Source organism: Heterocephalus glaber, unplaced genomic scaffold (genome assembly GCF_053883595.1).
Source record: "Heterocephalus glaber isolate CG9 unplaced genomic scaffold, H.glaber_assembly_v1.0 deba00001543, whole genome shotgun sequence".
In the NCBI taxonomy this organism is placed as follows: Eukaryota; Metazoa; Chordata; class Mammalia; order Rodentia; family Bathyergidae; genus Heterocephalus; species Heterocephalus glaber.
Window position 1 is genome coordinate 8,878,209 of NW_028258336.1, and position 144,179 is coordinate 9,022,387.

At 37.8% G+C, this 144,179-nt stretch overlaps 1 protein-coding gene across 3 annotated transcripts; it reads left to right on the top strand.

Annotated features, from left to right (window-relative positions):
* Window positions 1-10,544: 10,544 nt before the first annotated feature.
* Window positions 10,545-107,119, top strand: Depdc1b (DEP domain containing 1B). Of its 3 annotated transcripts, none has more exons than XM_087189587.1 (11): window positions 10,545-10,680; window positions 36,831-37,096; window positions 64,388-64,523; window positions 68,262-68,389; window positions 69,048-69,178; window positions 71,222-71,269; window positions 74,798-74,938; window positions 98,122-98,288; window positions 101,034-101,210; window positions 104,565-104,750; window positions 106,094-107,119. In XM_087189587.1, the coding sequence occupies exons 2-11, from the start codon at window positions 36,864-36,866 to the stop codon at window positions 106,253-106,255; spliced, it is 1,509 nt and encodes a 502-aa protein (XP_087045713.1). In that variant the 5' UTR covers window positions 10,545-10,680; window positions 36,831-36,863; the 3' UTR covers window positions 106,256-107,119. The 3 variants fall into 3 exon arrangements, with proteins under 3 accessions (XP_087045713.1, XP_021098628.1, XP_021098629.1); XM_021242969.2 differs by lacking the exon at window positions 10,545-10,680 and adding an exon at window positions 23,120-23,250; XM_021242970.2 differs by lacking the exons at window positions 10,545-10,680; window positions 106,094-107,119 and adding exons at window positions 23,120-23,250; window positions 103,534-103,625 and having other exon boundaries at window positions 104,565-104,726.
* Window positions 107,120-144,179: the final 37,060 nt, after the last annotated feature.

Below are 144,179 nucleotides of genomic sequence, written 5' to 3' on the forward strand. Positions count from 1 at the left end.
TATATTTTCTTACAAATGACTCAAGTTTATCCTTCTTTGTGGCAGAGTAGTATTCCATTGTGTATAAATACCACATAGTGTTTATCCATTCATCTGTTGAAAGATATATATTTTGGTTCCAAAATTAGCTATTATGTATTGTGCTGCTATAAACATGGGTATTCATGTATCACTGTAATATGATGTCTTTAACTCTTTTGGGTGATATCAAGAAGGAGAATAGGTAGGTCAAATGAAATTTCTATATTTAGTTTTTCTAGGAATCTCTATACTGATTTCCATAGTGATTGTACCAATTACTTTCCCACCAACAATGCAGAAGTATTTATTTTTCCCCACAGCCTCACCAGCATTTATTAGTTTGATTTCTTGATAACAGCCATTCTTTCTGAAGTAAGATAGAATCCCAGTGTTTTAATTTGCGTTTCTCTAGTGGCCTGTTTTAGTTACTTTTTCACTATTGGGAAGAATACCCAACATCCACAAATTAAAGGAGGAAAGGTTTATTTCAGCTCACAGTTTGTAGAGATTACAGTCCATGGTCAGCTGGCTTCAAGACAAGGTTCCATGGCAGAGGGGCATGGCAGAAAAGAGTCTATTGCACGGCAGGCAGGAAGCAACAGTCTTCATTCTGTTTTTCCTTTTAATTCTATCCAAGCTATAAGCCTATTGGTTGGTGTCACACAGAGGGTGGCTCTTCTATCTTCAGTACACCCATTAAGTCACACCTAGAACTATGGTAAACCAATCAGTGGACTAATTCAGTGTCATACATGCATGATTCAGTGTCACATGCTCCAGTCATTTCCAGAAGTCCCACCTATGAGTGCATGAGGCTTTGGGAGGATACCTAAATATAATCCACAACATAGCCAGAGGCATTGAACATTTTTTAATGTATTTATTGGCCATTTGTACTTCTTTTGTGAAGTGTGTTTATTTCAGTTGCCCATTTTTTTATTGGGACTTTTATTTTGGGAAATCTAATTTTTTTGAGTTCTTTATATATTCTAGATATTAGTCTTCTCTCCATGGAGAAGCTGGCAAATTTTTTTCACTCTTCTGTAGGTTGTCTCTGCACCCTATTGGTTGTTTTCTTTGTTATGCAGAAGCTTTTTAATTTGATATGATCTCATTTGTGGATTCTTGATGTTATTTCTTGTGCTATTAGGGTTCTGTTCAGAAAGTCCTTGCCCATGTCTATGCCTTCAAGAGTTTTCCCTATTTTATCTTCCTGTAGATTAAGTGTTTCTGTTTTAACATTTAGCCCTTTGATCCATTTTGATTTTAGTTTACTAGTACATGATGAGAGATATGGGTCTAGATTCAATATTCTGCATGTGAATAGCCAGTTTTCTCAGCAACATTTATTAAAGAGGCTATCTTTCCTCCAGTGTATGTTTTTGGCCTCTTTGTCAAAAATCCGATAGCTGAATATGTCTGGTATTGAAATAAAATTGGTTTTAAGTTAATAATTGCTGAAACCATGGGTTTATTATACTTTTCCTTACAGTCCACTTATGATTTGGGTTCAGATGTTGACACTTAATGGCCAATGTGATATATAAAGACTCCCCCCCGCAGCAGTAAGGCACAATGTTGGAAGCAGAGAACATCTCTCATTAAACAGTGAAAGTGCCAGCTGCCAGCACTTTGATTTAGAACTTCCTGACTTCCTGAACTGTAAGAAATGAATTTATGTTCTTTAGAAATTACTCAATGTGTGATATTTTGTTATAGTAGCAACCCCTTTAAATGTTTAAAATTATTCAAACTAATGAGTTGAATTTTTATCTAGTGTACTACATTTACTATTAAAAATTCTTTAATACTAACCCTTTAATATTTGCATATATTATTCTTTTTCTTTTTTTTGGTACCAGGGATCGAACTTGGGACTTTGCACTTGTAAGGCAGGCGACAGAACCACTGAGCTAAATCCCCGGCCCCTATTATTCTTATTTTAAAAATATTTTGAATACCCAAAGAATTCTATGGTTTGATTTCTCACAGGCCATCTACCACTATGTAATTACTGCTGAGGCTCATCAATGCTATAAATAGACACTCCATTTTTCTGTTAAATCCCACAAGAACTGCTCCCTTTAAGGCCTGAAATGGAGGAAGGGCCCTCAATAAGAACAACATTCTTAGAAAGCTTGACTGCTAGTTGAGTATTCTAAGTTCTTTTATATTTTTCTTTTTCTTTTTTTTTTTGAGACAGGGTCTCGCTCTGTAGCCCAGGCTGGCCTCAAACTCATGACAGTCCTCCAGCCTCAGTCTCCCGAGAGCTGTATTCACAGATGTGTACCACCCTCCTGCTCAGTTCTTTGATTTTAAAACACCATTAATTTTACCAGACACAAATGAATCAGTATTCTTTTTTTTTTTCCAGTGTCCAGGATTGAACACAGGACCTTGCACTTGTGAGGCAGGCATGGTGCCCCTGAGCTAAATCCCCGGCCCATGAATCAATATTCCTTTTTTTGTTGTTGTTACCTGGGATCAAACTCAGGACCTTGTGCTTGCAAGGCAGGCGTAGTGCCATTGAGCTAAATCTCCAGCCCCTTGAATCAATATTCTTAACTAGTAGTTAAAGTTAGTTTCTTTATAATGTTAGAAATTTGGACATTTTTCCCAGTTATCGATTGTGTATTTGTACAACAAATCACCTAAGTGGCATTGAAATAAGTTCCATTAGGTGAAGTGACACATGCCTGTAGTCCCAGCTATTGGGGATGCTGAGTCCAAAGGATCCCTTGAGCCTAGGAGTTTGTGGCAACATAGGGAGGTTCTGGGGTTTTTTTGGTACTGGGGATCAAACTCAGGACCTTGTGCTTTCGAGGCAGGTGCTGGAACCACTGAGCTAAATCCCCGGCCCAAGATTCTGTCTTAAACAAAAAGCTTGCTATGTTCTCAGGTTCTGAAAATCAGGAATTTACACAGGATACAGAATGTACAGTGCATCTCTATTCTGTGATGTCTGGGGCCTTAGCTGAGGATTCAAAAGGCTGTGTCTTGCAAGGTTGTACACTGGAATCATCTGGAGGTTTTTTATTTTCATGTCTGGCACCAGGGATGAGATATCTTGAAGTCTGGGCTCAGAAGGGACTGTTAACAGAGCACTGAGTTGGCCTTTCCTTGGTGTGGTGGCTGAGTTCCCAGGGAGAGCATACAGTGAAGGAACTTCGGTAGTGAGTGATATGAGAAAATTGGGGGAAGCTGCATGGCCTTGTAAAACCTGCCTCTGGAAAGCACATAGCTTTGTTGTGCCCAGATCGTGAAGTCCCCAAAGACCACCAAGGAGCTGATTCCGATGCAAACGCACGAGGGTCGTTTATTCAAGCTCGAGCAGGGGCTCTCAACTGTCACCGACGCAGCGGGTCAAGATTGAGAGCCCCGAATTTTGAATTAGCAGGGCTTTTATAGAAGCTACAGCAAGGTTTCATCTAGCAATTATAATGATTGGTCAACACTTAGCATGCATGAAGTGTAGATTTCTGATTGGCTAGGCTCATGGGGGGGTTGAGGGGGATTATGTATAGGTTTTACAAGGGAAAAAGGGGACAAAGGTTAGTGGCCCACTGTCACATACTGATGGTCAGCAGACATCCTGACTAATAGTCACGACCACCCTGTGTGAATAGCCAGCACATTAACAGATTGTCCTATAGATAGCGGGCCCAGAACATTTACTTCTAGGGTAAACAAATGGCTGAGTAATAAACTTAGGAATCTTGTCCTGTTACAGATTGTGTCTCCTGTCCCAGAGCAAACACATTTTAACCATTAATTTGAGAGGCTAGGGGAATGGTGGATTTTAGCAAAATGGAGTCGCTTTGGTCTCACAGCTTCACTTCTGCTGTGTTCTCTTGGCTACATCCTAAGCCTTCCTGATTCACATAAAGAGAGAGATTAATTAATCCCTACACACACGCGTGCGCACACACACACACACTCTTATTTTGGTACTGAGAACTGAACTTAGGCCCTTCCCGCCGAGCTACATTCCCAGCCCTTCTTGTTTTTTATTTTTGAGACAAGGTCTCACTAAGTCACTAAATTGCCTGGTCTGGGCTTGAATTTGTGATTCTCCTGCCTCAGCTTCCCAGAGTGCTGCAATTATAGGCATGTATGATGCAGGGCTCTTATGTTTGTTTGTTTTGTTTTTTAAGTGAAGTTCTGAGTTGGTCTGTGAGGACTCCTGGACTCCCTGGCCATTGTTTTGGACCAAGCTTTTACACTAGGCACCAAAAGACTAGGCTAACAGTCAGAGTGGAATCACTTATCACCTCAGTAAGCTAAAACTAATCTGAAAGGTCAGGACTAGAGAGACAGTCAAATTTCCAATAAAGTGAATTTCAACTGACATGGTAAATGAAGTTCCTTCTACCCTAAGCCTTACATTACAAAGGTAACAAGGTAAGCTGGTGTTAACCAATCAGTTATTTTCTATTCTTCTGTCTCCTTGTACCCACTCTATAAAGAAAGAAACTTTAAAATGATCAATTTGCTTTTTGTTGTTTTTTTTCTACTTTCTTCATCCCTTTTCTGAAACTCGAATAAACTTCCTCTGTTTGGCTCACTGTAACACTTATTCTGATTTATGGAATGAAGTGTGCCTCACTCTAGATGAAAAAAAAAAGCCAACTAAGACCTTCAAACTATAGCATGCATGAACTCTGGGTTCAATTCCCAGCACCAACCGACCTACCACCCCCCAAAAATACCCCTTAAACTAAGTTGTAATTTTGTCATTTGACAATGAGTAACAACGAGATGAAAAAAAATGGAAAGAGTTTTGGAGAAGTGTTTGCAAGATGAGACAAGTTCTAGAGACTGAACATTGTTCAACTCAAGAGAGTTCACATTGTTGAACTGACACCTTTCCTCCCCTCCCCTCCGCTCCCCTCCCTTCTCCTCCCTCTCCTCTCCTTTCCTTCTGTTGGGACACTTTCACATAGCTTCATCATTATATGTACTTATTTTTTTTCTTGAGATAGGATCTTGCTATGTTGCCCAGGCAGGCCTTAAATTCGTCGGCTCAAGTAAACTTCCCATCTGTCTCAGTCCCCTGAGCAATTGGGACTACAGATGCACCATGCCTATCTTTGTATATACTTTTAAAGAAATATTCAAATCACTCTCTGGACTCCTAGCTCTCATTGGTAAATGTCCCCATCCCTCACACATTACCTGTACCACTTGTAGCGCCTACAGTCCTACCTGCTGCCCCCTTACCATCACCACTGCTCCCCATCAAATCCTTTCCATGATGGGACAGAGCATCTTATGCCACATCTTATGGTGGCAAAGGAGTAGTTCTTTTGGCTAAAGAGAGAGTGACAGTAAACTCTGTGCTCAGACACCTCTCTCTCCTCATCCTCTGCTCCTGCCTCCAAAGATCCAAATAAATTTCTAGCTCTTCCCTTTTCCCAGAGATCTCCACCCTACTTGTGAAGGCTTTTGAAGTCTGTTTGCTTACTGGCTTTGTGTTCCCTTCCTTGTGTTCCTACTCTCACTATCAACTCCAATCTCACCATTGTGTTTCTCTATTAGATATAAAAGAAGAAATGTAGGGGGGCTGGGATGGAGCATTTAGGAAAGAGTTTACCAATTATATCTCTTATTGTCTCTAGAACTCTTTAGATAACTATGAAATGGGTGTGTCCTTGCTCAGCGACAGGAAGTGACAGTGCCATTTTAAAGCCACCACCCTAGAACATGCTACTTGCCAGCACTCTGCTGCAAAGAGTCTTTTATCTGGAATGCTAGCAAGCACTCTTGCCCCGGCCAGTCTTCTCTCTATTATCCAATATTCATTTTAAAGATATGGATCTAATTATGCTTCTCTCTTCTTTATGCCCCTTGATGGCTTCTCATTGTATTGAGGGAAAAAAAAGACTGAAACCATTGCCCTGACCTCAGGGCCCTGTGGAGTCAACATCTGTCCAACCTTCCAGCCACAGTTGCTGTTCCTTTGGCCTTTTGGTTTCTAGAATGTTCCAAGTTTCTCTTGTGCCTGTGTATGGAACCTACTCGACAGACTTGCTGCCTCCACATCACTCCCTCAAGATGCCCCCATACACATAACTCTCTTCCTGTGTCCTGAGGATCTCCTACCCATTTTTTAGGTATTAGATATCAGCTCATATTTTCTGAGATGTTTCCTTCCAGCAACTGAGAAAGATTCCCTGTTAGATACCTAGAACTTAGTATGCCTAGTTTTAGAGCACCTGACACTATTTTTAGTTAATTATTTGTATGATCACCAGATTTACATTTGTCTTCCCTACTAAGACACTAAGTATCTGGGTGTGGTGACACATACCTATAATCCCAGCATTCTGAGAGGCTGAGACAGCCTGGGCAACATAGTGACTTAGAGAGACTCTCAGAAAATGAAAGACAAAGTAAAAGGACTGTGGATATAGCTCAGTGAAAAGGCCCTAGGTCCAATTCCCAGTACAGAGAGAGAGAGAGAGAGACAGACAGACAGACAGACAGACAGACAGGCAGACACAAAGAGACTGTAAACATTACAAAGCCCAAGACTGTGTACATGTCTTTCTTAAAATTCTATGCCCTGTTAGCATAACCCTCCATGGAGTAAGGATTCAAAATATATTTTCTAGGTATAAATTCCCAATGATGAATATAACTGTACTGTATACCTAAAATGTACCAATAAACTTAATAAAAAATATATTTCTGAGTCAATATAGAAACACAAAGGGAAGATGTGAGTCTTTTTTTTTTTTTTTTTTTTTTTAATATCACCCTGGATTTAGTGTTGAGGAGGATCATAACACGCTTCCTTATTTTTCCCTGGTGCCATTTGTAACTTCTAATCCAATACTGGAGCCAGGAATATAGAGATAACTTTATTGTTATTACTAAAGAGGAATGACATGAAAAGTAGCTACCATTTGGTACTAAATACCTGGGGCATCTTCTCTAAGAGCTTTGATTCCAGGTCTTGAGCACACAATATACAAAATGAGCTTGAAACCTTGTTACTGCAGGACTGAGGACTACTCAAAGACCAATTGAGACAGCAAAAAGACACAAGAGCTGATTTCAGAGAGAAGAATGATAGTAATGGATCATAATTCATTAAATACGCAGCTAAAGCAGGAATAATAATGATATTCAGAAAACATGCATGGGGGCCAGGGAAGGAAAGCTCTTCCTATAAGAGAATGCCTACCTAAAAATTCAGAAGCAATAATTGGAAAATCAGTATTTGCAGCCACCATTGAACTAATTGATTCATGTGAAGATTAGAAAAAAATCATTGGGTGAAAATTCATTGGGGAACAAGATACTCATTTGCTCTCACAGGATCACTCTTGGTTACTCAGTACTGTATAGAGAAAAAGAGGTATCTTTACATGGAGAGACCTGATGGGCACCACTCTAACCAAGGGATTAAACTTAGCAACAGAGATAATGACCAAACTGACCTTCTACTCTTCCTGATGTAATGCAGATGGAAGTACAGCATTGGCATAGTATTCTTGCTGAATGTTTAACATTAATCATAAGGAACCATCATTATGAGATGTTCTATGATAAAGATAGTCTGAATTTTTCAATTTGGTAAAGTCTAGTGTGACGGTTAATCATGCTATGTCAATTTGAATGGATTCAGAAATGTCTAGCAGACTAGTAAAGCACAATTCAGGGTGTGTCTGTAGCTGACTGACGTGTCGGCCAGCAAACGGAAGGGAAGACCCACACCAGTTATGGCTTGCACCAACAAATAAGCTTGTGACTAGATAGAATAAAAAGGGAAAGAAGAAGGAAGTGTGGCTGTTTTGAAGCATTCCCATTTTCTTGAGGGGGTGTGGCCTTTGCTGCTGTCCCTTTTGGACAATGGTCTCCAGTTTCTTCAGCCTTGCAACAGAGGCTGGAATCGACAACTCTCCAGTGAGCTTCCAGGCCCCCAGTCTCGAACTGGACTTACATGTTTGATCCCTCTTGCTCTGTAGCTTCTGGCTTCTTGGATTGAGCAACTACTGGATCTTGCAGCTCTCCGGCATCCAGATGGCCACTGTGGACTCTCCCATTTCCAATCCTGCAAGCCACCTGATAAATCCACTTGCACAATTATACCTACATTTTCTTTTGATTTTGTTCCTCTAGAGAACCCTAACTACATCTAGTGAAAAGGAGGAAGATTATTCAAGATTATGGAGAATAAAGAAACAAGTTAACCAAATGAAGTGGGTAATCCTTACAATAAATATAAGGGGAAATTTGAGGTTAATTGGAGAAATATATGGATCATATATCAGGTATTATTATTGATGTCATTTTGTTTGTTTGCAGTTCTGGGGATTAAACCCAGGACCTAGAGCCTGTTACTCAAGTGCTCTACAACTGAGCCACACCTTTAGCCCTAAGTAATATTATTGTTTATCAATGTTAAACTATAAATGTAAAGATGGTATTGTGATTAAGTAGAAAAGTGCCTTTGTTCTTGAAAGATATCTGTTGAGACATGGTTTCAGCCAGATAAAAAACCAAAGCAAAAAAACAGAGGAAGTAATATATGCATGTGAAGGAGAGAGGGAGAGAGAGAAAATAATATAAATCTTATTGGGTTATGCTTTGAATGTTTTTTACAGGTTTGGGATTTTTCCAAATTAAAAAGTTGGGCAAGTAGATGTTAGGAGAAGATGGACAGGGCTGTGATTAAGTCTTCCCATCTGCTGACACTTCCTCTTACCTAAGTTAAACAAATTTGCTGTTATAGTCACACCTGGACAACAAAAGACTTCTCCCACTTCTCACTTCCTGCTTCTCTCACAGCCCTCCGCACACAAAATTTATGGCTCAGAATCCAGGAACAAGAACTGGTAGATTGTTCAGGCAGGAAGATATCACCAGGAGCCCAGAAGGCTCTGAGCCACGCTTGCCTAGTTTTACCTCCTAAAGTCCCTACTTAGAGAAGTTGCAGGGCCGGAAATATCTCTTTAGGACACTAGTTCTCAAACTAGATTGTATATCAGAATTGCTTGGGGATCCAATGCCCAGGTCACACCCCAGAATAATAAGGTCACAATCTGTGGAGGTGGAAGGCGGACATCAGTAGGTCTGAAACTCCCCAGGTAATTCCAATGTGCAAATTTGAGAACCCCTCTCTAAAGAAGCTTCTCCATGTGGAAATATGAGTAAGAGAGGAATAGGTATTCTCAACATTAGGGGAAAGAAGAAAAGTAACACACCTGGGGCCCTCACATTCAGAAAGAAAAATGTCATTTAAGGCTCATACGATAGAGAGCCCTCACTGCTCCATTCATGCAGTCCCTACCCTGCTGAAGTCTCTATTCTTGGCCACAGGGATGACCTGTGGTTGCACATAGTGCGGAGAATTCCTCCTCTCATTTCCTAGCTGGTGGGGTTGGGGAAGAAGATACAGAGCTCCCTTGCTAGCCCCAGGCAAGGGAGAAAACGTAACAGTTCTCTGTGGTAGTGGTAGTCAATCATAATACCAGCAAAACAGTAAAATAGGGGTATAGAAAGCTCAATAGACTTTTTGTTGGGGGTGTTGGGAATCTTTCTGTCATGGCTAATATTTCCAGATTATATAGAAAGCATGTGTTCTGAGTTCAAAAAATTACTAACATATGAATGTTGAGAATATAATACATTGGTATCTGGAACTTTTCTGTTCCACTAGCTTATTTGTCTATCTTTACATCAGTACCACACTCTCTTGATTACCTAGTGTTGTAATAAACCTTGAAATCTGATACTGTTAGTCCCCCAACTTTATCACTTTCAAAGTTGTTTTGGCTATTCTAGATCTTTTTGGATTTCCTTATAAATTTTAATGTTAGTTTATCATTTTCTACAAAAAGCCTGGTGAGATTTTGATTGGCATTACATAGAATCAATAAATCAAATTTTGGAGAAATGACATCTTTGTTACATGAATCTCCTAGTACATGGACATTATGTATCTTCTTATTTATTTTTGTCTGAAAGTTTTTATCAGTGTATTATAATTTCAGTGTATAAATCTTATACATCTTCCATAATTTTTATTAATAGATATTTTGGTGTTTTGATACTATTGAAAATGACATTTCATAAATTTAGTTTCTGATGATTAATTGATAATATTTGAAAGAACAGTTGATTTATGTTTATTGATCTTATATCCTGCTGTCTTGTAAAACTTATTAGTTCTGGTAGCTATTTTATAGATGTCATAGGATTCTTACACAGGCAATCATGTTGTCTGCAAATAAAGACAGCTTTATTTCCAATCTAGAAAACAGATTTTTCTTTTTATACCCTGGCTGGAACCTTTACTACAATGTTGAGTAACACCGGGGCACACACAGGGCGTAGCTCTGTGGTAGAGCATGTGCTTAGCATATGCAGGCCCTGGGTTCAATCACATCATTAAAAAAAGGAAAAAATATGAAAAGAGACATCTTTGCCTTGTTGCTGGTCTTAGAAAACATTCAGTCTTTTGGCATTAATTATAATGTTAACTGTAGAATTTTCATAAATTCTAATTACAGTGATCTCAGTTGCCGAACAGCTCCAACCTAGAACTTTCCACTACTCGAACAGCAAAGTTTGGAAAAAACTGCCCCATGTTCATAACTTTGCTCAATAGTTGAACAGAAAATCCGGCTTGAAGAAATCTCTACAGACAGAGTGAGTCACACATTATGTGTTGCTGCAGATATGCAGGGTCACGCTTCAGGCTAAGTGCCTCTCTCACCCAGACAACATATAGTGGTTGCATTACTGTGTTAAAACATTTGTCACTGTGCTTTTTTGTGTGTGTGTGTGCTTTATTTGAGTAAAAATATAAACACAGCTCCAAAGAAAGTTAGTGACACCAGCAGTAATGCTAAGAGGAAAACTGTGAGGATCACGATAGAGTAAAAGAAAGAAATCATTGGGAAATTTGTTAAAGTCCTAGAAAAATGAATTTTATAAGTCTAATTTTTTGGTCTCAGAACTGATTATTTGCTTTTTCTTTATTTCTTATGGGAAAAATCTGTTCAGTTCTCAAACTTTTTGGTGTTTGAACATGAATTTGGAATGAACTGAGTTCAGCAACCACATTATCACTGTACTGCATATTAGGTTGAGGAAGTTCCTGTCTAATCCCAAGTTTCTTGAGGCTTTTTTTGTTTTTTGCTTATTGTTTTCAGCTCTATTTTGTAAGTCAAAAATGGATCTTGTTACATGCTCTATCTCTACCTTTATCTTTAAAAAACTTTTAAAATAGAATTTTCAAATGTAGTAAGTGTAGACAGCATAGTAATAATGATTCCTCATGTGTCTATCATCCAACTTCAACAATTATCACTTCATCAACAATCTTGTTTTATTTCTGTCCCCACCCGTATCCATTCTCCCATATTACTTTTAAGCATATCTTAGCTATTATGCCATTTAAACCATATTCTCAAAATATATATCTACAACTATGGTTCCTAGCATGTGGTCCCTAAAACTTCTGCTTCACAATCATCTGGAAACTTGTTAGAAATGGAAATTCTCAGGACCCAACAAAGTACTTCTGAATCAGAAACTCTGGGAATAGGGTCCAATAAATTGTGTCTTAAGTCCTCCAGGTGATTCTGATGCAAGACCTAGAGCCACTGCCCTAAAAGATTAAGAAGTCCTTTTAAAGACAGCTATTATGCAATTATCACACCTAAAATTTTTAACTATAACTTCTGATTATTTTGAAACAGCTATTCAGTCTTCCAACTTTTAATTGTATCATAATTATTTTGAACATTTTTTAGTTTTTAAAAATTATTTTTACAGTTCATTGACTCCTGATCTAAATAATGTCCAGACACTGATTAGCTTCATTCTTTTAAGGATTCCCCCAGCACCATCCACCCTCCCTCTTCTTCACAATTGCAAACCCCTGATCCTTTAAAGTTTCTCACATTCCAAAATTTGCTGGGTACAAGAGCCCTTAATCTTAGCCTTCTTTCCTCACATTTCCTATAAATGGATAGTTGGAGCATAACAATGAAGCATGGCCAAGTTGAAGCTCTTTTTTTTTTTATTTTTTGGCACCTGAGATCAAACTCAGGTCCTTGCGCTTGTGAGGCAGGCAGCAGAACCACTGAGTTACATCCCCGGCCCTTGAAGCTTTTTTTTTTTTTTTTTTTGCAAGAAACGTTAGTAGATAGAGTTGTAGTCCTTGTCTCTTTAAAAGATCCTTGTTCTGGATCTTCCCTGTGGCTCCATAGTCACTCTAGTACTATATATTTTCTTCTAACTGAGTTGGAAGACCTGGGTCTTGTGGTCTTTATTAACATTGGTTTACCATTTCTGGTAACTTCAGGTTCAACCACAGAGGAACAAACAGGCAAGAGCTGCTGTCTCCAAGGGTGCTACCTGGTCTCTAGGATGCTTCCTGGCAGGGTCTATAGAACTGCACCTCTAGCCCTCAGTATGTCTTAATCTTGGCATTTCTCTGGCTCCCAAAATGAACTACTTTCAGGAGATCTGGAGTCAGTCACTGACAAGTTTGAGATAGGTTTGAGAGCAATTTGTCAACTCTGCCAAGCTGCACGCCCTTCTAATGCTTCGCTGGAACTGCAGTCAAACATCTGCTCTGCTGCTTAATTCCAGGAGCAAGCCGATCTGAGAGTTTTCAGAGAAAGCTAGAAAAGAAAATGCAGTCAAACAGGTTTCCATGTCTAGAAAGTCTTCTTTACTTTTAAATAAAAGGAGGAAACCCACAAATGGCATATCTAGTCAAGGCTAACGCTGATGTCTCGTTCCTAAGTAAAACCCCTTTGTCTTCTCTCCCTACACTTTTCAAAGTTGGTTTTAGGGTTACAATTCAGCTGGACTAAATTCCTGGTGATTTGTGACTTGAGACCTATTTCTTCTTTGGTCTAGGGTAACCTCTTTTTTGCTTCTCTTTTTTCTTACATAGTAAAAGACTTGTTCCCATCCCCAGGAGAGGTTTTCTTAGGTGCTGGTCATGCTCTGCTCCCTGTACTTGTATGGCTGGATTTAGGGCCCAGGGTGCTCCAATTATACCATGGAACTGGTGGAGCTGGTCTGGTCTTGTCTTGTATGTATATATGCATGTATGTATTTGCAGTACTAGGGACTGAGCCAAGAGGTGATCTACCACTGGGCTGCATCCTTGGACGTAAAAAAAAACTTTAAAAAGAAATTTGAAACATCATCTTGTTAAATTGCCCAGGCTGTCCTCAACCTTTTGATCTTCCTGGCTCAGCCTTCCAAGTAGCTGGGATTACGGGGGTGCATCACCATGCCCAGCAGAGTTTTGTTTCCTGATCTGGATGTTGGTTACAAGGATGTATTTAGGTTGTGAAAATTCACTGAGTCACATAGAGATGATCTGTGCACTTTCCTCTGTATAGTTGTGCACTGCATGATGTTTCAGGCAGTCACAGACTGTATTCTGTACCATGGTAATTATAATCCCGTAAGACTATAAAGGAGCTGAACCATTCTTCTTTCCTAGTGACACGTTTGCCATTGTGATTGTGTTAACAGTTGGCTCCAGCATTCAGTGTATTATTGTGCAGATTTTAGCCTAGGAGTGACAGATAGGCTATGTCATGTAGCCTGGCTGTGTAGCAGGCTGTCATATCTCAGTTTCTGGAAATACTCTATCAGGTTCACACAGTGACAAAATTGCTTAATAAGACATTTTTCAGAATATTTCCCTGTTGTTAAGCAATGTATACTGAAATGTCTTATAATCTAATAAGAAATGAGAAATGAACCTAATAACAAATGTACTTTGTTATAGGGATATTAATAAAGGGGGAGGTTTTACCTGGGTGGCAACAGGGGCTACATGGAAAATTGCTCTATCTTCCCCTCAATTTTTCTGCAATCTTAAAACTGCTCTGAAAAGGTCTTTTTAAAATGTATTTTATTTTTACCACAGAGGGTTTATCAGATTCAGTGTTTTATACAGTTAAATAATAAGCAAGTATTTGAACTGTCAGTGAAATGTTTGAATATTATCAAAAAGAAGAAAAAGAGAGGAGGGAGGGAAGAAGGAAAGGAAGGAAGAAAGGAAGGAAGGAAAAGAAATCGTGTTAGGAACAAACAAAATTAAAATATCTCATATAAAGTCATCATTCTTGCTAAAGACAGAAGCTTAAAATGACTTTGCTTTTTATATGTGAGCAAATGTCAGTTACTTGGGTCTGAAAGGAAATAAGAGGAGCAGTGTTGGAAGGAACATAATGGCCACTGTTGCCTTTGTTAGGCCTTCAAGATAGCCCAACACACACAGACACCCTACCTAACCCCAGCTGACAGACCTTTCTTGTTCCCCAGCTGCTTTTGTCTCACAATCTCAATTCCACCCTGTTTCTGTCTTAGGGATGCTGACCACTCTTCCCTTTCTGATTCTGAGCTCCTATGTTTGTGGTCCATGGGCCCAGGCTCCCCAGGATCTTCTTGCAGGATCATGTTATTGCCAGGAATAGAAAATTCTCTATTAAACATCTTTCCCAACAGGAAGCAAGCCCTGCCCTGGGTTCTATACTACTTACACGCGATGCCTGTAGTAGTGTGTTACAAAAGTTCTGTACAAGTCAGTCAGGATGGTAAATATTTTGGTTTAAGAAAAGAGATGGAGAGGTCCACTGGTTTGTTTTTTTTTCTATTTTCTTCTTTTGAAGTCCTCATTTATCTGTCGGGCTTCAATTTCCCTAGCCATACTCTTACCTGTTAATCTATTATTTTCAACCATGGGTCATGTCTATTTGGATGTGTCACTGTCAATAAAATGCTCATGTCCAAATGTAACCAGCACTGCAAAACAGGAGTTTAAAACTTAGTGTTTGTTTTGTTTTGTTTTAGAGACAAGAGGCTTCTTGAAGCCTAAGGGATAGACAACTTTCTCCACCTCTCTTTACCTTGGTTGAATAAACAGAATATGCCGATGATGATACCCGAAAATCTGGAACCCAGTTTCCTTTTTATAAGAAAGGGGACCATTGGCTGGGGATTTAGCTCAGTGGTTTCACCGCCTGCTGCACAAGCATAAGGACCCGAGTTCGATCCCCGGCACCAAAAAAAAAAAGAAAGGGGACCATGAACTGAAGATGGCTAAAAGTGATAAAGCCAGTGTAGAGATTGGCATTATCTCTGTGTTTGCCCCCTCCCTTCAGTTCTTACTATAAAAGACTTTCTGTGCCTGTGGTGAGATGGTGATTTAAGGCAAATAGGACCCTCCATCTCCTCACAGGTAGCTTTGAATAAAAGTCCTTTTTCCTTTTTACTCAAGCACATGGCCTTCTTTGATTTGCTCAGTGATGAGCAGATGGTCCTGAGAGTGTGAGCATAACCAGCCAGTAACACAAATTCCAACTTCTTCTCCCTTTGGCATTTAGGAAGTATAGGTCCAATGACTCCAGTGAATTTTCAAATACCAGTATAGCATAATATTTTCCCTATGACATGTGCAGGCATGAAAAGTAGAGAATAGCAAAGTCATTTTACACTGGGGATTCCAGGTGTTTAGCTAAAATCACAAACTGGATTATATTCTCTTACACCCTGGTTGCAAGGTTGGAATTTCAAGTTTCTATTTCATTAACATTAGGAATCTGCACATGTCACAGATCTCCGAAAGTGCTATCAAATAATCAAAGCCATAAATCAGCTATGCAATCTAGGTACCTTTGGATGGAAAAATTAAAAAAACTGAACATAATCTAGCACTAAGCTACATTCCCAGCCTAGGTCACATTTTCTTCATCTATTCATCCACTGATGGACACTTAGGTTGATTCTATGTCTTGGCTGTTGTGCATAGTGCTGCAATATATATGGGAGTACACACATCTCATTTACATTCTGATTTCAATTCCTTTGGATATGTATTCTGTAATGAGCTTGCTAGATCATACAGCTATTTCTAATTTTCTTTTCTTTTCCTTCTTTTCCTCTTCTTCCTCCTTTATCCACCTTCTTCCTCTTCCCTTCCTCCTCCTCTTGCTCTTCTTCCTCCTCTCCTCCCCACCCTCAAAACAGGGTCTTTTTATGTTGCCCAGGCTGGTCTGGAACTTGTGTTCAAGTGATCTTCTTGCCTCAGCCTCCCAAATAGCTGGGACTGCAGGCGTGTACTCTCATGCCTGGCCTGCCTGCCTTTCTTTCTTTCTTTCTTTCTTTCTTTCTTTCTCTTTCTTTCTTTCTTTCCTTCTTTCTTTCTTTCTTTCTTTCCTTCCTTCTTTCTTTGTTTTTCCTTCCTTCCTTCCTTCTTTCCTTCCTTTCTTTTGGTACGGGGATTGAACTCAGGTACCAAAGCATAATGGGACCTTTTGGTTTCAAGGCAGATGACAGAACCACTGAGCTAAATCCTGGGCCCCAGAATCCCATGCTGTTTTTTTTTTGTTTTGTTTTGTTTTTGGCACCAGGGATCAAACTCGGGACCTTGTTCTTGCAAGGCAGGCAGCAGAACCGCTGAGCTAAATCCCTAGCCCCCTATTTCTATTTTTTTGAGGAACTTCTATACTACTTTCCATAATGGCTGAACTAATTTCCATTCCTACCAATAGCATATAAGAGTTCCCCTTTTTCTGCAGACTTGCCAGCATTATTTCTTGTCTTTTTGATAATAGCAATTCTAACTGGGTGAAGTGATATCTCACTGTGCTTTTTTACTTATATTTCCCTGATGATTAGTGATGGTGAACATTTTTCATTATATTTCTTGGCTACTTGTGTATTTTTTTAAAGAAATGTCTAATTAGATCATTTGTTAACCTTTCAATTAGATTGTCTTTCATTTTGTTTTGTTGGTTGTTTTTTGGTTTTTTTGCTGTCAAGTCTTCATGTATTCTTGCTATTAACTCCTTGTCAGATGAATAGTTTATAAATATTTTCTCCTGTTCTATAGCTTGTCTCTTAACTCTGTTGATTTTTTTCTGCAAGGGTATTTTTGATGAGTTTAACATTTAAATGGATAGACTTTTGAGTAAAGCAGATTGTTCTTGCCAATATAGTTGGGCCTCACTCAAGGCCTGGCTGAAACATCAGGCTGACTCTCCCTGAAGAAGAGCCTGGGACACTGTTTTGTTTTGTTTTGTTTTTCCTGTCTTTGGATTTAAACCAACACCCTTCCTAGTCTTGAACTTGTTGCCCTTCAGACTGGACCAATACCACCAGCTCTGGTTCTCAGGCCTTTGGGCCATGACCGCAGCTACACCATGAGGTTCCCTGGGCTTTCAGTGTTCCAGATACAGATCATGGATTGGACTTTTAGCCTCCATAATCATAGGAGCCAGTTCCTTATAATCTCTCTCTTCTCATCAAATCAGCATCTCCCCTCCATCAGCCTTTCCCTTCACTGTTCCCCTTTTCTTTCCAGCACTGATATGTTACATACATTTTTATGTACTATGATTGGCTTATCATCTCTTCTTCTACTTAGGATGTCAGCTCCCAGAAAGAGGGACCTTGTGTCATCTACTGTATTATCCCACTGAGTGGAACAGTACTTGGGACATAGGAAGCACTCATACCATACCTGCTGAATCACTGACAAATCCCCTATTGCTTCATGGTATTTATTTTTTAAATGCTGAATTAAAAATATTATTTAGTAGTTTCAACTACAGTAATGAAATAGTACAGTTTTATATTTTCCATGCATCTTCATCCCTCCTTCGTCTTTACTTATAGCCCCCTCCTCATATAATGTGCCTATTGGTGAATAAAGTAACATGAGTTCTACAGGAACATTTCCAAATGGAGTGATAGCAAGTACAGACCAATGGCAGCAGAAGACAGCTCACAGTTTTACAATCTTTTAACAACCGCAGCAGATGGACCTTTTTGATAGCTTAAATGCCAAAAACCACAACTGAATGACATTGCAATAGCTTGAAGAGCTCAAGTCTAATGTAAGCAGTGAGTGAGGTCGGTTTCAGTAGAGTTGTTCTTTCAAAATAACCCATCTAACCAGCCAGGAGACCTGAGGTAGCAGCAGGGTAGAGTGTGATGCTCAGTCACACTCTGGGAGTAAAAGCAGTTCTCAGACACTCCCTGCTCAGTGTGGTTAGGCAACACAACTTCTAACTCAACAGTGTACTTGAGGCCAACTGCTTTCTGCTCCACAGCATGAAATTTCCTAATGTCACTGACAAGCTGTGATGGTGAAACAACCAGTTCTAAATGTACTAATATTCACCCTGTGACAATATTTAGAGAGTGAGTCAAAGTTTCTGTAGCATCTTGCTGCCCCCAGACTTAAGTATGACAGAGAAGGATGTGCCCAGCAATTTATTAAAGTTGCTATACTCAGAGTGTGGAGATGAATTTAATGATCTCATTGAGATATAGCTGGGAATTAAACTTTTTGGGGGTGACAATAATCTGATTACATATATACTTAATGTACAAGCAATCCCAATTAATACAAAAATAACAATAATATCAATCCAAAGCATTACCAGATGGCTGAAAAAGAGATCAAATGTGTGAAGTTTAATACATCTCATTCCTTACCTGGACAGATTTAAGACATGTTTCCATCTTCTCTTTTACCCTGTTCTGAAATGTCTTTGTATAAATATATGTGAAATTCTGTTTTATATTTGAAAACTGCCCATTTTTATTCTTTAAGTTACTACTAAAACTAACCAAACCAAGCAACCAAAGGAAACCAAACTCTGCACACAGAATTTGATAGCAGAAGGTCTAGATTCAGGTCCAAGTTTTATTAATTATTAGCTGTGGAGCCCTAAACAAGTTGCTTAATATCCCTAAAGCTTATGTTCCTCAACAGGAGAGTTACTCTTATGTACATATCCAATCAATTGTGAACATAATATAATGTGAAAAAAATGGAAAGCTTCTTTACAAATGTGGACATTTTAGCAGCTGAACCTCAGACAAAGGACTACTATCTAGAATATATAAAGAACTGAAAAAAATCAGACCCCCCCAAATTCAAAGACCCAGTTCAAAAATGGGCATCTGAAATGAACAGACATTTCTCAGAACAAGAAGTAAAAGCAGCAAATAAATAAATGAAAAATGTTCAACATCACTGGTCATTCGAGAGACACAGATGAAAACAACACTGAGATTCCACCTCACCCAAGCAAGCACAGCTGCTATCAAGAAATCAACCAATAACAAATGCTGGCGGGGTGTGGGGAGAAAGGAACCCTTCTCCATTGCTGGTGGGAGTGCAGACTGGTGCAACCACTGTGGAAATCAGTATGGGGATACCTCAAAGAACTAGGACTACAGGTCCCATTTGACCCAGCTATTCCTCTGCTGGGTATCTTCCCAAAAGAATTAAAAGAATTATACCACAGCGATATATGTGCACCCATGTTTATAGCGGCACAGTTTGTAATAGTCAAAGCTTGGAAACAGCCCAAGTGCCCATCAACTGGAAACTGGATAAAGAAGATGTGGGTTTTTAAAAAATAAAATGGAGTACTATTCAGCCATAAAGAATGAGAAACTAGAGTCATTTATAGCTAAATGGATGCATGTTGAGGCGATACTCTTAAGTAAAATAAATAGGACACATATGTGTCCTATACTAGAGAAACTGAAAGTGTAAATAAGGGTTAAAATGATTAAAATGAATAATTGATAATTTGAAATAGGAAGAAGAGTCCAAATGGGTAGGAGTGACGGGAGGGAAAGGGGAAAAGAAAGAAGGGAAAGGAAGAATTATGAGAAAAGAAAAAAAATGGAAACGAAGTCTACGTAAATAGGGAAGGGTGGAGAGGGTGAAGGGCGCACAGGTAACGGGGAAAAAATAGGAACCAAGATACATCATGTACAGGTACAAGCACCCAATGATAAATGTAAACATATTGTATACCTAAAATGTACCAATAAAAGAAGTTAAGAATAAAAAAAAGACATTAATACTCTCTTAAAAGAAATGTGTGCCTCTTTCCAAAAGAGAATTTAATGCAGAATAAAGTAGAAAATAAAGGTAGAAAAACAATATAACTCACCATTATATTTTTTATTCTTGTTAGGAACTGACCACAAATTTGGTTAATTTTAAGTTCCTAATAGATAAATCATAGACACAGATAATCAGTTAAACTATGAATCTGTTAGACAAAAACAAACAAAACAAAAAACAAACTACCTTCTTTTTGTGCTTATTCAGCTGGGGTACCTATGGAGAGGGAAAGAGAGAGATTATGGTATGCTAAAAAGCCACAGAGCAAACTGTAGACTCTCCCTTGAACTTAAATTTTGTTCAAAGGCAAGTGAAAACATTTTAACATTGAAACAAATATATATCATTTATTGAGTATCTTCTATGTATGTAGTGAGGTACAGTTGGAAACAAAAGGTCTTCACTCTCATGGAGCTTATATTTTAGGCCAGAGCAATGGTTCTCAACTGAAGCAGGGTTGAAATGAAAGTTGCAGATAATCAACCTACACATAATTAAAAGAATATACTGTACTTTTATATAAGGAGAAATCAAAAGAAAATAATTTATAATAAAGTGATATTAATTTAAAAATAAAAATATATGCCTAAGCATGATTATGCCAGGAAGATATGAAATAGGCAAGTACTTGTGTCTACCTATAAAACAACCTGATTATTGTCATCTCTTTATCTGATATTTTGAAATAAGAGCTAAATAAGTATATTGTATCTATATGTACAAGTTCCTATGAATTGAATAACTACAGATGCAAACTGAAACAATAAGTCTCAAATAACACAGAGAGCAGCTGCTATTGCTGCCATGATTTCTGACATGGTAACTTTTGGTATAGTCCTACATAAAACAGGATTAATATTTGTGGACACTTTAGTGTAGAATAAAACTGTACATAATATTTTAAAATTTTTTTAGGTTCTAGGCTCAGCTAATTATAAGTGTGGCTTTCATCTACCTGCATACTCAGTGGGACACTAAACAGTCTTGTCAAATAAGGAGCGATTGTTGGATGGATGGTCTGAGTTAGGTATCAAAGGGCATCTAGCTTCTCTGGCCTCTGCCCACAAAATACCAGTAGAGGCTCTCCCATATTTTTGAAAGCCAGAAAACATTCTCACAAAGTTCAAAATGCTCCAAGGAGCATTCCTTTATTGGATGATCATTATTGTACCATTAGAAGATTAAAAATAAATAATGCTAGGTACAGGAAAGTGCTATGAAAAAAATAAAACAGTGCAAATATGGGTCAGCATGTGATGTTTCTCTGCACTAGGTCAGGGCAGCTTGTAGGGGTGTGTGTGTAGTTCTGGGGATGAAAACCAAGGACTTATGTTGCTAAGTTAGTACTCCATCACTGAGCTATAGCCCCTGGCCAAGACCGTAGGTTAGAATTCAGACTTATAAGCAGGTTTTAGGTTAAAGTTGAGATGTGAATCATGAGATTGAAAAGGCCACGAAAATTATTGGGAGCAAGCACCTTCCTTCCTGGCAGAGAATCAGTGGACAGGTTGTGAGGGAGGAACAAATAGCAAGCTTAGGAACAGAAAGAAGGCCACCAAGTCTAGAGCATAGGTCAGAATGGTAAGAAAGCATTGACTTTTTGGGACATGGAGGGTGAGAATTTCTGAACTGTTTTTATGTGATGTTGAAAGTCTTGTTAGGTGATCAGCAACCCCATATTAAACTGCATTCACTGTTCTCTTGGCCTGTGATGTGTAGATTCTGGTGAGATAAAGCTTTTCCAGTAAGAACAAGAATTATCTATGGCTCACAGAGGACTCCTGGGAAAATGCTCAAGAAGCCAGCATGATTATTTAAAAAGACAGTTCTTTTTATTGCTGCTATCTATATATTTGGCACTTCAATACATCATCTCAAGTTCTAACAAACAACTCTGCAAGATAATCATCAACACTGCCATTTTATCAGGGAGTTACTCAGCTAGTCACACGTGTCATTACTGAAATGCAGAACTATCAAACTTCAATGCCAGTTTTATAGAAATAGAAGGCTGCATAATTTCATGATTGCCATGTTTTGCTGTCAGATCCCAGTTCTGCCACCACAGTCAGCGGTGTTAAGTTTCAGATCGACAAAGCTGTAAAATTCCTTTTCCCTTTCTGTTTTTTTTTTTCGCCCAGAACATAAATATCCCTTGGTAGCCCATGCCAAGAACAAGCAGACCTCTCTGATAAGTGTTTGGAGGTTAAAAACAAATGTGGTAAAGATTTACTGCAAGTAAAAAAATTATCTTTATCGCCTTTTCTGACTACAAAAGTAATAAGCATCGTTCCTAAAAATTTTTAGGCGTTCAAAATGAGGCTAAACACACATGTAAAGCAGCAACTTAGGCAGAGGGGTTATGAGAGTGTGATAAGTTGAGAGTCTGATCCTTGACTCGGTTTTTTCTCATGGTGTCTTACCTTGGGTACTCACGGAGGTGATTAGATTTTTAACTCTGAACTCGAGTCACAGAATGAATATATATATAGTGGTGACCTCATTTGTCTCTTTGAATAGTTGCAAACTGAACCACCAATTCCTGGGGGCCGGGGATAGGAAGGAGGCTAACTCCGAGCAGAGAAATAGGACTCAGAACGCTATAGCTAAGGGCTGAAAACTTCAGCCTGATGCAAAAGGAGGACTCAAAATCAAGGAAAAATACCACTGTACCCTATTAGGAGAACAAAACAGAACCAGAACGGGAGCTCTTTTCCAGCTCTTCATTGCTCTCTGCATTCCTCGTGGTCGTGTCCCTTTATCTGGTTTTTGAATGGCACTCCACTTGTACAGGTTGTCGACTCGCTCCATTTCAGCACCTATTTCTCCCAAACCTAGAAGCACCTCCAGGTTCACAGTGCGCTTGGCGTGGCCGAAGATTTATCTACGGTCACCAGGTTACACACTTTCATTAGCTCTCTAAAGGAGAGCGCGTGTGTGCGGGGTGGGCGGGCCGCGGCGGAGTCTGAGAAGAATGTCAGGCAGCTCCCCCGAGCGAGGGACCAAGTAGGCCCATCGCGTCCAACCCCACCGGCCCAGGTAGCGTGAGCGCCCGTAGGCGACTCCACGTAACTGACTTCTCCCCAGGAGAGAGGTGTGGAGTAGACGCTGCGCCCCGCCCACCCGGAGCATTTCCGGTCACGTGCCGCGACCGCCCAATAAGCGTCGGGCGCCCGCAGGCTCGCGATTCAAACTGGGACGCTGCTTGCCGTGGCTACCAGCGCTGGCTACGCTGCAGTGGCAGGTGCGAGCCGGCCATGGAGCACCGCCTCGTAGGGCCCGGGCCGTACAGGGCCACTAAGCTGGTGAGTGTGAGGGGGCTTGGGCTTAGCCGCCGGCGCCGCGGTCCCCTGGGACAGCCTGCAGACGGTCTGCCCAGGCCAACGTGTGCAGGCGGAGGTGTGTCGGCTGCGGCTCTTGTTTTCTGCACGATGCTCAGAGTAGGGCTAAGGGGACCTGGAACCCGGCGCGACTGGGGTGAGTGTAGCTTCTATCCAGAGACGTGGGCTGGCTTCTCAGAAATAAACGGAGCCTCCCAAATTAAAGCGCGGCGACCAGGCCCATCCCCTGCCCCTTTGTCCTTTGGAACCTAACGGCTCCCTCTGGGAGAGCGAAGACCCAGCCTGTAACCTTAGGGCTTCCCCACCGCCTGTAAGGAAGGGCGGGCCTCTTCCCTTTCTAACGGTGCCAAACACAGAGGTGGATCACCCTGACCACGTTTCCGGCCCGTGGCGTCTCCGTCAGCACTGACCTACCTGCGGGATGGGTGGGATGAACTGAAAGAGCCTTTGCAGACTTGTAGTCCAGGGTGTTTTCCTTTTCCCCTGGAATGAAGGTTTTGATATTCAGAGTTGTACTTGAACAGCTGTACCACCAGGAACAAGTAATTTTAATGATTCCTCAAATGATCAGCACAGTAGAATAAGTGCTAACATCTTAGTATGTTCATGGCAAGTTTTTAGAGGACTTTCTGTGGATGTTTTGCAGTAATTTGAGAGGAAGGCAGGTGACTGCTTGGTTTGTTAAACCCTGCATTTAACTTGGAATCGATTCTCAACATTGCTGTATGCACACCAGGAAAGGATGGGAACTGAGTTCCAAACTTTTAAGTAGCCTCACATGTGGAAGAGATGAAAACACTGGGTAATGGGTAATATGGTTGTTTATTTGTTTTGTTTTTTTTTTTGGTCCAGTACTGGGGGTTGGATTTCTCCAATGCTAGGCAAGTTTACTGAGCTACATTCCAACTGTTCGTCCTTTTCTTTCTATAGCAAGCCACACACTGTGGCCTGTGGGGTCATTGTGGTGAGCTAAGGGGTCAAGCGAGAGCTAAGAAGGCTACCTTCTGGAAGGAGAAATTATGGTTGGGACTGAAGATGCCTTCCTTTTTTTTTTTTTTGCAGCACTAGGGATTGAACCAGGGAGCACTGAGCTACATACCTAGCCCTTTTGATTTTTTTTTTGTTTTTTGGTACCAGGGATCGAACTCAGTTCGGTGCTGTTGAGCTAAATCCCTGGCCAAGCCCTTTTGATTTTTGAGACAGGATCTCACTAAGTTGCCCAGGCTGGGCTCGAACTTGTGATTTACTTGCCTTTGCTTCCTAAGTTGCTAGCATTACAGGTGTATACCACTGCACTTGGCAGGCAGTTCTTTACTTTTTCAATTAGGCTCATAGACCACTTTAAGGATTTGGTAGAGAACACCAATCATTTTCACAGGAAAGTATACATGCCACATACTTGTGAAAATTTACATATAATTTCAGGGGACTTGGGTTGTGTATGTTTGTGTGCTCTGTGACATTCATTTGGGTTAAAATAACCAATTATTTGCTTATGATTCCATGGCCCAGCAATCTGGACCTGACTCATGTTAGTGGTTCTTCTGATGGAGGTCACTCATGTGTCACAGTTATCTGATATCTTAGTTACTTTTCTTGTTGCTGAGATAAAATACTGGACACCCCAAGTTAAAGGAGGAAAGGTTTATTTGGCTTACAATTCATAGAGATTTCAACCCATAGTCATCTGGCTCCAAGGCATGGCAGAGGGGCACTGCAGAGGAAAAACAGTCCATGGCAAAGCAGGGCAGGCAGAAGGCAGCAAGTAGCAAGCAAGTGACTAGCAACAAGGCATGACCACAGCTTTTTCTGTCCCTTATATTTTACCCAGGCTAGCTGCCCTTAGGGTGGGCAGCACTCATACTTATTCCTAGCATCGCACAGCAAATTAATCCTAGCATCATGTCCTTGATCTCAGCAGCACAAACCCTAAATCCAGCCAACTCCAAAAAGCCCCACCTATGATTGCATGGGGTGTTGGGGGGAGGACATCTAGATACAAACCATAACCTTGTTGTGCCCAGATCGCGAAGTCCCCAAAGACCACCAAGGAGCCAATTCCGATGTAAACACGCGAGGGTCGTTTATTCAAGCTCGAGCAGGGGCACTCAACCGTCACCGACACAGCGGATCAGGATTGAGAGCCCCGAATTTCAAATCAGCAGGGTTTTTACTGTGGCTACAGCAAGGTTTGGGGATTTTCCATTTAGCAGTTACATGATTGGTTGATATTTAGCAAGTATGGGGTGTACATGGGGGGGGGTTGAGGGGTGGCTACATGTAGATTTTATGGGAAAAAGGAACAATCAGCACACTGACAGAATGTTCTATAGATAATGGGCCCGGGAGCGTCTGTTTTCTGGGCAGACAGAGGATTGAGTTAGGAGCTGTGTCCTTTTTTTATCTGTTGTCTCACAGCAAGGACATTTTATCATTATTTTATGGGCACAAATGAGACTAGGGGAATAGTTGACTTCAGTGAAGTGGAATTTATGTCAAGGCCACTTTACTGTCTTATTCCAAGATGGAGTCAAATTTTAAAATGGAGTTAGCTAGGTCTCACAACATCTGGTGACTTGACTAGGACTTGGGTGATGTAAGATGGCCCCTCGATTTGGTCCTGGCTTTAGTTGGGTCGAGTACTGTATCTCTAACAGGTTAGCTCAGGTATTTGTACATGGTGGTCTCATGGTTCCAGTGTTGCTGAATGGTTTCAATGTGTGACTTTTTGCTCAAATCTCATTGACCAAAGCAAATAAAGCAGCTAACCCTAGATTCTAGAAATTATTGCTACTTCATAATGGGCAGAGTAGCAAAGTCATTTTACTGAGGTGACTGTGAAGAGGATAGGAAGAATTACTACACTCATCTTTGCAAATAATCTGCTACAGATACTCAGATGATTCATTTTTTTTTCAACAAATATAAATTTAGGTTTTCTTTTGGGCTAGCCTCTAAGAGGTATGGATGGTTTTGACAGATAATGAGTAGAGTTTTCAAAAATGGTGTTTTAAAATTTTTTCTTCCAAGATTGGTAAAAAGGCTTTATTTGCAGGGTGTCAGAAATTTAATCAAACAGGTCAAATCTCATGTTGTCATCTGATTCCTCTGGATTCCTCCTCCTTTCTCTTCTCTGCTGCAGCAGAAGCAGAATGAGCAGCAGGAGCTGCAAAGCTGGGGGCAGCAGAGATGGATGCAACACCACAGCAGGCAATTGGCAAGCTTAGCAATACCATGGGCAGTGGTGTTCTTCAAAGGTTTTCTCATTCAGCTCACTGATGACCTGGTTGAATCAGTTGTCTTCTTCCTCGATGCCCACACTGGCCAGTATCTTCTTGCTGTCCTTGGCATTGGGGGAAGGTTGTCCTTAAAGGGAGCCAGCAAGCGGGAGATGACAGCTTGTGTGGGTTGAGGGAATGTAGACCTTGTTTGTACAACCTTTGCTGGCATAGGAGGGCAAAGGGAAAGGGGGAAAATACATTGTTTTCATAACAGCTTCTACTTCACAATTGGCTGTACCATTCAGACCATTCTGGCATCAGGGCTGTTGGTAGACCTGCCTTTCGGGATGAGATAGAGGTTGTGCCTAATCAGTGATTTTCAACAACTTCATCAGTAGTCCATCCTTATCTGTGGGGGATATGACCCAAAATCTCCCAGTGGGGGCTGAAACTGCACATAGTACTGATCCGTATGTTTTCTGTTTTGTACAATATGTAAGGTGAAGTTTAATTGATTAATTAAGCACACTAAGAGACTAATAGCAATAACTAATAATAAAATAGAACACTTATAACAATATACTATAATAAAGTTCCCAGCCATCATTACTCTTGCACTTTGTGGTCATTATTAAGTAAAATAAAGGTAGCTTGAATGCGAGCATCTTGACACCTCACCAGTTGCTCTGATAATCTAGATGGTTACTAAGTGACTAATGGATGAGTAGCATACACAATGTGGATACGCTGGGCAGAGGGATGGTTTAGATCTCAGGCAGTATGGCACAAGATTTAACTATACTACTCAGAACGGGATACGACTGAAATCTTATGAATTGTTAATTTCTGGAAGTTTTCACTTTTAGACCATGATTTATCATGAAACCTTGGGTAAGGATTGAATTGTTATATTCTTTAGGGAGGGAAAACACCTTCCCCCTTCCAAAATTTGTTCATAGCACTTCTGCAAGGGAAATAGTAAGGCTCTAGATCTTGGCATGACTAGTCCCTGTCTTAGAATATAAAATAAATAGCACCATAACTGGAACTGTCTTTTGAAGTATCATTCACAGAAGTATATGAGCTATGTATCTTATTTTTTTCTTGCCACTTTCCTTTTTAAAAGTTAAAAAAATTTTTTTTTGTATTAAATTCTTTTATTGGTACATTGTAGGTGTACAACACAATTACATTTCTCATTGGGAATTGTACCTTTACATAATGCATCTTGGTTCTTATTGTTTCCCCATTCCTAACCCTCCCTTCACGCCCTCCACCCTTCCCTATTTACAAAGACTTTATTTCCATTTTTTCCATTTCTCATCATTTTTTCCTTTGCCTTCTTTCCTTTCCCCTGCCCCTTCCACTACCCCTACCCCTTTGGACCTTTTCTTCCTATTTTACATTATCGATTATTCATTCTAATCATTGGTACATTTTAGGTATACAATATAATGACATTCATCATTGCAAATTTGCACCTTTACATAGTCTCTCTTGGTTCTTATTTTTCACCCTTGCCCAGCCCTCCCTTCAACCCCTCCAGTCTTCCCTATTTACAAAGATTTTGTTCCTATTTTTCCATTTTCTCATATTAATCCCATTCCCTTCTATCCTTTCCCCTAGCCCTCCCACTTTCTTCCCCTTTGCCCCTTTTCTTCCTATTTCGTATTACCTATTATACATTTTAGCCCTTATTTACACTTTCAGTTTCTCACAGCAGAGAAACTATTCGGTATTTACACATGTGTGTCCTATTTATTTCACTTAAGAGTATTGCCTCAGTGTGCATCCACTTAGCTATAAATGTCTCTAATTTCTCATTTTTTATGGCTGAGTAGTATTCCATTTTATAAAAAAACCACATTGTCTTTATCCAGTCTCCAGTTGATGGGCATTTGGGCTGTTTCCAAGTTTTAACTATCACAAACTGTGCTGCTATGAACATGGGTGCACATATCACTGTGGTATGATTCTTTTAATTCTTTGGGGAAGATCCCCAGCAGTGGAATAGCAGGGTCAAATGGGATTTCCAGTCCTAGTTCTTTGAGGTATCTCCATACTGATTTCCTCAGTGGTTGCACCAGTCTACACTCCCACCAGCAGTGGAGTAGGGTTCCTCTTTCCCCACAGCCCCGCCAGCATTTGTTACTGGTTGATTTCATGATAACAACCATTCTTTCTGGAGTGAAGTGGAATCTCAGCGTTGTTTTCATTTGCATCTCTCGAATGACCAGTGATGTTGAACATTTTTTCATGTATTTATTTGTTATTTCTACTTCTTTGTGTGAGAAATGTCTGTTCATTTCAGATGCCCATCTTTGGATTGGGTCTTTAAATTTGGGAAGTCTGATCTTTTTAAGTTCTTTATAGATTCAAGATAGTAGACCTTTGTCTGAGGAAGAGCAGGTGAAGATTTTTTCCCACATTGTGGGTTGTCTCTTCACACTGCTGGTGGTTTCTCTTGCTGTGCAGAAGCCTTTTAATAAGAAGAGATCCCACTTGTTGATAGTTTGTGCTAGTTCATGGGCTACTGAGGTTTTGTTCATAAAATCTTTTCCTACACCGATGTCTTCAAGGGTTCTACCTAACCTCTGTTCCAACTGGTTCAGAGTTTCTATTTTAATATTTAGATCTTTAATCCATTTTGATTTTAGTTTAGTGCATGGTGAGAGATATAGGTCTAGTTTGAATCTTTGGCAAGTTGAAGCCCAATTTTTCCAGCACCATTTATTAAAGAGGCTATCTTTCCTCCAGTGAGAGTGCTTGGCTCCTTTATCGAAGATGAGATGGCTGAGTGTGTCTGGTGTTGTTTCTGCATCTTCTAGTCTGTTCCACTGGTCCTCAGGTCTGTTTCTTTGCCAGTACCATGCTGTTTTTATCACAGTAGCTTTGTAGTATAGTTGCAGGTTGGGGATTGTGATACCCCCTGCCATGTCTCTGTTACCTAGAATTGCTTTTGCTATTCTGGGTCTCTTCTTGCTCCAAATGAATTTTTGGATTGTTTTCTCGAGGTCCTTGAAGTATGCTGCTGGGATCTCAATTGGAATTGCATTAAATCTATATAGCAGTTTTGGAAGTATGGCCATTTTCACTCTATTAATCCTTCCTACCCAGGAGCAGGGGATGTCTGTCCATTTTCTGATATCATCTTCAATCTCTCTTTTCAGAGTGCTATAGTTTACAGAGAAGAGGTCTTTGATTTCTTTCGTTAGGATGATTCCTAGGTATTTCAGTTTTTTGGATGCTATTGTGAAAGGAATTATTTGCCCTATTTCTCTCTCAGTGAGTCTGTCATTTGTGTAGGGGAAAGCTATTGATTTTTGTGTGTTGACCTTGAAACCAGCTACTTGACTGAATTTGGTTATTAAGTCTAGCAGACTTTTGGTGGAGTTCTTGGGGTCTTCTATATAGAGTATCATGTCATCTGCAAATAATGACAATTTGACTTCTTCATTACCTATCTGTATTCCTTTTATTTCTTTCTGTTATCTAATTGCCATGGCTAATGTTTTCAGAACTATATTGAACAAGAGTGGTGATAGTGGACATCCTTGTCTTGTTCCTGATTTTAGTGTGAAGGATTTCAGGTTTTGACCATTTAGTATGATATTGGCTGTTGGTTTTTCATAGATGGCTTCTATCAGTTTGAGGTAGAGACCATCTATTCCAATTTTTTGTAGGATTTTTAATCATAAATGCATGTTGGATTTTGTCAAATGCTTTTTCTGCATCTATGGAGATAATCATATGGTTTTTGTCCTTGGCTCTATTGATATAGTGTATTACAGTAATTGATTTTCATATATTGAACCATCCCTGCATCCCTGGGATGAATCCCAGTTGATCAGGGTGTATGATCTTCTTGATGATCTTCTGCATTCTGTTTGCCAGTATCTTATTAAGGATTTTTGCATCTATGTTCATTATTGAGATTGGCCTATCGTTCTCTTTTTCAGTTGGGTCTTTCTCTGCTTTGGGGATCAAGGTGATGCTTGCTTCCAGGAATGAATTTGGGAATATTGCTTCCCTTTCAATTTCATTGAAGAGTTTAAACAGTAGTGGCAGCAGTTCCTCTCTAAATGTCTTGTAGAATTCAGCAGTGAAGCCATCAGGGCCCGGGCTTTTCTTAGGTGATAAGGTTTTAATTACATTTTCAATTTCATTGGTTGATATTGGGTTGTTCAGAATTTTTAGGTCTTCTTCGTTCAACTTTGGTAATTCATATGTATCTAGGAATCTATCCATTTCTTCTGTGTTGTCCATCTTATTGACGTATAGGTTCTGGAAGTAGGTATTGATGATCCTCTGGATTTCTGCTGGGTCTGTTGTCATTTCACCCCTTTCATTCCTAATTGCATGGATTTGGGCCTTTTCTTTCCTTTTTCTGACAAGGTTGGCTAAAGGTTTGTCAATTTTGTTGATGCTTTCAAAGAACCAACTCTTGGCTTCATTGATTTTTTGTATCGTTCTCTTAGTCTCCATTGCATTGATTTCTCCTCTGATCTTTATAATTTCCTCCCTTGTATGAGCTTTGTGTTTGTCCTGCTCTTCTTTTTCTAGAAGCTTGAGGTTCAGCATCAGGTTGTTTAATTGGGCTCGCTCTGTTTTCTTAATATGCGTATTCACTGCCATGAATTTCCCTCATAAGACTGCTTTCGTTGTGTCCCAAAGATTCTGATATGTTGTATTGTCATTGTCATTTAATTGAAGGAACTGTCTGATTTCTTCTTTAATTTCCTCTGTGACTCATTGGTTATTCAGAAGTGTGTTGTTCAATTTCCACGTGTTTATGAAATTTTTTGAGTTTCTTTTGCTGTGGATCTCCAATTTCATCGCAGTATGGTCTGATAATATACAGGGGATAACTTCAATTCCTTTGCACTTACTTAAACATGTTCTGTGTGTGAGTATGTGGTCTATTTTGGAGAATGACCCATGTGCAGCTGAGAAGAATGTGTATTCTGATTTTGTGGGGTGGAAGACTCTGTAAACATCTGTTAAATTCATTTGTTCAAGAGTTCGATTGAGTTCTAGTATTTCATTACTTATTTTTAGTCTAGTTGATCTATCTATTTGTGACAGTGGGGTGTTGAGGTCCCCCACTACAATTGTATTAGTGCCTATATGACTTTTCATGTCCGTTAGTATTTGTTTTATATAGTTGGGTGCACTAGTGTTTGGTGCATAGATATTTCTGATTGTCATCTCTTCCTGTTGGATTGTTCCCTTTACAAGGATGTAGTGTCCTTCTTCATCTCTCTTCATCAGTGTTGGTTTGAAATCTACTTGATCTGCCAAGAGGATAGCTACTTCTGCTTTTTTTCGGGTTTGTCTCGCATGGAGTATTGTTTTCCACCCTTTAACTTTCAGTCTATGAGTTTCCTTTTGAATTAAGTGTGTTTCTTGTATGCAGCATATTGTTGGATTTTGCTTCTTGACCCATTCTGCCAGTCTGTTTCTTTTGATTGGTGAACTGAGACCATTAACGTTGATGGTTATAACTGAAACATATTGACTTATCATTGCCATGACTTTTTCTTTTTGTTGGGTTCTCCCCCTTTCCATTTAATTTCTTGTCATGCCAGATGGGTTCATTCTGCTTTGCTTCCTGGGGTTGTGATCCTCAATGTGTGTTCCTAGGATATTGTGTAAAATTCTTTGGAGTGCTGGTTTGGTATTCACGAAGTTCCTAAGGTGCTCTTTGTCATGAAAGTATCTTATTTCTCCATCCATTTTGAAAGCTAGTTTTGCAGGGTACATCAATCTGGGTTGGAGGCTGTTTTCTTTTAGGGCTTGGAATATGTCACTCCAAGCTCTTCTTGCCTTGATGGTTTGTGTTGAGAAGTCAGCTGTGATTCTGATGGGCTTTCCTTTGTATGTGATTTGTTTCTTTTCTCTGACTGCTTGGAGAACTTTGTTCTTCTGTTGAGTTTCTGGAATCTTAACAATTCTATGCCTATGTGCAGATTTGTTTTGATCAAGTCTATTTGGAGTCCTATATGCCTCACTTATCTGTATGTCAAGCTGTTTTCCCCCGCTTGGGAAGTTTTTTGGCATTATTTCTTTGAAGAGATTTTTTATGTCATTTGCACTCTCTCCTGTTTCTTCACTGAGCCCAATCAGTCTTATCTTATTCTTCTTTGCATCATTTAGCAGCTGCTGGATTGATTTCTCATGTTCCTTTATAATTTTGAAGCAATTTTTCTTCTCTGGTCACTAATTGCAATCTTATCTTCTATATCTGAAATTCTGTCCTCACATTGGCTCATTCTGCTGTGTAGACATTCAGTGGAGTTTTTCATGTCCTGGAAATCTATTTGCATCTGTTTTATGGATTCCATTTGTTTCTTATGTTGGGATTCCATCATGTTCCTGAGCTCCTCTCTAGATTTATTTATCATGTCTTTTACTAGGGGCACAATTTCTCCTGTTATCTGAGAAATTATTTCTGATTTCATTTTTTCCAGATCCCCTTTTGTTGCCAGTTCAGTGGGTCGAGGTGTTTGAGTATCAGAGTGTTCCATCTCATTTCCCTTTGGGGTTGCTGTAGGTGATCTGGAAGTCTGGTTTTGAGACTTATTTACGTGTTTTCTCATTTCGACTGGGGCGGGGGGCTGTTAGGGCCTGCACAGATTACCTCCTCTGAGCTGGGTGAGGTGGGACAGGGGCTGGGAGCAGCAGTAGGGATGGTGACCCAAAAGCCCTTTCCTGTGGGCTGGGAGCAGCCGGAGGGATGGTGGCTGGGAAACCCCTTCCTCTGAACCAGGAGCAGTGGGATGGTGGCTCAGAAGCCCCTCCTTCTGGGCCAGAGCAGCTGGACAGAAGGTGGCCCTAAAGCCCTTTCCTCTGGGCTGGGAACAGCGGGAGGGATGGTGGCCAGGAAGCCCCTTCCTCTGGACCAGGAGCAGTGGGAAGACGGCTCAGAAGCCCCTACCTCTGGGCCGGGAACAGTGGGACTCAGTACCTTGGTCTGGTGGTCTGGTGTCCTCTGCGTCTTTGTAGTGTGGAATCAGGTGGCTACCTGTCTGCAGCGGCGTGATTCGGTGTCTTCCGCGCAACTCAGGACCTTGGTAGGGTGTGCACAGACCTGCCTGTCTGCCGGGGGCTGATTCCGCGTGTGTTCCATGCCACTGGGGACCTTGGTAGGGTGTGACCAGACCTGCCTGTCTGCAGCGGGGTGATTCGGCGTCTTCCGTGCCACTCAGGACCTCGGTAGGGCGTGCACAGACCTGCCTGTCTGCAGCGGGCTGATTCCGCGTGTTCTGTGCGACCCAGGACGGTTTGCAGAGGTTTCAGTTCATAGGGGGCTCGCTCCAAGGCAGGATAGCATAGCAGAACAGCATCACAGAGGAGAAACACTTCAAGTAGAAGGCAGCAAGGCAGCAAGGCAGCAAGGCAGCAAAGCAGCAAAGTAGCAAAGGAGCAGCAGCAAGCAACCAAAAATTTTTATTCATACATATTTGCTGTGCATAATGATTACATTCATTGTGGGGATTGGTACATGTACATAACACATCTTAATTCCTTTTACTTTCCCTTCCCTTCCCCTTCCCATTTGCAAACGATTTATCTCCCTGTTTCTTATTGTCTGTTTTCATTTATATAGAAGGCCTATGTATAGACTGTTAGATTCTGAGTTACATTAAAATATCTCTCCTCTATGTAGTTTCCCTTCTCAAGAAATGATATTTAGGCCAGGTTTAGACTGATCAAGTTAAGCAAAAAAATTATGTGGATAATTAATGAAAATAATTTTACCAAAATTTCCCAGGTGATCAATTCAGTCCTCAGCTTTATTCCATTTGAGAAACATAATGTTAAACTAAAATTTGGGAAATACAGAAAACAATAGCTTTTTTTTTTTTTTTTTTTGTGGGAGAGACAGTGAGGATTTCTGCCTGATATTAGAGATTGCAGCTGTCATTAAAGGTAAAATCTGTGTTTCCTAAGTATAATTCAGTTGTGTTTTAAAGCTTTGTACCAAGTAAATCATGGTTTGGGACTAGTCCTCTCTTTAGTTTTCTCCCAAGGGCACTGTCAGGTTACCTTTCTGCAGGAAAAGCTTGAGAAAAATCTGTATCCATTGGCATACAGAGAGCAGGCCTTTGCTTCCTTCTTTAATGAGTCATTAGCTCTTCTTGGAGCATACACTGCTCCATTTACTAAAGCACCAAAGTCTTATTTGAAAATAACATTTTATGGATTAGGTAAACATTTAAGGGAGAAATCAAATGATAGACCCAATTATGATGAATCTGGGAGATAATTAACCACTTTTCTTAGGGAAATAACAGTTTCACTGTTTTTTTGTGTGTGTTTTTTTTTTGACCTGGGATCGTACTTGGGCCCTTGTGCTTGTGAGGCAGGTGGTGGGACCACTGAGCTAAATCCCTGGCCCCAATTTCACTTTTTTAAAGTGAGGAGAAAGAAAATTCTTCTTCTGAAAACTAATCTACTGATCTTGGGTGAGTGGGGTGCCTATAGTCGTAGCTACTCAGGAGGCTGAGGCAGGAGGATTGCTTGAGGCTAGGAGTTGGAAGTCAGCCTGGACAACACAGCAAGATTCTGTCTCAAAAGCAAACAAACACCAAAACTAAACAAAAACTTTGATCTTTACTTCACTTTATTCTGAAGCATTTATATGATCTGATACAACTCATAAACTTTAAAAGACTTATAGCTGCTCTTTGAATCAGCTAACATGGCAAGGTCAAACCTCTAGTGTGTGTGAAGTACAACTGGATCTTGAATGTGGTTTCTCTTTTCTCCTATGCCAATCCTCTTTATAGCACCACTATTATGATATTTTTGGTATTAAGAAGAAAGGGATAAAATAAATGTCCTAGAGAAAAGGACAGAAAATACATTTCAACACTAGTATTGTATGAGTTATGATATGAAGCAAAAAGAGTTGGATTAGGTGAATTCTTTGTTCTTTAAACTAGGAGTCTAAAGTAAATAAGCCAGACAAAAGATGTTTTTTAATTGCAAAACCAATCAGTTATTCCTTTTCCATTTATATTTTCAAATATGTTATGGAAAAAATCACTTCTCAAGCTGCCTTGTTCTTTGTTGAGGTAGGATTAAGGATCATTTTATTTTCACATGTGACTGAGAGTGAGCTGTTGGTACATTACTTAAGGATAACATAATTTTTTTTTTCTGAGCATAGTAGCCAAATAATTGCATAATTATATTTGAAAACAAGCGGGAGCAGAGTCCAAGGTCCTCCCTGGCCTTTGAATATCTAGAATGTCTCATGGATTAAGTGAATACAATACATAATGATAAATGTCATTTAAAATAAAAATAAATGAATTTAAAATTGTGTTTATAAATTCTTGTTGTTATTTATTTATAAATTCTTATTTTAAAAAGAGATATGAGCCTTTGATGAGAATTTCTTGTTGGAAATTTTCTAGTATGAAATGAAAGATTGCATTCAATAGAACAGTTTAACCCCCAAGCACAATCCTAATGGGTTATGTGTTTACGGTATTTGGTACTGAGGATGGAGTTTAATAGCCGCATGTTCTGCCATTGGGCTACAATCTCAGCTTGGACTTTTTTTTTAATGTGCAAGATGCAATGAATTAAAAAGCTCATAAAGAATAGAAAAAATTTAAAAAGATGACTGTGGGGGAACTTGTCCTCCCAGAGCTTTAAACATAGTATTAATTATAATTACAACAGCATAGTATTGCGCTTGCCAGGCAGGCATGGTGTGGCACAACTACATCCCCGGCTCTCGACAGCATAGTATTGCACTAGAATAGACAGTAACTCAATAGGATAGAAAAAGAATATTCAGAAACAGAATTAAGAAAGATAATATGTAGACCAAGTAGCATTTCATTTCAGTTAGAAAAAGACAGCATAATTGGTTTTCTATTGAGTGGAAAACAAAGTCAGAGATCTCTTATTTCCTGCCAGAAAATAATTCTATATTAATAATAAATGAACATAATTCTATATTAATAATAAATGTAACAAAACTATTTCAACTTTTCCTTTTCTCTTTTGTGGCACTAGGGATTAAACTCAGGGCCTTGTGCATGCTAGGCAAGTGCGCTACCATTCAGCTTCTTCCTTAGCCTGCGACTGTTTTTAAATGTATGGCTCAGTGGCATTAAGTACAGTCACGCTGTTTTGGTATTGTCACCATCATCCATTCTCCAGATTTTTTTTTTAAGTGTTCGAAAGCCGGAAGCAGTTTTTAAATATAGAAAATTGCAGTCATTGCTTTAAATATTGAGAGATATAGTAACTTTAAAAACACATCAGTTAATTACAAATGGTTTGTTTCTGTGTTTGCCCTAGTGGAATGAAACAGTGGAACTTTTTCGGGCCAGGATGCCCTTGCGGAAACACCGCTGCCGTTTGAAGAGTTATGAGTGTTGCTTCACAGCGGCCGAGGCTGTGGACTGGCTGCATGAGCTGCTGAGGTGCAGTCAAAACTTTGGCCCTGAAGTGACTCGAAAACAAACAGTCCAGCTGCTAAAAAAATTCCTGAAGAATCACGTCATTGAAGATATCAAGGGAAAATGGGGTCAGGAAGATTTTGAAGACAACCGTCACTTATACAGGTACAGTATAAGTGTTGACAGGGTGAATACAGGGAGAATTAAAGGATTTGGGCAGAGTCTGATGTGACAGAATTTATCTTGTCCATTGGAGCATAGTTCTATTTGTGATGTGTCTAATGAAGAACTGAATACGTTATTAGTATAAAACTGATTGCAATTTTTCTTGGTCCCCAGAGCAAGCACTTTGCTGCAGTGATTTTTCAGTAAAGAAATTTGTTCATACTTTTTGCTCACCCAAGGAGGAACTTTACAATAACTTAGTTCAAGTTCAGATTCTCCTAGAGAGTCTGAAAGGGTAACAATAAAAGCAACCCTGAGCTCAGCTTGTTGAGCATTGAGGGTGGATGTATTCAGGGAGCTGTTTGATCTTTCAGCAGCTCAGGGCCCAGCAGACTTATGCTAGAATTCTCTCATAGCTCAGATGAAGCCTGACAATGCAAGTTGGCTTTTCTCCCAACATTTTTTTTTTTTTTTTTTTGGTACCAGGGATCGAATTCAGGACCTTCTGCTTGTGAGGCAGGGACGGTGCCACTGAGCTAAATCCCCGGCCTCTTCCAACATTTTTGATCACATTTTGGTGCTATTTTATGATGTAGACACTGATTACCTGGTAATCCTAGGGAAATGGAGACCTCTTTCTTCATACTTCTTTCTCACTACACACTCACTATTTTGTCACTGGCAGCGGAGGAGACCTAACTAAGGTTCTGGCTATTGGAAAGACCAAAGAGGAACTGTTGAGTTATCTGCAGAGAGGCTACAAAGTACTGAGATCCTGAGAGGGATTTTTAAAAAAATGGAGATTACAGGCCCTTAATATTTGCCTTCTTTTACTCCAACAGAAAAAAGAGGAATGTTGTCACAGCACATTCAGTCAGTGTGACTCTGGGACATGTGACTTTGAGCAGAGCAAATCTGGCTCTTACACCTGAACCCTTTCTTTGTTTCCCTGTCGGCCTGGCTGCTGAGAAAGGCAGAGCGTGTGAGGGTGGCCAAGGGCAGCAGTGCTGTGCGTTTCATCTCATTCCCTTCTGGGTGCTCATCAGCTGTCTCCAGTGTCCAGACAGCAAGGTTGTCACGTGGGCGGTTTTTGTCTCCATTCAGTGGCTATTTCTGATTTTGCTCATCAGCTTTTAATTAGGCTCCTGGATGGTCTCAACCTAATCTGAGACCTTAGTGCTTCTTATCATCAAGGAGTGGAAATTCTAGCCCTGGTTCCACATGCTACACTGCTCTGGGGATGGATTCTTAAGTGGTTATTCTTTTGGGCAATTAGCTGCTTGTACCCCATGAAGATTTAGCTACAACACTTCTGAAAGATTTTCTGGGTAACTTCCATCTTTCTTATTGTGAGCTTAACTTGGGTACCTCCTATTGAGTCCTGTGATGCTTTGTGGGCCCTCAGGAGAGAGGAAGATAGGAGTTGACCAACCAGCACTGACTGTGGAATGTTTCGTTTTAATATTAAGACTTAATCATATACCCCCTTTTAAAAAATACACTACACAAGATAGATTATATCTTTCTAAAATACATTCATGGGTGATTAATTTCAGGACCCTTTACAGATCCATAAATCTATGGAGGCCCAAGTCTCCCCTTATATAAAATTGTGTAGTATTTAAATATAACCTGTGCACATCTTCGTCTAGTTTTTAAATCATGTCTAGCTTACTTGTAATGCCTAAAACAATGTAAATGCTATGTAAACAGTATATCATATTGTTTAGGGGATAATGTTATGTTGCTTAGGGAATAATGACAAGGAAAAAAGTATGCATCTTCAGTATAGATGCAACTGCCAAAGGCCTTACCACATGTACATGAATGTGATGTGAACAAAAAAGTGCTTGAGCTGCCGGTACCAGAGAGAAGCTGGAGGAAGCTACAGCAGGGTGTGCCTGTATATCAGTTCATTCACATGGACCCAGTGTAGTACAGTGGACCCTTGACTTACAAACTCAATTTGTTCACGAGGGCTTGTTGTAACTCAGGTTGGTCAGTTGAAGGCTCAAGCTCCTCTACACAGCCTTCAAAATCTCTCTCCTGTATTCAGGCAGATCTTAGTGTCCTTAGAGAGAGATTGGTCCAGGACTTTTTAATTAACCCTGCACAGGAAAGGATGTAATGTTCCTTTCAGAACTTTTTAAGGGTTAAATCTGATCTGAGACCCTCTGGAAGCACAAGTGGCTGACATTTGGGTCTTAACTCAAGACTTTGGTTGTAAGTTAAAACTAATATTCTGAGGCCTTGGGATTTAGCTCAGGGCACCGTGCTGCCTGGAAAGCACAAGATCCTGATTTCGATTCCTATTACCAAAAAAAAACAAAAAAAGAAAAAACTAAACTAAAATTCCAGTCATAATCCAAGTTGTTCATATGTCAGGCCATACTTGATACATGGCGAATTCAAGTTTTCTCTTTGGATCTTTCTGGAATTTAAAAAAATTTTTTTCTTTTTGTGATGTGGTATTCTAGATTGTCCAGGCTGGCTACCTCCAACTCTGATGCTTAAGTGATCCTCCTGCTTCAGCCTCCTGAGTAACTGGGAACTAAAGGTGCACATGACTGTACCCAACTGGAATTTTATTTTCAAATGTTTTTGGTCCTTGGTTGATTGAATCTGAGAATGCAGAACCCATGGATACTGAGGGCCAACAGCAATCATTTCTTACACCTTGTTTCTCTAATAGAATGCTTGTGAATCATAAAGGGAGCAGTATGACCCTGTGGCACAATGGTAGCACATCTGACTCCAGATCAGAAGGTTGCATGTTCAAATCACATCAGGGTCAAGCTGTTGTATGTATTTACCCTACTGAAAGTTTCAAAAATGCACAGAAGGGAGCAGTATTTTCTTTTGTCACTTATCACTTGAAAATTCATTCACAGGTGGAGGTTCCATAAGTTAGCCCCTGACTTGCCAGTTTTCTAGATTAATCAGGATGGGGTCTATTTAGACACGTAAATTATTTGTGAAGGTATCTGTGCCTTGCATTGCTTGTCAGCTAATGAGTATGCAGCCAGCTGCCGCACATGCAGGCTTCCGTGACTGGTGCTCAAGATCTTACTGTTCCATACTGGTGCTCTGGGAAGAGCTGCATGTGCTACCCTATGCCCTGCTATGTTGCCAGCTGCTCTCCCTCAGAGAACAGTGCTGGGGAAGTTATGAAGGCAGAGGGGGAGGGTATGAGCTAGAGGCAGGTTAGATTTGAAAAAAGATGGAGAGGCCATAAGATGGCAGAATTTAGGAACATACTTTTAAAGATCCAGCTTCATAGAAGAGCTGGGAAGGACACTGGAAAGTTCTTGCTGGAAAAAAAAAGCCCACTAACATTTCAGAGCATCTATGATGTTCTGGACTCACCAAGTAATTCACCTTCTAATTCAGCGTCTGTAGATGTAGGCAGTAGTGTCCTAATTTTAAAGGTTAGCAAATTAATGACTTATTCAAAGTAGAAGAGTCCAGTCACATCTAGTTAGTAATGGAAAAGTCATGACTTGAATGGAAGTCTGTCTCTGAGGCCTGGGTTCTTCTGTGTGCCAGGCTGCCTCTGTCCACAAGACGAGGTTAACTTAGCTTAACAAATAAATTAGTGATGAGTAAACATAGAATAATAAATGAGACATTTGATGTAGCTCACATGTGTTTATATTCAGAGTTCCTGTACTGCATTAAGTACCATGTAATGAGCATTAAGTAATAAGCTATCTTGTTCTCAAAGGAGACAAGGGCAACATAATTAGCCTAAATACTTTAATAGATATAGCAAGGGAAAAAGTGGTACCTTGGGTCTATAGAGTTAGAGAAAGATAAGTGGAATATAAATGCTCTGCATTTTGTGTGTGTGTGTGTGTGTCGTGCTAGGGGTTGAACCCAGGGCCTTGTGCATGCTAGGCAAGTGGGCAAGTGCTCTATCACTAACACTACCTTCTCAGCCCTTGATTGTATTTCTTTTTAAGAGAGTGATGATTACATATATATGTATTAGATGATTTTGTAGCAAAGATGAATAAATCCTTTATTTTCAAATGGATCAAAATATTTTTAGACTTAAGAAGTATGTATTATGTTTGTTCTGTTAATGCATGTAAATTTGTTAGCTATGATTTTTTTTTTTTTTTTAAGAACCAGAGTTACATACAGAAAATAGAAGGAAAAGTGGATTTAGTGTGCAAGAAAGCTAAGCAGTGCCTGGTAAGGTGGCACACACCTGTAATCCTACCACTCAGGAGGCTGAGGCAGGAGGATTCTAAGGGTCAGGAGGAATGGATGTCGATGAAGACCCCTGCAGTAGGTCCCAGCCTCCTGTGTGCCACCACAGCACTGGCTAAAGGTTAAAGAATAGACAGAATGAGACTTATAATGAAGCTGAGTCTTGGGTCCTGGTCAGTGCTGCTGATGGCAGCAAAGACAAAAGCCCCCAAGCGCGTGTAGCATTTATTGAATACAATCGTGAGAGGGAATAGGGAGCTAGGGAGCTTTGAAGTCATCTGGTGAGTTACTGCCAAACACGTGGCATGATGGCACCAGGCAGGGCTGTTAGGGAGTAGGCACTGCTTATCTTGCTAGGAGAGAAGAAACTAGTATTGGGACCAGGCACAATTAGCAAGCAACCCATAAGGTCAGTGAGAAGCGATAATTCAGGGGAAAGGATTTTAATTGGGGTCACGCTCACCTCAGCTGCAAGTAATTCAGCAGGGCCCTGCCACCTCACAGACTAGGACTTAGGCCTCGGTGACAACCATTAGCAAAGAAGCCATACTAGCCCAGCTTTGCTAGCTGACATGCCTGTTTGAGTCACACAGGGCTTCAGTCTAACTCCTGATATAAAACAATATACCCAAATTAGGGAAGGCAAGAAGCACGTGCCACTCATAGCCTGCTAGTACTGGGCAGGGTGCCTGCTACAGAGGCTCAAGTTTGAGGTCAGTCTGGGCCACAGAGTCCAAGGCCAGCCTGGACTATGTCACAAGACCCTGTCTCAAAGAAACAAACAACCCCCCGCCCCCCAAAAAAACAGAAGAGAAAGCAAAGCAAGATTCTGCTGTTTGAATGATAGTAATAAGCATGAGTTGCAGAAAAGGAGTCAGCATTATTTATTGGACCACTTCTTTCCTGTTACCAACACTGATGACTAGAAAGAGTTCTGGATTTGCTGCTGGTGAAGACAACTTTAGATGCCTCTAATGGGTACTAAACTGTTTTCTGTCCTTAACAAAACTTCAGGACACTACTTCTCATTGCAGATGAGAACCAGTTATATTCTTGTCTTAGTTACTTTCTCATTGCTGGGACAAAATACTGAATAACCACAAGTTAAAGGATGAAAGATTTAGCTGGGCAAGGTGGCACACTCTTGTAATCCTAGCACCCAGGAGGCCGAGGCAGGAGGATCACTGAGAGTTAGAAGCCAGTCTGGGCTACATAGTGAGTTCAAGGCTGGCCTGACTATATAGCAAGACCGTGTTTCAAAGCCAAAAACAAACAAACGAACAAAATAGGTCTGTTTTATCTCACAGTTTGTAGAGGTTTCAGTCCATAGTCAACAGCTGGCTCCAAGGCAGGGTGGCATGGCAGAGGAGAAACAGTCTATGGCAATGAAGGCAGGAAGCAGCCAACTTGCCTTCCTTTTGTTGCTTTTATCCCATCAGGCTGCAAACCTATTGACTGGTGCCACCCACACCCAGAGGGGACCTTCTCATTATGCTAAACCAATCAGTGGACTAATTTGGTTATCACGCACCCTTAATTCATGTTCACACATCCTAGATCCAGACACCTTTGAAAAGCCCCACCTGTGAGTGCATGAGGCTTTGAGGGACATCTAGATACAAGCCATGGCAACTATGTTATATTTTCATAAAAATTTTATGAGGCAGGGGATGTGGCTCAGTGGTAGAGCTCTTATGTCACATGAGCAAGGCCCTGGGTTTGGTCCTCAGTTCAGGAAAAAAAAAATTCCTTCTGTGATCTTTTCATGACAACCCTAGGGGATGGACAGACAGGGTGTCTATTTCATCCTTAGAGGACCACTTTTGCCTTTAAAATGTTTTAAGAAATCACCAGGAATGTCTTGGTTAAAGAAATTTCATACATATTGTCATGTCTGCCCATTGTATCTGAACAGATAATTATGTGGTATTATTTAAACCTAACGTAATAGGTTCTATAAAAATGGAAGTGTACTGTGATAATTCTGTGCTTCCCTGAAAATAAGACCTAACTGAAAAATAATCAGCTTTGAAATTTGATGTGTTGCTCAGAAAGTTTTGTCACTCCTGGTACACACCTGGAGTCTCAGTTACTTATGAGGCCAAGGAATATTACTTGAGCCCATGAGTCCAGCATCATCCTCGGCAACATTATGAGATTCTGTTTTTTTTAAAAAAAAGAATTTCAGAACATTTCAGATTTTGGTTTTCAGATTTCAGTTTTTTGGATTAGGGTTGCTCAACTGCTAAAGTCTATGTAAATATTCTAAAATCTGGACAACTCTGAATGCTGAAACACGTCTGGCCTTAAGTATTTCAGATAAGGAATGCTCATAGACACACAGATCAGTGTACCAGAATTAAAAGTCCAGAAATATAATCTACACAAAAATAAACTTGAAATGGATCATAGATTTAAATGTAAAATGATGACACTTTTAGAAGAATAGGATAAAATTGTTATCTCCTGAAGTTAGGCAGAGTTCTTAATACATGACATCAACAGCACCAGTCATAAAAGAAAAAACATGGTAAATTGGACATCATCAATGAAAAATTTTTGCTATAAGACTCTTAAGGTGAGATCACAAACTATACATGGGTACAGAATATTTGCAAACAATTTATGTGACGATGGGGTGGTATGAAGAATATATAAAGGACTTATAAACAGCAGTAACAAAACAGCCAACCAATTAAAAAACTAATAAAAGACTTGAACAGACATTTCAGAATACACAGATAGCAGATAGCACTTGGAAAGATGTTTTAACATAGCCTGAGGGAAAAGCAAGTTAAAGCTACAATGAAATACCACTACATGCCTATCAGAAGACAGTGTCAAGTGCTAGTGAGGATGAATGCAAAGCAGCTGGAAATGTCACATTGCTGGTGGGAAGCCTAGACCGTAGTCACTTTGGAACATAGCTCCACAGTTTCTCTTACCGTTAATAAGTACATGGACTCTGACTCAGCATTCCTACCCCTGGATATTTACCCTAGAGGAATGGAAACCTAATGTTCACATGGAAACTTATAAATGAATATTTATGGAAGCTCTATTAATAATTGCTAATAACTGGCGATAATCTAAATGTCCTCTGGCCGAATGGATCAGTAGTGTACATAGGGAAGGTTGTGACACTCTAAAGGGAGGTGGTCAGGAAGTGGTGTTTTTGGGAGTGAGGGAACTGTTCTGCTTCCTGATTGTGATGGTGGTTACACAATATGTACATGTGTTAAGATTGATAGGACTATATACACACACCCAAAAAAGTGTATGTGTGAGTCAATTTTACTGTAGTCTAGTGAACTAGAGATTTGAAAAGTGTCTATTTGTACCTGTAGTTAAAAAAATCCAAATCTTAAGTTGAGGTATGTGACCTCTCAGTGATTATTATCTTACTACTGTATGTTATCGGTACACAGTAATTATATTCATCTCTTGGAACTGGTAAATATACATATCACATCTTGATCAGTTTTCCTACTCTTCTCTCTCCTTCCCCCAGAATATGAGTACAGTATTCCTTTCTGGGAGAAATTCATCAGTCTTGTAGGTCTATTTGAAGGGACCTGTTTTAGTTACCTCTCCCTTCAAATTAGTGGACTACGCACTCCCTCTAGTGGACATCTTTTGTTTTTTTATAGGAAAATGCAAAACATGATTTCATTTTTCTTTTGCTCTTACTCATTCCATCAGGCTCTGAGTTCTTACACATATAAAATTAACTGTTTAATCCATACTAAAAAAAACCATAGGCATAATTTATTGAAAAGTGTATTGGCAGTCTATGTCATTTTGCTTCATTTGGTATTACAGTTGACACTAAAGTAATACCAACACTTCAGCCATGATGATCAATTTTTTTTTTTGTACCGGGGATTGAACTCGGGTCCTTGTGCTTTCGAGGCAGGCAGCAGAACCACTGAGCTAAATCCCCAGCCTATGATGATCAATTCTTTAGGCACTAGATTTAAATGTCTGAAATACTGAGACAAAAAGGGATAAGGGGCTAGGGACTCTCTTTTCACTACACCAGGGGTCAGCAAACTTGTTCTGTACTGGGCCAGATAGTAAATACCTGTGAGTTATACAACGTCTGTTGGACTCTCCAATGGTTGTATGATGAAAATAGCCATAGGCAATACATAAATGTATTGCATCATGGTTGTGTTCCTGTACATGTTAATGAAACAAGTGATGGGATTTGGCCTGAAGGTCATAGTTGCTAGACTCTTAAATTTCTGGAGGGTAAACACATTAATTCTTGTAACTCTGTCACCTAGTAATGTAATAGGAGGTACTCATATTTCTTGCATTGACCTAATAGAAGATTCTGATAGTTTAGGTCATCTGAGAATGAGGTGCTAAGATGGACTTGATATGCAAGAGATTTAATGGCAAGGGTGGGAGGTGGAGGACTGGAAAGGCGCATGAGTTGGAACAGGAGTTGATGGAGGGAGCCTTCAGATGGAGGCAAGTGTGAGCTTGGGGAAAGCAGAGACCACAGTTGTCCAGGAGGAGCCTAGGGCCACAGGACACAGTTCTAATATACTCTTGGCAAAGCTGTGGGGAGTCCAAAAGCAAAGGTTTCTGCCAGGCTAGGAGTAACCTGGCTCCCTTACCTGCTGTGCTCTGTGCTGGGCTGAAGGCAACCTTGGGAAAATGGAAATGTGTTGCAGCTGACGCTCCTGAAGGGAGAGATGAGTCTGCACATCTGTGGCCAGCAATCTGTTTCTACTTCCCCACGAGTATGCGTGGTGCTTTTTTCCTGAGGGCAGACCTCGAAGATGAAATTACTAGGAAGACCCCACCCCCTGTCACTGCAGTTGTTCTGGCCATGGCTGTTGCTCATCCCTCCCTCTGCTCTGCATTGTGAGTGCCTTCACCCTCAGCAATCACCTTGGGCGGCTTTGGGTGCCTCACTTGCTAGAGTGACGCACTTGTAACATGCACTTGTCAGACTACTGTTTCTGCACTGATCCACTTGCAGTTACAGGGAACAAGGAAGCACCAAGAAGTGCCATGTAGACATCCTTGGTGCCACAGCTATTCCTACCCACTCCGTGTGTCAGTGCAGCCCTCACTCCTGTTTCAGAATCAGGAGCCCTTATTCTCCGTTAGGGACAGGGCCACTAAGTGCAGAGCCCAGAGCTGTGGAGATGGGAAGCACAGGGTCCCCCAGGGAGTCATTGTAGGGTGCCAAGTGGGACCACCCTTTGCTTTCTGTACGTTGTTTTTCTAGTTCTAGTGGAACACAGCAACATAGAGTCCTCTACTTAGTTCATTTACTCTTCCAGTTAGCACTGTAGATTACTAATATATTACTGTAGATTTATAATATATCTTGAAACCAGGTAGTGTATTTTCTAGCGTTGTTCTTTTTCAAATTTGCTTGATTATATTAGTTTGTTTGACTTTCTATATAAATTTTAGAATTAGCAAGTTCATTCCTGTAAAAATTCCTACTTGGGTTTTTTTTGTTTGTTTGTTTGTTTTGTTTTTTTGGTACCAGGGATCGAACTCGGGTCCTTGTGCTTGCGAGGCAGGCGGCGGAACCACTGAGCTAAATCCCCGGCCCTCCTACTTGGATTTGGAATGCAATTGTTTGGAATCAGTAGATCAATTTGAGGAGATTTAGTATTTTAATAAATTTGAGTATTCTAAATCATGAATATGGTATATCTTTTTGTTAAGCTCTTTAATCTCTCAGCAGTATTTTGTAGTTTTAAACTTATACATGTTAGCTTCAGGTCTAAGTTGTTCATGTTTTTCAATGCTATTTAAAATGGTTCCTTTCCCTGTAAATGGTATGTTTTTTTTTTTTTTTAATGGTACTGAGGATTGAACCTTTGTACTGAGATGCATCCTTAAATCTTTTATTTTTTTATTTGGAGACAGGGTCTTGCTCATTTGCTAAGTTGCCCAGGCTAGGCTGTAAATTCTGATCCTCTTGCCTCGGCCTCCTAGACTTTTGGTATTATAGGCATGCACCACCATACCCAGTTGCATTTCTTTGTTTTAAGTCAGAGATGTTTTATACATTTATCTTCTGTTATAAATGAGATACAATTTTCAGTATTGTTATAGACCTAAAGTAGGAATGTCTTTCAAATCAGCTCACATCTCCTTGTCTTCAAAAATACTTATTTGAACTGCTTTTATTGTGTCCCATAGATTCCTGTATGTTGTACTGGTATTATCATTTACTTGTAGAAACTGTTTAATTTCTTCTTTAATTTCCTCTGTGACCCCATTGGTTGTTCAATTTCCCATTGGGAAATTCATAGCAGTCAATGCCCATATTAGGAAAACAGAGAGAACTCAAATAAATAACCTAATGCAGAAGCTCAAGCTCCTAGAAAAAGAAGAGCATAACAAACCCAAAGTGCATACAAGAGAGGAAATTATAAAGATTAGAGCAGAAATCAATGCAATGGAGACTAAGAGAATGGTACAAAAAATTAATGAATCAAAGAGTTGGTTTTTCAAAAGAATAAATAAAATTGATAAACCCTTAGCCAACCTTATCAAAAAAAGGAAAGAAAAGGCTCAAATCTATGCACTTAAGAATGAAAAAGGTGAAGTCACAACAGATCCACCAGAAATCCAGAGCATCATTAATACCTACTTTGAGAACCTGTACTCTAATAAAATGGAAAACACAGAAGAAATGGACAGATTCCTAGATACATATGAATTGCCAAAATTAAATGAAGATATAGAAATTCTAAACACCCCCAATTACAATGAGTGAAATTGAAAATGTAATAAAAAATTTACCAACAAAGAAAAGCCCAGGTCCTGATGGCTTCACTGCTGAATTCTACAAGACATTTAAAGAAGAGCTATCGCCATTACTCTAAACTCATCAAGGAAATTGAAAGAGAAGCAAGGCTTCCAAATTCATTCCTGGAAGCAAGTATTACTTTGATTCCAAAACCAGGGAAAGACACAACCCAAAAAGAGAACTACAGGCCAATCTCCCTAATGAATATTGATGCAAAAATCCTCAACAAGATACTGGCAAACAGAATACAAAGGGTCATCAAGAAGATCATACACCCTGACCAAGTCGGATTTATCCCAGGGATCCAAGGATGGTTCAACATTCATAAATCAGTAAACGTAATACACTATATTAACAGAGTCAAGCACAAAAACCATATGATCATCTCAATAGATGCAGAAAAGGCATTTGACAAAATCCAACACCCATTCATGATTAAAAACCCTACAGAAAATTGGAATAGAAGGTCTTTATCTCAACTTGATTAAGGCTATCTATGAAAAACCAAGAGCCAACATCATACCAAATGGTCAGAAATTGAAAACTTTCATGCTAAAATCAGGAACAAGACAAGGATGCCCACTATCACCACTCCTGTTTAATATTGTTCTGAAAACATTAGCCACAGCAATTAGAAAAGAGAAAGAAATAAAAGGAATAAAGATAGGAAAGGGAGAAGTTAAATTGTCATTATTTGTTGATGATATGATGCTTTACATAGAAGACTCAAAAAACTCTGCCAAAAGACTTCTAGACTTAATTGACAGATTCAGTAGAGTAACTGGATATAAGGTCAACACTCAAAAAAACAATAGCCTTTTTATATACAAATAATAGACTCACAGAGAGAGAAATTAGGGAAACAATTCCTTTTACAATAGCGTACAAAAAAATGAAATATCTCAGAATCAATCTAACAAAGGAAGCAAAAGACTTCCACACTGAAAACTATAGCACTCTGAAAATGGAGATTGAGGAGAATATAAGAAAATGCAAAGACATCCCTTGTTCCTGGATACGAAGAACCAATATAGTGAAAATGGCCATACTTCCAAAACTATTACATAGGTTTAATGCAATGCTGATTGAAATTCCAACAATATACTTCACAGAACTAGAGAAAACAATCCAAAAATTCATTTGGAACCAGAAGAGACCTATAATAGCAAAAGAAATTTTAGGCAACAGAGATATGGCTGGGGGTATTATAATCCCCAACTTGAAACTATACTACAAAGCTACTGTGATAAAAACTGCATGGTACTGGCAAAGAAACAGACCTGAGGATCAGTGGAATAGATTAGAAGAGGCAGAAACAACTCTAGACATATTCAGCCACCTAATCTTTGACAAAGGAGTCAAGCACCCTTATTGGAGGAAAGATAGCCTATTTAATAAATGGTGTTGGAAAAACTGGATTTCAACCTGCCAAAGATTAAAACTACACCCATACCTATCACCATGCACTAAACTAAGATTGAAGTGGATTAAAGATCCAAACATTCAGACAGAAACACTAAACTTGCTGGAAGATAAGTTAGGTAGAACTCTTGAAGACCAATGTCTTCAAGACAATAGGAAAAGACTTTATGAACAAAACCTCAGTGACATGGGAACTTGCACAAAGAATCAACAACTGGGATCTAATTTTATTAAAAAGCTTCTGCACTGCAAGAGAAACCACCAGCAGAGCTAAGAGACAGCGTACAGTGTGGGAAAAATTTTTCAGCATCTTTACTGTAGACAAAGAACTACTATCTAGAATATATAAAGAACTGAAAAAAATCAGACCCCCCCCTCCAAATTCAAAGACTCAATTCAAAAATGGGCATCTGAAATGAACAGACATTTCTCAAACAAACAAGTAAAAGCAGCAAATAAATATATGAAAAAATGTTCAACATCACTGGTTATTCGAGAGATGCAGATGAAAACAACACTGAGATTCCACCTCACCCCAGAAAGAATGGCTGCTATCAAGAAATCAACCAATAACAAATGCTGGTGGGGTTGTGGGGAGAAAGGAACCCTTCTCCATTGTTGGTGGGAGTGCAGACTGGTGCAACCACTGTGGAAATCAGTATGGAGATACCTCAAAGAACTAGGGCTGGAGGTCCCATTTGACCCAGCTATTCCCCTTGCTGAGTATCTTCCCAAAAGAATTAAAAGAATCATACCACAGTGATATATGTACACCCATGTTTATAGTGGCACAATTTGTAATAGCTAAAGCTTGGAAATAGCCCAAGTGCCCATCAACTGGAGACTAGATAAAGAAGTTGTGGGTTTTTTTGTTTTTTTTTTTAATAAAATGGAGTACTACTCAGCCATAAAGGACCAGAAACTAGAGACATTTATAGCTAAATGGATGCATATTGAGGCCGTCCTCTTAAGTGAAATAAATAGGACACATATGTGTAAATAATGAATAGTTTCTCTAGTGTGAGAAACTGAAAGTGTGATTAAGGATTAAAATGACTAAAATGAATAATCAATAATCTGAAATACAAAGAAAAGGTTCAAAGGGGTAGGGGTGGCAGGAGGGCAAGGGGAGAGATCAGAGTTACAGGCTGGAATCTGGAAAGAATCCATATATAGATTGTGTTTAAAACTATAGGAAGAGATGCAGATAGAGACTAGGCTGGAGCTCATCAGTGGGTTGGGAAGGAAGAGTCACTGAGATCAAAGGAGAGAAGGGTGTGTTTCCAGAAGAAGCACATACAACTATGTACAGTACACAGTACTCGACAATGTGATAAATGACTGTTATTGTTTTAGGTACTTATTATAACATGCTGTGCTTTTCATCCTTTAGAGCATAATCCTACTTATATAAGAGTTTACTGTAAAACACTGTGCTGCTATGGCAGTGGTAGCCTCATGTATCTTGTGTTTAAATGCGTATTTGGATAATATCAAGGGGCCATCACAGATGATTGATGTATACCTTTTCAGTTTGCACTTAGAAGTTGGCACTCTGTGTGGTACTTTGTGATACACACGGTTGAAATTGCCTAATAACATATTTCTCAGATTATATTTACATCACATGTCACATGACTGTATTGAGATATAAATTAAAAAAAATTTGACCTATGTGGAGTCTACTAGCTAACTAGAATTTTTTTCCCAGACTACTATTTGTTCAATATTAGTTTTGAAAATCTTTTAAAAACAAATCACATCCTCTGATGTCTTGTTAATGCTTGAGATGTTTTTTTAAATTATATGGAAAAATGTTTAAGTACTTTTCAGTTTTGTTTTGGTTGAGTTCTACTATGTTTGAATATTATTATAGTTTTTTCCCTTGCATTGTTTTTCTTTGAATAAATTTAATTTTTGTATATGTGTGTGTTTGATAATAAAGTTATACATTTTAAAATTAAAAAAATACTTACTTGATCCTTTACTCATAATAGAATATATATATGGGATAAGGGAACATTTCTGAGCTTGAAGTTTCAAACTTTCCTTAGTTTGACAACTGTCTCTCTACTTTTCCCATCCTCTTTTCCTCAAGCACAGTGTGTTCCTGATATAGTTTCAAGCACTATCGTGAAAGGTCTTCACCAGCAGTTTTTCAGTATTTAGGTTTTATGATCCTGTGGGCCGCTACTAGGCTTGAGAAGCACATTAAGTGGGTTTGCAGAACATAGTGGAATCCATGGAATTGCTCTAGATTTTCCTAAGCTGTGGGTTTCTGGGAAATAGTAGCTCTAGAGATGTCAGCCTCCATGACAATCAGCATCTGGCTGAATTTTGTTGGTTTTATTTTTATTTTTTTGTACAAAGGCCTTAGCTTACTGAGGAAAAAAGTCAGATTGGCAAAATTGTTGAAGTTGCAAATTTTTGCTTATACAAAAGGAACATTTTAAACATATATTATGGAAAGAACTCTGATTCTCTGTGAATTCTGTCATTGGTCAAGTTTATTAAGATTTATTAGCTGTTTTCTGTGTGGCTTAAGTGTGTAGAATAATTTTACTGATTGGTTAGGTAATAAATTTGAATTTGTTTCAAGTAAAGTCAGCAAAAGAGTGTAGTTTTGGTATGGATTATTTTTTAATTGCTTTTCTTCAACCAGCATTTGGCAAAGGAGGTAGCACTAGGAGACCAAGATTGCATTGTTGAATGATTAGCTGTGGTTGATTACTTTTCTGGTCTTAATTTCTTCATTGTATCAGTGTGAAGTTACAGATGATTTGTAATTCTGAAATCCATGCCCATAGTGTTGGAATTAAATTTACAAAGTTTTAAAACAAAAACAAAGGAAGCCCAGTAGAGGGAGCTCTGCTCTTTTGAAAAAATTTTGTTTTTAATTTATGAATTGTACCTGAACAATTTTTATGATAACAGTAAAGCAGATCCCTGCTTGCCTACAATTTGCACCTCCTGAGAGGTTATCAATATCTTGACTACTGTTGGTGGAGATGTGGCTTGCTTTTGTTGTTTGCTATTATAAATTATACTGTCATGAACATATATGGATGCATCTCCTGCACACATGCGAGGATTGTTTTTAGGGTACCTAGAGTTACATAGGAGTAGATTACATTCAGAGGATGTGTGAATGTTCAGCTTTCCTAGGTAATCACAAACTGTTTTCCATAGTGGATATGCAAATTTTTATTTCACTAGTAGAAAATACTGGATTTTACCAGTCTGGCCTGTATGAGATACTCTATTGTGATTTTAAAAAAAATTTTCAAGATATTTGTAGTACATGATGATTACATTCATTGTGGGGAGTTGGTACATGCATGTTACACATCTTAATTCTTTTTACTTCCTTCTCCCTCCCTTCATTAGGGTGTTTACTTGAAGTTCTTTGATTACTGATGTGATTTAGTATAATTTTTGGTTTTTTGGGAAAGGGTCTCACCATCCCAGGCTGGCCTTGAACTCTCTACATAGCCCACACTGGCCTCACACAGTGACCTAAGCCTCCTCAGTGCTGGGATTACAGGAGTGCACCACCACGCCTGGCTTGATTTAGTATAATTTTGTATGTTTATTTAACTTTCTTGATTCCACATCTGGAAATGCTTGGTTCATGTCTTTTTCTGTATATTTTTTTCTTATAGATTCTTAGTTAAAAATATATATTCTGAATATTAATCCTTTGTTAATTACACCAATTGCAAAGACCTCTCATATTCTCTCTCATTGCTGGGGATGGAACCTAGGGCCTTGTGCATGCTAGCCAAGTGCTGTACCACTGAACTACACCCCAATCCTTATATTTCTTTATTTAAGGCATCCCGATGAACAGAAAAGTTTTTAATTTATAGAATAATTGAATGTATCAGTTTTTTCTTTACTATATGGTTTTAATATGCTAGAATCTCTTTCTTACCCAAGGTCCCAGAGGTATTTTCTTATATTGTGCAATGATTTTGTTTTGCCCATGATTTATTTTTAATGGTGTGAATGAAGGATTGTTCTGGTTTTCCATTGCTGCCCCAGTGTACCCCAAACTTCAGTGGCTTCTTTCTCTTCTCACAAATATGCTTCCTTTATGCTTCCCTGCTTGTCTCTCTCTACATAAGTTTTTGTTCTCTAGGGCATTTCTTCATGAGTTGTGTCTCTTGATGCATGCTGGTCTTGGGGTAGTCTCTGTAATTATCGGATGACCGGGTCCCAAAGGGTTGGGTGCCAAAGGGTTGTGTCCCAAGCACAAGCATACCAAGAGCAAGTATTTACAGCAGACAAAACTGCCAGGTAGCCAAGGGATACACCTAGAACTCCATACCATCGCTTCACTTCTGCTGAATTCTGTTTGTCAGAGCAATCATTCGGCCTGCTCACGTTGTGGTGGTGGGGCAGAGAAATAATCTCTGTTGATGGGGAGTTTGAGTCACGTATGAGAAAGGAAGAGTGTGCAGGATAAGAAGAGCCACAGTATGGGAGATGTTGTGGCCATTCTTGGAAAGTACAACCTGTCATAGTTTGCCTCTGGCCACAACACTCTTCCTTCTATTTGCAAATGACCTTCACCCCTTCCAAGATTTCTAAGTGTTGTCACATTATGACATCACATATTGCAATCACTTGTCCACAGCACTTCTGAAATACAGTTGCATGCATGTTTGCTTCTCCTTGGTTAGGGCATAATTCTGCTTCTTGGGAGTGATTCCATGTGGCTTTTTGCACTACCGCCTGGACTTTTGGCTCACCATTGAATTATTCTTCCTTTTCATTAAAAAATAGCCCATGTTTGGATGGAATATACTTTCTGCTTATAGAAGCTTGATAGTCTTTGCTACTTATTTTGTTTTGGAATGTTCCACTAGGTGTGATTTTCAATTTCATCTGAACTGTTCAAGTGGATGGTGATTCTGTTAGTGCTCTTGTCTAAGGATGTTGAGCTTTTTGTGAATTTAATTGTGGTTTGCTCCACTGGACAAAGTCAAACTCACACTCATTTTCTGTCTTGGGCTCCTTACAAGTCTGTTGTGGTACATTACCCTTTAAGATTTGTAGAAACCTGTGATGTAATATGAAATGTAGTTGGTCTTTGTCCTCATTTTCTGTCATAGACTTTCCTAAGTAATAAGAGTATCTTGTTACTCATAATGTGCCCCTTTGACAAATCCTGTTTATCTTTTAGTTTTTTCTTCTAATCCTGTTTGTCTTAATGAGATTACTTAGGGTAGAGTCACTACCAAGGGAGTAGAGTTGGAACTTTCAGCACTACCCATCAAACTCTTAAATAAGACTTTGTGAGAGTTCAAGGAGGCAGGACATTTAGAGAGCCTTGCCAGATGCAAAGAGAAGGAGAAATGCACCCTGCCTATTGGCAGAGGCAAGATTACACTGCAGAAAAGCATGGGGCAGGCTGAACCGCCATAAACACCTTTGGAATGTAATTATCTTTGGAAATGTGGCAGCCCCCCTCTGGGAGGCAATTTCATTTTTCCCAAAGGATAACCATTGACCCAGTACTGTTTATTGAACATTCCATGCTTTCCCATAGATCTATTCTGTCATAAATCATTTCTAAATTTGACTGTGTGTTTGTTTTAGATTCTCATTTAGGCCTAGGGTTCTCAACTTGGGACAGATTCTGCAGGGACCATTCAGCAACATCTGGAGAAGTTTTTGATTGTCATAAATAGCAGATATGTTGGAGAGTACTACTAATGTCCAATGGGTAGAGGCCAAAGATGCCACTAAACATTCTGCAGTGCCCAGGGCAGTCCCACAACAAAGAACTGTCTCTAAATGTCGATGATGCTGCCATCGAGAAACCCTGATTTCTGCAGCAGTATGGCCATGCTACATTTTCTTCACTGGCCTTCATATCTGGTAGGGCAAATTGCCTCACTTTGTCTTTCTTCTTTAAGCATATCTTCATTATTTTTGACCCTTTGCATTTTCATATGAATTTTAAGAGTCCCTTTATCATGTTTCATGAAAACCTTTATATTTTCATTGGAATTTCATTGTAATTACAGATCTTCATGAGGAAAATTGAAATTTTATAATATTGAATCTTCTTATTCACCAATGTGATACATTTCTGTCAATTTAATAAAATTTCTGTCTTTTAATAAAGTTTTATAATTTTCAAATGAAAGAGCTTGCAAATCTCTTTTAAAAATTTGTATATTAATTGGTACATTTTAGGTATACAATACATTTACATTTATCATTGGGTGTTTGTACCTGAACATGATGTATCTTAGTTCTTATTTTTTCCCCATTACCTATGCGCCCTTCACTCCCACCGCCCTTCCCTATTTACATAGACTTTGTTTCCATTTTTTTTTTTCTTTCTCATAATTTTTCCTTTCCTTTCTTCCCTTTCCTCTTCCTCTCCCTCCACCCCTCCACCTTTGGACCTTTTCCTATTTCAAATTATCAATTATTCATTTTAATCATTTTTATCCTTATTTACACTTTCAGTTTCTCACACCAGAGATACTATTTGGTATTTACATATGTGTGTCCTATTTATTTCACTTGAGAGTATGGCCTCAATATGCATCCACTTAGCTATAAATGACTCTAGTTGCTCATTCTTTATGGCTGAGTAGTACTCCATTTTATAAAAAAACCACATCTTCTTTATCTAGTTTCCAGTCGATGGGCACTTGGGCTGTTTCCAAACCTTAGGTATTATAAATTGTGCTGCTATAAACATAGGTGCACATATATCGCTGTGGTATGATTCTTTTAATTCTTTGGGGAAGACACCCAGTAGGGGAATAGCTGGGTCAAATGGGACCTCCAGCCCTAGTTCTTTGAGGTATCTCCATACTGATTTCCATAGTGGTTGCACCAGTGTGCACTCCCACCAAAAATGGAGAAGGGGTCCTTTCTCTCCACACCCCCGCCAGCATTTGTTATTCGTTGATTTCTTGACAACATCCAGTCTTTGTGGAGTGAGGTGGAATCTCAGTGTTGTTTTCGTCTGCATCTCCAGAATGACCAGTGATGTTGAATATTTTTTCATATATTTATTTGCTGTTTTTACTTCTTTTGTCTGAGAAATGTCTGTTCATTTCGGATGCCCATTTTTGAATTGAGTCTTTGAATTTGGGGGGTCTGATTTTTTTCAGTTCTTTATGTATTCTAGATAGTAGACCTTTGTCTGAGGTACAGTTGCTAAAAATTTCTTCCCATATTGTAGGTTGTCTCTTAGCTCTGTTGGTAGTTTCTCTTGCAGTGCAGAAGCTTTTTAATAAAATTAGATCCCGGTTGTTGATTCTTTGTGCTAGTTCCCGTGCTACTGAAGTTTTGTTCATAAAGTCTTTTCCTATGCCAATGTCATTGAGAGTTCTACCTAACTTATCTTCCAGCAAGTTTACTGTTTCTGTCTTGATATTTAGCTCTTTAATCCACTTCGATCTTAGTTTAGTGCACAGTGATAGGTATGGGTCTAGTTTTAATCTTTGGCTGGTTGAAATCCAATTTTTCCAACACCATTTATTGAACAGGCTATCTTTTCTTCAATGAGGGCGATTGGCTCCTTTGGCAAAGATGAGGTGGCTGAGTATGTTTGGAGCTGTCTCTGCATCTTCCAATCTATTCTACTGATCCTCAGGTCTGTTTCTTTACCAGTACCATGCTGTTTTTATCACAGTAGCCCCACAGTATAGTTTCAAATTGAGGATTGTGATACCCCCAGCCATGTCTCTGTTGCCCAGAATTGCTTCCTCTATTCTAGGTTTCTTCTGCTTCCAAATGAATTTTTGGATTGTTTTCTCTAGTTCTGTGAAGTATATTGTTGGAATTTCAATTGGTATTGCATTAAATCTATATAGTAGTTTTGGAAGTATGGCCATTTTCACTATATTGATTCTTCCTAAACAGAAACAAGGGATATCTTTCCATTTTCTTATATCCTCTTCGATCTCCTTCAGAGTGCTGTAGTTTTCAGTGTTAGAGGTCTTTTGCTTCCTTTGTTAGGTTGATTCCTAGATATTTCATTTTTTTAGATGCTATTGTAAAAGGATTTATTTCCCCAATTTCTCTCTCAATGGGTCTGCTATTTGTATATAAGAAGGCTATTGTCTTTGGAGGGTTGACCTTATATCCAGCTACTCTACTGAATCTGTCACTTAGGTCTAGAAGGCTTTTGACCGAGTTTTTTGGGTCTGCTATGTAAAGTATCACATCATCAGCAAATAATGACAGTTTCACTTCTTCCTTTCCTATCTTTATTCCTTTTATTTCTTTCTCTTGTCTAATTCCTATGGCTAATGTTTCCAGGACAATATTTGAACAGGAGTGGTGATAGTGGGCATCCTTGTCTTGTTCCTGATTTTAGCATGAAAGTTTTCAATTTTTGACCATTTGGTATGATGTTGGCTCTTGGTTTTTCATAGATAGCCTTAATCAGGTTGAGATAAAGACCTTCTATTCCAATTTTCTGTAGTGTTTTTATCATGAATGGGTGTTGGATTTTGTCAAATGTCTTTTCTGCATCTATTGAGATGATCATATGGTTTTTGTCCTTTACTCTGTTAATGTAGTGTATTACATTTATTGATTTATGGATGTTGAACCATCCTTGGATCCCTGGGATAAATCCGACTTGGTCAGGGTGTATGATCTTCTTGATGACCCTCTGTATTCTGTTTGCCAGTATCTTGTTAAGGATTATTGCATCTTTGTTCATTAGGGAGATTGGCCTGTAGTTCTCTTTTTGGGTTGTGTCTTTCCCTGGTTTTGGAATCAAAGTAATACTTGCTTCCAGGAATGAATTTGGGAGTATTACTTCCCTTTCAGTTTCACTGAAGAGTTTAAATAGTAGTGGCAGCAGTTCCTCTCTAAATGTCTTATAGAATTCAGCAGTGAAGCCATCAGGGCCCGGGCTTTTCTTAGTTGATAAGTTTTTAATTACATTTTCAATTTCATTGGTGGATATTGGGTTGTTTAGAATTTTTAGGTCTTCTTCGTTCAACTTTGGTAATTCATATGTATCTAGGAATCTGTCCATTTCTTCTGTGTTGTCCATCTTATTGGCGTATAGGTTCTGGAAGTAGGTATTGATGATCCTCTGGATTTCTGCTGGGTCCGTTGTCATTTCACCCTTTTCATTCCTAATTGCATGGATTTGGGCCTTTTCTTTCCTTTTTCTGACAAGGTTGGCTAAAGTTTTGTCAATTTTGTTGATTCTTTGAAGAACCAACTCTTGTTGGCTTCATTGATTTTTTGTATTGTTCTCTTAGTCTCCATTGCATTGATTTCTCCTCTGATCTTTATAATTTCCTCCCTTGTATGAGCTTTGGGGTTGTCCTGCTGTTCTTTTTCTAGAAGCTTGAGGTTCAGCATCAGGTTATTTAATTGGGCTCATTCTGTTTTCCTAATATGCATATTCACTGCTATGAATTTCCCTCATAAGACTGCTTTCATTGTGTCCCATAGATTCTGATATGTTGTATTGTCATTGTCATTTAATTGAAGGAACTGTCTGATTTCTTCTTTAATTTCCTCTATGACCCATTGGTTATTCAGAAGTGTGTTGTTCAATTTTCATGTGTTTTTGAAATTTTTTGAGTTTCTTTTGCTATGGATCTCCAATTTCATCGCACTATGGTCTGATAATATACAGAGGATAACTTCAATTCCTTTGCACTTAGTTAAACATGTTCTATGTGTGAGTATGTGGTCTATTTTGGAGATTGACTCATGTGCAGCTGAGAAGAGTGTGTATTCTGATTTTGTGGGGTGGAAGACTTTGTAAACATCTGTTAAGTTCATTTGTTCAAGAGTTCGATTGAGTTCTATTATTTCATTACTTACTTTTAGTCTAGTTGATCTACCTATTTGTGACAGTGGGGTGTTGAGGTCCCCCACTACAATTGTATTAGTGCATATATGACTTTTCATGTCTGTTAGTATTTGTTTTATATAGTTGGGTGCACTAGTGTTTGGTGCATAGATATTTATGATTGTCATCTCTTCCTGTTGGATTGTTCCCTTTACAAGGATGTAGTGTCCTTCTTCATCTCTCTTCATCAGTGTTGGTTTGAAATCTACTTGATCTGCCAAGAGGATAGCTACTCCTGCTTTTTTTCGGGTTTGTCTCGCATGGAGTATTGTTTTCTACCCTTTAACTTTCAGTCTATGAGTTTCCTTTTGAATTAAGTGTGTTTCTTGTATGCAGCATATTGTTGGATCTTGCTTCTTGACCCATTCTGCCAGTCTGTTTCTTTTGATTGGTGAACTGAGACCATTAACAGTGATGGTTATAACTGAAACGTATTGCCTTGTCATTGCCATGACTTTTTCTTTTTGTTGGATTCTCCCCCTTTCCATTTAATTTCTTGTCATGCCAGATGGGTTCATTCTGCTTTGCTTCCTGGGGTTGTGATCCTCAATGTGTGTTCCTAGGATATTGTGTAAAATTCTTTGGAGTGCTGGTTTGGTATTCACAAAGTTCCTAAGGTGCTCTTTGTCATGAAAGTATCTTATTTCTCCATTCATTTTGAAAGCTAGTTTTGCAGGGTACATCAAAAGTATCTTATTTCTCCATTCATTTTGAAAGCTAGTTTTGCAGGGTACATCAATCTGGTTTGGAGGCTGTTTTCTTTTAGGGCTTGGAATATGTCACTCCAAGCTCTTCTTGCCTTGATGGTTTGTGTTGAGAAGTCTGCTGTGATTCTGATGGGCTTTCCTTTGTATGTGATTTGTTTCTTTTCTCTGACTGCTTGGAGAACTTTGTTCTTCTTTGGGGTTTCTGGAATCTTAACACTTATATGCCTATGTGTAGATTTTTTTTGATCAAGGCTATTTGGAGTCCTATATGCCTCACTTATCCGTATGTCAAGCTGTTTTCCCCTGCTTGGGAAGTTTTCTGCCATTATTTCTGTGAAGAGATTTTGTATGTCATCTGCATTCTCTCCTGTTTCTTCATTGAGCCCAATCAGTCTTATGTTATTCTTCTTTGCATCATCTAGCAGCTGCTGGATTATTTTCTCATGTTCCCTTATAATTTTGAAGCAGTTTTTCTTTTCCTGGTCACTAATTGCAATCTTATCTTCTATATCTGAAATTCTGTCCTCACATTGGCTCATTCTGCTGTGTAGACTTTCAATGGAGTTTTTCATGTCCTCGAAATAATTTGCATCTGTTTTGTGGATTCCATTTGTTTCCTATGTTGGGATTCCATCATATTCCTGAGCTCCTCTCTAGATTTATTAATTATGTCTTGCACTAGGGGCACAATTTCTCCTCTTATCTGAGAAATTATTTCTGACTTCATTTTTTCCAGATCCCCTTTTGTGGGCAGTTCAGTGGGTCCATGTGGTTGAGTATCAGAGTGTTCCATCTCATTTCCCTTTGGGGTTGCTGTAGGTGATCTGGAAGTCTGGTTTTGAGACTTATTTACATGTTTTCTCATTTCGACTGGGAGGGGTTGTTGTTGGGGCCTGCACGGATTACCCCCTAGCTGGTAGAGGTGGGACAGGGGCTGGGGGCAGCAGTAGGGATGGTGGCCCAAAAGCCCTTTCCTGTGGGCTGGGAGCGGTGGGAGGGATGGTGGCCAGGAAGCCCCTTCCTCTGGTCCAGGAGCAGTGGGATGGTGGCTCAGAAGCCCCTACCTCTGATCCGGGAGCGGTGGGAGTGATGGTCGCCAGGAAGCCCCTTCCTCTGGGCCAGGAGCCGAGGGACAGAAGGTGGCCCAAAAGCCCTTTCCTCTGGGCTGGGAGCAGCGGGACTCAGTACCGTGGTCTGGTGGTCTGGTGTCCTCTGCGTCTTTGTAGTGTGGAACCAGGTGGCTGTACAGAGGAGCAGGAGGTGGGGGGTCCAGTCGATTGTTGCCGGGGCACGGCCTGATTTGGCGACTTCTGCGTGACTTGGGACCTCAGTGGGGCGTGCGCAGACCTGCCTGTCTGCAGCGGGCTGATTCAGGTTAAAGGTCTTTTCAGTTTTGTTTTTGGTACTGTCCTTGGTATAATTCCTGGGTTGATATTTCAGAATTGCTTAATGCAGGTATCTTTGTTGCTTTTGTTTAAAACCCTTGTGGAATGATTGCTTTTCAGAGGTGTCTTCCAGATATGGCTTGTGTTTAGGCTTTGAGGCTCTAATGACTCTGAGGCTATTTTATTTTTCTTATACCCGGAAGGAAAACTGATTAGATCAAGCACAACATGCTAGGCCAAATGTTACAATCAGCAATACCATAGCATCAAGTGCAGCTTAGAAAATGACAATTTGTGGTAGTTATTAATCTATCACATTTAACTGTGTGAAGTATAATCCCCTGTGCCTCTGTAGTGAGGGATCAGGTAGCAGAATTGCCGTAAGGCAGGGGAGTGGGTGTGGGGGAGATGGAATTGGGACTTGCAAGCATGGCTAAGTGGAGCACTGGATGAAGCTGGGGCTCCAAGCCGCTCCCGTGATCCCACCGTGTCGTGGACAGGACGAGCTTGCAAATCTTTTGTGCAAGATGGTTTGCTCTCTTGGCCAGTTAGTTACAAGGCTTTTTAATAATTTGCTTTCCTCTTTTGGTTCTTAATTTTCCTATGTGAAAATGTGACAGTTGAGTTAGATTTGCTCTGAAGGGCTTTCTAGACCAAGACTACATGATTAAAATGTTAAAATGTTAGGATTAAATTGATAACTTTCAGTCCCCAAAATAAAAACGGTCTGCTGGAGAGTGTTCTGCGTCTTGTCTCAGACAGAGTCACTGGTCTTCAGTGAAAATAACTAACACACCTCCAGACCTCCTGTTGATAGCTACAGAGTGTCACTCATGGCAAAGAGCCGCTTGTCTTTGGAGGGGTTGGGATGGGAAAGGGATTCCTTGGTATTTCTTTTTTTTTGGTACCGGGGATCGAACTTGGGACCTTTCGTTTTTGAGGCAGGTAGCGGAACCACTGAGCTAAATCCTCAGCCCGTCCTTGGTATCTCTTTAATCACTGTTCTGCACATAAGAAATTCTGCTTTGGTCTTTGGGTTATGTTACTTCTTTGGGGGCGTGAGAATACAAGGAACCCATTTTTGAACCTATGAAGACATTTATAGATTATCCAATTTAATTCTTTCACTAGAGAGATGAATAGATGTGATTTAGAGATAGTTTTACTTTCTAAAAGACACACAATTTATGAAAAAGCCAAGCCTAGAACTCAGGTCCAAAAATTTTTTTACCGTAGTTAAGAGAAATGAGTTGGCGAGTAAGGAGTGGCTATTGTTGGTGGGGTAAGGGTGAGGATTGTGTTAAATTTTTAATGGACTGAGAGGTGGGTTGATCTCTGAACTCCTGGAATCATATGCAGTATTTGTGTGTGTGTGTGTGTGTGTGTGTGTGTGTGTTCACATGTGTACATGAATGCTGTAGTTTGACTGGAAATGGAACTTTCATTGTGACTGTGGTCTTTTAAGAAATTGGATCGGATGCCAGCCTTATCAAAGTAGGATACCATAACTGGCATTAGAGATTTATTTGGTTTTGTATTTTAAGCTCTTTTGGGAAAACCACCTTAGTAACTTGATTACTAGAAATTTCAGCTTTCAGTTGTCTTTAACTTGATTTAATGATTTCCAGACTCCCCTTTTTTTCTTACTGACTCAAAACTGACTTTTCAAGTAAAGTGCTGTTATTGGATGTTCTTTTCACAGAAGATGAAACTCATCTTTTCTCCATTAGTCATCTCTTTTCAAGTCTCTTGAGACTGTTTTTGAAATATTTCTATACAGTGCTCTTACTATTTGTGATTCTTCTGATTCACCTTGATACAAATTGTCTTGAAACCTATAGATGTTTTAAAATATGTTGTTTCTACATTTGCTTCAAGAATAAATTTTTAGTTATTTGGAATTTGTTTTGGTTTAAATAAAAGTAAAAATAAAAGTCTACAAAGTATTGACTTCTGTGTCAACAGGAGGACCCAGAGTTCTTGCATTTGGTTTTGCAATGTACTACAGTGCCTTTTCCCTATTTTGGGAGTGTGGGTGTGAGGGTTGGAGTGTTGAGTGCAGGGCCTTATGCGTGCTCAGCAAGTGCTCTACCCACTGCACTGCACCCTCAGCCCCACAATGTGTTGTGATATATCCTTTTCTAATAAGCTCACAGAAGAAGATCCTCTGAAAACGGTATATGCTTGGCTTTAGTTCTTTATTATGTGTGGTTTAGGCCAGTGAAAGAGAGTTTGAATTGATGGAGGCTTCTAAGCAGTAGTCCAAGGAATGATGCTGCTGATAGGCAAGAAGGCTAGGAAGAGGGAAGGTGTATAGAAAAGCAGAATATGGATACTGGGAAGCTTTCTAGCTCCTTCGAGATAGACTTTGCAATTGACACTTCCTATGTGAAGTGATATTCAAAGGGAAGAGGATTAACCTTTATTAAAAAGTTATTAAAGTGAATATTAGGCCAAATGATTTTGGTGTTAATGTACTCTTCCTTAGCAAATACTGAGGATTTCTTTATCAGTAATTGTTTTGGAATTTACCATCTATAAGCTTTGGCTGAAGTTATGTGGCAATAAGGATTTCAAGCTGGGTGAAACAAGGGGCCTAGCGTCCCATTAAGAGCACTGTTAATCATGACAATAAAAAATAAGGCAATTTATTTATTTTAAAAATATTTCACAGTTTAGATAACCTTTTCTCTATAAACATTGTTTGATGGGGATAATGAATGTTTTTTAAAAAACATATTATTGGGTACAATTAGCCATTTTTAATAATTTGATGAAGGATGAGCCCATTTATTACCTGATGTTTGGGGTTATTTGATAAATCCCCAAGGACACAAGTTGTGGGGACTATTGTTAAAATATCTGTCTTCCACTGACTGCAATGATAGAATGTTTCTTCTTGGCTTTTAGATTTCCTCCTTCCTCGCCCCTGAAACCATATCCAAAGAAGCCCCCATACCAAAAGGATGTCATTAAATTCCCGGGATGGAATGATTCCCCAGCAGACACCTCACAAGAGAACATCCCAGTGAGGCCAGTTGTGATGGTAAGTGCTGTGACTAAAGGATAGAGGACCCTTCCTGGGAGGAGCCATCTAGTAACCCTCAGGCTTGGAACTGAACCATCTTCTTCCTCTTCTTCCATCTTCTTTCTCTTGGTCCTTTTTGACTGTGAGACAGTACTGTATTGCCAACAGCTGAGAGACTAGTTAACACAGATCGGCTTTTTCAGTTTTCCACACTTGCCCAATTGACATTTTGCCCAAATATATGAGACCTGTTTATATATGTTCTGTTAGAGCAGATTTCTGTTAAGACTCCCTTTTCTTGTCTATTCTATGACTTACTCTTCTTCCTGTTTTCTCTTGAACTTGGTGTAGTTATTATCAGTTGAGAGTGAGAAGGTAGAGGATGGTGTATGTATTGTGGAATGATCTGTGACACAATATATGAACAAAGGTAGATTCTTCTAGTCTTGGAAAAATCTCAGCTCACTGTGAAATAGATTGCCTCTTTTTTTTTTTTTTTGTATAATTTTTTCTTGAAATATCCCTAGAAGAAGACTCAAGATTGAGGTAATGCTAAAAAATAAAATACAGAGAGAAGCTTATAAGGCAGTTTTAAAGAATTTTGTAAACACTAAGGTTTTAAGTTAATGTAGTCATGTATAACTTGATGTCCAGAACATGGTTTTATTTGCAAAGATATAACAAAACCATCTTTAGGCAGTATAATTAAAAAAATAATTCTAAAGAGATTGTAGTGTGTTTCAGTTTGGAGAAAACAGTTAAGAAGCTTAGACAAGAGAGACACTGGTGATGGAAGTGGAGACTCCATAGGGTTGTGCAGATCTGTCAGAGTTAATTGATGATAAAGATGGGCTGTGTTAAATGGGGGTGTCTAACAGACAGCTGGAGACAGTGAGCCTGGAACTTGGAGAAGGCTGTATTTGGAAGTCCCTTATTTACTAAAAGGGTTTATTGAGTGTCCCTGTGTGCCAAGCATTGTGCTAGGCTTTACAGAGACAGTAATATGTGCCACGGTCCAGAGAAGCACACAACACAAAATTACCTATTAGAAAACGTAATGAAAATACTCTGAATAAGTGTTTTCTGAGAACTTTACTTCTAATTTGGAGTAGTTAGTTAATGTCTAGTTGATAATTTTGTCTTGGGAGAAAATTAAAATGTAAGTTGCAAGAGAACAGGTACATTGTTTTGAACATTTGTATTAAAACACCTAATATGATTCTGTAAGTAGAGTTGTTATTCAATAGGCATTTTTTCATTGTAGGGTCATCTGGTGTTACTTACACACAGAGATAAAATCTCATATTAAATTAATGTCCTTTTACTGGCATCAATCTACTGATGTCCTTGCTCTGTTCTCCCTGGTTCTGTGAAGTTGCAATGTTCCTGGTGTTCCCACCCAGAAGTCCAGGTGTTCATTAGCACATTTCCACCCACTGTTCAGGGCTTCACACCAGTAACATTCACTTCAATTTTAGTTTCAAATTTCTCAGGAGCTCCGAGTGGTATGCCAGAGTTCCACACTCATCAACTGCTTGATCCCCCCAAACCTGTTGCTTCGCGGGCCATCTGTCCCTTATTTATTTATTTTTTCCATGTAACTTTTGTCTTGCCTTTGCTTGTGCTCCCTCTGAAATGAAGTGGTAGGGGTTTGAGCTCCTTGCTTATTACATATAATTCCTCCAAAGCCTGGACTCCTGTCCAAGGACAAATGGTGGTGCAGGATCTGTTTCCTCATCAGAACATTGATGCAGTTTTTAGAATGATTAGGTTAATTGTCAATGAATTAACAGTTCGTCTTTCTTAGGGGCTTTGAGTTTGTAATTCCTTTCTATTATATTTCTTTCTCTATGTTTCTGCCTCCAATTTGCTTGTTTTTGTTTTGTCTTATCTCGTCTCTTATCTAGTCATTATATGAAACAAAACAAAACAAATAAAATAAAATAGAGCAAATACAATTATTTGTTATGTGTGAAGAGTAAGAGTGTGGACTTTGGAGCCAGACTGCTGGTTTGATTCTTAGCTTCTTCAATTACTAGGATGCTAGGATAATAGGACCCTCTAAGGTAGGGTTGCTGTGAAGATCAAGTGAGTTTGTACCTGTAAAGTGCTAAGTATAGTGGCTGGAACACAATTTCTCAGTAATTGTCAAATGCTATTGCTATTATTAATTTATTTTGTAGAATTGTTTTAGGCAGAAAAGAAGAAAATGAATTATCCATAATATTATCTAGAGAGAATTATTATAATTAACATTTTTATTGTGGATCCTTTTTTTAATGCATGTTTTTAACACAAAAATGAGCTCCTTCAGGCTATTTTGTAGCCTCTGTTCTTCACTTAGTGTGTTATATCCATTTTTTTGTTGTTGTTAAACTTTTCTGGTTTGTTTTTTGAAACAGGGTCTTGACATGTAGTTCAGGCTCACCTTGAAGTCTCTGTGTGGCCTACGCTGGCCTGGAACTGATGTTGATCCTCCTGCCTCAGCCTCCTGAGTGCTACGATTGTAGTGCACCACCATGCCTGGCTCATGTTATTAAGCATTGGACATTATTTTTAGTGTCTTCATCATGTCTCATATAAAAGTGATATATTTTATTTATCTTTACAAATATTTGAATATATTCATGAGGTTGTTTTAGGATACATTTGTAAGTAGATTTGCTAGGCAAATGCAACCACCTATGTGCTGGAGTTGGAAAACCCCTGTTTTAGATATTTAAAAATTAACATAGTTATGCAGCCTTGGAAATTTTTTGCAATTCAATAATTTTTTAAACAACAAAAAAAAAGCAAAACCAAAAATGAAATCAATGTTACAACCTTCCTGCTCCTTTCCTCCCTGGATTGATAGGGTTTTTCTATATTATTACTTTTACAAAAAACTATTGATAGAAACTCTTTAAAAATGACTTCTAATTATTTTGCCTTTAAAGGTCAAAATTTATCTTTGTCATTATGAAAAGAAAGGTTTATAACTTATGTCCACTAGCTTATGTGAGAAATGAGCTACTGAGAATACCGAGGTGGTAGAGCTAAGAGGGACTAGGGACTATTTTACCACACTAAACTAAGTGTTGGCTTTTCTCTGTAGAGCGGGTTCCGCCTTCTTCCCCTGAGCTGTCCTCAGCTGTCCTTGTCTTTGCTTTTTCAAAAGCCTTTTGCAGATGCCAGGGATTAGGCTGCTTTCCAACACTGTGCTTTTTTGGTATTTACTTATAAAAAGAGAGAATTCTTGAAAGTAATACACTTTTTAAACAGTCATTCAATGTAGTGCAAATTTAGAAAGATACTCCTTGTCTTAATTTCAAATTATTAAAATTTGACTTCATTGCTACATCACTGATTAGTTGGAAGTCAGGCCAGAAATATTAGCTAGATAATGTCATGCTTAATGCCATAACTCTTCTATGATTTGCGAATATTCATTTATAGTATCACCTAATCTTGTGTGTTTTTTTTTTTTTTTTTGGTACCGGGGTTTGAACTCAGGACCTTGTGCTTGCAAGGCAGGTGCCGGAACCACTGAGCTAAATCCCCGGCCCTAGTATCACCTAATCTTAAGAGTCATTCTTTTCATCTCTGAGGTCCATGTAAAGAAACTTAGTTTATAATTCTAATCATTTTAAATCATGATGAATTGCCAAATCAAGGACATTTGTCCAAAACTCATACAAATTTATACTGAAATATTCTCTCTTACAACTCCCTTTCTTCTATCCCTTCTCATTACTCCAACCCCGCCCTCTGAATCAGAATTCCGAGATGTGGTTCAAGCGTCACAGTATTGCCATAGGCGAGGTGCCGGCTTGCCGTCTGGTCCACCGCAGACAGCTGACTGAGGCCCACGTGGAAGAGATATGGAAGTCGATGACCTTGTCCTAGTATGTACATTTGACACAAATGAGAAATTTAGTAATGTTTTTTCTATTTTGCAGTTTCACTACTGTTTGCATATTTTCTGAAACGAAGTATAAAAATCTCAGCTTTGTGTTATTTGTACCTATGCCATTTAACTGACATAATTCAACTGAACTCTAGGAATTTTCTATTGTCTTCTGTGTCACAGTTAAAAATAGGAGTTTAAAAGTTCTTAAACTTTCTGGTAAGACTGTAATCTTTCGCTTCATAAACACATAATACAAAATTTAGTCTGAAATATTTGAGGTAGGTAATATAGGTATAATTAAACTTAACATTATTACAGCAACTTTTTTTTCCACAAAGATGTACTGGTAGCAGTTTCTCACCATTGGATAAGTTAGTTTTTGTTTTTATAATATTTTTGCTTATAAAATTACTTTCTTAGAATTCAGGGTATTATATAATTAAATCATTGAAGCAACATGTTAGTGGTGAAAAAAGATATCTTTTAATTTTATTTTATCATATTCTATTTGTAACCATTTTGCCCACAAAGACTGGGTAAAATATAGGAAAATAATGCATCTTACAGATTGATCTTTTGCAGTGTCATTCTTTTAGTTAAATAATGATTCTTTAAAAGCAATTAAAAAATTTATTTACTGTTTATTTTTTTAGTTTACAGAAAATCCTTGGCCTGGATTCCTTAGAAGAAGTTTTAGATATCAAACTCGTCAACTCCAAGTTCATCATCCATAACGTATACAGTGTTAGCAAGCAGGGAGTTGTTATCCTTGATGACAAGTCCAGTGAGTGCCTGAAACCTGTTTGTTTGTGGTTGATCCAACACATTGGCTGCTTAGGCCCATCAGCTCCTAATTTTAACCCTTGTCTAAACCCTAACTAAATTCACTCCCTCATCACATATATTCTTCTCTTACCTCCTAACACTTTGTTTTTAAAAAATACCTTTTAATTCATTGTTTAGATTAAGAAAATGGAATAGAAAGGGGGGAGTATCCAGGAGTAAGGACCTCAGCAAAATCCACCCAGAGGCCAGTGCATTATTGTTTCCTTGGGAATTGAGTGGTTGTGTATTATCCTCGGGAAACTTCTGTTAACAGGAGTCTGTTTAAGACCTGAGTGCTTGAGTCAGTTTTCAGGTGGACACTGGAGCGTGACTCCAGCATTTAGGATTCTGACTTAAATTTTCACAATAGTGTCTTTTTTTCAGGTCACCTGGGATACTCTTGAGTTATGTCATTTTATTTCCTTTTTAATAAGGTTTCTCTTTAAATGCTGAAGATGCTTTAATTTTTTTCAATACCTTTACAGATCAAGCCAGTTTACAGATCAGGTGATCTAACTCAGGATCTTGTGCTTGCGAGACAGGCACTGTGCTGCTGAGCTAAATCCCTGGCCCTAGACCTGGTTTTTGATTTGAAAAAATATAGTAATGGTACCTATAGAGGTTCATAATCCCCACATTGATTTTTTTAAACTTCCTTTGTAAGGATAAGGGATGGACCAGAGTTGGATAAGCACTACGATTTGTTCTTCTTTTAGTTTAAATCCTTGATGCTGAGAATTGGCTGGAACTAAATGACATTTGAATGTGAGAAGATGGTATAATAGTTTTTCAGATTTTACAAAATATTATTAAATTCAGGGCCGGAGGCTCTTGTGCAGCAGACAGAGTATACCAGAAGGAGGATTTTTAGGCCTTGTTTCCTGATAGGAGCAGAGCTTGTCTTTGAAAGCAGAACTTTGCCTCTCTCAGCCCCTGTATCAGGAATGGAGGACAGTGGGAGCCAGGGGTAGATTTGTGGGAACTTCCTGAGTTGTTATGTTGGTACCATACATGGTACATTCCTGAGTTGTTATGTTGGTACCAACATGTAACATTAAGTTCTATGTTCTGAGGGGTAATGTGGCCTTTGAAGTACACCTAACCTTCCCACGTTTTCTGAGTGTAGCAAATTAATACTTTAGGCTACCGCCAGATGAAGTCATCTTTTTTTTTTTTTTTTTTAAGTACTTCAGAAAGAATAAAGAATTGTACAAGACTCAAGTTCATTTGGTATAACTCAGTTCAACAGTGGCTTCCCATTTTTATGGCATAGAGAGAGAACAAGTGGAACCATGATGCTGGCCCATCTCATGGTGCCTGTTGCAGGGCCAGAAGGGAAGAGACTGCTCCAGATGGTTCTCCTGCGGCTCTGTGTAGCAATGTTACCTCTGTCATTTTAAGATTGTCCTAATATTAACAGCCTCATTTTAATATGTTAGTGGAACTTTCTTGACCTAAAAAATTTTGAAAATAGTAGTAGGCAAAATGGTACTTATTTTGAACCTGCAGAATTTAATTTTTTTTTTTTGTGGCCCTGGGAGCCAATCAAGCCCGGGCCTCACACCTATAAACATGTGCCCCAACATTGAGCAGCCCTCAATTTACAACCCTTAATTTACCTTTAGCTGTTTTGGGGAGGCTGTTTGTAAACTTGTTTCACAAATGCATTTGTTGACTAATATTTTCTCTTCTTTGTATTTTTTCTTTCTGTAATTCTTAGGGTTAATTGATTTATCTGCTCATTTGTTTCTCTGAGACAAAATGCCTAATTTTTCCTTTTACTAAATCTTGAAAATTGTCATAATGATTTATATAAGCATATGTTATAACATTGCTAAGGAAAGAGTTCTATCTTTTAAATGTTCTGATACACAAGTCAGTGACGTATTTCATGTTACCTAGACAAGTAATGCATTCTTATAATACTAGGTATTATATATAATTCCTTGGGTTATGTAGAATTGAATAAAATATTGTTTTTAACTCTCGTTTTTTCCTGTAGAAGAACTTCCTCATTGGGTACTGTCAGCTATGAAATGTTTGGCAAATTGTAAGTACTAATTACCTGCCAGTTTTAGGAAATTAACAGAAATTAGTGCCTTGAATTAGAAAATATTTCTGCTTAATGGTCTGAACATTGATTTGACACCCGTGAGACAGGCATTTAGTTGTTTTGGGATTGCTGTGCTTTTAGTGATAAATTTATGACTAAGTGAAAGGGCTATGAGTTATAAACAGTTTTTCATTTGTTTGTTTGTTTGTTTTTGTTTTTTAAGACAAGATCCTGCTCTGTAGTCAGGCTGACTTTGAGCTCCCAACATAGCCCAGGCTGGCCTTGAACTTGTGGTCCTCTTGCCTTAGCCTCCTGGAAAAGAGTTCTAGTTACAGTGGACCTTTGACTTACCAACTCAATCAGTTCCCAAGGGCTGGTTTTATCTAAGTTAGTACAGCTGAGATCTGGATGTTTACCTGCGTACACACTATAGATAACAAGAGGCAGATGAATCTTCCATTAACCTAATTAACCCAAGTTGTTCATATGTCAGGCTAGTCATAATTTGAGGGTATACTGTATTTTGATTGAGTGGTAATAGTGATATTTGGTTTAGAGAAGCTCTTTTGAATCTCACGTATATCTCAGAAGGCCAGTTTCTTTTTAGGGCAGAATTTGAATAAATTCTTGTGTATAAATTCTTGAATTAGTAGACCCCAAATTGTTGATTTAACTATAGTTAGTTTTGTTTGATTATAGAATGAAACTGTTTAGCTTAATGTGGGTAATCTTAGTGAATTTATATGGAAAATGATTATATACTATCATTTGGAATGTGCACACAGCAGCATTAGTTTGTATGAAGCCCAAAGTTCTCTGGGTTTAACTATTAGAATTTTTGTTGGTTTTTGGTTACTATCATAGTAAGTTAGTGATGTAAAGCCCTGTGATTTTAGCTTGGGGAAGTGCTTTTTATTCTTTTTGTTCAAACATTTGAAGTAAATTAAATTTAAATTATATCTTCAGCCAAAGTTTGTAATGATGAGTTAGAAAGTATAAATAGGAAGTTAAATTGCCCATTTCTGAACTCCTGGCAAGATTTGGAAGTTGTTCAGCTGCAAATGAACATAGGAGGCCAGTATAACACACCTAAGCTATAATATGTTGTAAACTGTGCTAAGGTGTGTTTATGATGTTTGATTTTCAATGATGTCTAAAATGTAGCAGCAAGGAATACAATTTTTCCTTGAGCAAGATGTATTGTGCACATAAGGCTGCAAAACTTCTGAGGAATGTTTAGAATAACTGAATTTCAATAGAGAGGAAAGATGTGAAGCATGAATTAATAGTGGTTACAGGTATATGAGGTGGTATTCTGGCAGGTAGAGAATGTTGGAAGTAGGGATTATGTATCAAGGGCAAGGAAGCCAAAAGGCAAGGTCAGCCCTTTGAGTAGCTTTGTAAAAATCTCCTGTTTTCCAAAATTCTTCTTGACCTTCAAAATTTACTTTGAGACTATCAGTGTCATGATTTGTTCCTTGTCTTTCTTATCCTTAATAAGTCCAGATTTCCACTATTGTCATCTAAATTGGTACAAAAGGATAGGGTGAATATAGACAATTTGAAGGTTGATTATCTCCTTTTTGGTAAGCCTGCAACTCACTTCTTTCTCTCTTTAATTCCCCTCTGCAGTTATTGGAGAGCACGCACATGTGAGCCTGGGTACTTTAGTTGTTGGCCAGGGTTATTCCTTGCTGGCCACAGAATGAGAGATTGGTGTTAAATAAATACAAAACAAGTTTAAACAGTTTCTCTTTTTGCATGTAGGGTGCAAGAATATGATTTAAAAAAAAAAAAGAAAATTTAAAAAAAGCCAAAGCATTTCTTTTCCAGAATCTATCAGGTATAACATGAAAAGCTAGAATAAGAAAAAATAGTCTTAAAGGTCAAGGTAATTAAGAAAGAAATGATCTTTAAAAAATATGACTGCTTATAGAGCTCACTGTGTACTTTTTTAGTTTTGTTTTTAGGGAAACTCTATAAAGTTTTTTGCGTATTTTTAATAAGGTTGATGAAATGTTCATGAAGGGTATAGTGGCTTGGAATGAACCACATGCACATCTTGGTGTATCATGGTAGGGATTCATTCTAAGCAGTGTGCCTTGCTGAGACATATCAAACTGTTTATTGCTAAATGTGGGCTGGGTCAGGAGGAAGCAGGCAAAAATGATGGCTACATTTGTTGATAGTTTATGTGGTATCATACCGTAGATGTTTCATTATTTAAGCCCACAATTATTTTTATAAGAAGAGAACAGAATTTTGAAAGGTAAGAGAGTTTTTAGGGAGACCAGAAAAACCCACTTCATGATATCACAGTGCATTGAAATGTGAAGGCCCAGAATGCTTTATTGTCCTCTTTAGGGTAGCTTGATCCTTTTTCTTAGTTCCAGTGAACGTGTAGAAAGAATTTCCTTCCAGTTTATCTTTGCTGCTTCTTTAGTTCTCCTGGGGATGGAAGTCTGTTGGGTACGGTTGTTTAATCTTGTGTTGGCCCTAAACTTGCCAATGGGTTTATGCCTCTTTCTCCTATGATGTGATGGAAATGAGGAGGGCTGGCTAAAGTGCCTCTCAGGGGACCTCTTGCCATTTGCCTCAAGGCACAGGCAGGCCCATTTTATCAACTTGTTATAAATCTGTGCTTGTAAATGGATTGTTGGTTTGGGGCATTTGCTACGAATTTTGTAGAGTATTTCTTGTTTCTCCTTAGTCCCAGATACTGGTAGATTTTTCTTTGCTTCACAGATGGCATAGAATATGATAGACTGTTTCAGCGATCCTAAGGTTATTCCAACTTTACAGTCTGAGTCTGCAGGATAAGCTATCATTTGATAGTTGTTTGGGAATCAACTAGAGAATTTATAATCATAATAAATTAAATTAACAAGACAAAACGTGCAATCTCCTTTTTGGGTTTTTTGTTTTAAAGTTTACATTTTTATTAGCGTAAAATAGTTTAGAGGAAGAAAATGGTTATTTTACTGAGTTCTATGTAGGATTTTAAAATATAAAAATGATGAAATAATGAGAACCTATAAAATTTGCTTTATAACTTGTGTATTATATATATGAGCTAATTGTTAGGTTGGTCAACTTTATCAAGACTGACAGAACTATTTTGAAGAAAATTATCATTGTTTACATTTAATAAAAATGCCTTTCAGCCAGGGATTTAGCTCAGTGGTTTCACCGCCTGCTGCGCAAGTGCAAGGACCTGAGTTGGATTGCTGGTACCAAAAAAAAAAATGCCTTTCAAAAGAACATAAAAAATGGGTCCTTTTAAAGTGGAAGTAGGCCAGTACTTTTCCTCATTATTTGGTAATAGATTTAACTTAAAGTATATTTATATAAGCAAAATGTTTAATGTCAGTTTATATAGTGTCAATTTTCCACATGACAACTTTTCTAACCACCTGAATGCCTGTATAGCTTGATGATCTGTACACATCATACATATGCACAGATTCTAATACTCAGAGATAATTGCCCCATTAATGTTTCTTTTGCTTTTTTAAAAAAAAATAGGGCCCAACTGTTCAGATTTGAAGCAGCCTATGTACTTGGGATTTGAAAAAGACGTGTTTAAAACGATAGCAGATTATTACAGTCACTTGAAAGAGCCACTGCTTACATTTCATCTTTTTGATGCTTTTGTCAGTGTATTAGGTAAGTTTGGTATAATGACCATACATCCACATTAGTGATACTGAATCATTTCATTTTTTGCTCTATCGAGACTTCCGTTAGCCAAAGCTAATACCATTTTTCAAAGGAAAACTGACAGGGTGATTGGGAGACCTGGATTCCTGCTCAGTGAAAGAGTAAAAGAAAATAGTTAAGCTCTATTATGAAACTCAAAGCAAAGACCAGTAGTTTTTAATTTCTTAAAGAACAATATGTCATTTCCACACAAGAATGTAACTTTATTGGTAAAGAAGAATGTAAGTTGACATTTACTGTTCATGACTAAATTTATTACCCTGGGTATGACTTTATGAATAGTCAAGTGTGGAGGTGTATTTTCATTTAGAAATCTAATTTCTTTTTATAGAAGAAACAGGTTTTTGTGGAAATATTATTTGAGACATAAAATAATGTAACCTTATCATTCTGTAAAACTTATTACTATTCCTCATATAGATTTATACTTTAGAATTTACACCAAAAGAAACATGGTGGAAACGAGAAAAAAAAAATCAACACAAGTGCTATAGATATTTATAGTATTATTCCTTTCTTCTTGGAAATTAGAATTTTGAACTGGCTATTATAATTGTTCAATTAGTTTCATTGTTTTCTTGTCAAAGTTCTGCTGTAAAGGCCAAATGTTTCTGTGGCTATCATCCTCTGTTATATAGATTTATAACAGTTAGCATGCTTTTATTTCTGAACATCTTTGGGTTTAACAGGTTTTCTCCTTCCTTTATTTTCACGTCCCTTATTGTCCCTTATATCCCTTCTCTTTGTTCTGTCTTAACTTTATTTTTACTAAGTATGGATGCTGCCATAGTATCCTAACAAAATACAAGTAATATGTCAATATATTACCTGATCTCATAGCACGGTACTTTAGATTTCTGTTGGTCTCTGATAGCGAATATAATAATTATAAATATTATAAATATAATAATTATCATGGGCATAAGAGTGACTATTTTCAGGCAGACCAACTCACATTGATTGAGGACTTAAGCACTTGCGAATATCATGCCTAATGATGAAAACTTGCTGCTTGTGGACTAATTCAGTAGATTCCCATTGTATTCACTTATTACCATTATACAATGGTAGAAGAAGGGTTCTAAAGATTAGATTAAAAATCACTTCCTAAGGTGGGCGTAGTGACACATGACTGTAATCTCTACTCTGGGAGGCTGAGGCAGGAGGACTGCAAATTTTAGCCCAACCTGGGTAACTTAGTGACTTTCAAGAATTTATCTCAAAATAAAAAAATAAAAAAGGACCAGAATGTAGTTCAGTGGTTCAATCCCAAGTACCATTTAAAAAAAAAAATCACTTCTTAGATTTTCTTCTCATTTTCCATTTTTTAAATGTTGTGTAGTAAAATTTTTCAATTTGGATATGGAAAGACTTAGAACTTTTTATAAAAAACAAATTCTAATTTGAATCAGTTATACTGTTTTATATTACTCGTCTGTTCTATCACAATTGTTCATTTTGATCTCAGGAATTAAAATGGATTATGTTTCCAAATTGATATCAGTTATTCTCTAAAAATATCTATGGAGGGTTTGAGGTGGAGAAGAGTGCATGTCGTATTTCTCAATTTATGTAAATAAATTAACCAGGTGGGGAACTTGTTACCATTAGGTATCAGCAAGAATAGATGATTGCATATGGCTGGTAATACTATATTAACCTCCCTTCATCCATTCCTAAGGTGAATATCCGAGACACACTGTACTGTAAACTATGTTTTTATATTCTCATGTAGTGAAGGAAGAAAGCTTTTTAGAGTGTGGGAGGCCATAATTTGTTTATATGATTAACAAAGATGATCTCGTATAGCAATCTTTTGTAGGTTGAATTCTGGTAGGGTTGACTCATTCCTTAAGCTTTTGACTTTAATTGCAGTAGGATGTCATTAAAGTATTTTAAAGTAAGTAATCAATCTACTTTATATAGAAGCTAAAAATTCTACAGCATTTTCAGTGGAAGTAGTTTTCCATTTAGTTGATGATCTTCTTTGTGGTTTATTACTTTGTTTCTAGCCCAGAAGGGCTTGATGCAAGAGCTTGACCCTGGAAACAGTTTTAATATGTGAAACAGGGCATTTAAAAGTTTTTAAAACCCAAAACCAAACAAAAGAAAGCCAAAAATGACATTTTTGGAGATATAAGACCTGTTCTTTACAACTTAAAAATCGTTCTAATTTAGTTCAGCATTCTGATCAAATAGCATGATTATCCATAGTGATTGATCTCTATTTCCATTTTCCTTTTATTAAGGTATGTATGGCTGACTCTTAAACGTTGAGTGATATAGAGAAGCACCCCTCACTCATACTCCAAAGTCCACTGAGTTGTGCAGTACTCAATAATTTGGCACAGTGAGGATAAAAGACAGATAGGAAGCAGCAAGAGTATGGGAACAGGGTGGGATGTTTTGGCGATTGAGAGACCTGATGTTGATCTGTAGGCCAAATTTGGCTCATAGAAACACACCATAAACATATTTGGTTTGATCTGTGTATTTTAAGAAGGAAAGTCACTATACAAGTTCTTTATGGATTTCTCAAAAAAAGTTGTAAGATCCAGCAGCTCTGGGCCTGAATTTTCTGTGGCACAAACTTCTACGGGAGTATAATGAATGCCTCTACTAGCAGGAGCAAGTGTTTCAGGGATGGGAGCTCCAGTTTGCCATTCCCTACTGCTTTTCAGACTCTGAGGCCTGGTTCACTTGCCTCCTTTCTCTTATTTATTCCATTTGTCTGTTCTTGTGGGCAGCTCAACTTGTGACTCCTGGTTTATTTGCTAGTGGGCTGGAAGGCTGAGATAATAGGTTTTTGTTATTTCCTCCCTCTTAAATGTTCAGTCTACAAAATGCCACTGATACTCAGTAGACTGATCATGCACTGGATCATCTAACTCATTAGAGTGAGATCACTTACTGTGTTTTTAAACCTAGAAATAGCCATAAGGCTAGACTTTCTATTCATTTGTTCTTTTGTCTAGTGACTTAGGAGAACTTTTGGGGGTGTGTACCATTTTACCTTGTTACCTCTTTGTCTTTACATCTGTCAGATTATGTCAGGGCCCCTGTTCCCTTGGTAAATCCTAAGGGAGAACAGCTCTTTTTCAGAGAGTGCCTAGTTGGTATGCTTGGCCAGACAGAGGGCTCTTGCTCCTGTTAGTCCAAAATTCTTGCTGGTGGTGCTGTCTGCTCCTACTGCCCAGGGCTTATGGCTCACTTTTTTGAAGACGAAGATAGGCAAAGGTAAGGATGTTGAGTCACCCCGAAATGTAATGATTGCTGTTCTCTCCTGATAACTGGAGTAAAGTGGAGGTAGATACTCCTCAAAGGGGGAAATGTCTAGGTATTCCTTGGATATAACTAAATATATAAGCTATTTATATCAGTGATTACTAAGATAATTGGCTAAACTTTTGGAGAAAATGTTGAAGATTTTTCTCATACCATTTCATCAGGATAAAGAATTAAATTTCTAAAAAGTACAAATATAAAATATGATTGATGTTTGTCTGATATTTGAGTAGGTAAAGAGCTTTCTAATCATAAAAGCAAAAGAAGTTATAAAAGTATGATAGCAACTTGAGATTCTTTGTGTAGAAAAGGGCATCGTCTTGTGCCTGGGCGAATCTGTATCTGCCTGTAAACAATTCCGGAAGGTTGCCTCTTTGCTTTTCCTTAAAGATTCCAGAGAAAAATCCCTCTTGCTGTCTTTCTTTAGGCAACAAGTTCTTGCTAATTGTTTTGTAGTCTGAATCCCTTTGGCTTAGTGTAACCCTTTTCTTTTTTATATCTGTTCTCTGTAAAAATGAAACTAATTTTTTTTCTGTTTTAGATTCTTTCAGTTGTTCAAAAATTGCAATAAATGTTTCTTGAGTCTCTTCTCTGGCTGAACAGACATGGCCCTATTGGCCTTTCTGGAATCCTCCAGGCCATCTCAAAAGCCATCAAATTTCATTTCTTTTTGTGTAACCCTTTTCTTTTTTATATCTGTTCTCTGTAAAAATGAAACTAATTTTTTTTCTTTTTTAGATTCTTTCAGTTGTTCAAAAATTGCAGTAAATGTTTCTTGAGTCTCTTCTTTGGCTGAACAGACACGGCCCTATCGGCCTTTCTGGAATCCTCCAGACCATCTCAAAAGCCAACAAATTTCACTTCTTTGAGTGCCCCCAAATTGACTGTAGCTTGCTTTTGACATTATACATGGTAATGGAATGGTCAGGTGTACTTTGTAAAATCAAATTTTGCGTTGCTAATGATTTGAAAATAGCAATCTGATGTATTCATTGGGGAATGGGAAAGAGGATGACAAGGGCAGGTCTCACGGAAAGCCTTGAATTGTGACCTTATTATATGGTCATCATGGCCAAAAAGCTATCTAACCTCTAAATGCGCATTGTACATTTTTACAAATTTTACTCATATCATAGGGATAATTGGGTTTTGTTGAGTATTAAATAATTTATTAACCTGTCCCACTTCAGTCTAGATAAATGATGCTTTATTGATTGAAAAAAAATTTGGATGGATTTACATAAGTTATTTGGTTGGATTATTTATTTATTTTTTTCATTATTTTATTTTTATTTTACCAATGGAAATATTACCCAGCTCCTTGGTTTGTTGACCTGATTTTACTCACCTTGATAAATCACTCTGCTTCTTTGACCCCAGTTTTCTCCTTGATAAATGTCAGTGATACCTGTCATATTTAAATCACAGAGGAAAAAAGACCCAAACTACAACAGCAGACCAAACAAACAGAACCCCTTCAAATCAAAAACCAAACCAAACCAAAACCCCACAGCCTCAATGACCTGCAGGACGATATCATGCAGTCTAATATGCATGTAATTGGAATCTCTGAAGGAGGAGGATAGAATGTATCTTTTTTTCTTCCCTATGGCTGCTTTTAAGTTTTTTCTTAATTATGTTTCCAGGAATTTGATTATGACATATCTTGATATAGTTGCTGAAGCAAAGAGGTAGAACTAATAAAGCAATTGTTGTGATAAAATGGAGTATTTAAGAGTACTTGAGGTGCAATAAAAAATGGGCAAGGTATTAGAATAGGCATTCTGCAAGAGGGACATATGGTTTGCTGGTTAGCACATGAAAAGATGATTCACCTCATTAATCATCTGGGAACTGCAAATTGAAACCACAATGAGATACTACTTTGTAAATGTTAGAATGACTGGAATCAAAGTAGTAACTGCCAATACTAAGTGTTGGTGAGAAGATACTATAGAGCTACTGGATGCCACAGGCATTGCTGGTGGGGCTGTAAAATGGCACATCTACCTTGACTATAAATGAGTTCCTTAGTTTCTAATAAAGTTAAACATATACCATATAATTCCATTCCTAGGTATTTATCCAACAGAAAAGAAGATATACATATGTCTACACAAAGACTTGTACAAGGACAAGCAGCTTTATTTATCAAAAATTTTAAATAGTCTACATATTTATCAACAGGTGAATGGTGAAAATTTTGTCATATAATCATACAATGAATTTTACCCAGCAATTAGAAATAACAAGCTATTTATACATACAACAAAAATGAATCTTTAAAATGTGCTGAGTAATAAAAGCCAAACTAAAAGGCTATATACAGTCTGATTCCATTTATATGAAACTTTAGGAAAAGGGAATCTGATTTACACAGACAGAGCTAGTCAGAAGTTTCCTGGGTGTAGAGCACAATGGCGAACCTTTTAGCAACCAAGTGCCCAGACTACAACCCAAAACCCACATATATATTGCAGAGCCAACACTGCAATTAAATCTGAATACTGAACTCCTAGTTTAGAAAAAAACAACCTATACATTAACATCTTTTGTCTTAAAAGAAAAACACAAAAACAGAGCTTTCAGTGATACTAACAGCTTTTTAGTGAGATGTAAAAGTTTGCATTTGGCATGCTTTACACAGTCACTGTGATCTTTGCTGTTGTATGCATGCTCATACTTTGTCAAATCTTGGCTCATACTTGGTTAGTTTGAGAGCAACACATGCAGCACTCAGGTCATCTGTTAGTCTGTTTCCTGTGTCAGATTTGCTATAATTCAGAGCTGAAAACAGCTGCTCACAAGCAAAAGATGATCCAAAGAAAGAAAGAAAAGCAATCCCACATGCTTTCATTGACTTAAAATTATTTGGCAGAGAATGCCACACTTTTTTTCTTTTCTTTTTTTTTTTTTTGGTACCAGGAATCAAACTCAGGATTTCATTTTCAGAACTACTAACTGTCCTTTGTCATCTCCTTACACTGTCTTCTTTATCTTCTAAAGTGTTGCACACAGGTCATAGAATTTATTTTTCCAGATAGAGCTTTCTTGAAATTCCAACAGTTCCATTTACAGATTTCCAAAATCTAACCAGTGTACGCAGGAAAGGTCAAGTTCTTCAATTTTGGCTTTATCTGGAGAAGAAAGAAAACACAGGGTTGTCTCCATATTATGGAACTGTAAAAGTCTGTTACTAAAATTCTTTGCAGCTGCTACAGTGCCAGAAAATTCTTGTAGATTTTCTGATGGCTTATAGTATTATCTGCAAATGTGTAAATCCCCTTGATCACTTGTACCACAGAGGTAGAGCAGAGAATGCTTCTATAAGACTTAAAAAATGAAATTGCAACACTGTTTGTGCTTAAGTATCACTGACCCTAGGACTTAACTGATTGAAGTGTGTTAATAAGTAATCTCTCTGAACCTCACACAGGTGTACATTAGCCCTCACAGAGCAACTAATCCATGTATACTGAAGGTTGCAATGTTTTGAATTTTTGCATGAACGTAACATTCATATATATTACCTAGAAAAATTCAAGGAACAAGAATTTGAAGAGAAAATTTTTTTATTAAATTCTATTTTTATGTGTGTTCAAAAAATAGAATACTACGCATAAAGGGATTAATCGAAAAAAGATGACACTACAACTGTAACATACACACACATATACATGGATATCATTCGGAATCTGTCATGGGATTGGTTCATGTCATTTTTGAGGAAATAGTTGTTGAATGTCTTCTCTCAGAGTGTTACCTTAAGTCTTCAGATACTTTCAGGGGAAAAATGGCTTCCTCTTACACATCTTACATTTTAATCTTCAAGATCATTGTGAGTCATTACTTGTGACTGTCCTCGGTGCTTCTGTGATGTCACCTAGACAAAGCTTGATCTTTTGTCTTCCATGTTGCTTGGCTTATGGTGAGCTTCTTAAGAACAAGATCTTTTTCTTATTTAGTTTTCAATTCTTGGGTCCTAGCAGGAACTTGTATATCTTAAACTCTTTATAAATGTTTATTGGATAAATGCATTAATGATTTAACCTATCTCCTAAATTCCAATGCTGTTATCTTTCATCTGCTTATTGAATATTTCCATGAGTCTATATTCTATTTTTTAAAAACCCAAACTATTTATTGTCCATGACAATTCAGCAGCCTTTTCTGGTAATTTTTTTTTTTTTTTTTTTTGGTACCAGGGATCAAACTTGGGACCTTGTGATTACGAGGCAGGCAGCGGAACCACTGAGCTAAATCCCTGGCCCTGGCTCCAGTATTTTTTAAGAAAGGTCCAGTAAAGCTGAAGTTTTTCAGTTTCTCTGTCTATAATTGTATTATCTTAGCACCCTGTTTTAAAATGTGTTTTATTATGCAGGTTTTATATGGGTCACATCATTCTTTCATACTGATCTAGAGCAATATTGAAATCAAATAATGGCTGTTTCATGAGAGGTGAAGTCTAATGAAAACTGAGAAAAAGCAAATGGCATTTAAAACCTAGTGTGCAGCTTGTGCAGCACAATGGGCTTGTTGAGAGGACTGTGGGGGCTTAGGAGAACATAGCTACATCACCTGAGTGTCATGTTGTATTATTTATCTTCCAGCTTTTTGTGGAAAGAATGGAAACCATCATTTTACCAATGATATCCATAGAATAGTCATAACCCTATTCTTAGCCCACATGTGACTTTTGTTCCCTCAGACCTTTTATCAGTTCTCTTTTAAACACATTTTTATATTTTTTTAACAATTTCAAATTTATAAGAATGATTACAAGTACAGACTGAAGAACTTTTTCCTGCCTACAGACTAGAGTCATTTTTGTACAAGACCAAAATACACGCATTAAAAACTAGTAAAGTAATGAAAAGTAATATACCGATTCAGTATTGTTAGATTCTATTCAAGTTTGTTAATCATCCCAAAGTTCCTCACTTTTGGTTTATCTGCTGTTTCCTCATGATGAGACTCAGGTGATAAATTTTTGACAGGTTATAGCAGACAGGATGCTGCGTTCTTTTCATTTGTCCCATCAGGTGGTGCTCAGTCTCCATTTGTCCTGTTACTGATGATTTACATCTTGCCACTTGGTTAAGGGGAATCTGTCAAGCTTCTTTTTTTTTTAATTAAATAACTTTATTATCAAACACACACACACACACAAAAATTAAAACCACTCAAAGAAGAACAATGCAAGGGGAAAAAAACTACAATAATATTCAAATACAGTAGAACTCTACCAAAACAGAACTGAAAAGCACTTAAACATTTTTCCATATAACTTATAAAAGCGTCTCAAGCACCATCAAGACACCAGAGGATGTGATTTGTTTCAGAAAGGTCCCCCAAACCAATATTGAACAAATAATGATCTGGAAAAAAACACTCCAGTTAGCAGACTCCACATAAGCCAAACTTCTCCCTAATTTAAATTTCTATACAGTCATATGACACGTGATGGAAACACAATTTAAGAACTATGTTATTAGGCAATGTCATCCATGTGTATCCTTAATTACACTGTCGGTTTCTCACACTAGAGAAACTATTTGGTATTTACACATATGTGTCCTATTTATTTCACTTAAGAGGATGGCCTCAGTGTGTATCAATTTAGCTACATATGTCTCTAGTTTCTCATTCTTTATGGCTGAGTAGTACTCCATTTTATTAAAAAACCACATCTTCTTTATCCAGTCTCCAGTTGATGGGCACTTGGGCTTTTTCCAAGCTTTCACTATTACGAACTGTGCAGCTATAAACATGGGTGTACATATATCGCTGTGGTAAGATTCTTTTAATTCTTTTGGGAAGATACTCAGCAAGGGGAATAGCTGGGTCAAATGGGACCTCCAGCCCTAGTTCTTTGAGGTATCTCCATACTGATTTCCACAGTGGTTGCACCAGTGTGCACTCCCACCAACAATGGAGAAGGGTTCCTTTCTCCCCACAACCCCACCAGCATTTGTTATTGGTTGATTTCTTGATAGCAGCCATTCTTTCTGGGGTGAGGTGGAATCTCAGTGTTGTTTTCATCTGCATCTCTCGAATAACCAGTGATGTTGAACATATTTTCGTGTATTTATTTGCTACTTTTACTTCTTTGAGAAATGTCTGTTCATTTCAGATGCCCATTTTTGAATTGGGTCTTTGAATTTGGGGAGGTCTGATTTTTTTCAGTTCCTTATGTATTCTAGATAGTAGTCCTTTGTCAAAGGTACAGTTCCTGAAAATTTTTTCCCACATTGTAGGTTGTCTCTTAGCTCTGGTTGGTGGTTTCTCTTGCAGTGCAGAAACTTTTTAATAAGATAATATCCCAGTTGATTCTTTGTGCAAGTTCCCGTGCCACTGGGGTTTTATTCATAAAGTCTTTACCTATACCAATATCTTCAAGAGTTCTACCTACTTATCTTCCAGGAAATATAGTGTTTCTGTCCTAATATTTAAATCTTTAATCCACTTTGATCTTAATTTAGTGCATGGTGATAGGCATGGGTCAAGTTTTAATCTTTGGCAGATTGAAATCCAGTTTTTCCAACACCATTTATTAAATAGGCTATCTTTCCTCCAATGAGGATGGTTGGCTCCTTTGTCAAAGATGAGGTGGCTGAGCATATCTGTAGTTGTAGTATGCTGCGTTCTTTGCATTTGTCCCATCAGGTGGTGCTCAGTCTCCGTTTGTCCTGTTACTGATGATTTACATCTTGCCACTTGGTTAAGAGGAATCTGTCAAGCTTCTTTACAGAGTAGTTACTTGTACCGTTGAAAAATGGGTAAGTTACCCTTCCACATTAACCGTTCAACTTATTTATCAGCATGGACTCTTGGCTTCATATTTTATTCATTGTGTTACAATTTGTGTGTGTGTGTGTGTGTGTGTGTGTGTATGTGTGTGTTGCTGGGGATCAAACCCTGGGCCTTACATGTGCTAGGTAAGTGCCCTGCCATAGAGCTACATGCCTAGCCCTTGGCTTTAATTCTTTACTTGATGCTCAAACTGTGCTAGAGTTGACCAGTCTCCAGTTGATGGGCACTTGGGCTTTTTCTCTCAAGTTGGCTTGTTTCCTTCTGCCTCATCCCCACAAGTTGTGGAGCACTTTTTTGCTTTCTGGCATTACAAGCTTATCTTGGACTTTGCCCAGTCCTGAAATCAACCATTTCTTTAAGAATTTTTTTTTTTTTTTTAAACAGATTATTTAGAAGCCACGATCTAGGTGCTAGATGTACTTGTTGTTACTGGGGTATTGCTCCTGAAAGGAAAATAAAATTCTCAGACAGCACTTTAGAAAGTAATCTTGCAACTTATTTTCCAAATTTCCAACGAAAGTATTACTTGGGTGCAGGATTATGATTAAATTGTCAGAACAGACAATAATATATCAGATGGCTGTGTGCCTGCCGCCTTGATTTAACACATACATTTTGTATGTAGCAGTAGAATTATTGTCTATCTTCTACTTTTTATGTTTTTTCATCTTGAGCTTTCTAATTTCTTTTATTTTTAAATTTACCTTTTATTGAAGTATCATTAATATGCAATCAAATGCACTCATTTTAAGTATACTTCAATGAATTTTAACTAATATACTTTTATAATTACTACCACAATTAATATATAGATCATGTCCATTGCTCCTAATGTTTCTCTTGTGCTTTTTCTTGTTCAGCCTCCAAACCTAGTCACTGGGCCCAGTTAACTGGTAATAGAAACTTTCTGTATGCTGGGTTTTCTTTTTAAGAGTTTCATGTAGGTAGAATTATACAATACAGTGTGTATTTTGTATCTGGCTTCTTTTTGCTCAACATAATGTTTTGACATTCATCCATACTGTGCATACTACAGTATCCTGTTTGATTTTCTTGCTAAGTTGTTTATCATGTGGATGTATGCCACAATTTGTTTAGCCATTCACCTGTTGAGGGACATACTATACTGGTTGCTGCTAGGTATGGGGTATTGTGAATAAAACTGTGAATATTCATGTACAAGGCTTATGTGAACATGTATCTTCACTTCCTTTGGATAAATAACTAGAGTTATATGGTAAATGTATGTTTGTTCTTATATGAAAGTGACAAACTGTTTTCCAAAGTAGTGCCATTTTATGCCCCACTATGTGTGGGTTCCAGTTGCTTTGCGTTCCTGTTAAAACTTGATGTTGTCAGGTTTGTTTTTTTTTCTTAAAACCATGTTACCCACTTTAGTGGACTTGTAGTGGCATAGGTTTATGGTTTCAATTTGCATTTTTCTGGTTGCTTATGATGTCATCCTGTATTTGCTCAATGGTTATTCATAAATTTTCTTTTGTAAGATATTTGAATCTTCTGCCCATTTCTTTAATTGGCTGGTTTGTTCTTTTATTGAGTTGTAAGAGTTATTTATATATTCTCCATAAATCATTTGACAAATATTTTGAAAGAAATATTTTCTTCTGGTTGTGCTTTTCTTTTTCATGTTCATAAAATGTCTTTTGAAAAGCAGATATTTTAGGTTTTGATTCCATTTTGTTTTGATCCTTGCTTTTTATATCTTAAGAAATGTTCTAAAAAATATTTTACTACTTCATGTATGATGTTACAACAACACCCTTTTATTTTCTTACTCATGACCTTTGTGGTACTTGTCATATATTTTACTCCTGAATTTATTTGTATTAGTTACTTCCTCATTGGTGGGACAAAATACTTGACCCCACAAGTTAAAGGAGGAAAGTTTTATTTTAGCTCACAGTTTGTAAAGGTTTTAGTCCATAGTTGGCTGACTCCAAAACAGGGTGCCATAGCAGAGGGGCATGAGAGAGGAGAAACAGTCCATGGCAGGGTAGACAGAAAAACAAATAAACAAAAGAAAGAGCAGCAGCAGCAGCAAGCCTCCCTTACCTTTTTATTTTGTTCAGGCTCTAAGCCTATTGGTTAGTGCCACTCACTCCCAGGTGAGGCTTCTATCTTCAGTAAATCCATTCAGCCATACCAGAACTGTGTTAATCTGATCAGTGGACTGATCCAGTTATCACACGCCCATGATCTAATATCACAAGCCAATGATCTAGTCACTCCCAAAAGCCCCACCTGGGAGCACATGTGGCTTTGGAGGATGTGATATAAACCAGAACAATATTATAAACCCAACTGTCCATCACTATTATTCTTTCTTTAGGAAGACCAGTTTATTTTAAATAAATTGAAAAGTAAGATTTATCTACTTAAATATTCTTTTCTGTATTCTTCATTCCTTTGTGTAAACCAGGTTTCCATCTGGTATTACCTTTCTTCCACCTGCAAAACATCCTTTAATGTTTTTAGTTAACAATTGGCAACAAATTTTTCTAGGTATTTATTGGTCAGTGGGGGTCTGAAATATTTTTATTAAATTTTGAAAGATATTTTAATTGGGTATAGAATTCTAGATTGAGATTTCTTCTTTCAGCACTTTAAAATGCCTTTTCTTTTGGCTTGACTAATTTCTAGTTCTTTTTGTTTTTTTGGTAACAGGATCGAACTCAGGACCTTGTGCTTGCGAGGCAGGTGGCGGGACCACTGAGCTAAATCCCCGGCCCCCTAGCTTGACTAATTTCTGATGAAAAGTCTGGAGTCATTTTAATTTTTGTTTCACTGTATGTGTGTCTTTTAATATCTGACTGCATTTGAGATTTTCTTTATCACTCAGTTTTAGGAATTTGACTGTAATGTGCTCTTATGTGGGTTATTTGTGTTTATTGCTTTGATTCATTGGGTTTCTTTGACCTCGTGATTAATTTCATAAATTCGAAAACTTTTTGGCTATTCTTCAAACATTTTTTCTATGCCTCCTTTCCCTTTTTAAATTATTTATGTGTCATGTTGTTTGTAAATTTCCCGTAGGAGGCTGCAGCTCTGTTCAGTTTTTTCCCTATTTTTCCCTTCTCTTTGCTTCTGTGTTGACTAATTTACTAGTGTATTACTATACATTCAAGTTTTATGAATTTTTCTTACTTTTAAATTTGCTGAAATTCTTATCTGATAAATATTTCATTTGGGGCTTAGCATATTTATTCTCTAGAAATTCTATTTAGCGGGCCAGGAGATCTGACTCAGTGGTTCTGCCACCTGCCTCGCAAGCGCAAGGTCCCAAGTTTGGCCCCCAGTGCCAAAAAACAAAAATTCTGTTTAGCTCTTTGAATTTTCCATTTCTCCCCTCACCATGTTCATATTTCTTTTTACATATGTGAATACAGAAAACTCTTTGTAATATTCTTTTCTGCTGATTTCTTTATCTTTGTCATTTCTGAGACTGTTTCTGTTGACTTTCTATTAATTTATCTCCTGGATATTGGTCACATTTGTCTGCTTCTTTGCATCTGTAGTAATTTTGAGTGTATATATGTGTGTGTGTGTGTGTGTGTGTGTGTATTTATTTATTTATTTTTGGTATCGGGGATCAAACTCGGGACCTTGTGCTTGTGAGGCAGGCAGCGGAGCCACTGAGCTAAATCCCCAGCCCTTTTTTAATTTTTTAGGTCTAAAATGTCCCCAAAGTCTCAGAGGTGGGGCTTTTGGAAGGCAATTGGATCATGAGGGTGCCAACCTCATCAGTGGATCAGTCTATTGATGAGTCTTTAGTTAAATGGGCTATTAGAAGTAGGGCCAGTTGGAGGAAGTAGGTCAATGGGGAGATGCTTTTGAAGCATGTGTTTTCCCTCTGGCTCTTTCCAACCCTCTCTGCTTTCTAGCTGCTGTGAGGTGAGCAGCTTCCCTGTGCCATGCTCTTTCTTCCTTGGAGCCAGCTGATCATGAAAATTTCAGTTTTACCTCTGAAACTAAGACCTAAAATAAACTTTTCCTGCTTTAAGTTGTGTATGTCAGGTATTTTGTCTCAGTATGAAAAGTCACTAAGATGTATCTTGAACACTGAAATTTTTATTGTCAAGTGCTGAGTTTTGTTGTCTTTCTTTAAAGTGAGTTAGCGTTTGTTTTGTGAGACTGTGATTTACTTGAGTTTCTGCTTGCCCATTTGTGTCTCATTTTTAAAAATGTTGTTTGGGCAGGATTGGTTAGCCTTTACTGAGGGATAGTTTGGTCCCATTACTAAAGCCCTTCTAGGCTCTCTACTTATGCCTTTAGTGATCTGTAGGATTTTCTACTGTGTGAGGCCTAAGAACTGTCAGCTATGGCTCACTAGTTGTTCTTTGTGTAACCCTGCTGAGGTATACATATTTCAGTATTTCTCAAAATATCAAGGGATTCCTATACAGATTTACAGAACCTCCTTTTTGCATAGTTCCTCCACTTAAAACTCTGTTTTGCAATGTCCCGCTAACTTAGCCTCCCCATACTCCAATCATTGGCCCTTCTGCTCAGGGAGATGTCCATGCCCTATTTGAGATCCCCAAGTCTGACCCAGTGGTTTGAGTGTGCTGGGATGATATTAGTGCTCATTTGTTCTATTTCTCAGGACTATATCCTGTAACATCCCTTCTCTCGAAGATATTGTTTTATAAAATCTGTCTAGTTTTCTAGTTGATTTTGGAGGGAGAGTTAGTCTAGTTCTTGTTATTCCATCTTGGGGGAAACAAAATTAACTCCTATAAAAAAATAAGACATTGCCATTTAATATTTTCCTAACATATGGTTATGAAATTGGTTCAATGTTATTTTTTGAACAGATCATCCTCTTACTGATTTATAATGACAGCTCTGAAATATATTACTTAGGGTTTTTTCTAGACTTTCTACTTTGTCACATTGATCTTTGGTCTGTTCTTGTGTTTAAATTCTATAGCTTTGGGACAATTCTTGATATGTAGAGTGGGTCTATACTCCTAATCTTTGTCACTGATGAACATTACATAATTCCTTTTATGTTTTTCCCAGTGAACTTTTATCTGTTTGAATCAGTCATATTGGAACAAGAAGTAAAAACAGGTCAACAATTTTGTTTTGTCCTTGAAATCTTGTATTTGTCAAGCAGCTACATTTTAGTTGGTGAGCAAAAATTTATTACATGTAATACTTTTGTCTAAAATGAAAACTATCAAAGTAGTGTTTATTAGTATAACTTTAAGAGCTTACTTAGTATTTACTCTAGGTCAGACTCTGCTATAAGCACTGTAATATATTATCTCCTTTAACTCTGATGACTTTTAGTTATTTTCTCCATTTTAGGGGAACTGATGTGCTTACAGGTCTCACAGCTAGCTAAGTTGCAAAGATTGTACAGGAACCCTGGTACTGGAGGCTGTAGATGGTCCTGTTATGCCAACCTGCCTAACAGATCCTCTGCACAGTCACAGACCAGAGCAGATGTTCTGTATTCTAAATACTGGCTGCACACAGCAAATTTAATTAATTAACTTATTTATTCATTTACTTTTGCTGTGCTGGCGATTGAGTCCAGGGCCTCACATATGTTAGGCAAGTGCTTTGCCACTGAGCTACATCACCAGTCCTTGGGACAATTTTTATCTTGGTGGTTCTTCAATGGAAAATAAGATTGAAAACAAAATTATTTTTACCTAGGTTTTAAGAAAATGGCATTGTACATTATATGTGAATAGGCAATTCCAACAAAGACTTCCATGATCTTTAACTTAACAAAAAGCCAACTATCAAATATCTATCAATTACTGTGATAGCTCTATCTTGCTGATGCTGACAAAGGATCCAAATTTTTTACACTAAAATGCCAAGCAAAGTTTGAGTTGTTATAGGACTTTATAACATCAGAGGATCAGATATATCTTTTGTCACATAATTACAATGCAGCAATGAAAATCTTCCAGTGAACCACAGATAATTATGACAAAGGCTTTCTTAGTTATGCATGGTAAATTTCATAAAAGCATTATCTATAGATGATGCTTACATAGATTTTATATTGTCTTTTTATACTATGAGCACATGAGGCTTTAGGGGGACAGCTAGATACAGCTAGACCTGAGCAGTTTTCTTCCACTCTGGTAAAATGACGATGGCAGGAACGTCATCTTTTCTTGCTACTGTTTTAGTTTTGGAGGTAACCAGTCCAATCCCACATATCCAACACTGGGCAATAGAGACTTTCTTTTTTTTTCCCCATTAAGTTTATTGGTACATTTTAGGTATAAAATACAGTTACATTCATCATTGGGATCTTGTACCATTACATGAGTTTCTTGGTTCTTGTTTTTTTTCCCCCTTCCCCTGCCCTCCCTTCATCCCCTCCATCCTTCCCTATTTGCAAAGGCTTTGTTTCCATTTTTTTCCTTTTCTCATATTTTTTCTTTTCCCTTCTTTCCTTTCCCCTACCCCTCCCACTTCCTCTGCTCCTTTAGACCTTTTCTTCCTATTACACAATATCAATTATACATTTGTAAAATTACAATAGCAAGATCTAGGAGACATTACCACAGATTTTACAGAATTTAAAAGGTTTAGAAAGCATATTACAAAAATCTTTTTTGAAATAAATTTGACAACTTCTAAGTAGTACCTTGGAAGACAAATTAATGAAACTAACTCTGGAGGAAATATAAAATTTGAATAGTACCTACTAAAGAAAGTATATTCCTAGCTTGAAAACCTACCTGTATGACAACAGCAGGCTCATATACATTTTAACTGATAAATTGTATAAAACTTTTAAAGCAGAAAAAAGGAGGAATATGTCTCCCCTCATTTTAGGAAATCAACATTGTGCTAATCCTAAAACAGGATAAAGATAATAGAAGAAAAAAGTATGAACATGGATAGAAATTTGTTTAACAAAACAAACTCTTAGAAGTCAGATCTGGCAGTATGTAGAAAGTGGTTTTATTACAGGGATGGCAGTGTTGGTTCAGCATTGGAAGATCCACCCCCCAAAGTCATCATTTTAACAGAGGAAAGGAAAAAGTCATATGATCCTGTCAGTAGTTGGAGAAAAAGTATTGGACTAAATTCTACAGCTGCTCATGGTAAAAGCTATCAGGAGACTAGAAGTAGAACAGAACCTTCTCAACAGATCAAAGACATATACTCCATACTTCCAGCACAAAAGCCTTATATGAATGGAGAAGATACAATGTTTTTTCCCTAAGGTGGGGAACAAGGGCAGATATGCCTACTCTTCATCTGTCCATTCAACTTTGAAACATAGCCTAAACCAAAATAGTCTGGTAATAAAATGACACAATTAGGATAGTTTTGGCAAGGTAGAAGCAAAATCTTTATATGTAGATGAAATGATCATCTACAGAGAAAATACTAAGAAATCTCAGGGGCAGGGGATTTAGCTCAGTGGTTCCAGTGCCTGCCGCTCAAGCACAAGGTCCCGAGTTCGATCCCCGGTACCAAAAAAAAAAAAATCTCTAGGAGCCCTGAGAACTTGTATTTGAATTTAGCAGGATTAGAAAACACAAGGTATATATAAAAATTCAGGTTTATGTATACTTGCTATAAATGAAGAATTGGATATTGAAATTTAAAAGTTATGTAGGAGTACAAAGGACCTAGAAAAGGAAAAAGAAAAAGAAAAATAGTTTTGGAAGACGTTTAGTACCTAATTTTAATACTTCCTCTAAAGCTACAGTAATCAAGGCACTGTTGGTGTAAGGAAAGACATATAGATCATTGGAATAAAACAGAGAATCTAGAAATAGAACCACACATATATGGTCCACTGAGTTTTGAAAGATTATTTAACATTAACATTTTATAGCATAAAAACTTAATTCAAGAGCAGAGGAAAAGATAGTGTTTTCAGAAAATGGCACTAGAACCCCTGGTATCCATATATAAAAAATTAACCTCAATCCTTTATTTCCATACATAAAAATAACTGAAAGGATCTATGAACCTAAATATGAAAGCTTAAAAGTCTAAAACTTTAAGAAGAAATTATAAGGGAAAATGTTTATAAATTTAGGGTAGGCAAGAACTTCCTAGGATACAAAAAACATGATGTATAAAAGAAAAAAATTGATAAATGAGATTCCATCAAAATTTAGAACTTTAAATGACATCATTAAAATGAAAACTAGTCCTTAAACAGAGCATATTTACAATGCATATAACCTATGATCAGAATATATAAAGAACTCTTACAGCTTATTAATAGACAGCCCAATTAAAAAGTAGACACAAGAAGATGATAAATAGCCAGTACAGCACAAGGAAAGATGTGCAACACTAGGATCAGAAAAATACTAATCAGTACAATAACAAGATTGAATTATACACTCATTAGGGAGATGAAGTTAAATGTTTTAAAAGCCTTGTTGTGACTTTTTCTTTTTGTTGGATTCTCCCCCTTTGAGTTTAATTTGTCACGCCCAATGGATTCATTCTGCTGGGCTTCCTGTGGTTGTGATCCTCATTGTCTTTTCCTAGGATATTGTCTAAAATTTCTTGGAATGTTGGTTTGGTATTCTTGAAGTTCCTAAGGTGCTCTTTATCATGAAAGTATCTTATTTCTCCATCAATTTTGACAGATAGTTTTGCAGGGCACATCAATCTGGGTTGGAGGCTGTTTTCCTTTAGGGCTTGGAATATGTCACTCCAAGCTCTTCTTGCCTTGATGGTTTGTGTTGAGAAGTCTGCTGTGATTCTGATGGGCTTTCCTTTGTATGTGATTTGTTTCTTTTCTCTCACTGCTTGTAGAACTTTGTTCTTCTGTTGGGTTTCTGGAATCCTATTATATGCCTATGTGTAGATTTTTTTTTGATCAAGGTTAGTTGGGAGTCCTATATGCCTCACTTATCTGTATGTCAAGTTCTTTTCCCCTGCTTGGGAAATTTTCAGCCATCACTTCTGTGAACAGTTTTTTTATGTCATCTGCACTCTCTCCCCTTTCTTCATTGACTCCAATCAGTCTTATGTTATTCTTCTTTGCATCATCTAGCAGCTGCTGGATTGCTTTCTCATGGTCCCTTACAATTTTAAAGCAAATTTTCTTTTCCTCCTCACTAATTGCAATCTTATCTTCTATATCTGAAATTCTGTCCTCAAATTGGGTCTTTCTGCTGCGTAGACTTTCAATGGAGTTTTTAATCTCCTCGAAATCTGTTTGCATCTGTTTTGTGGATTCCATTTGTTTCCTATGTTGGGATTCCATCATGTTCCTCAGCTCCTCTATTTTTTTATCTGCATCCTCTCTAGATTTATTAATCATGTCTTGCACTATGGGCACAATCTCTGTTGTTTTGTGAGAAAATATTTCTGATTTCATTTTTTCCAGATCCTCTTTTATTGCCATGTCAGGGAACCCAGGTGGTTGAGTATCAGATTGTTCCATTTGGGGTTGTTGTAGGTGATCTGGATCTGGAACCCTGTTTTTGAGGTTTGTTTATGTGTCTTCTCATTTCCATAGGGGGTGGGATGGGGGTGGGGGTGCTGCTGGCTCCTGCATGGCTCACCTCCTCTACCCTGGGAGGGGTAGAATGTCGGCCGGGGAGCCTCCTCCTGGGTGCTAGGATTGGCTCACCTTCTCTGCCCTGGGAGAAGTGGAATGGCAGCCAGGGAGCCTCCTCCTGGGTGCTGGGATTGGCTCACCTCTGCCCTGGGAGCAGTGGAATGGTGGCCAGGGAGCCTCTTCCTGGGCCCTGGGATTGGCTCACCTCCCCTGCCCTGGGAATGGTGGAATGGTGGCCAGGGAGCCTCCTCAACAGAGATTTTCTTCCATCCAAGTTACTGCTGAGTCCTTTACTGCCAAAGGCAGGGACATAGTCTGGGAGAAATAGGGATATATAGGAGGAAGTGATTAGTAGCCTGGTTTGTTTTCTCATAGGAGGTGGGAAGACTGGCAGTTTGAAAGAATTACAGAAGGTGTCTCAGGTAGGATTAGTGACAGAAAGGAGAAAAAAGGAGTCTCCATATTGCCGGGAGAGCACTGCATTATTGGGATAGCTGTAAGTCAAGTATGGCTTCTCTTCACCTAGTAGGTAGGTTTATTAAGATATATTCCAGAGATAGGTTTACCTATGCCTTCTCATTTAATGTTTATGAGGTCTGAAATCATGACATTCTCCAAGTTTGGCTTTTTCCACGGAAGCAACGTGAAATGTGGAATTTAGTATTTAAAAAATTAAAACAAATTATAGTTATAATTTTTACATTATTTGTCTAATTGTATCCCTTGAAATAATTTTTTTAAATAAAAAATTGTTGATTATTTTACAACCCTCTTCTTTTTTATATATTCTTTTTTAATATAAAATTAAAATTTGTTAAAATATATTATCTTGGGCAACTCACTTTCTGGTCTCCTTTCTGTCTCTCTTAGGCAGAAGCTTTCTTTCTCTCAATAAACTCTTCCTCCTCTTAAAAAACAAAAGTATATATATATACACACACACACACAGAAATAAAGTTTTTGTAAACAGTGTACTTATACTTTAATATTTCCTTGAATATTGTACTGTGATTATTTCATAACTTCTAAACTTATCACTTTTAATAGCCATGTAATACACTATTGATGAACAGGATTTGAGTATCTGTCTTTATGTCTTGTATTCTTCTAGGAAACCTGGCTTGCCAAAGGAAATGCATTGTACTTTCAGTTAGCTTGCCATCTCATTCATAAAGCAATATACTGTATGTACAAGCAACATAGTAAGATGAAATCTGACTCTCAGAAGGTGTTTATAACTTGGAAAAGGAAAGAACTTGCAGACTAATACAATAGAAAGCTTTAGGGAAAAAGCAGAAAGCTTAGAAATAGAAGCAGAATTTAATTTATGGTGAAACCCGGAGTCCTTCACAGTAACCTGCACAGATTTGTGTGGCCTGGCTCGTGGCCTCTCTCCACATCTCTGGCTGGTCCTTTCCTTTCACACTCCCCTCTCTGCACACTGGCCTCTCTCTGTCCTCAGACACTCAGAACACACTCTCACATCTCCATCTTTGTCATTGCTGCCCCTCCCCAGTATGTCTCCCACATTTCCTGACAAGCTCCTTTCCTTCAAGTCTCTGCGCACATGTCATCTCCTCACACAGAGGAGAAGTGTTGAAATTTTTAGAAAATGTATCCCCTCACCCTCCAGCTCCTTTCCTGCTTTATTTGTCCTCCATAGTATCTTTCCACCTGCCATCATGTTTCTACCTCTCATGTTTTATCCTCTATAGAGAGGGAGCATGGGATCCAGACAGTGATCCTGATTTACCTTCACTGTATGTCACTTCCCTAAAATAGTTCCTAGAATAGAGGCAGGGCTTAATTAATCCTTGTGGGGTAAATGAATGAATGAATTAAAACAGGCCTTTTGTCTTTCCATGAATTTGATTACATAGACTTGAAATCAGGTCTGCATAGTTAATTATGATGATAATCAGCAGTGGCCTTTCCTGTGCACATCTAGGATCAGAACATTGATTAAAGCTCTTGGGTTGGGAACGCAGCACAGGAGCATTTGAGTGGTATACCCCAGGCTCTAGAAGCTCCAGGTTTAATCCTCAGCACTGAAAACAAACTAAATTCTACCTTTGCTCCCCTTTTCCTTCCATATACAGTCAATTTGCATTCCTCCTTTTTGGGATTAAACTTAAGCTGTTTAGTCTGGTATTCAAGATCTTCCAAGATCTCATCTCTGCTGACTTGTTTTCTTTTTTGGTGGTACTGGGGATTGATCCTCGGATTTTTATACTGAGCTGTATTCCTAGCCTTCTCTCCTTTTTTGTGATGGTGTCTCAGTCACTAAGTTGCCCAGGCTGAGCTTGAACTTAAAATCCTTCTGCCTCAGCCTCCCAGTGTGCTGACTTGTCTATATTCACTTCTACTAAGTCCTTGCCCTTATAGCCTGTGCTGCAGTGATACTGAATAACTTGTAGTTTCCCTAATGTGCCCCTAGTGGTCTCTGGCACCAGCCTCGCATTTGTTTAGGGACTTACCCTTTTTACAGCTCCTCACAGGAAGGGACCAATTGTATCTTTGTATTTCTAAGACCCATCACAGTTTCCCAGACGTCACAGGTGGTAGTAAATCATTATTCAATGTGAAAGACGGTTTTGACTTTAAGTAAAAAAAAAAAAAAAAAAGCGAATGAGAATGTGAAATAGTGGAAGCAGTAGAACTTTATTAAAACTTAAATACGTTGTAAAAGGAGACTATTAAAATATCTTTTTTTTTTTTTTTGAGATACTGGGAATTGAACCCAGAGCCTTCCCACTGAACATCTCCAGACCTTTTTTTGTCTTTCAGACAAGGTCTTACTGAGTTCCCCAGGCTGGGCTCGAACTTCTGCCTCACCCTCCCAGAGTGCTGGGATTACAGGTGTATACCACCACACCTGGTTTTAAATTCCTAAATTTTTAACAAAATCATACTTGGGGTGAGGATGAATGGCATATAAAATGATTGAATCATGTTACATTTAACTCCAAAACAGTGCAAGTGAAAGGAAGTGTTATTTGACAGGTGTTATCAGGAAGAAGCAGAGCCGTTTAGCAGTGGACTGACTTTGAGAGCAATAGCACCATTGTTTTATTTAGTCAGTGAGAGTCACATAAGATGATGAGCCTGCTGGCTATGGGGAAATTTTAACCACGAGCATGCAGGGCAGCCATCCTGTGGTGACCACGTTCTTGCTCATGTTATGTTGGACCTTAACAGTTGTGCATGTTGGGGGTTAGGTGGGTAGGAGAGTGCCTTGATCATTTAGTCATATCTGTATAGTGTCTGGGAGGGACAAATGGCTGTATTTCTTGTACATTATTATGTCTGGTTGATGATTTTCATTTTTTGTGCTCATTTCTGAGGCAGTGGATCTGTATTCAACTGGCAAGGTATAGTTGAATACGTGAAAATGTTTTATATTGTTTTAGAAATATGTGTTTTATAAAAATGTGAACATACAGAGTCGAGTAGACTATAGGTTTTAAAAGATGAAATGTCTTTTTTGAATCAGGTTTGTTACAGAAAGAGAAAATGGCAGTTGAAGCATTTCAGATTTGTTGCCTCCTCCTGCCTCCTGAGAACAGGAGAAAGTTACAGCTGCTGATGAGGATGATGGCGAGGATCTGCTTAAACAAAGAAATGCCACCCTTGTGTGATGGTTTTGGCACTCGGACACTGGTAGGTTGATTGTTAGCATTTACTGGCACCTGAATTTTTGGAATGAAATTTGACTGAGTTCAGTATAATAGTTTTAGTGATCAGAGGAAGGTGCAAGGCAGCTGGTTTGAAGAGTGACGTCCAGCTTTCCAAACTGACTGGTCATGTGCTTCTGGTCTCAGAGTTAAAATTTAAAGAATATAACAGAAACTAAAAAGTAAGTCAGAATGACTGACTGTGGAGATATCTGCTGCATCCTGCTTTACTGCTTTGTAAGCTGCTCCCTGCTGTCATTACAAAGAGAATGAAGGGTGAACAGAAAGGGAAAATGATCTATAAAGAAAAAAAGTCTTTCCCACTCCACACAGATGGCATCTCAAAAGCTTTAGTTATTACAAACAGAAAGAGAGATGCAGCATATACAAAGGATTAAAAAGGCAAGAAGTAAAATACATAGTTGGACTAGACAACTTGGGAGGAGAGAGAGACAGGCATCTTTTGGTATGGTCTAACGGTCCATGAATGATAATATTTTGCGATTTTGTTTAAGAACACCTGATAATTTTTGAATTGTACTTTGTAATGTCAGCATGTAGTTTTTTCATATGGATTTATATTTCTTATTATTGTTTCAATTGACAAACAGTTGTGTGCATTAAGAGGATGCAATGTGATGTTTTAGTATTCACTGTCTAAAGATTAAATCAAGCTAGGGCTGGGGATTTAGCTCAGTGGTTTCACTGCCAGCCTTGTAAGTGCAAGGTCCTGAGTTCGATCCCCGGTATCAAAAAAAAAAAAAAGATTAAATCAAGCTAATCAATACATCTATCACCACACCAATATTTTTGTATTTTTAAATAATACATTAAATTATTATTAAGTGTGATTGACATGGTGTGCAGTATTCCTCTGAAACTTAATTCCTCTTATCCAACTGGAACTTTGTATCCTTTGATCAACAGCTCCCCTTTTCTCCTTCCTCTCTTCTAGCCTCTGGTAAACACCTGTTAGATTCTGCTATCAGCATGTGTTTTTAAATAATTTATGTTTAGAATTTACTTACTAACAAATTGCTTCATTTTCCTAAAAAAAAGAAGTCTTAGAGCAAAATAGGTGCTTTATCATAAATGTGTGATCCTTCTATAGCCTCGTAAACTGCTGGGCAGTAGCAGGGGATCCCCTGGCTTAGCCTTAGAGAATCCTGGGTAAGATCTGATTAGCACTCTATGCCCAGAGGGTTGATTGTTGACCTCAATTTTGGGTGGGTGGATGAGTTGGGAGCTAATGGACCTTTTGGAGTCGTTGAAGAAAACACTGCACCTGTTCCCCATAGGCATATGTGTGAAATTTCTATTCACAGATCCCCTAGAGCTCATGCTTTCTACACAAAAAATCTCTGCCTGTCACTTTGTGAGTGAAGATTAAAGTATTTTCAGTGTGTTGATAGAATCCAGTTGTGTCAGTCAGCCTTCCTGTTGCTGGGACAGCATACCTGACACCAGTTGCAGAGGTTTCAGTCCACGGCCATCACTGGCTCCACGGCACAGCATGGCAGAAGGACCTCGAGGAGGAAAGCTGCTCAACCCATGACAGCTGGAATCACAGAGAGGGAAGAGTCTGAGCAGGAGACACATCTTCCTAAGCCATGCCCAGTGGCCCCCTCCTCCATCGGCACCATTTCCTGATAGTCTTCCAGCTACTCAGTGGACCACTTCACGGATGTGCGTAGAGCACTCATGGTTCAGTTACCCTCCAGAGAGCCCACCTCTGAACATGCGACTTTTGGGGGAAATTTCAGAGCTAAATCACAGCACCCATCTTATTAAAAAGAATTATATGATTTCATGCTTATAAATTTTGAAGTGAGATTATCAGCAATAAAATTAGAAAAAAGAGAGAAAAGTCTGTCTTCAGGATAATATGAAGAATGGAGTAGTTAATATGAATTCTATGGAAATTATGTTAATTTTATATTTTGTATTTCTGGTTACTGTAAAGAGTGTTCAGTCACTTAATGCACTTATTGTAAAGTCCTATGCTTTGTTTAAAGGTGTTTGTGAAATACACATCTAAAATCCTGTAGAAAATGTTTAACTAGGAAAAGATGTAATAGTTGAGGTTCACCGACTCTTACCAGGTTTAAAAAAAATCAGTAATGAAATTAGGATATTATATGACCAAATAGGTATAAAGTACATTAAATTTAAAAGTGCTACATGAAGGTGGCATGGTGGTGCTCACTTGTAATCAGAGCACTCTAGGAGCCTGAGGTGGGAGAATCACAGGTTCCTTGAGCTTAGCCTAGACAACTTATCAGACCATATCTATCTCAAAATAAAAAAATAATATATGGGCTAGGGATATAGGGTAATATGAAGCCTCTGAGTTCAATCCCCAGTACTGCTAACGGGAGGAAAAAAGTGCAACATGACCCAAGTCATGGTGATAATAATGTTCAGAATTTGTATGTATGAGTTTAAATTCCCGCTTACATTAAAAGGGGAGTTAAAAAATTCCTCAGATGAACATCTTTCTATTAAGTATCTTCATCAAGAGGTATACACTTTTTTCTTACTGGCTCTGAGACCATCAGCCTATCTAAGATGGCCACGTACCTAGGAGGATATGCAACTTAGGCCATTTCTCACTGACAATTGACTTTCCCTTTCTGCAAACTAGGTTGGACCCCATTCAGAGGAAGGGGAAAAAAACAAAACAAAAAACCCCCAACAATTTACCTGTATTTACCCCCTTTTTTCCTTTTAGATGGTCCAGACATTTTCCCGTTGCATCTTGTGTTCCAAGGATGAAGTAGACTTGGATGAGTTATTAGCTGCTAGGTTGGTGACATTTTTGATGGACAATTACCAGGAGATTCTGAAAGTCCCTTTGGCCTTGCAGACTTCTATAGAAGAGCGTGTGGCTCATCTACGAAGAGTCCAGGTAATGGAGGGGATATTATCAGTCCTATAAATTGGCAGTGGAAAGTCATGTAAGCTTTCTAGGCTTTGGGGGACTTTTTGTTATGAGCATTGAGTTAATTATGTACAAAGTGCATATAACAGTTATTGGCACGTGGTAAGAACTACAGGTGTTTGCTGTTATCATTGAAAATCTTATGGAAAGCTCAAGGTCCTGAGTTCAATCCCCGGTACCAAAAAAAGAAAATCTTACGGAATGTATTCTTGGATTTGTTACGTTGATCAGTGCTGTGTGACTATCAGTCTAATAAACTTGACGACATTCATGAAATGTTAGATTATCTATGCCAAAATATATCAGAGTTACACCATAATGTTCATAGTATTAAAGTCCATTAAGCATTTTTTTGTTTTTCTTTCCTTCCTCTCTCCCTCCCTTCTCTCCTTTTCCATTCCTTTTTCTCTCTCTCTTTCTTGTAACTTCTCTCATTTAACCATACATGAAAAAATTTCCCACATCTTTAAATATTCTTGATTGACCCTAGATTGGCCAAGAGCAGAGATTATGTACCTAACAGGTGTTTGAATTCGTGTTGTGCCCTTTATTAGTTGTTTGACCTTAGGCATGTGTTGTAATCAGGGTTTTGGCAAAGGAATACATTTAATATAGGACACATAGTTTATGGGATTATTTTATGATATTTACCCAAAAAGTCAGATACAGAGGAGTGCAAGAGATTAACTGCACACTAGAGGCCTAAAGAATCCAGCCAAGGGCCAGGGTCCCACAACAATGTCCCACACAAGACCAGCTAAAGGCCTAGGGTCCAAGGGAATGTCCTCCATCAGTCCAGCCAGTGGCTTAGAGCCCACAGCAATGTCTCATGCTTGTCCATATGAAGGATCTGCACCCGGAAGGCCCAAAGGCCAGTGGTGGAAGCCAGAAAACCTGTGCCGGTGGGTTGAAGGATTTGTGCCGTAAGGCTGAGGGATGTATACTGGAGCCAGGAAGTGATGCTCATGGTGAAGATCAGAGCTCTCCTGACGAGAACAGCAGCCATTCCCAGCCACAGCGAGGCCCCAAGTTCCTTCCCCAAGGAGAAACAGCCAAGTTCACATCAGGAAAACCATCCTCAGCAAGCTTCTCCCAGAAAATCAAAAGGCCACGATCTTCCCCTCCAGTCCTCTTTTTTATGGCTATTGGCAACAATCCTCAGGTGAATCTTCCATGCCCAGAACAAGCTGATTCAGTTCAGCTGAGCATTACAAGTTGACCATTAGTTAATCTACCACAGCATGTTATATAATGTCACTCTGCTTCAACATCTGCCTCAAACTCTTTCCTTCCTTGTAAAATGGGAATAATAGCAAAGACTTACCTCGTAGGATTTTTGTGGAGCTCAGATGGCTAAATACATGTAAAGTAGCAGGTGCTATTACTAGTACTGTTATAACATTAATGTCATTACTGACAACATAATATTCCATAATAGGGGTATATCATAATTTATTTAAGCAATACCCTCTGCTTGACTTTTAAGTATTGATAGCATATTGCTAAGCTTTTTTTTAATTTGATGGTTTCAATGTACATTTGGGTCAGTGTTATAAGGATGTGAGTGTTCATTTCCTTTTGCCTTTGCCTGCTTTGAAAATTATCAAAATACATACCATACCTCTGCTATTTTCATGGGTGAAAAGTATAATCTTACTGATTCTTTAGTTTAATCTTTTTTGTCCCAATATTTTTCGGAGCCAAACTTTTAAAAAGTAAAAATGAAAAGAGATGCTCCACTGGATTTTCACGCAGAACCATTTTAGCAATGCTGCTCTGTCTACTAGTTAGGTTCGTGCATTCATACACATAGGTCAGACGTGTAATGCTGCAACAGAGCCCCGTGAGCCCTTTGCAATTACTTGAAAATTAGAAGACTCAGCCAGGATGATTAATTTAACTGTAGATGAACATGATCTTGTGAAGAGGCACTGCAATGTGGACTGAATAAAATCAATAACTACTCATTTGCCCAATTCTTCTCTTTTGGAAATACTTGGAAGAATTGCTGAACAATTGTTCATTTTAGCACTCAGAGCCTAAAGATCTCTAGTCTCATGAGGAGGCCACTGAGCCCCACACGATATCACAGCTGAATGGTGCTTCTCTGAAAACTCTTGTGTTGTCTGCACTATTCCAGCAATTTGCTTGGGGGCACTTTCAAAGCCAGCCCTGGGAAAAATTGTGAAGTAGGCAATATTTTTTAAGCCCAACCTTCTAATGACCTTATCTGCAACCCTCTTCTTATCCCCTTTAAGCCTATGTATCTAGTGTTTTTCTTATGCCCTAGGCTTTTGGCTGTTGTACGCTACCTAGACCTCATTCTTTATCCTGGCCCTTTTCAGTTTTTCCTGCCTTTCTTCAAGACAAAACAAGAAGCAGGTAGGCCCCTTTCCCTATGGTTCCGGTCTGTCTCTCGTTAAGTTGTCTCTAATTGATCTGATGAAAATCACATTGAGGCATACACAGAATGTGCTTAATGTAATCACCTCTCTTGACAACAGAATTCATTTTTAGCTGTGTCTTCTTGGGGTGAGCTATCTTAAACCAAAGTAGTAAGTGCAGTAGTGGGAATTTTACCCACTGAAGAACAGTAGGGTGCTCTATTTTTGGGAGAAATGCTGGACTCTGAAATTAAGTAATGTTTTTTTGGGTTTTTTTGAGATCACCTCTCATGGTGTAGTCTGGACTGGCCTCAAATTCTCAGTCCTCCTGCCTCAGCCTCCCGCTTCTGAGATTACAGGCATGTGCTACCATTCCCAGCTTGAAATGAAGTGTTTTTAAGGAATGTTTGTTTATCCACAGGCCTTGGTTTTCATTCTCCTACTTCTCCCTTTCTTTTTGCCCAGTGCAGTTGTGCAACTTTGTTCTTTTTACTTGAGTCTCACTAGGAACACGTGTCACAGGGATGCTCATGGCACTTCTCTGCATAACTGTGCATATGGACCTGAGTCTCTGTCTGTCCCCGGGCAGAGAGGGAGAATTAGACACTCCAGATGTGGGAGGAGCTTGCATGATGCATAGTATATGATTCAGCATTGAACCCGAACTTTATTTTGCTCAATATGTTTATGTTTATATTTCAGATCGTTAAAGGGGCATAAGATTTTTTTGTTTGTTGGTTTATTAAAACAGATCTTGGGTTAAAAAGGTAAAAATCTTATATTTAAAACTAGTTTTAAATGATACTCCTTAGAAATTATGGAACACTTTTAGTTTTCAGTATAGAGTTTTTCACAGTCATATTGAGGAATGACATGCTGTTCTGACTAGAAGAGACACCAACATCTATCTAAATCAATTTTTGTCCTTGGGCTTCAGATAAAATACCCAGGAGCTGATATGGATATCACTTTATCTGCTCCTTCATTTTGCCGTCAAATTAGTCCTGAGGAATTTGAATACCAAAGAACATATGGCTCTCAGGAACCTCTGGCGGCCTTGTTGGAGGAAGTTATAACAGATACCAAGCTCTCCAGTAAAGAGAAGAAGAAAAAACTGAAGCAGGTAATAAAGATATTCTTTGTGAATCATTTAACCTCCTCCCTATTGTTCTTAGTTTCTTTTTATTTTCTATATTAATAGATTTCATAAAATTCTTATTTTCTGAGATGCAAAAGTTTGGAAAGTATATTATTCAGCTCATATATTCCAGAAGTTTTGATTTACATAGTTCTGGTCGTTTCCCAGATCTCTATTCTCCAATGTAGTTCTTTTTTCATTATTGAACCTTCATTTATATAGCCTTTCTCTAATATTTGTCGTTTAATATGTGGCATGATATGAATCAGGAGAGCAACTGCTTCAAAGAAGCAAACAGGGCAGATTTCTTTTGATTTTTAAAAAAGTTAAATTAGGTTGAATTCATAAAATGTCTAGAGTGTAAAAGCCACTGGTGTTGGATAACCAGTGTCAAATTGGTCTCTTGCCTCAGGTGTTATTAAATTTTTGTTTCCTGTGATGTTAGGCAACACAGCAGCTTATGTTTCAGAGAATATAGGTGCACTTTGACCATTGTTAAAGATTGTTGATCAAGTGAGTGGTATTTGTTCTTAAAGACTGAATCCTACTATGTAGCTTCATTCCTGGTCACAGAGCATATATAGGATTATACACAGAGCACCAAGGTTCTAGACTTGTATTCATATTTTTCTTTTGGTAATTTTGGAGAAGAGTTCATTGGTAAAGTTCAAAGGAAGAATATATTGCCTCTCTTTAAGCTTTCTATAAAGTAATATATATCAACATTATCTCTTTCATTTGGGCCAAATTTAGCAAGGCTGAATTGGAGAATCAGGGAGATGGTGAAATATAGTTGGGCCAAAGTTTTTTTTAATTGTATAGAACATAAGTTATTTTTACATCAGAGTTACTTGTGAATATTTGTAAAGTGAGGTCTATTTGTAGTTGGCAGTGGGATAATTTTAAGAAATATGATTTTAAAAAGAGCTTTATTTGAAGATTGGATTAAAAGAAAGATGAATTAAATCTATAGACATTGGAATAAAGTGTTTTAGCAAGAATAATCAAAGACAGGAAAGTATGGGATCATCAACTCTTACATTAAAATTTGGCTGACCTGCCTGGGTGTGGTGGTGCAGGCCTGTAATCCCAGTGCTCTGAGTGGCTAAGGCAGGAGGATCACAAGCTCAAGCCTAACCTGGACAATTTAGTAATTTAGCAAAATCCTGTCTTAAAATAAAAAACAGAACTGGGCTGAGAGTGTAGCTCAATGCAAAGGCTCTGGGTTCTATCCCTAGTACCATAAACAAATAAATGTACAAAATTTGACTCTCCCATTTTCTTGGCTCTTCCATGTCTTTGATTTTTTATTGTTATCTCTTGCTTAGTTTCAGAAGTCCTATCCTGAAGTCTACCAAGAACGATTTCCTACACCAGAAAGTGAAGCACTTCTGTTTTCTGAAAAACCTAAGCCCAAAACACAGCTGTTTATGTGGGCACTGAAAAACCCTTTCCAGCCATTTCAGAGAACTAGAAGTTTTCGGATGTGAGGCTTCTACAGCGAAAGAGTTTAGAGAACTCTGTGGTGATTGTTGTTTTGAGTGACTAGTAGTGGAAAAAAGAAAAGCATAAAATATAAACTACTGAAATATACGTACAGGATGATCTGACTTTTTAAAATATTGAGTCATTGTCAGTATTTTTGTAAGACTGATTTTTAAAGTTGTACAAATCAATAATAAATTGAGTCAAATATATAGTGGTAATGTTAACAGGTTTGGAATTGTTAAAAAACCTAAGGGTGTAAAATATTTTTAAAAATGTTTTAATTTGTTGCTTTTCATGATGTTTATAAAATAATTATGTGTCTATCCTAGTTATTGGTGTCTTTGTTATAACCAAGTCTTAAGAATAGTGTACTTAAGAGTACTTAAATAAGAAAAGTACTTAAATAAGAAAGACCCTGGATTCTGTTAACTGTGATGTTATTGACTTAATGGCCAATTGTGATTTCTCCTGTGTAAATTCCATTTTTCAGTGTTGTACAAAAAATTCTTAATGTTCTGTATTGTGGTGGCTGTGTCTTTTATTGCAGATTTGTTGGGTGTTATGACAGATTTTACTAAAGTTGAGTCTCTTACATGTAATAGTTGGCATTTACCTATAAGTGGAGTAGATTTTCATCTACCTACAATGGTATAATTTCAGTCTCGCCTAAGATGGAAGCTTGAACTGGATAAATTCTTTGGGTCCTTTGAGACCTATAATTGTAACTTAAATCTGCTATTTTTGTGAAAAAAATATAAATGGACTAAGTAAAATGAGACTACTACTTTCACAAATATTTTTCAGCTTCTTTATCTTTTGAAAGTAAATGAAATGTAAATAAATAGTTTTTATATATTTTTATATACCATACCTAGTGTTTTGCTTTTGGGGGGCATTTATTTAGATCAGTTAGAAGCATCTTCAAATGACTTTGCCAATATTCTCACATCAGTCATTTATTTCTGTAAGAAAATAAGAGGTGAGATTTTGGGCTTTTGTATAGCCTTACAGAAGAAGATTTCATCAAGCTTTTTCTTTGCTTTGTCCTTTTGCACAATAGTGAAGCACTTGGATTATGGAGCATCTGGAAGCAGCACCCACAAATTGGCTTGTGGTCCTCTGAGTTTTCCTTGCACTTGAGATCTGCCCCTGCTGTAACAGAATGTTGTCTACAGTTGATGGAGATTTTGCTCTCTGTACTTAAAAATGAATTAGGGCTGGATATTAACTTAGTGATTCTGCCACCTGCCTCACAATCCCAAGGTCCTGAATTCGATCCCCGGTACCAAAAAAAAAAAAAAAAAAGAAAAAGAAAAAGAATCAAAATATTCCTATTGGTTTGAGCACCACTTTAAATTCCAAATTAGTAATGAAATGGTGATTTTTTTTATTGTTTTAAGATTTATTCTCAGAGTTTGGCATTCTTTTAGAGCAAAGAACAAGTGTACCTTTTGTTCCTATTTGCCCTCATGGTAGAGTTTATTTTCCAGAATTTTCTCTCCTATTGCTCATCTTTGGATGAGCAAGACAATAGCTACATCTTTGAAAAGCAATAGGGGAAGATATTTTCTTTCCTTTTTTTCATTTTTACTATTATTTTTTAGAAAAAGTATGTCATACTTATGGGGAGATCAAGAGCAGTCACTACTCAAGTATGAAACTGATAGGTGCCAGCAATTTCCCAAAGTAGTTGCATCTATTAATGTTTCCATTATCAGTGCAGAAGAGTTCCTTTTATTTAATATACTCACTAAAATTTGCTATTTTGAATTATTGTCAGAGTTTGAACTATTGTCCATGTATTTTGTTTGTTTGTTTTTTGTCGTTGCTTAAATTCTTTTATTGGTACATTTTAGGTATACAATACATTTACATTTATCATTGGGAACTTGTACCTGTACATGATGTATCTTGGTTCTTATTTTTTCCCCATTCCCTGTGCTCCCTTTGCCCCCTCCACCTTTCCCTATTTACAAAGGCTTTGTTTCCATTTTTCCCTTTTTTTATAATTTTTCCTTTCCCTTCTTTCCTTTCCCCTTCCCCTCCCACTTCCCCTACCCTTTTAGACTTTTCTTCCTATTTCAAATTATCAATTATTCATTTTAATCATTTTAATCCTTATTAACAGTTTCTGTTTCTCACTCCAGAGAAACTATTCAGTATTTACACATGTGTGTCCTATTTCACTTAAGAGTATGGCCTCAATATGCATCCATTTAGCTATAAATGTCTCTAGTTTCTCATTCTTTTTATCTGAGTAGTACTCCACATGTGTTTTTATATAATGGTGCTTGATTATGATTTTACTTTGGTTTTATTAATATCAGTGAACATTTTTTCCATGTGAAATTTTTTACTTTCGTACAAATTTTAATAGCTTTGCAGCTACACGCACACACTCTGCTGAGATATTTGATTTGGATTGCACTGACTCTATAAATCAGTTTGGAAAGACTTGCCATTTTTATAATATTAAGTCTATCAGTTTATTAACATGACTTATCCCTGCATTTATTTAAAATAATTGAGAAAAACTCTAAATTTCTTTGTAAAGGTTTATAAATATTATATTTATTCCTAAGTATTTGATACTGTGAAAAAAATTACTATTAACACTTTCAGATATATATAAAAATAAAATAGTACCCATCCTATAGCTTCAGCACTTATGATTCTGTTGATAAATGGCTTGATATTTGTTCCTATTATAAATATTATTTAAATATTTGTTGCTTGTATATACTATAAAACTAATTTTGCTTACTGATTTTTGTGCCTAGTAACCTTGCTAGACTTTCCTATTAATTCAAAACATTTAGTGTGCTTTTTTTCTTTCTGCATTTGATATATGTCATCAAACAATGACAGTTTTTGTTTTTCCTTTCCATGGTAGATAGCATCTGAAAGTTCTCAGTGGTCCCCCTTTGCAGGTATTTAATGCCTTGTGTAATCCCTTTTCCTTGAGTGTGGGCTGGGCCTAGTGACACTTCTAAGAAACAGAATATGGCAAAAATAGTGGAATATCAATTGTGATATTAGGTTGCAAAGAGACTGTAGCTTCCATCTTGCTTGTCCTCTGGACTGCTCCAGGGAAAACTGGCTGTGATGTGTCAGCTGCCCTGTGGAGAGACCGTTAGCAAGGAACTGATATCTGTGGCCAGTGGTAGGTGACAATGTGGTGCCTGCCAATAGCAGTGTGAGTGATCTTGGTAGTGGTCAGTGGTTGGGCTGTGAGGTAACCCCAATTATAGTGGGCATTTTGATTGTAACCTTTTGTAAAACTCTGAGCCAGAGGAGTCAGCTAAACTCTTCCTGGATTCCTAAAGCATAGAATGAGATAAAAATGTTTGTTGCTTTAAGGCATTTAATTGAGTAATTTATAATGAAGTGACAGATGAAATACACTTTCCGACCCTCACCACCCCTGCCTCTCCTCTCTTGGCACTGACGGCACTCAGTGTAATGCTGAATAGAAGTGGCAATAGCATCCATCATTATCTTGTTCCTGATTTCAAAGAGAAAGCTTTTAATGTATTTTAGAGTATTTGTATGTAACTTTTTCCTTTTTCTTTTTTTTAAAATTAGTATGTTTGCAGTGCATATAGTAGTTGATATGGTTACAGGACACACCTTATTTCTTTTCACATCTCCTTCCCCTCTCCTCTCCTCCCTTTTTAATCATGTTAAAAAGTTTCTTTCTACTTCTAAACTGCCAAAACATTTTTGTTTACTTTGATTGCCACAGCTTTTTGTTTACTAGATTGCCAAAGCATTTTGTTTTTTGTATATATATAATATATATATATATTATATATATATATGTTTTTTGGGTTTTTTTTCTTTTTTTACTAGGGATGGAACTCATGACCTTGTGCTTGCCAGACAGGTGCGGTGTCACTGAGCTAAATCCCTGGCCCTGTTATAATGTATGTTTTAACCATAAGTTGATGTGAAATCTTAATAAAAATGCCTTTTCTGCATTTATAGAGGATTTTGTAGGTTTTATTCTTTAATCTGCCAATGGGGTAAACTAGTTTCTAATATTAAACCAACACTGGGTTTGGCTGGGGGTGGTTGCCACTGTGTTCTATAATTTTAATGCATACCTAGATTTTGTTGTTATTATGCAATGTGTCATTCTTGTGTCTATGTTCATGAGTAAAATTGGCTTGAAACATCCTTTTTCTTATTATCCTTGTGATTATTGTATTTGATCTTGAATGTCTCCCAAAGGCCTATCTGCTAAAGGCGTGGTTGCCAGTCTGTGATGCTGTTATTATGTGGTAGACCTTTTAAAAGGTGAGGCCTGGCTAAAGAAAGTTAGGTCACTGGGGGTGTTCTCTTGAAGTCAGTGTGGAAATCCTGGCCCCTTCTTGTTTGCCTCCCTCTCTTTTCTCCACCTGTGGTGAACAGACTTCCTCCACAAAGTACTTCTACTGCGATGACCTGTGTCACCATAGGCCCTAACACCCACGGACTGGAAACCATGTGAGCCACAGTACAACTTTCCTTTAAGTTGGTTTTCTCAGTTGTGTTATTGCAGTGACAGAAAACTAACACATTGATCACAATCATAAATTGAGCTGGAAATTATTGTTTTTCTATATGAGGTTGGAATTATGTTTTTCTTAAATTTTGGGTAGAACTTGCCGCTGAAGTCATTTTCAAATTTTTTAGTTAACATTTTGTTACCTTTGTCATTGATTTTTAATATAATTATAATGAAGTCAGAAAAATGGCTTATATAATTTCAGTCTTTGAAATTTGTTGCAGTTTGTTGCATTGCTTAGTATATGGTCAGTTTTTGTTAAAATACTGTGTGAACTTGAAAATAATGTGAATTGTATAGTTATTGGAGCTAGGTTTTTCCTCTCTATATAGAATATTGTTGAAATCATTTACATTCCTACTGATTTTATGTTGTTTATATTTATTACCAAGAGAATCATATTTCTGATGAACTTCATTATTTTCGTATTTTATGGTGGACTGACCTTTTAAGCATGAAATGTCATTCTTTGTCTTTAGTAATGCATTTATCTGCCCCTTTTGTGTACTTTTGTATTTTTGATATTTTCCTTATAAACAGATTATTTTTAAAGAAGCCAGCTATGCAATATTTATTTTTAATTGTAACATTCAAGCAACTTATATTTAATATAATTATTCTGTATTTGGGTATAATTCTACTGCCATTGCTGATGCTTTTTAATGAATTGTCTCTACTTTCTTGCCTTTGCTTGGATTTTAAAAACAATTTCATCTTCTACTAAATTGGAATCGCAGCACTCAATTTCTAGTCTTCTTGTTGGGCTCGGTAGAAATTACATCTTTTATACTCATTTAGCAAAATTTAAAGTTAGTCAATACCTTTTCACTCCCCTAGACAACTTAGGGCCCTAAGAATATTTTCCCAATTAGATATTGTAATGAATTTTATTTTACTGGTTTTAAACCTCATAATACATTGTTACTATTTTATATCATCTTCATTTATTAGACTTACTTGTTTTGCCACTTTTTCTCTTTTTAAAGTACATTTTTTAGAATTTATTTCTAGTAAAGATTTGCTGGGTTTTGTTTGTCTGAAAACTTTTTCAATTTTGCTCTTACTCTTTTTTTATAAAAACCAGCTTTATAGGGATGTAGTTCATATACCATACAACTCACTTAAAACATGTAATTTAATGATTTCTGGTCCATAATTAATTTTCAAAGTTGTGGTCAAATATGTGTGTGTATGTGATTGTGTGTGTGTGTGTGTGTGTGTATAAAATTTGTCATCCTAGTCAATTTTAGTGTATATAATTCAGTGTAAAAAATAACTTTATTCTTTAAAGATAATTTTCACTGAGATGGACTAAATGTTCCCACAGACATACGTTGAAATCCTAACCCCAGATGTGATGGGAATAGAATGTGGGTCTTTGGGAAGGCAATTAAGCCATGAGGATGCAGCCCTTTTGAATGAGATCATTGCCATTATAAAAGGGACCATAGTTGGTTTTCTTGCCCTCTTTTTGCCATGTGAGGCTATAATGAAAAGTTGGTTGACTGCAACTCAGAAGAGGGCTATTCCTACAACTGAACTGTGCTGGTAACTTGATCTGAGATCTCTGGCCTCCAAGACTATGAAGAATAAACTTATGTTCTTTATAAGCCACCCCGCCTATGATACTTTTTGTTATAGCAGCCTGAACTGAGTATACAGGGTATATAAAATTCTAGGTTCATAGTTGTTTTATTTCAGTATGTTGTAGTTATCATTCCTTTGTTAGCTGGCTCCCATTGTTGCTGTTGAGAAGTCATCTGGCACCCTAACTGCACTCCTTTATAGATAGTATGTCTTGTTTTGACACATTGTACCTTTTACTCTGTCTTTGGTGGTATGTGGTTTATGATGCTCTTTCTCATCATGCACCCTTTAAGAACTGGTACTTGGGCTTCTTGACTCAGAAGATTGAAGTTCTTCATTGTTTTAAATATTGGCTCTGTCCCAATTATCCTCTGCTTTTGAATCTCTGATTAAACATATTAGACTTCACTCTGTGCGCTTTCTTAATCTTTGTGTACTTTCTAAATTTCTGTCTTTTTGTGCTACCATATAGATAATTTCTTCAGCCTTGTCTTCTCTTTCAGCACTTCTCTTTTCAGGTATGTCTAATTTCCTGTTAAACTCATAAATCATAATCATCATAAATTTTACTATTCATTTTTCAGCTCAGGAAACTGAGGCTTTTTAACATCCTTGAGCTCACTAAGCTTATGGGTCACACACCCATTACAATAAGCACTTTGTGAGTGAAAACTCCAGGCTCCTGGCTAAGATGTTGTGTTATCTCCAGAAAAGCAGTGTTTTAGCCCTTTTGAATATTTAGACATGTTATGTTTTAGTCTGTACTTTTAAAACCTTAAGATCTCATATTTCTTTTTTATTTGCTGCTGTGTTTTTACTGTCCTAACCAGATTTGCCAAATTTATTTCCGATTTCTTATCACTTCCTATAAATATATGCTGAAGATTTTTCATTGAATTTCCCCATATTCCCACAAAAACATACTGCAACAGTGATAAAAACAATGACTTTCTTTGAAGCTCAGTAGGTATAAGGATGTAGTGGCTTCATTTTTGATGATTTTTAAATTATTTTTTATTCTTATCTAGAGTCCTTTCCAGAGAATGTAAAGAAAGCTTTTCTTGCCTTTCAGTTTCCTCAAATTTTATAGGTTGCTGCCAGCATTTCTCTAATAGTAATGACAAGGTAGTTTCCTTGAGTGGTATGTAATAGACTGCTATCTATGTTTAGTAAAACAAAGTTTATTTTTTAAAAAGGCCTAAATATTATTTTCATGAGAAATAAGTAAAGTATAATTGAAATTTAAAATTGAAATACTTTTATTTTGATTGCTGAAGTCTAGTCCAACATGGAAATGTAGAGGACTTTCACTCATTATTTCCATTAAGAACTCATGACCTCTGAAGCATTCTGGCAACAAACATTTCAGTGATAATTTACCAAGATAGCAGAACTGTTTGCTGCTAAAAATAGTTATGCAGGATAAAATGCAATCGCTGATTTCAGTTTACTTCTAGTTACTGATGCCCCTATATTAATGTTTTATAATCATGTGTTTTAGGCTCAGAAACTATTAAATAATTAAAATCAAAAGGTTGTAGAGATGTTCTAAAGATTAGAATCATGTCTAGTAATTGCATCACATGGGATCTTAAACCATGATGAGAAACACAGAGGAAATATAACATGACATCAGCTGTCTTTCCTACTAATCCTGCATAACTTAAAAATTAAACCTTAGTTTTTGTTCATAGGCAAATTTGTTTTAAAGGAAGTTTAAAAATTAAACTTTTAAAAGCTTTTTGATACTTAGAAAAAAGTTTAAGATGTTTCAAATAAAATGTACAGAATGGTCAAATCTATTTGGATTAAACTGCTTCAGCATTCTAGATATTTTAATAATCATCTGGGGCAATAACATTTAAAATATATATTGACACTGTTTCTAAATTTCTACTTTCTACTTATCAAAATGCCAATATAATTAGACATAATTACTGCTGAAAGATTATGAAGATTTTGATTGCAGCATATTCCTCACTTTTACTTTTTCACAGAGAATTGAATTTGATGATGTATTAAGCCCTAGGAAGTATCTGATTTAGCATATTTGATTTTCCACAAGTTGTGAGCCATCCAACAAGCACAGATATTCCCAGTAGAGGTCAGTCTTGTGTTAACTGCTTCACCATTGGAAAAACCAGGGATTTTCTTTAAAAGTCTAGTACATTTTGGTCAGTAAGTCATTATTGTGGAAAAACAAAACAAAAATTGGTCATGTTTACTGTAATCAAAGTAACTGTAGGTAATATTTTGTTTTCTCCATTAACCATATTTTTTTTCAAAAGCCATTATGGCTCTATGACTTATTATATACTCTTAAAAATGGATTATAAATAGTAGAAATGAACAGTTACTTAAATGGGGCAGCAGACAGTTTGGGACAAATTTTTCATTATTAAATTTTTAAAGTGAGAAAAATGTCTGCAAACTGTAGTTTGAGAAGAAAAACAAAGAAAAAAAGGTGTGCCAGTAACAGTGGCTATGCCATGATGGAGCTTGAGATATTTTATCTCCCCCACTTTATATAAAAAAAGTACAGCTATTTGCTCTGCCAAGACAATTTCAGGGCAAGACTCCTTGTCCCTTCTTTCCACCTAAATTATTTCTCACAGGTACTTCACAGTAGAACCGTAGCACTGATACTGGTTGGAACAGAATATTTAAATTTTAATTTGTAGCACTGCCAATAAACATTTGGGCAAGGGACCTTAAGTGAGTCACAGCCTTTCAATTTGGATTTTTCCTCAGTAAAGTGAAGGGATTGGAGTGTGGAAGTTCCCACCTTTAGGGTTTTCCAGGGACAAGAAGATATTAGAAGTTGCTGAGAGTGGAGGGCCATTGGAGAAATGAAGTGTGTGGGCCTTACAGCAAAGTGCTTGGATGGGTGAAGTGCTGACAGATGTACCCTGTAGGCAGAGGTGGGCAGACATGCAGATAAGAAAACAGGTTCATAGAGGCACCCAGGTGCAGGTGGAAAAACTTTAGCTTTCTTGTTTTTACCTCACTTATCACATTAAATCTGTCCCTGACAAGTGAAGTGTGTGGGCTTCGTTCAAGCAAATCTTCGCTAGAGGGGGCTTACTTTTGTTTCCCAGTAAACTCCCCCTATTCTCTCATTTCTGTCCATTTATCTTCCCCCCTCTACCTCCTCAGTTGTGCTTATGCACTTCCTGAGAATCAGTTTTGCCCAAGACACTTTTAGGAGCTGATTGAACAGCCCCAGTTCCCCCATGGTATGTATTTCTCACTTCAGCTTCATGCTGTGATGTAAACCTTTGTCCTCAACAGAACTTATTCTACATGCTATAGGAAATTTCTTCATGAAGACTAATTAGTTCTCCCAATAGCCATTTGATTTGTGGCAGAGCCGTACTTAGGCTAGGCCAAGACTGGGCCATGATGGAGGAAGAAAGACAGCTCTAACTGCAGGTGGCTCAGTCTAGTGAGGAAAGCAAACGTGTCTCCATGTAACCACAAGGAAATCAGTGCCATAGACCACTGTGGAATGCAGGGCAGAGAAGAATGTGAGGTGATTTTTCCATGGCAATTGGAAGGATATAGAATCTATCACTGAGGAACTAATATTTAAGCCAAGCCATGAAGAATGTGGGCACGATCAAGGAAGGCAGGGCAAAGGCATCTTCTCAGAGGGAATGGCAGGAAATAAGGCTCTGGTGACAAGTAGAAGTAATATGCCATTCCATATTGTCCAGTAATACTAATACTTGATGGAAAATTTGACAGGTAAAAGAGTGAGTGGTTTAGGGACTTCATGAATTGTGGCAGGGCAGGCAAAGGAGTTACTAAGTGAGGACTTGCTTGATATCTCTCTAATCATGTCCCCAAGGTGGCACCCTTTTCTGCATCTTCCAGTCCAGTCTGTCCAAGTCCTAGTGCTCTTTGGAATTCACTTGTGGTTCCTTTTTAGGTTGTGGCTATATCACAGTTTCTTTCTCTAGGTTTTTAGAAGGTGTGCTGTGTTCATTTGTGGAGATAATGCTTACAGTGGTTGCAATACATTGCTGGTTGATAAACCTTGCTTGTGCTTTATTCGAAAAGAGGTATGCATTTATTGTCCATTTCTATTTATTTTTTCCATCAATAGCCTGATATTCCTTGCCTCTAGGTCTATACTGTTCTGTTTCATAACACTTAATGAATGCTAGAACTGGCTCTGCAGATGCTTTGCCTTAATCTTGTTGCCTGCAGTGAGCAGCTTTTAATATTTTCTTCACATGTGAACTCAGCATTTTCCTTTAGCTTTTCTTTAATTTCCATATATATATACATATACATACATATACATACATATATATACATATATATGTATGTGTATATATATATATATATTTCTCTTTCACTGTATTTTCAGTTATTTGCTTTTTGCATTCAGTGAAAAGACATCCATCACAATGAATGGTCTTTTCCCCATTTGTATTGACTTGCATTTATATAAAGCAGTCTCCTTTTATATCATTATTAATGTTTGTGGTAATTTTCAGGGGCTTGGAAAGCTAAAGCTGGATACTAGAGCTGGCACAGAGCTTCATGTTGTCCCATTAGATCAAAATGACTCATGTCATTGTGTCTGGTTTCAAGCAGGCTTTGTGGGTCCTCCCCCCCTTAATCGGCTCAATATAAAATGACAGTATTAAGCATCTCTATAGTGTTTCCCTTTTTATTAAAATGTTCCTGATTTGCTAGCTCTTTTGTGCACTGAAAGATGTAAACTGTTTTCCTTAGCAATGTTGAATAGTTTTGTAATTAGCAGTCCAACTTTGCAAGCTTGTGTAGGTGATTAATATTGGTCATGCTTAGATGCTATTTTTTTTTGATGGCTCAGTTTACTTTAATAGTCTATCATGATGGAGTTTTAAAATTCTTATTTTCATGCCTCATTTATATTCTTTTAACATAAATGAAGTTTTTTCTTGTCCCTAAGAATGTCATTGGTTTGTAGATGGTAAGGACCACTATACCTGGCAGGACTTACATTGCTGTTCTTTAGGTAAAAGCAAACTGGGTTTAGAGATTATCAAACTTTTTATAGTTTGTGAAAGTTTCTTAGAAAACAGGTTTCAGAAGTAACTCTGTGTGCTTCTAAGGACCCCATAACTGGTTGTTCTGATGTATAATAGATCCTAGGACTTTTCTATTACTAACCATTTGGATTATTTGGCAGCCTTTTCAGATATTAGTGACATTTCTGTAATTTCAGTTATCTATACTTTTTTATTTTTTAACCATATCACTTGACTATTGTGACATTTAGGAAACATTAAATATTTGCTTCAAAACTCCACATCTTTGTGACATTTTTCTACAGTAAATTCTGAAAGTTAGAAATTATATATATGTATGTTTATATATTATATATATGAGTCTTTTTTTTGGTACTGGGACTCGAACTCAGGTCCTTGCACTTGCGAGGCAGCCAGCAGAACCGCTGAGCTAAATCTCCAGCCCAATATACATTATATATATATATATATATATATATATATATATATATATAATTAATACTGGAAGCTCTTGTTTCAATATTTTTCTTTTGTAACTTTTTTTGTATCACCAATATAATTGAAAATAATTAGTTATTTTTGTTTTCAGGATTCACTCATCCCTACTTTCATATTTTATTCTTTCTGAGACATATACCTTTGTCTTCCACATTTCAGCATCTCTGAAAATAGGATTTATCTTTCAATTGAGAATGAACCACAGTTTAATTGGTAGCATTTCTTCTTGTTGTAGTGGTACAAAAGTTAATGGTGTCTAGATTTTATAAAATGCAGCATTTTATTTTTATTTTCTAAGGACAGATAATGGAAGGTGTTTTATGGGGTCAGCAACTTTGTTTCTGCAGTAAGGTTTTTTTATTCCCTGAGCTTGCTTCTTTTCTGTCCCAGTCCTTTCCTAGGCAAGTTTATCCTTCACATTTATTTATTTATTTATTTATTTATTTATTTATTTATTCATTCATTCATTCGTTCTCTTTAGTGTGCATTATGTTTTTAATGGAAGATAAATGTTTTTGAAATATGATATGTACTCTCTTCTTCTGAATTTTTATGTATATGACTTTATGCTGGATCAGACTGTCATGGGCGGAGACAGATGGAGAGTCCCTCCAGTCCCGGGCCTGACTCTCCCAAGGACGCAGAAAGTTGTGGAAGAATCAGATAGAGACCGAAAGCATAGAAGCAAAATTGTACTTTTATTCAGCAAGCATGCAAGAGTACAGCTGCCTTCTCTCAAAGAGACAGGCAGAGGTGCCCGAAACGGAGCCACCATTGAAGGGGGGCTCAAGATGCTGGTTTTATAGTAGTTGGGGCCTATCCTGCCTCTGGGCTGAGGGCGCCCCTACTTGATTGGTTAATGATTAACTTAGCTCATTACTAGGGACAACAGGGAAGGGTCTTTTCGGGGAGGGGGTGCTTTTTACATCTTAGGGCCAAGGTTCTTTTTCCTTTTGATCTTAGCAAAGCAAGCTTTGCAGGGTACAGCATGAAGAGGAGGTGGAACCGCAGACTGTCAGCTCTTTGCGGGTGGTTAAGGCTGTTCTCCCAGCTATCTGAACTCCTTCAGCGTGTGTGTGTGTGTGTGTGTGTTTCATCTCTCCCTGCCTATGGGTCTCTATCCCTACAAGACCAAGGAATCTTTTTTTGTAGCAAGGGATAAGAGTGGGAAATTATGGCAATAAGAGTGAGTTTAGGATGTTATAACTTTAATAATAAAAAGAAAAAGGTCAGTGTTCAGCTTTTTATTATCCTTGGATGTTTTTAACAGTGCTGGCAGTGTGGAAAGCTGGACTGTCAAGAGAAGGAAGGGTTCTTGAGATTTCTGTAAAGCTCAGAAATTTAGTAAGAGAAAAATATGTAGAATTTCTTTCAGAATCTAGAAGGTTTGGCCTCTTGAGACAGCAGGGGTTGAATTAGCACAAATAGAAGCCCTTCTCTTGTCCAGTGGGATAAAGGATTCTGCTTTTTCCTTAAGGTTCTTGCTTCCCCCCTTCGTAGGGGTCAGACTCAATTGGAGACAGTATAGAAAAATCAGGAAAGTTGTGGAAGAGGTTGAAAGCACTTGAGCTAGTAGTCGGATCCTTTGCCAAAGCCTGAGAGAGGTAAAGGAGCCTAGTTATAGGTCAACTTCTGCCTTTTGCTCTGAGGCATGACCCAGGTAGTGAGAACAATGAGTGGAAAAAGCTAGAAGAATCAGGATTAAGGTCATGCTTTCTGATTTTTTTCCATTCCTGGAGTTTTCTCAGTCTGAGATGCTGTGAGCCTTGATGGATCAGAAAAGCCTGATGAGAGAAAGGAGATTAGAGCAAGGAGTCTCTCACTGCAGAGGCCAACATCACATTTCTACTAGAAAGCATTTTCTACTAAAAACTAAGTGTGAGCAGTTTATGAATTGCAACCATTTCAGAGCGGGAACCAAGACATCTTCTTGCCATAGAATGCAATGGTGATCCAGAGAATATCTCTTGGTCCTGTGTCTTGCTTCTCTTATACACCCTTCCAAAGGTCATAAAGTAAGCTGCCTCATATGCCATCTTTGGGAGGAGAGGGGTTAGGGAACAAACTCTGAAACAGCAGTGTACCAGTTTGGGTCTAATCGAGGAAGGTGGCCAAGGGACAGCACTTTCTGGACCATTGACTGGAATGAATAGCACCTGGATCCTCACACACTGTGGCGCCACTGTGTGGGAGTCAGAAACATCAGGAAAGCCCTCTCCTTCTGCAGTGTCCCCCACACCACAGAGGAGAGCGCTTACAGGACTTCTGCACACTATCAGAGACTGTTTTAAAAGGTGAATTTGGAGCTAAGAAGCAATAAAGCACAGACTTTACTTTGCAGAGTCCAGATCATCCCAAAGATACACCAATAGTTGTTGCTGTCATTTTTTTGGTACCAGAAATCGAACTCGGCCTCACACTTGCTGTACCACTGAGCTGCATCCCCATCCTGATACTGTCTTAAGGCACTACCAATTAACAGAGTTATTGGATTAACCAACTCCCTGTGTAACCTGTATAAGCCCATACACAGATTCATGCCCACTGTGTGGTGTTGTGTGGTCATTGGTATCTACTGTATTGTCTTCCACACTATTTGGTAATTTTATTTATATCCAAATCTGTTTATATCAGTTGTATTAGGTATCCATTCCTAAACCTATTTATACTACTTGCATTAGGTTTTTATTTCATACAAAAATTTATGATTTATGATTTTTAAACAACACTAATAATAGTGAATGTTTATTATATCACAGTTTCTGTGGGTCTGGAATTCTGGTCAGCAAAATCTGGATAGTTCTGATTTGAGGGTCCCTCAGAAGTTGCACCCAAGTTACTGGCTGGATCTGAAGGAGGTTGTTCCAAAATGGCTTATTCATGTCGTTGGCAAGCTCATAGTGGCTGTTAGCAGGAGGCCTCAGTTTCTTATCATGGAAATATCTCCATAAACCAGCTGAGTGCCCTCCACATGACAGTTGGCTTATCCAAAAGTGAGTGATCGTAGAGAGAGCAGGACAAAAGCCACAGTGCCTCTTTTATTTTATTTTTTATTTTTTTTTATTAAATTCTTTTATTGGTACATTGTAGGTATACAACACAATGACATTTCTCATTGGGAATTATACCTTTACATAATGCATCTTGGTTCTTATTTTTTCCCCATTCCTAGCCCTCCCTTCACACCCTCCACCCTTCCCTATTTACAAAGACTTTATTTCCATTTTTTCCATTTCTCATCATTTTTCCTTTCCCTTCTTTCCTTTCCCCTGCCCCTCCCACCACCCCTACCCCTTTGGACCTTTTCTTCCTATTTTGCATTATCGATTATTCATTCTAATCATTGGTACATTTTAGGTATACAATATAATGACATTCATCATTGCAAATTTGCACCTTTACATAGTCTCTCTTGGTTCTTATTTTTCACCCTTGCTCAGCCCTCCTTTCAACCCCTCCATTCCTCCTTATTTACAAAGATTTTGTTCCTATTTTTCCATTTTCTCCACAGTGCCTCTTTTAATTGCTTAAGAAATCATTCTGTCATTTCTGCAGTATTCTATTGGTTACACAAATTAACCCTATTCTGTGCAGAGGAGGTCAAAGGTCTTCATATCATCTTGAAGGCTGGCTACCACCTGAGTTATGCCTTATTGTTCTATAAAATTTAATCAAATAATGTAAAGACTATAAAATAAGAGTGTAAAATACTTTTTCTATGAAAACTAAATCAGTGCTTTGAAAAAACTTGCCAAAGCTGAGTGTAGAAATTCTGTTGTATTAGATGGTAAGACAACTAAAAAATTAAAGACATTTGATAAAACTATGGATGAATTCTGCAGCCAAATAACTTTGCAAATGACATGAACTTTATTTTAAAAAACTTAGTGGTGCAAAAATTTTGGACTAACAGCTGGCTTGAGAGTTAGGAAAGTATTATTGCTTATTATGTAGATGTCCCCCCAAAGCCACATTCATTCAAAAGTGGGGCTTTTGGGAGGTGGCTGGATCATGTGTGTGTGGTGCTGAATTAGAGTGTATGATACTGGGATTAATGGTATATGATAATTAAATTGATTTAGCATAGTTCTAGGTGTGGATAATGGAAGCTCCACCCTAGCTGTGGGTGACACCAATCAATAGGCTTGTAGCCTGGGGGGAATATTAAGGGACTGAAAGAAGAGAAGTTGCTGCTGCTTCCTTCCTGCCATGTCATGGACTATTTCTCCTCTTCCTTGCCTCTCTCATATGCCACCCTACCTTGGAGCCAGCTGACTATGGACTGAAACCTCTACAAATAGTGAGCCAAAATAAATCTTTCCTCCTTTAACTTGTGGGTGTCAGGTATTTTGTCCCAGCAATGAGAAAGTAACTGAGACAGGAAAAAAACAAAGAAACAAAAACAAAAAAACAACTAAACAAAGAATAAAATCTACCCCAGCATGATACTCATGTACTGAAAACTATTAGGGTGAATTTTATATTGCTGTTCTAAAAGGTAATGAGTTAGTGTCAGTTTATGAGAGATAATATTTGATTGAAGAAAAAGCCTCCAGTACTACATTATATGATATTATCTACAAAAATTATATAAAAACATAAATTTAAAAAATCAGCCACGAGGCATTTTATTATGAAAAGTTGATCCTCATATGCATAAAATAATAGGAACCAAAAATTTATTATATGTTTACTTCATTTTTTTATCTTAACCTAGTAAATTTTTAGCTTCATTGATTTTGACTGCTATAAAAGAAGGCCTTCCTTTGGGTGACCTAAGAGCATAATCAGTCAGTGAGCATCTCTTATTGGCAATAGGGTGCATACCTAGTTAATATTTCTCCTCTTGGTTACTTTGGGTTCAAACCCACCTCTGTAATAGCCACTACTTAAGGCCTACAAATCTGCAGCAACAGTGGTCAGGCCAGTGGCTCCTACATCCTAGCCACATCTTGGACTTGGTTCTCCTCCCTCCACAGGGAGCACAGTTTATCCAAGCCTGGCCACCACAGCCACCAACTATGTGCCTTTTCCATGAAGTCATCAGCTACCTCCAGGATGAACAAAACCCAAGAAACAGATTTTTTTGAAAGCCACAGTAATATCTATAGTGATGCAACCAGAATAAAAAATTGTTTTTTGTTTTTGGTAAATCAACACATTATAGAGTTTTAAAAAATAACTTTTCTCCAAATCAATTTCAATGGATCCTGAAATTTTTGTGTATAATGACACATGGTGGGGGGTGGAACACCACCAAAATCATTCTACCTATATTAGTTTTCTACTGCCAATTAACAAATCACCTTAAAACAAAACTGTGATGATCAGTAAGTACTGCTATTTCTCCTGCTTCTGTGGGTGAGGAGTTTGGACATAGCACGGCAGGTGTGGCCCATGTTTTTCCACCTAGCCTGGGGCCTCATCTTTGAAGACTTGCAGGCTTGGAGAGATTCAACAGCTGGGGGCTGGAATCATCTCGAAGAATCTATTCTGATGTGTGGCAGTCAGTCCTGACTGTAATTTTGCAATCACAGCTGTGCTAGCGAAATTTACCCATGGCCTTTCCGTGTGGTCTCTATGTCTGTGTTGGTTTGGGCTTCCTTAAAGCATGGAGACTGCCTTCCAAGTGTAATTATTATGGAGAGAACCAGAAGAAGTTGTATTACAGTTCAGGACTTAACTTGTGGAAATCACACAGTTTTACTTCCTTTCTAGGCACAAGCTTGCTCAGATCCAAGAGGAGGTAATATATACTTCAACTTTTGATGGGAAAGGAGTATCAAAGTCACAGTGTGAAAAGGAATGGGAAATAAGAATATAGCTATTTTGGAATATGCAATCTGTGCATGTGCATACTCATGCACACTCACTAAGGACAATCTTGCTTCCAAACTGTGTGAGCTTTAAGGTTGGAAACCTGTAAAGGCCATAGTTTTACCATGGATGTAATGAGAAAGTGTTTAAGTTCATTTTTTTTTGTTAAATTCTTTTATTGGTACATTTTAGGTATACAACACAATGACATTTCTCATTGGGAATTGTACCTTTACATAATGCATCTTGGTTCTTATTTTTTCCCCATTCCTAGCCCTCCCTTCACACCCTCCACCCTTCCCTATTTACAAAGACTTTATTTCCATTTTTTCCATTTCTCATCATTTTTCCTTTCCCTTCTTTCCTTTCCCCTGCCCCTCCCACCACCCCTACCCCTTTGGACCTTTTCTTCCTATTTTGCATTATCGATTATTCATTCTAATCATTGGTACATTTTAGGTATACAATATAATGACATTCATCATTGCAAATTTGCACCTTTACATAGTCTCTCTTGGTTCTTATTTTTCACCCTTGCCCAGCCCTCCCTTCAACCCCTCCATTCCTCCCTATTTACAAAGATTTTGTTCCTATTTTTCCATTTTCTCATATTAAACCCATTCCCTTCTATCTTTTCCCCTATCCCTCCCACTTCCTTCCCCTTTGCCCCTTTTCTTCCTATTTCACATTACCTATTATACATTTTAGTCCTTATTTACACTTTCAGTTTCTCACACCAGAGAAACTATTCAGTATTTATACATGTGTGTCCTATTTATTTCACTTAAGAGCATTGCCTCAATGTGCATCCATTTAGCTATAAATGTCTCTAATTTCTCATTTTTGATGGCTGAGTAGTACTCCATTTTATTAAAAAACCACATTTTCTTTATCCAGTCTCCAGTTGATGGGCATTTGGGCTGTTTCCAAGTTTTAGCTATTACAAACTGCTCTACTATGAACATGGGTGCACATATATCACTGTGGTATGATTCTTTTAATTCTTTGGGGAAGATCTGCAGCAGTGGAATAGCGAGGTCAAATGGGATTTCCAGTCCTAGCTCTTTGAGGTATCTCCATACTGATTTCCACAGTGCTTGCACCAGCCTACACTCCCACCAGCAGTGGAGCAGGGTTCCTCTTTCCCCACAGCCCCGCCAGCATTTGTTATTGGTTGATTTCATGATAGCAGCCATTCTTTCTGGAGTGAGGTGGAATCTCAGCGTTATTTTCATTTGCATCTCTCAAATGACCAGTGATATTGAACATTTTTCCATGTATTTATTTGCTATTTCTACTTCTTTGTGTGAGAAATGTCTTTTCATTTCAGATGCCCATTTTCGGATTGGGTCTTTATCTTTGGGAGGTCTGATCTTTTTAAATTCTTTATAGATTCAAGATAGTAGACTTTTGTCTGAGGAAGAGCAGGTGAAGATTTTTTCCCACATTGTGGGTTGTCTCTTCACACTGCTGGTGGTTTCTCTTGCTGTGGAGAAGCTTTTTAATAAGAAGAGACCCCACTTGTTGATTGTTTGTGCTAGTTCACAGGCAACTGAGGTTTTGTTCATAAAATCTTTTCCTACACCAATGTCTTTAAGAGTTCTACCTAACCTCTGTTCCAACTGGTTCAGCATTTCTATTTTAATATTTAGATCTTTAATCCATTTTGATTTTAGTTTAGGGCATGGTGAGAGATATAGGTCTAGTTTTAATCTTTGGCAAGTTGAAGCCCAATTTTTCCAGCACCATTTATTAAAGAGGCTATCTTTCCTCCAGTGAGGGTGTTGGGCTCCTTTGTCGAAGATGAGATGGCTGAGTGTGTCTGGCATTGTTTCTGCATCTTCTAATCCGTTCCACTGGTCCTCAGGTCTGTTTCTTTGCCAGTACCATGCTGTTTTTATCACGCTAGTTTTGTAGTATAGTTGCAGGTTGGGGATTGTGATACCCCCTGCCATGTCTTTGTTACCTACAATTGCTTTTGCTATTCTGGGTCTCCTCTTGTTCCAAATGAATTTTTAAATTGTTTTCTCAAGGTCCATGAAGTATGCTGCTGAGATCTCAATTGGAATTGCATTAAATCTATATAGCAGTTTTGGAAGTATGGCCATTTTCACTCTATTAATCCTCCCTACCCAGGAGCAGGGGATGTCTGTCCATTTTCTGATATCATCTTCAATCTTTCTTTTCAGAGTGTTATAGTTTTCAGAGAAGATGTATTTGAGTTATTTTATTAGGTTGATTCCTAGGTATTTCAGTTTTTTGGATGCTATTGTGAAAGGAATTATTTGCCCTATTTCTCTCTCAGTGAGTCTGTTCATGTAGAGGAAAGCTATTGATTTTTGTGTGTTGATCTTGTAACCAGCTACTTGACTGAATTTGGTTATTAAGTCTAGAAGACTTTTGGTGGAGTTCTTGGGGTCTTCTATATACAGTATCATGTCATCTGCAAATAATGACAATTTGACTTCTTCATTTCCTATCTTTATTCCTTTTATTTCTTTCTCTTGTCTAATTGCCATGGCTAATGTTTCCAGAACTATATTGAACAAGAGTGGTGATAGTGGACATCCTTGTCTTGTTCCTGATTTGAGTGTGAAGGATTTCAGTTTTTGACCATTTAGTATGATATTGGCTGTTGGTTTTTCATAGATGGCTTTTATCAGTTTGAGGTAGAGACCATCTATTTCAATTTTTTGTAGGGTTTTTATCCTAAATACATGTTGGATTTTGTCAAATACTTTTTCTGTGTCTATGGAGATAATCATATGGTTTTTGTCCTCAGGTCTATTGATATAGTGTATTACATTGATTGATTTGTGTATGTTGAACCCTCCCTGGATCCCTGGGATGAATCCCACTTGATCAGGGTGTATGATCTTCTTGATGATCTTCTGCATTCTATTTGCCCGTATCTTATTAAGGATTTGTGCATCTATGTTCATTAGTGAGATTGGCCCATAGTTCTCCTTTTTGGTTGGGTCTTTCTCTGCTTTGAGGATCAAGGTGGTGCTTGCTTCCAGGAATGAATTTGGCTGTATTGCTTTCCTTTCAATTTTATTGAAGTGTTTAAACAGTAGTGGCAGTAGTACCTCTCTAAATGTCTTGTAGAATTCAGCAGTGAAGCCATCAGGGCTTGGGCTTTTCTTAGTTGATAAGTTTTTAATTGCATTTTCAATTTCATTGGTTGATATTGGGTTGTTTAGAATTTTTAGGTCTTCTTCGTTCAACTTTGGTAATTCATATGTATCTAGGAATCTGTCTATTTCTTCTGTGTTTTCCATCTTATTGGTGTATAGGTTCTGGAAGTAGGTATTGATGATCATCTGTATTTCTGCTGGGTCTGTTGTCATTTCACCCTTTTCATTCCTAATTGCATGGATTTGGGCCTTTTCTTTCCTTTTTCTGATAAGTCTGGCTAAGGGTTTGTCAATTTTGTTGATTCTTTTGAAGAACCAACTCTTGGCTTCATTGATTTTTTGTATCGTTCTCTTAGTCTCCATTGCATTGATTTCTCCTCTGATCTTTATAATTTCCTCCCTTGTATGAGCTTTGGGGTTGTCCTGCTCTTCTTTTTCTAGAAGCTTGAGGTTCAGCATCAGGTTGTTTAATTGGGCTCATTCTGTTTTCCGAATATGCGTATTCACTGCTATGAATTTCCCTCGTAAGACTGCTTTCATTGTGTCCCATAGATTCCAATATGTTGTATTGTCATTGTCATTTAATTGAAGGAACTGTCTGATTTCTTCTTTAATTTCCTCTGTGACTCATTGGTTATTCAGAAGTGTGTTGTTCAATTTTCATGTGTTTATGAAATTTTTCCAGTTTCTTTTGCTATGGATCTCCAATTTCATTGCACTATGGTCTGATAATATACAGAGGATAACTTCATTTCCTTTGCCCTTACTTGAACATGTTCTATGTGTGAGTATGTGGTCTATTTTGGAGAATGACCCATGTGCAGCTGAGAAGAATGTGTATTCTGATTTTGTGGGGTGGAAGACTCTGTAAACATCTGTTAAGTTCATTTGTTCAAGAGTTTGATTGAGTTCTAGTATTTCATTACTTAAATTTTGTCTAGTTGATCCATTTGTGACAGTGGGGTGTTGAGGTCCTCCACTACAATTGTATTAGTGCATAGATGACTTTTCATGTCCATTAGTATTTGTTTTATATAGTTGGGCGCACTAGTGTTTGGTGCATAGAAATTTATAATTGTCATCTCTTCCTCTTGGATTGTTCCCTTCAAGAGGATGTAGTGTCCTTCTTCTTCTCTCTTAATCAGTGTTGGTTTGAAATCTACATGATCTGCAAAGAGGATAGCTACTCCTGCTTTTTTGGGTTCCTGTCACATGGAGTATTGTTTTCCACCCTTTAACTTTCAGTCTATGAGTCTCCTTTTGAATTAAGTGTGTTTCTTGTATGCAGCATATTGTTGGATTTTGCTTCTTGACCCATTCTGCCAGTCTATTTCTTTTGATTGGTGAATTGAGACCATTAACGTTGATGGTTGTAACTGAAATGTATTGACTTGTCATTGCCATGACTTTTTCTTTTTGTTGGGTTCTCCCCCTTTACATTTAATATCTTATTTTACCAGATGGGTTCACTCTGCTTTGTTTCCTGGGGTTGTGATCCTCAATGTCTGTTCCTAGAATATTGTGTAAAATTCTTTGGAGTGCTGGTTTGGTATTCATGAAGTTCCTAAGGTGCTCTTTGTCATGAAAGTATCTTATTTCTCCATCAATTTTGAAAGATAGTTTTGCAGGGTACATCAATCTGGGTTGGAGGCTGTTTTCTTTTAGGGCTTGGAATATGTCACTCCAAGCTCTTCTTGCCTTGATGGTTTGTGTTGAGAAGTCTGCTGTGATTCTGATGGGCTTTCCTTTGTATGTGATTTTTTCCTTTTCTCTAACTGCTTGTGGAACTTTGTTTTTCTGTTGAGTTTCTGGAATCCTAACAATTATATGCCTATGTGTAGTTTTTTTTGATCAAGGCTATTTGGAGTCCTATATGCCTCACTTATCTGTATGTCAAGTTCTTTTCCCCTACTTGGAAAGTTTTCTGCCATTACTTCTGTGAACAGTTTTTTCATGTCATCTCCACTCTCTCCTGTTTCTTCATTGACTCCAATCAGTCTTATGTTATTCTTCTTTGCATCATCTAGCAGTTGCTGGATTGAATTTTCATGTTCCCTTATAATTTTGAAGCTTTCTTTTCCTGTTCATTGTTTGCAATCTTATCTTGTATATCTGAAATTCTGTCCTCACATTGGCTCATTCTGCTGTGTAGACTTTCAATGGAGTTTTTCATCTCCTAGAAATCTATTTGCATCTGTTTTATGAATTCCATTTGTTTCCTATGTTGGGATTCCATCATGTTCCTGAGCTCCTCTCTAGATTTATTAATCATGTCTTGCACTAGGAGCACCATTTCCTCTGTTATCTGAGAAATTATTTCTGATTTCATTTTTCCCAGATCCCCTTTTGTTGCCAGTTCAGTGGGCCAAGGTGGTTGGGTATCAGAGTGTTCCATCTCATTTCCCTTTGGGATTGCTGTAGGTGATCTGGAAGTCTGGTTTTGAGACTTATTTAAGTGTTTTCTCATTTCATCGGGGGGGGGGCGTGGAGGGGGGTGCTTTTGGCGCCCATGAGGATCACCTCCTCTGAGCTGGGAGAGGTGGGACATTGGCCAGGAGGGGCGGGAGGGATGGTAGCCTGGAAGCCCCTTCCTCTGGGCTGGGAGCAGCAGGAGGGATGGTGGCCAGGAATCCCCTGCCTCTGGGCCAGGAGCAGTGGTACCCAGTACAGTGGTCTGGTGTTCTCGTGTCCTGTGAGTCTTTGTAGTGTGGAACCAGGTAGCTGTCTGCAGCAGGCTGATTCGGCACGTTCTGTGGGACTCCTGACCTTGGTAGGGCATCCACAGACCTGCCTGTCTGAGGTGGGCTGATTTGGCTTGTTCCTCGGGACTCACGACCTCAGGGTAAACAGTTTCCAAAAGGACAGCTCTTATAAGCCACCAACAGGCTGTAGCCCACCAGTTGTCAGACATTGAAATTGTCTTGATTGAAATTCAGTGGCAATGTGGATCTCTGCTTTGAGGTGTGCTGAAGGGAATGGTGACTAGGAAGCATGACAATGTATGGAGCTCAAAGGACAGAGAAACTGCACCAAGCTCAATTTGGGTACCATTGCTGCAGTTCACAGCAGTGTAGACAGGCAGAAGTGTCTGTGTCTTAAGTTCATTTTTGAAAGATGAACTACAAGGACACTAGTCTTAACAAAACTGAGAATTTTTTTTTTCACTAAAAAGTCATTGATCATAGTGCAATACTGAAGTGAGATGTGTTTTAAAAAAGAAACACAGACTTGGAATAGCCATATTTGGAGTAATGTGCAGCAGATCCACCTATGGATTATTAATTTTCTATGGCTATTAACTTTAACTAGGTACTATTAATTGGGATATTATGGCTCTTCAGGCAAATGGTAACTAACAGAAAACTGATTATGGTTCTAGAAATTCTGCCCAGTAGAAAAGAAAATTCCAGCTCAAGTAGGACCTCAGCCAGCTTTATATCTATCTTGGCACTCCTATTTCAGCAATCTTTTTCAATGATTAAGTGCTGTGCCTCTTTACCCCTTTAATTCCCCTTTGCTATCTAACTGGTTCTCATGTTAATAAGTTAAGTAAATCTTTCATATATGCTTGATTCATATTTATGTGAGAGTCAGGCTTTTGATTTTTTGAAAATTATACTTTGACAAATGAAAGTCCTAGGTGGTCATGTACTAAAGCTAGAAGGAAATGATTACCTGTAGCAGATGATACTTGAAAGAAACTGGCAAACTATAGCCCAAGTCCATGGGCCAAATGGACTTGAGATCAAGTTTTATTGGAGCACACACACTTGTTGATTATGTCTTGTCTGTGGCTATTTTTTGCACTATCATTGCAGAATTGAACAGTTGTGATGACTCTGTACATGTGGCCCTCAAGTCCTAAAATATTTACAATCTAGCTCTCTATGGAAAAGTTTTGCTGGCTCCTGCTACAGGAAATTTTGAATTTAAAAACTAATCATGAATATAGTTTATTACACACTCCTGGACAATTGAAGGCATTAATTAATAATTTATAGGAAGACATAAAATAATGGAATATTTATTCTGATGATTTACTGGAAATGAAAATGATGAATAAGGCAGAAATCATATATAGCTAAATTAAAAGGATTGATCTCAGTTTGGAAAAGAAAGAAATGACCGATAGCATCAAATTCAGAAATGGCCTCTCTGGCTGGGATTTAGCTCAGTGGTTTTGCCGCCTGCTGAGCAAGCGCAAGAACCCGAGTTCAATCCTCGGTACCTAAAAAAAAAAAAAGAAATGGCCAATAAGCCCCTAAATTTGATCATATATTAAACAGACTGAATCAATTATCAACATTGTCATAATAATAAAAAAGTGGAATGAGTATGTTGTGAAAGATCTTATATTAACTCAAAAGAACTCCATTTATTTATTTATTTAGGTACTGGGGATCGAACTCAGGACCTTGCGTTTGCAAGGCAGGCATGGTGCTCCTGAGCTAAATCACCAGCACAAGAACTCCTTTTATTAAACACTTGTACATATTGTTTAAATGTCAATGATTACAGTAGTGATACATATATATATATATATATGATAATTCCTCTCTTTTAACTGATTTAAAAATCAAGTATCAGTCTTGATTTAATCAGATAAGGAAGTGCTCATGTATTTAAATTTTGTTAATGGACAAATTCTAACTTTCTTATTGCCAGGCAGGGGAGAGAGTCTTGTTGGGAAGGTTAGACCCATGGCTCTAAATAAATTGCCTTTCCTTCCCTTTCTCTCCTGCCATCTTACAGTAGAGTGAATGTGTTTTCCACTCTCTAAGCTACACATACTGTATCAGACTAAACAACCACATGTTTGGTGCATAACTTGAGAAGGGAGTGCCACTTTGCTCTTTTCTTCTTTTGGTCAGTGCTTCCAAAGTACAGTTCTAATTCTTGAATAACTGTGAAAATACTAAAAACAAAAAAAACCCTCCTGAATTGTACATTTCATTGGGTAATTAGTATAGTATATAAAATACTGCAATAAACCAGTCCCCCTCAAAAAAAAATCACAGGAGGGAAAAAAAGTAATTCACAATTTATGGCATAGAACTAAAATGAAAAATTTATGTTCAGCACTACTATGTGCCAGAAACTTACAAACAGATATGAGAATCACATGCAAGCAAGTGTAGCAAAACTAAACAAACAAACAAACAAAATTCTAACCTTTGCTTCTTCTAAAGATCATTAAAATACTATTTCAAGGTAGTTGTTTTTAGCTGGCTGTGGTGGCATGTATCTGTAATCACAGCACTCTGGGAACCCAAGGCACGAGAATCTGGAGTCTGAGCCTAGCCTGGCCAAGTTAGCAAGACTTTGTCTCAAAATAAAAAAATAAAAGAGTCTGGGAGTATAGCTCAATGTGAGGGCCTGGGGTTCAATCCTCATTATGTGGAGGTGGGTGGGAGATAATATTTTTATGCTGGTCTATCAGGACAAAATTATTTTGTTGTTATTGAAGTGTAGAGAATACAGTGTTAGGCAGAACAATTGTTTTATTTGATAGGTTTAAAGTAAGTTGTGGATCTGTAAGTACATTCTTTTCTCATTAATTGTGTGGTATTCCTGTGGCCACCATGAGGTCCTGGGTTCCTATATGAGCCCAGGCTCATATAAGCTACACATTAGGTAAGCAGTCATGAAACTGATTTTAATTTATAGATACATGAATATTCAAACTAATTCCATCTTTTTAAAGAGTGAAATTAAGAAATATTAAAATACAGTCAGTTTAACAATGTTTCCATTGTTCAAAACATTTTTGGCACTATTCATCTTATTTAGGTAGGAAAGTAGTATGAAAACTAGGATATTCACATCTTTGTGTGTTAGAGAAAGTGTGTGTCCATGTATAGTATTAACATTTTCATTTATTTCTACATGCCTTTTAGCTGTTCCAAAATTCTTCAAAATGCCATCTTCCCAGGTGAAGCTATGTGTACAGGCTGACTATGTGCCAAGGTCCAGATGCCAGTGTGCTGGGATGTGTGGCTCCTTACGAAGCAGGACAAGAGTTCCCACTGAAGTTCACATAATGGAGGGTTTCCCCAAAAATCCTCATTACAAATTTATCTGCATTAAACATTACCAATATTATAAATACCTCTTTGAATTCCTGTATTACTTAAACTCATATTGCTATTATAATTTTAAAAATAGAATACATGATGATTATACAAAAAGATTTTTCTTTCAGGTGCCAGGGAGAGTTAGCACTTGTACCACAACATGGAAAAGACACTTGAGAGGGTTGATTTACCCTCCACTCAGGGCTTGAGGGGCTCCTGGCAGAAAAGATAAACTTTACTACTAGAGGCTATCACTTAATAGAAGAGAGCCTACATATTAGGGAAGAGTAAGGGAGCTAGGGAGAGAGGGGAGGGCAAGAAAACAGTAGGGAGGGTGGATGTAATTAAAGCAATATATATGCATGTATGGAAATGTCAGTGAAAGTCATTATAATGTTATTTTTTATAATAAAAAGATAAAATTCTATTCAGTGGTGCAATAACCTATACCCCATTGAAGTGGTGGAAGAAATCAAGAAAAAAGCAATAGTAAAATTTGTGTACTTTCTCTTTTTTTTTTAACCTCTAATCTTGGCGCTCCATTTAGCACTTGACTTCAACTTGTTAATCTTATGTCTGATTTGGAAAGGTAAATGTTTTTTACATTAAAAATAAAAGCAAAACCAACATGGGCAGGCAGGTGCTCTGGCTCTACTTTGTTAAGGGCGCGAGACTGCTAAACTCCCATGGGACTTACAGGCTGTTGACACCACTGTTCTAGAGTGAGCTTCGGGAAACTCAAAGGAAACATTTGTCTTTATTTTCCTTTCAACATAGAGGCAGGAATGAGGCAAGAGAAAATAGAGAAGAAAAATATAGTCTTCATCGCCTTGGGATAATTGGTGATAAAGTGCCGGTGCATCTTATTTTCATTCTGTCAAGTCATTTTCTAATTGGATGTCCTTGAAACAGTGGCTCACTGCTTGCATCTTCACTTCCACTTTCCCGTTAATATCCTTTTTTCAGGGCCTGGGAAGCTCTGCCCTGGAGAATGATTAAATGCACAGGCAACTGTATCTTGGTGTTGTAAGCTCATTAAATTTCTCGTCATTCCTTGCAGCATGCTGGGAAGTGCTGATTACAGCCCATTTTTGCAATGTAGAACTTCTCTTCTGTGAGAGCCCCAGAAGTTCCTCCTTTGATAATTAGTCTCCTGCTTTAATTGAAGCCTTTAAGAACTCAGTATAAGCTCCTAACACTTATGGAGGTGCTGAGCCTGAGCTTCCTGAGTTTCCTATCACTCCTGCTGCAGGTGAAACTTTGAGATGCTTCCATGGTGTTATCAAATTACCTTGGGGCAGAAGCTCTCAAACTCCTGCCTGCAGAATCACCTGGAGGGAGGGTTAAGACAGTGTTGAGCTCTTCCTCAAGAGTGTCTGTTCAGTAAGGCTGGGGTAGAGGCTGAGGATTTGCAAGTTGAACAGCTCCCAAGAGATGCGCTGCTGCTGGAATTGGGACTTCTGAGGTCCTCTGTCTCAAGGAGCTGTCCTCAAGTAGGTATGTGAACACCCTGGAAAAAATGGATGAACTAGGGTAGTAGAGTATTGAATTAATATTTGTAAAATATCACAGGGTACATAGTATAATGTGAGGGGTTTGGAGAATATTTCAAGTAAGTGTGTATAACACTTGTCACTGAGAATCTTTGTGTGTGTGTGTGTGTGTGTGTGATACTGGGGATTGAATCCAGAACCTCATACATGCTAAGCAGGTAAATGCTTTAGCACTGAGCTATATCCCCAGCCCCTTAGGAACTTAATAATAACTATAAGACAGTGTTTTTGCTTTCTAAGTAATTGTAATAATCTCCCTGAGAATGTTATTTAACAAAATTCTCCCTTTTGTATAAAATATCAATCTAATAGTTTATTGTTGAATATAAAAATGATTATTTCACATAAACAGCTACCACTTTTCAGATTTTTCCCCCATAATTTGAGAAACAATTATCTTAAAAAAGATGTGGACTTCAAAGGAAGTTGCAAATATGTTGCGATAACAAGAATGAAGTCAGTATTGAAATCCAATTGTAAAACCAGGCTTTGACTCTGTTTTAGGTCATCTTTTTGATAAATAGTCAGGACAGTAAGCCAGCAAATTTGCTTTTAATACTTTGTTTCAATTTTTTCATTTTTAATAAATATTCACTTTGTATATAATATGTTTGTATATCATTGTATTTAATATGGTCTAACTGAATCAAATGTCCTATATCTGTTTATATTAATTTCATGACTTTATATAAACACATTTATAATTTTATTCATTTTATATTTATGTTTTATACTACTCAGATAAAGGCTAAATCTCTGGTTGGCTTTTTATTTTGTGGGCAGAAGATTTTAATGCACTGAATACGTGACCATTTTACACACCTAGTAAAATAAATGAGATGAATATTGAGGGAATAGAATTGAATTTAAAAATTCTTGAGCTACATCTAGCTTACAGTTAAGAGAACAGAAATTGCTTAAGCATTTTTTATAACCTTGATAAGATGTCATCACCATGATTTAAATGTGAGATTAATGTATGTAGCAATGAGAATTAGATTTAGCTTGTGTATTTAGAGTTATGATGGAAGCTCTTATGGAGACTCTTATTGCACACCAAAAGAAATATGAGGATGAAAACAGAATTGCTTTCTTCTGCATTTTTCCTGAGGTGCAGTGCTTTGTAAGATCCTCAGGGAGAGAAAGAATAGATGAGTAAAATGAAAGAAAACTGTGTAAAGGATTTAATTATTTCAAAATTGCCTATGTTCCTTCAACCAAGAATAACCACAGAAGCTTTTCTTAAAACAAAAAGAGTTCTTACTATTCTTAGGAAAGATGGCAATAAATATAGGTAATAGTTGTAAAAATATTTTCTTTACCCTACTCAAAGGCCCTAAGGCTGAGAGTCAGCTATGTTTGATTCCCATCTAGCCTCCGATTTGTTGTTTGTCCAGTCCCCTAAGAATGGTGGCATTGGTGACCTCTGAGGGACTGTGCTCCCGGACATATCTGATGAGCATTGAAGTCGTTCTTTATTGTTCAATGTCAAACATTTACTCTCATTTGTAAAATGTGCTTAGACCTCACCTATTCTTGCCTTTATCCTATAGCTGGGAGAAGACTATTAACACCTGCATAACAGAATCTCAGGTTCAAAAAATTAAGAGTTACAAAGATCCTCAGAGGCTACCTGCTTCAACAGCCTCATTTTACCATAAGGATAGAGCCAAGCAAGATGAAGTTGTCTTCCAAAGCTTCAGACCCTGTTTGTTGACTTGGAATATGAAGGATAGCGCTTGGCCTACCCCACCAGCTTTCCTTCTTGTTAGCTCCTGTAAGCTTGCCTTTAATTTGATTTAGAATCATTGCATATTAAATCACACACAACAAGGCACACCCTGCAGACAATCTAATGTAATAGCCTATGACAGCACATCTGCGAAAAACTATCCATTATCTTCGCTATTTCTCAAAAGTTTTCTATTAAAGGCAAATAAAATTAAGCAGAAATAGTCAGATAAGCTTTTGAAAATATTTTTGTGACTCATTGAGTTAAAATCTTGGTTTTATTTTAGCATCACTTGGATGCATTTCATGAACTATAGAGGCAGAACTAAAACCACTTTTAAAAGGAAATTTAAAACAGCTTTATGGAAATATAATTCACATACATTTAACTGTTTAAAGTAGGCTTTTGGGCCGCTCCCAGCCCAGAGGTAGGGGCTTCTGAGCCGCCGTCCAACTGCTCCTGGTCCAGAGGAAGGGGCTTCCCGGCCACCATCCCTCCCGCCACTCTCAGCCCAGAGGAAAGGGCTTTTGGGCCGCCATCCATCCTGCCATTCCTGGACCAAAGGAAAGGGCTTTTGGGCCACCTTCTGTCCCACTGCTCGCAGACCAGAGAAAGGGGCTTCCCGGCCACCATCCCTAACCCCCCCTCCAGGCCCCTATACCACCTCTCCCAGCTCAGAGGAGCTGAGGTGTGGGGATGCCAACAGCACCCCCCTCTGCCCCCCCCAGTCGAAATGAGAAAACACGTAAATAAGTCTCAAAACCAGACTTCCAGATCACCTACAGCAACCCCAAAGGGAAATGAGATGGAACACTCTGATACCCAACCACCTGGACCCACCGAACTGGCAACGAAAAAATGAAATCAGAAATAATTTCTCAGATAACAGCAGAGATTGTGCTCCTAGTGCAAGACATGATTAATAAATCTAGAGAGGAGCTGAGAAACATGATGGAATCCCAACATAGGAAACAAATGGAATCCGTAAAACAGATGTAAATAGATTTCCAGGAGATGAAAAACTTCATTGAAAGTCTACACAGCAGAATGAGCCAATGTGAGGACAGAATTTCACATATAGAAGATACACAAAAATCAATAGCTTTCCTCTACACGAATGACAGACTCACTGAGAGAGAAATAGGGCAAATAATTCCTTTCACAATATCATCCAAAAAAACTGAAATATCTAGGAATCAACCTAACAAAAGAAATCAAAGACCTCTTCTCTGAAAACTATGGCACTCTGAAAAGAGAGATTGAAGATGATATCAGAAAATGGACAGACATCTCTTGCTCCTGGGTAGGAAGGATTAATATAGTGAAAATGGCCATACTTCCAAAACTGCTATATAGACTCAATGCAATTCTAATTGAGATCTCAGCAGCATACTTCAAGGGCCTTGAGAAAACAATCCAAAAAATTCATTTGGAACAAGGAGACCCAGAATAGCAAAAGCAATTGTAGGTAACAAAGACATGGCAGGGGGTATCACAATCCCCAACCTGCAACTATACTACAAAGCTACTGTGATTAAAAACAGCATGCTGCTGGCAAAGAAACAGACCCGAGGACCAGTGGAACAGATTAGAAGATGCAGAAACAATGCCAGACACACTCAGCCATCTCATCTTCGATAAAGGAGCCAAACACCCTCACTGGAGGAAAGATAGCCTCTTTAATAAATGGTGCTGGAAAAATTGGGCTTCAACTTGCCAAAGATTCAAACTAGACCTATATCTCTCACCATGCACTAAACTAAAATCAAAATGGATTAAAGATCTAAATATTAAAATAGAAACTCTGAACCAGTTGGAACAGAGGTTAGGTAGAACTCTTGAAGACATCGATGTAGGAAAAGATTTTATGAACAAAACCTCAGTTGCCTGTGAACTAGCACAAACAATCATCAAGTGGGATCTCTTCTTATTAAAAAGCTTCTCCACAGCAAGAGAAACCACCAGCAGTGTAAAGAGACAACCCACAATGTGGGAAAAAATCTCCACCTGCTTTTCCTCAGACAAAGGTCTGCTATCTCGAATCTATAAAGAACTTAAAAAGATCAGACCTCCCAAAGTTAAAGACCCAATCCGAAAAATGTGCATCTGAGATGAACAGACATTTCTCACACAAAGAAGTAGAAAGAGCAAATAAATACATGAAAAAATGTCCAACATCATTGGTCATTCGAGAGATGCAAATGAAAACAATGCTGAGATTCCACTTCACTCCAGAAAGAATGGCTGCTATCATGAAATCAACCAATAACAAATGCCGGCGGGGCTGTGGGGAAAGAGGAACCCTGCTCCACTGCTGGTGGGAGTGTAGACTGGTGCAAGCACTGTGGAAATCAATATGGAGATACCTCAAAGAACTAGGACTGGAAGTCCCATTTGACCCCACTCTTCCACTGCTGAGGATCTTCCCCAAAGAATTAAAAGAATCATACCACAGTGACATATGTGCACCCATGTTCATAGCAGCACAGTTTGTGATAGCTAAAACTTGGAAATAGTCCAAATGTCCATCAACTGGAGACTGGATAAAGAAAATGTGGGTTTTTTTAAATAAAATGTAGTACTACTCAGCCATAAAAAATGAGAAATTAGAGACATTTATAGCTAAATGGATGCACATTGAGGCAATGCTCTTAAGTGAAATAAATAGGACACACATGTATAAATACTGAATAGTTTCTCTGGTGTGAGAAACTGAAAGTGTAAATAAGGACTAAAATGTATAATAGGTAATGTGAAATAGGAAGAAAAAGGGCAAAGGGGAAGGAAGTGGGAGGGGTAGGGGAAAGGAAAGAAGGGAATGGAATTAATATGAGAAAATGGAAAAATAGGAACAAAATCTTTGTAAATAGGGAGGAATGGAGGGGTTGAAGGGAGGGCTGGGCATGGGTGAAAAATAAGAACCAAGAGAGACTATGTAAAGGTGCAAATTTGCAATGATGAATGTCATTATATTGTATACCTAAAATGTACCAATGACTAGAATGAATAATCAATAATGCAAAATAGGAAGAAAAAGTCCAAAGGGTAGGGTTAGGGGGAGGGGCAGGGGAAAGGAAAGAAGGGAAAGGAAAAATGATGAGAAATAGAAAAAATGGAAATAAAGTCTTTGTAAATAGGGAAGGGTGGAGGGGGTGAAGGGAGGGCTAGGAATGGGGAAAAAATAAGAACCAAGATGCATTATGTAAAGGTACAATTCCCAGTGAGAAATGTAATTGTGTTGTATACCTAAAATATACCAATACAAGAATTTAAGAAAAAAATATTTAAAGTATACAGTTCACTCAATTCAGTATGTTCATAGCATCGTCCGAACATTACCACAATCTAATTCTAGAACATGTTTCTCATCCCAAAAGAAACATGATTATCAATTAGCAACATTCCCCATTCTTCCTCTACCCCCTTTTCCCCTTCTGCATTCCTCTACCCTCCAGGCTTAGACAATCAGTAGACAATTTTTGTCTCTATAGGTGCATCTGTTCTAGACAGTTCTACAAATGGAAGCATGTAATGTGTGGTCTTTTGGGACTGCCTCTGGTTTCTTTCATTTAGCATAAGGCTTTCAGGATTCATCTAGGATGAAGCATGTGTGTATTTCCTTTCTAATACTGAATAACATTCCATGTATGGGGCCAGGGATTTAGCTCAGTGGTTCCTCCACCTGCCTCGAAAGCACAAGGTCCCGAGTACGATCTCCGGTACCAAAAAAAAAAAAAAATTCCGTGTATGCATATTAACCACATTTTACTTATTCAGTCATTACTTGACTATTTCGATGGTTGCTGTGTTTTTGCTGTTATGATTAATGCTTCTCTGAACAATTGCGAATAAGTTCTTGTTTGGTTTATGTTTTCATTTCTCTTGGATATACATCTGGAAGCAGAATTGTTGGATCAGGGTAGCTCTATGGTTAATATTTTGAGGAACTCTCAGACTGTTTTCCAACCTCAGCAACCATGTATGAGGGTTCTAATTTTTCCACAAACTTGTAAAATGGAAATTTTATAATTGTTTGGCAAAGATTCAACAAATTATTTGTTAAACATCTATGTTGTAAAAGGCCCTACAGAAGGGGCTATACTTTGTTAACACTATCACTTCTCTTATTGAAAAATTAGAACTTTTCTAATGATAATTCTTTCCTAAAGGAGTCTATATCATTCAGTGTTTAGTGAGGAGACAAATCATATTAGTAATTTGAACAGGGAGAATTTAACAGAATTATTATCTAGTAAAATCTGATTAACTGCGAAAGAGGTAACTTAAATACTAAAGAATACACAGGAATAGAATTCTCTATCAGCCAGGTTGTTGGTATTGAGGACAGCAACTGATATAGAAGAAATATAACTTCCAACCTGTTAGGTGTTAGATGAGCTGAGTTTGTGTCCCGTGAAATCAAAGAATGAATTTTAATGAACAATGAAGGTTAAGAGTAAGAAAGGTATACTGAGAGATAGCTGTTGACAGACAGGAGGGCTCCTGGGTGAGTGGCCACCAAGGCCCTTTGTCAGGGTTAAATTATACAGCAAACTCACAATGCAAGTACAACATGGGTCAAACTATAATCAACCCATAAGATTACAAGTATAGCTGTTTAGCTAATATTGATCTAATTGGGAACCAGGTCACATGTATGGACACATGGAAATAACAAAGACAGTTTTGGGAAGAGATGGATCTGGATGTCTTGGTCATCCATCTGGGCAGTTGATAGCTGTCTGGTTTTTTTGGCCAGGTGGTGTTAATTATAGTATGATTTTAAGTTACTGCTTATCTCTTAGGCATGTAGGCCTGGCCAATGTATCTTTATCTTGAGACCTGTTTTTTTTTTTTTTTTTTTTTTTTTGATGTGCCTTTAGCCACAATTTTGATGTCTTTATTTTTTACTTACTTTTTTGAGACCTTAGTTCCTCTCTGACTGTATATTAATTTTTGTTTAACTTAGCTGCCTGTATTTCCCCTCTGAAGAGCTATCCATAACTGTGGTTAGAGGAGAATGGGCAAAGTTTTAACCAAGCTGTTTCGAGCTGAGAAGGCTCAGTGTAGGGAAGACAATAGTCCAGGGACTTTTCTAGAAAGCTTATTTAAGGGGCCTTGGATAGAAGTCACATTGTAGTTTAGCAGTTGTAAACTCCCTTTACAAGGTTGATATAGTGGATCCTGGTAAAAGGAGGCTGGTGCATTTGTTGTTGATTTTTATTTGTATGATTATTTGGAGTTTGGCAGCTTCTAGGTGAGAATAAACTTTTTCTAAGAGATTAAAACACATGACTAATGCATGAGTATTAGAAGAGAAAGACAGTTTGGAGAAAGGAGCCACATCTAGGCACTGCTTTTAAGGGACTGGAATAGTGATTGCAACTAGCTGGCTCTTAGACCTGTCTATTAATGGAGGTGATTTATAAGTCTGATTTTTTTAAGAGTTTTTTTTAACCAGATCTAAATTATTGAAAGACAACAAATTTTACTTATTAGTGCACAAGACTCTCTAGTTTTAGGTGTAGAAAGTGGGAAAATTGTGTGGTTTTGAAGGAAAATTTTAGCTGAGGAATTTAAAGAGTCTTTCTGAGCTCTTATAGCTTTCATTGCAGTTTTTTAGCCTTATTGAACCAGAATAGTGGTCAATTACAGGTGTAGCTGTGGACTGACAGTAGGGTTCAGAAATAGGAGCCTTTTTATATCTAGTCTTTATTATTATACTACATATACATCTTTTGCTTAGTTCTTGTAGGGTATTTAAAACCAAGTTAAAGTAAGACCTGTGTTAATTAATATTAACCCTTTGTTGTCAGTTAAAGCTCTTTAGGGGTTACTTTTGGAACCATGTATAGGCCCTCTCAACTCTTTTGTACATGTCAGCCACCAGATGGGTCACAGTCTTGCTTGAGCAGGTAAGCATGGGAGGCATTTTTCTGTTTGATGATCCTATTTTTTGGCACACTTTATATTGGTTGACTTCTGTCTTCTGGGGTCCAGCAATGTCTCTGCTCAGGAGGTTGGATGACTCACTAAAGCTGTAGAATCTTATAGAAAAGGTCCCCTCGTGTCGTGGGTCTGTGTTGACCTTGGAGGTCCAGGTCTAAATATTAGTTGTCTTTTAGCCCAGTTATCCTTTTAGCTTTGATTTCTAAATCTCAGTCATTGAAAACCCAGGAGAACATTTAAATATATAATATGACCCCAAGGGAACGGTCATTTTTTATTAATCATGGTCTTTTTAGAAGTTAAATTTTTGTAGAATGCTAACAGATAAAATTTTATAGAGAAAGTTTGAGAGAAAGGGAAACATACCATTTTAGCATGACAATCACAATGACATTGTTATCTCAGAACCACATTTTGATCTCCATTTTAGTATAGAACGTTTTAGTCAGTTACCTAATTATAAGATATTAAATGACATAAAGAACCTTTTCCCAAATTTGTTGTCTTTTGATAGTGTCATTTAAGAAGGATGTAGTTATAGATGTACTTTATTAATGTCTAACCTATAATTTTTAGAGTGACATTGTCTAGACTGTATGGTGTTTAGATCCCTCTAATGGTTATAACACAATTGTATAACAATCACACAAGCACAAACCTGAAAATGTATTGGCATCCTCTGGCTGGCTGTCTCATATTAGATTGGCATGCACATTTTATCAAAAACAGCTGGAACCCAAGGCTAAGCCAGATGGTTAAGCCTAAAAAGTTTATCATCATAAACAACTTTAGAAGGAAGTCACCAGTGTGATAAAATTGTTTTTAGTTTGTGTTTTTGAAGATCTGTACATTTGGGAAACATAAATATATTTAATATACCATGAGGTTAGCAATAATTAGTGTTACAACTATATAGAAATCTTTGTATTTAGTTTTTGCTCTTAAGAAAAATTTTAGACTCTTAACAGGTTTATAGTGTATAACTGCACTGGCAATGAAAGACATCTTTATAGCTTTGATAAATTTAGGAAACAGTGTTAATGACAGAAAATAGACTCACTGCACAATATACAAGTGTGTCTCATTTACACAATAAAAATGCTTATTTAATCAAAGCCAATAAATGTAGAACAAGTTTAAATGTCAGGACTACATTTAAAGAACTAATGTCTAGATGTAAAAGAAAGCACCTATTAGTTTGAAAGTATTAACCTTATTTAGTGTTAATTTTATAAATGTTAAAGCTTAAACTCACAGCGTATTTTGTTTTTAGATGTATCTCTAGTTCCAGATATATAGATTGTGTCATAACATTTTACAGGTTAACATTTAAATATTCTAATAATTAAAGCTCACTTTTTATTAACTAAAAGCCTATCAATGACACAATTTTTAGTAAAATATAGAATCTTTGGTTTTTTTGGGTTTTTTCGGTACCAGGGTTCAAACTTGGGACCTCGCACTTGTGAGGCAGGCAGTGGCACCACTGAGCTAAATACTCGGCCCCAGAACCTTTGTTTTTAAATCTACTTAGTAAATTTAGCCAAGAGCATTTTAATTTTGGAAAACCATATTGTTTTATACATAGAAAACTTAACCTTTTAATTATAGTAAAAAACAGTTTTTTTAGATGACCCATCATAAGATATTTTTTTAGCTATATACATATCTTTGACCAGGAAAATCTCTTTAGTACACAGACAATAATAGACATTGCATTTATAAGACTGAATTTTGATATTATCTTGATTATCTAACAATCTGGAGGAATGTAAAGCATTTCTTTGAGTTCCACAGAAGTTTGTCAGCTGTGTTCTTGAACTATGAAACTTGAATGTGTGGGCTAAGGGATAGTTTCTCTTGATAAGTAATTTATAAATATTATGGACAGTAAAAGAATGGAAGGAAAAAAAAGAAGAAAAGACAAGAACACAGAAATAGCAAGCACCTCCAGAGCTTGAGAATACCAAAGCAAGGAACCAACATGGAAAGAGCGCCATCCCTTC

Excerpts from the sequence above, each read along its gene's own strand:
- Depdc1b (XM_021242969.2), top strand. The coding sequence starts at position 23,203 with ATGGAGCACCGCCTCGTAGGGCCCGGGCCGTACAGGGCCACTAAGCTG. Across the intron at positions 64,524-68,261 it reads CAGTGAGGCCAGTTGTGATG|AATTCCGAGATGTGGTTCAA; the intron begins GTAAGTGCTGTG and ends CCTCTGAATCAG. Across the intron at positions 68,390-69,047 it reads AAGTCGATGACCTTGTCCTA|TTTACAGAAAATCCTTGGCC; the intron begins GTATGTACATTT and ends TTATTTTTTTAG.